Raw genomic sequence first — 144,179 nt, 5'->3', positions numbered from 1 at the left:
TAATAAAGCCGCTCTAATGAGATATAATTGTTTCTTGGCTGACAAAAACTGTTAATTATCAAATAGGCCTATTGTTAATAGTATATATTCTATTTATTATTATATACGCGACGTCATACTGTACGCGTACGCAATACGACTCGATTCGTTGCTGCAACATAACATAGCATGTTATGCGGTATCAGAAGTAACGAGTAACGTAACGATACGATAGTAACGAGTACTAATTGCTATAGTAACGAATATATACGGATACGCTTTTTTTTCGTTACTTTTACACCTCTAAAATTTTCTACCACGCAGTCACAAGCGCGTCTGTTTCCTGCCGCTCCCTCCCCTACTGCGGCAGCCTCGTCCCTCCGCACACCCCTTAAAATCCCCTCCATGGCCAGGGCCCGCAGAATAGACTGTTGGTTCCCTTGGCCAAGCCTACCGCAATGAGCGAGTTCAACAATGCTGTAGCTATGTGGCCACTTTTGAATTTGACGAAACTCTTCACCAAAAACTTGGGACGTAATTAAGTATTATAAAGTACGTATTCTTAATGTAGTAAATCTGCTTTCAGGCTGTCAGGCGAGTTATTTTACGCAACGCGAAGCACACAATTTCTTTAGAGAATACGCCACGCGGCACGCGATGGAACCAGCCCTCTGGCTTGGTTCCCCAGGTCGGAAGCCGAAGCCGAGTGCTCACGGAAACACCCGAAGGCGAAGGCGGAGAGAAGTCGGCCACCAATGAAGGCGCAGAAAGCAATGGTAAACCCCCGGGGGAGGGGGGGGATGTGGGAGCGGGGAAGGCAGAGAAGGCAGAGAGAGAAAGAGAGGTGTGAGAGAGATAAAGCGATAGCTGAAGAGGTTCAACGCGCGAACGCAAACACAAAGTGTTAGGGCGAGCTGTTCAAAAAATACGAGTTGAATTATTTACAACAGTATACAAGTAGTAATATATTTATTTTATTTATTTGGCAGCAGTAGGGAACCAATGGTTCCCTTGGTTCCATGGAATATTCACCCCTGCATTATATCCTATCGTAAAATTGGCGAATGCATTCTAGAGTTGAATGCTTGTGAAAATGTATGTCCTTTTCGTTAAATGTACGTAGTCAAGCCTGTATTATCACAACTTACTGATGAGATGCTATCCTTTTCTTTGATTTTGCTTCCGATTGTGCTTCCTTATTGTTGATTGTGCTTCCTCTTAGTCGAATGTGTTTCCAATTGTGGTTCCTTTTCGTGGATTGTGCTTTCTTTCCATTGATTGAGCTTCCAATTGTGCTTCTTTTTCGTTGATTGTGCTTCTACTTTTTCGAATGTACTTGCGATTGTGCTTACTTACATTGATTGTGCTTTCTTTGCTTCTTCCAACTGTACTTCATTTTCGTTGATTGAACTTCCAAATGTGCTTCCTCTTTGTCGAATGTGCTTCCGATTATGCTTCCTTTTCGTTGACTGTGCTTCCAATTGTGCTTCCTTTTCATTAACTGTGGATCGTTAAGTCTGTTCTTAGGACATAATTGGACTTATGGTCCGGAGATTATTGGTCTAAACGCCTAACATTGGGCATAACCTGCTTAAAAACGTTTTTAGAGTATCGTTTAAAAACATCTCTTGTTACGGAGTGGCTTGGTCTATATGTCTAATATTGAACAATTTATTGTTGGAACATACTCCAAGTATCGAAAAATTATACTTCCATGGTAGGCAGCACGACAACATATTTAATTCGCTGGACAGGTATCTTATGTAGTGCTGTTATTCGTAGAGTGAGTGATTAATAAACTCCACGAAAGGTAAAAGGAAACATAATTTAAAAATTTATTTTAATATTTAGTGATTCTTATCACTGGCGGAGAGTCAAATCAAAGATGGGAAAGTATCGCATAAATCATAATTTTAATAAGTGATTTTTTGATGAAGTTTGGAATTTTTTCCAAATTTCAAGGTCAATAAATACAAATTTCTAAGATGGCAGTCACAACGGCTTAATAGAGGGTGATATATGAGAAACTTAAGCCTCTTTTAGGAATTTGTACAGGATTTATTAAATAAGTTTTAGTTTAAATTATTTTTTTAATATTTCAAGTAGGTATCTAAACAGGACAGATATCGATCAAATCAATCAGTATATTATATGCATTTTTTTAATGATTTTTGTAATTTTTCCCATATTTCTGGCTTAACAAATACAGATTTCCAACATGGTGACCGAGATGGCCAATAAGATGGCGGACAAATCAGTATAAATGAATACTGCATTTTAGCTGGAGAAAATTAAACTAATATTGCAGCAGCTCACTCTAGCAGACGAAAACAAGATATTGGCATCCAGCAAACTAAATCAAGATGGCGGATGTAATGTTATAGTAGCTGACATGATATATACCTTGGCATTAGTGGTGGAAGGTCAGTGGGAGGTGACTTCCATAAAGGAAGTATCCATCGCCATTTTTAATTGAATTACCTCGCTGGGTCTGAACTGAGGACTTCATGATGTGTGTTTTTTAGATATTATTTTATTAAAATTTTATTAAATAATTTTGTAAATTTTTAATTAATTCCCATTAAAATCTGTTAATTACAGTTTTTCAAGATGGCGGCCATGACAGATTAATCCAAGATGGCGTAGTATTTTTTTATTTATTATTTTTTATACATTTGAAAGTATTTCCCAAATTTCCTAGCATAACAATATGGATTTTCGAGATGGCAACCATAACGAAAATTGCAATGTTCTATAATACAAGATAGTGTCCGTAACAAAATGTGCAATGATGTCAACACAACCAAGATGGCGGGCATAACGAAATGTGCAATGTTTCTAGAATCCGAGATCTGGCCATAATGATGTGTACAACTGTGATGTCTTGATTCAAGATGGCCGAGTATTTTTATGAAAATTTTACTATATACATTTTTTATAAACTTTAAATTTTTTCCAGACTTCCCAGGATAAAAAATGGATTTTCAAGATGGTGGCCGTAACGAAACTTTGCAACTATGACATCTTTACCTAAAAAATGGCGGTCATGGCATCCTAATTGACAAGATCATGATCTTGGTGGCTTAGAGCGTCTTTTCACCGGGGAATTTAAGCCACTTTGTGGACTTTTCAAGCTGTTGGCATTTTTGACAGCTAAAATGGGAAATTTTCTCTCAAAACTGGAACTTTTCTCTCAAAATAGAAAAATTTCTAAAGAATTTTTGACAAATTTTGAAGGTCATTGTCATCCAATATGGCCACTATGACATCACAGAGATCGGTCATTGACCGGCTCTCTGCACCACAGCCTAAAGCCAGAGCTAGGAGCAACTATTATATACTACTGGTTAGTAGTTTTTAAAAAAAAAGGTATTCTTAGAAGAAACTGTAGTGACGACTTACCTTTTTGTAGAAGCACTTACTTTTTTTTCAGATCATTGTTTGAAAGTTTTAGGCATTTTAAAAATAGATATTTTTAATTCAATTTTTCTTTGTAGTGTAAAAGAATTAACAATGTTAAAATGCACTGAGTTACACATAAAAGTCCTTTTTTTGTAATTCGTGTCATTAATGTAACTGATGCAATTTTGCAGCATACTTCACATGGATTTTTTTTATGAGAACAGTAAAACCTAAGACAACGAACTCCTACATAACAAAATCCTTGTTATAATGCAGAAGCTGTTAGGTCCTGCCAAAATGCTACATAACCTTATGTATTATCTAAATAACGAAGTGTTTTTTCACAGTTCCACCAAAAACACCCACTGCAGCAAAGGAAAAATGAAAAATCTCAAAAATATTTCAAATATTTTTTTTTCATTTCTTTTGTGAATTTTGTTGTGTTTTCACTTCTTTAATCAGACATCAACTAATCACATGTTTGACTAATTCACATTTATATGGATTGATCTCCTCTTTCCATCACACTCACTGTCCTCTATCTTCATGATGACTGATTCTGCCATCTACAACTTCCTGCCATAGATGCTAACATAACATATCACAACACCTCCCCTGTTATAACAAAGACATTCACACTCTTTTAACATATGTTATTTGGTACTCACTAGTCTTTGTATCTTGCTGGCACTTTAACCTCACGTCCGCTTTTTGTACGTCCTGACACACTGACCTTTTCCTGAACCTTACCACTCGACAGAACTGGTGGGCCCTCTCCCTGCTACACTCTTGACCCTGCTCCCTGCGACTCTCCTCCTGCCTCGACTTCTGCTGGGAACCCCCTGAACTCATCATCAGAATCCAGGCTGGACCCTCTCCTATGCACCTCAGGAGCACGACTGGATGGTCGCAAGTGATGGGAGTTCCTCCGCACGTGCTGGCCATCTTAATTACGGACAACATATTATCTCGGAGTCGAAGACTTTTGTACGATTTCTGTGGGTTCCCACTGATTGTCTCGATGACCCTATCTTGGTGCTCGAACTCTGTTGCCTTTCTTGCGCGTTGATCATACCACTGCTTGGTCTTCGCTTGCCTGTTACGCAGTTCTTCTTTCTTCTGCTACCTTTCCCTGCACTTCTGGTTGTAGTAACTGCTGCCTCATTGGTAGTTTCATCCTTACCCGGCGACTCATTAGTAACTGTGCTGGTGACATGCCTACTGCCATCAGAGGAGTGCTTCTGTACTCTAGTAACATGACAGGTAGATCACAAGATGAATCCAAACACTTCCTCGGCATGTTCTTAGCAATCTGCACTGCTCGTTCTGCCTGCCCATTCGATTTTGGGTAGTGGGGACTTGCCGTCACTATTTCGAAGTTCCAACTCATTTCGAACTGCCTGTATTTATAGGAGTTAAATGGCATATTGTCTTAGACTCACCGTGGGCACACACCGTGAGTGACAAACACAGATTTCAGTCCTCTTATGAATTAAATGGCTTGCTTATTTGCTACTGGTACTATTTCAATCCACTTGGAATAGTAGTCAACGACAACAGGGGCGTAGCCAGTGGGGGTTTATGGGGTTCTAACCCCCCCCCCCCCCCTTAGACCCATTTTTTTTTCTTATCTGAAAGCAGGTTAGCTAAAAGCCTGGGTGTCTTACTGCTATCACCGGCCATTGCACTGGAGGAGAAGAGTAAGCGAACCCTACCGATTCTCCATCCCTTCCCCTACCACTGTAGCGAGCAGAAGCTATAAGGTTGTGTCGCCGTGACGGGTACCAAGCTTTCAAATATCTTACACCTACTGTATTTAACCAGCGTGGTAATTATAAGCAGGTGGTGACTGGTCTTCCAAAAGTGTAAGGATTGCTGTGTGTTTATAGAATTGAGACGACGACATGGTGTCATGTAACTCTTCAAACTAAAGCTAATTGTTTTCAGGAATAGGCCAGTTCTGCCGAAACCCAACCCTTGTTGATTAACGAGAATGATTGGAGGCATGCAGAGCCCTCCCCTCCAATGGAGGGTGGGAGCCGGGGAAGGGAGGGCTCTGCGTTGATTCTATAGACAATGCTCAGTAGTCCGTACGCGCACAGCAAGTAGACTATCAGTATTTGTTACCGACCGAAGATTTCTGTGTCTGTGTATAAAGATTTCAGTGCGAACATGCTCATGGTGACTCTGTATACATGTAACTGTAAGCATTAACATTTTATTTATGTCTTGAGTTTGTTGTAATCATTAACTTGACGGACATTTGTTTTCTGTTAGACTACTATGGAACCTGTCAAAAGAAAAGGAACGTTATTGTTCTTTTTTGCGAAGGAATGTCCCACGAAGAAGCAAAAGGCTGTTACTGAACATATTCAAACAACTCAGGCTGGCGCCAGAAAAAACAATCAATAAATGGTGGGAAATCTTGAGACGATGTCAACGTCAGGACCTTCAAGTAGTGCACAATCCGAATGTAACAAGAATGAGATTGGAGCATTGATTAATAACTTCGGCACTGGAAAGGAACAAGTAAGTAATAACTTGATGTGACAATGTGATTTATTGCATAATTTTCAAGACATATGTCACACTTTAACATGGCTGGCAAAAATATAAGGATGCTTATAAATATGCTCCTCCTAAAACCAAACACTAAGCACTTTCTGTTAGTAAGAATAGGGAAAACTATCTTATTTATAATAGCATAAAGCAAAGCTGTTTCAGAAAATGTTTGTAATAACATGAGGAAAAGTTTTATATATATATATATATATTTTAAATTGTCAATCTTTTTTAAAATGTTAGTTAGTGGATTTTAACAATTAAAAATTGAAAGTATATCTTAATTATATAATAACAAAAGGTTTCCTCAAGTACTGTAGTTATGTGATTTAACATTCATTGTAATTTTTTGTTGCTGTGATATGAATAGTTTTCGCTATTTGCATGAAAAGAAAACAGTAACTTAAATTGTGTCTTTGTCTTGTGCTAACATGTTAACTATTTATGTACATATATAAAAAAGTTAATATGCGGGAAATAAAAGTTCAAATAGCCTAAAATTTTACACTTCTTTGCCACAATAAAAAACAATGTTTTTTTTTGGACTAGTATGAACACTACTTAAGAATGTTTAAAAGTGCAGTAATTTGTGTGTTCCATAGCACTAACATATATTTACTGAATACTGATATTTTATGGCTTTCTTCGTCTCCTTTAATAAGTTTACGAATTATTCGTAACGTAGCTATGCGCTTTAAATGCATGTTAAGGGACCCGCCTGCGACATCGAGCTATTTTCTGTTGCTGAGGCATGGGAACTTCAACAAGAATATTAAGACTATTAAACTGTATTTAATAAGTATATTACACAGAATTACTGTTTTAAATGAAACTGTACTTATCATATAATACAGAAAAATACAATGACATTAGAAATAAACAAAAATTAATGCAGCATTTTTCTTCCACATATTTCAAGTCATTTGGATCTTATTTTTCAGGTTATCACAGAGGGGGACAGGTTAGAAATTCTGCAAAATCCATGGACACCAGATGTTTCCTACTCGTTTCCTAGAAGTGGAAAACGCAACCTCAAGTTCCAGCACAACTGGTTAACAGATGGAAATGGTTGCTGTATTCTAAATTTACAGATGGCACATACTCTAAGTACTGTGCTTTGTTTTGCTGTGGGAGTGGAGCAGTAAGGGGATACCAAGCTTTAGGTGTACTAGTCAAGAAGCCATTTAGACATTGGAAAGATGCTGTAGAACAGTTCTTTTGGCATGAAAGTACAGAATACCACAAATAGTGTGTCTTGAAAGTAGAAAATTTTCTTTCAGTTGATAAAGGAAAGCAAAAACTGGTTGATTTGTTGCAAAATTCTGTTTTGGAAAATCAAATCACAGAAAACAGAAAAGATGTGTTATCATAAGTACTGTACTATTTTGTGGACGGCAGGGAATAGCATTACGGGGGCATAGGGATTGTGGTCCGCTGACACTTTCAGAGGATAATGTGGACAATGATGGAAATTTTCGCGCTCTCCTGCGTTTCCGAATAGAAGACGGGGACACATCTCTCAAAACTCACAACGACGAAGGGCCAAAAAATGCCTTGTACTTGTCCCCAGCATTTCAGAACGAAGTTGTAAGTGCTTGTAATGATTTTGTTTTGGAGAAATTAGTAAGCATGGTTAATTCAGCTGAGTGCTTTACAGTTTTAGCTGATGAAACTAAAGATATATCCACGAATGAACAGTTTAGCATTGGAGGTATATTTATAATTTAGAAAACACAATAAGGGAAGATTTTCTTCAGTTTGTGGAAGTGTGATGTTACTGGGAAAAAAACCTGGCTAATATTTTACTTAGTTCTCTGGAAAAAAATTGGAGTGAAAGTACAGCATCTGAGGGGCCAAGGATATGACAGGGCTTCTGTAATGAGCGAAAAATTTAATAGAGTACAGGCATGTGTACTTGAGAAGCACCCATGTGCTTGATGTGTTCACTGTGCTGCCCAGTCTAAATTTGGCTGTAAGTGCATCATGTACAGTTACTCCTATAAGAAATTTCCTTGGTACAGCTACTAACATATGTAGGTACTTTCTTTAACACTGCCAAGCGTAGTTGTGTGCTACAGCAGTCTATATACAAACTCTGCCCCCAGTCCAAAGCTACAAGACTAAAGCAGATGTGTCCAACCCGATGGGTTGAGAGGCATGATGCTATAATTTTACTAGCGGAAATGCTGACTGCTATTCATGATGCTCTTGGAGAAATCACAAACTGGACTGATGCAGACATCTTCAATGGCATTACAGCTTCACTGTGCTATTGAGCAACCAATATTTTTTATTTGTTTGCAAGTTCTTGCAATAGGTTTTTCCATCAGTCTTCCTTTGTTCCAGTTTCTTCAAACAAAGGACACAGACCTGGGGCCCTATTCTTGACGCTGCTGGAAGAATTCCGCTAGCGGAATTACTTGATTCCACCAGAAATTTGCTAAACCCTATTCTTGAACACTCGCTAGCGGAATTTTGTATCGGAATTACGTCACAATCTACCGGATTAATTCCGCCACCTCGTGAGCTGGCGGAATCACAATTCCGGTAGAGATTTGAGCGTTTTTTATTCTTTGAAACCATGATTTGTCCAAAATGGAGTCTCTGTTATGGTTCTGAAAAATATTTAAATCGTTTGTATGTTTGGTTAGTTTAGGTTAGCTACATATCTCGTTTAATAATGCGTGTGTTTATATACTTATATTAGATTACTTCATTTAAAACCAGAAATAACTTATTCGCCTCATTATGTTATGTGATTATTCAGATAAAAATACGCCATGTGATGCTTTCAACCTTAAAATTCCTGTGTGCGTGGCGAGAAAACTTTTGTAACAATTTAACTAATATTTAATGTTTTAAGTATTATTACATTTGTTTGTGTGATTTGCAATGGCAGGTATTTAAATATTACGTTACGAAAGTTATTACGTTACGAAAGTTATATTTACCATCTTCCATTAAGTACTTAATATGGTACCTACTTATAATTAAAAACATTGAAATTTTTGCTGTGTATAAATTTGTGGTTTATTTGACGTATATTGTGATAAATACAATACCGGTAACATAGTTTCCATATTACCTAATTCGTTTTTGACACCAAATATTGCAATCGTGTGTCATGTTTTGATGGAACAAAACTATAGTGGTAGTTAGATTATGCACATGTATTCGTTAAAAGTACATCCATCCCGGAATTGAAAAGTACTCGAAATGAGTCCATTTATATATGAATTTCCCACAGTGATAAGTGATTGTGAAAATAAAGGTTATTCTATTTACCCTTCCCTATCTTGCAAACAGAGCCAACATTCCTACCCCGCAAATAATATGATTGAAAACAACACACACCGATGAAAACCCACACAAGTATTATTAAATAAATGATGAAAGAAGATATAGGCCTAGTTGAAAGATTTTGTTGATAAATTCATAAGATTGTTTTAAAGAAGCCCCTACACCAAAAAATAACAAACTTTAGTAAAAGTTCTGTATTGCTTATCCAGGTGTATCCAGATATACCTTTGATTCTAATGGCATAATCCTGTACACCTGATCCTGTGTTATATGATGCTTATCTTTTTTATCAGTGGGAAGGCGTGTAGCCCCGACTTGTTTCGCGCGACAGCGCGAAACCTGATGTAAAAAATAAATTACATATATGATAAATAACTTCACATTTCGCGCTGTCGCGCGAAATGCGTCGGCGCTACGCGCCTGCCCACTGCTAAAAAAATAAGCATCATGTACCACAGGATCAGGTGTACAGGATCATGCCAACAGGATCACATGTTAACTTGGATACGCAATACGGAACTTTTACCCATTTCCCCCCGCACCATGATATAATTGCCAGATGATGTTCATAAAATTTTATAATTTTGTATTGACTTGCAGTTAATGTGCACATTCACAATTGTTTGCTGAATCAAGAAACACCGCATACAATTTATTTTTACCTCAAATTTTACACTAACATAAAAAGTTGCGGCAAAGTAAGCAGAAACAAACTAAGAAACGATTACTTTTAAGTGATACGAATTTTAAATTCTATCAAGTAAGCAGAAACAATAAACTAAAAAACGAGTACTTTTAAGGGATAAGAATTATTGTAAATTTTAATTTAAAAAAACACATGAATTTGTAAATATTTTCGCAAATATTTGTATGTTTGTAGTACTTTTTCTAACATTAAATAAAGTTGTTCATTTCATAACACAATATATTTCCCCGATTTTTTTTCATATAAGCCATACCATTAATTTTTAATTATTAGTTTTGTATTTATTATACATATTACATAACCTCCACGTCCATCATCCAGAGAAAAGATACAAGTATAAAGAAAAAATTTAACTTTTAATAATAAATGGTCCTTCCCTCGTTGTGATTGGCCTTCTACCAGTGACGTCAACACAATAGTGAACGTTGCCACACTTCCATAAAGACATTTCATAAACCCGACAATGTTGATTCCGGTAGCAGCAGTAGCAGTTTCAAGAATAGACATTTAGCTGTCTAGCGGGTTGAAACTTGCGGATCATTCCGCTAACGGAATTATTCCGGCAGCGTCAAGAATAGGGCCCCTGGCTGCTGCAGTCAACATGGTATCTCTTGTGGATGAAGAATTACAGTCTTTACGAGGAAAGGCTGAAACTGAATTCAAAAATATATACAATGCAGCATCCGGAATGGCAGAGACATTTGGGGTAGAAATCTCCATGCCTCGCATAACTGGTCGCCAGATACACAGATGAAATGTCAAAGTGAAATCGGCAGAAGAATACTTTAGAATTAATGTATTTATTCTCTTTTTAGACATCTTTTGTACTGAATTGAACCAACGGTTCTTAGCACATAAAGAAATACTGAGCAGCTTTGTATGTTTATTACCAGATGGAAAATCAACTTCTCCAACAGAACAACAGCTGAGCAGCATGCAGAGTAGTTCGTCCACAATAGCCGCTGGCGAATTGAAGCTTTGGTACCGTCACATTGCGCAGCTTTCAGAAAAGCTTAAAAATGCGATTAACTACTATTTAGAATGTTATAAAGACGTTTTCCCTGTAACTAACCGTTTCTTGAAGATACTAGCTACATTGCCTATTTCAACAAGCACCAGGGGGCGGTCATTCTCTACACTACGACGCATAAAAAGCTATCTTCGGAACACAACAGGGGAAGAAAGACTAAATGGCTTGGCACTTTTAAATGTTCACAAGGAAATCCAAGTGTCACCAGACAAAATATTAGACATTTTGGCACAAGCGTATGAAATTCAAACTGAACTGAAAAACAATACATACTATTACTATAGTAGGATAAAAAAAAATGTGTAACAGAGTACACTGTACACGAAGTACACAAAATGTTAAGGTTCCTAGTTTTATTATTTGCAACTTCCATGTACAACCAACTTATATAGTATATATTGATTTAAATGTGCATATTTTTGTGTTTAACAGAAGACAAAACTTTCTGGAACTATTACCTGCATTTCTTCTCCTTCATCACCTTTTAGACTTCAGCAAATTGGTCTGTTTTGTAAAACCTGTGTTGCCTGGTCCTGTATTGTGAGATATTTTTTAATTCCTTTTTTTTTTTTGTATTATCGATCTTCGAGCATGATTTATGATTTTGAGTGTACGTGGACAAGGCACTTGGATTGATCAAAATATCTTTAATTAATTTCTTACTTCATCACTGAAATAATTTTTTTTATTAAAAAATTAATAATATTTTTACCATAAATAGCACTATTTTACACCTTAAAATCCACATTTTTCAGGGGGAGGACCCCTGGAACCCCCCCCCCTACACTAATAGGGGGGTACAATGCTTCTTAACACCCCCCCCCCCCCTTCCCATACACAAATCTTGGCTACGCCACTGAACGACAACCATATAGCTGTTGCCCCCATAGTCACAAAGATCAACACCAAGTTACTCAAACAGTGAGTCTGGAATGTTGTGAGACATGAGTGGTTCTGCTTTGTTCTGGCTTCTGAATTTTTGAGATGTGAAACATCTACTTACCAACCTCTCAATGTATTCCGCCATTTTTGGCCAATACAGTACTTGCCTGGCTCTTGCTTTGGTTCTTTCTATGCCTAAGTGGCTCTCATAGAGTAAGTGTAGCATCTGCTGCCTCATTGCCACTGGTACTACAATGCGATCATTCAAGCACACTAGACCCTTATCGAGGTGCAAATAATTCTTTTGGACAAAGTACATTTGAGCTTGCGGGCTGACTTGATGCTTGTGTTCAGGCCACCCTGTCTGACAGTACCTCATAACCTCACACAGGGCTGTATCCTTAGCAGTTTACCGCCTGAACTCATCCTTTCTAGTAGCCGACACCTGACTTGTATCACTCACACTCACTAGGTGAACCATTTCTGCAGACAAATCTTCATCTGCATGTTCCACTTCTGGCAAATACGCCCTTGATAGTAAGTCTGCTACATGCATAAGTTTGCCTGGAAGATACCAACAGTGTGTATCGTAACAACCTGATTTTCATCCGTTGAAGTAAGTCTAACAGAATACACATCTGCTACACTTTTCTTAAACACTGAAACTAATGGTTTGTGATCTGTGTATACGATGACATGCCTTCCTTATACGTAATGATGAAACTTTCTCGCTGCAAACACAATACTGAGCATATCCTTCTCGACTTGTGCATAATTCTTTTCTGCGAGAGACAAACTTCGGGAAACATAGCTGATTGGCTGATCATTGCACATTAAACAATATCCCAGTCCATATTTCGAGGCATCACACTGAATGAATAGTTTTTTGTTGGGGTCATACAAACCGAGTACTGGTGCCTTGCTGACCAACTCCTTGCCTTGCTGTAAAACCTTAGTGTGCACTGGTAACCATTGCCACTCAGTGTCATTCTTCAGGAGTTCCCTCAGTGGAGCTATGATGCTGGCTAGGTTAGGTAAAAACTTCCTTAAGTAACTGATGAAACCCAACACTCTTTGCAGCTCAACTTTGTGGGTGTTTGTAGTTCTAGAATAGCTCGTACCTGGTCGGGATCTGGCTACATACCATTCGAGGAGAATACATGACCAAAATACTTTGCCTCCTTTTTTAACAGAATCTTGCGTAAATTGAACTTCACATTTAGCTCTCTCGCTCTCTGTGCTACCTGTACAAATATCTGATCATGCTCAACTACATTTGCAGCCGCAATCAAGAGGTCATCAAAGTATACTAGTATTCCTGGAATATCACCAAAGTTCTGCCTTTTTATTCGTTGAGAGATTTCAGGTGCACTTGATAACCCAAATGGGAGTCTGAGAAATTTATAACATTCAAATGGTGTGCTGAAAGTACAGTACATACCTGATTCCTCATCTAGTTCCACCTGGTAAAATCCATCTTTCAGGTCCAAAACTGTGAAAATGGACTTATTGTTAAGCTGAGAGCTCAACTCCTCCAATGTTGGTATCATGTGATACTCCCTGCAAATTGCTTTATTCAGGTCTACTGGGTCTAGACAGAGTCTCAGAGTTTTATCGCCCTTTTCAAAAACAGGTTGCTAACCCATCCAGTTGGCTGATCAATCTTGGCAATAATTCCTAGCTTAATAAGCTCATCCAACATATTTTTCAATCTGTCTTGTACTTAGATAAGTGACAGAATCAGTGTGTGTTGGGCTCCACGTAGTGGTAGCCACTTATCTGTGGTGTGCTCGTTATATAAATAAACACAAATACACAGATAGTGTGTGGTATTGTTAAGTAAAAACAATATATATTTGTCATTTAGAGATTAAAGTTTAAATAATAAATAATTATCTACGGATGTTTATGGCTCTGGAAAAATAAATATATTCTTTAATTAATTTTCAAAATTCATATATGGGCGCCACCCTTATGCACTACGTAAATTCCTTAATAGTTTAAAGATCATGTAGTATGATACACAAGGGAAATATTAAATATTCTCACACTGTAAAAACCTTCACAAGGCATGGGAATAGACAACAAACCAATTAGAATTATGAAGGACACATACACATACACTGTAAAATAACAACATATAAACATACAGATTAATATAAATATTCTTTAATCAAATAAAAGTATGTTTTGTTTCTAGTCAATCCAGTGGTATGTCGTTTTACATTCGATAAAAATTACAGGAGTTAGGTTGCACACATGGTAACATGAAACAAAAGTTCATATGGTTCAAAATAAATAATGTTTGTTGAAAATCTCGATTTATAATAAATTATTTGCGTGAGAAAATAATATTTATTTAAAATGTTCGTTATTAAAGTTGGTTTTTATTTTCCGCGTCTGAACTCATTGAATATTTGCGGTAGAGCATCTCGAGACATCTGTCTCAGTTCACCTCTGGGTGATTGAACAAAAGTCAAGTATGGAAAATAGGATGCGTGATTGTTTTAATAAAAATGTTTATCTCAATATGATCTTAGAATAGCTCAACAATGAAACGTAATATTTGAAAGTCCGTCGGCAAAATCACGATGTAGTTAGGTAGAGAACATTTAAATTAGCATAGCATCATGAGTCGCTGGTTACTCACGGTAAAACACACCTCAGTACACGTCAGTTATGACGTGCCCTAATTAAATAACATATACTTAAGATTTAAACGACGTTTCAAAACATCCTGGTTGTAGGACGACCTATCCAGCTATTCATCTTCATTGATTTTTAAGGGAATTTCAACCCGGCCTATGCAGCCATCATCGCCGTTAATTTTAGACTCGTTACCGTTAATTCTGTAGTGACGCTTATCTTAAGTAACAACGTCGCTGATTGGCTGAATCACTAAGATTGTTGACTTAATTACACGTTCAAAATCACTCACAGACAATTAACAAAACAAATTAATACATCACAATTCCTTAAATTTAAAATAGGATTTTACAACAATGGAAATTCTCTTATGTAATTATTAATTAAAAAGTTCAATTTGCCGTTTTAGGTCCAATGTTCCCTAGAGGGGTCTTGTTAATTGAGCTTCGGCGTCACTTATATTACACCATAGAGAATGGTAGTTGCAGATACGTCCAAAGACGTGAACACAGAACAATAACATAAAATGTCAATAAATAATAATAATAATAATTAAAAAGTGTTATTAAATAAAAGAAAACACTTTCTGTGCGTATGACAGTCATGTTTCAGCACAGAATTGCCGCCCTTGATAAGCATAATGTGTTGCAGTGTTTAAATTAAACAAGACACTGTGTGCTTTTCAGTTGAAAACTCGCTGCTCGAGTTAAATAAAAAAAAGTTAGTTGCCAGGCAACGATTCGCGCGACACCACAAAACGACGAAAGAAAGAGGGGGAATAAAAAAACTTTGGCGCGAGAAAGGGCACCTGTCCCGCATCCCCTCTCCTGATTCGTGGACTAGCACCTCAGTACGCGGCACTCCGTCACAGAGTTCAGACCTGCGCTGGTCTTCGGTGTATTTCCGCGGGAAAACTTGCAATCTTGTTGAAGTTCTCAGCATCGTCCGTCCTGGAACTAAGTTGGGTTGCAGTGGCACTCGGAGGATAATACTTACAGTAAGTATTCGTCGCAATCACAAGGGAAATGTGTGAGAAAAATGTACATGTGGCATAACAATGGGACTTTATCCAGGTCATCACTGTAGCAGTGGATCGGCCTCCATCCGTGGTGCTGGCAGCATCCTGTGGAAGGCGAACCTGGGACCATACATACCGGGTGGTGATTCAGCTGCTCTTGGACAGTCCTGCCGACTAAATCAGCGCGAGACGTCGGCTGACGTTACAGGCGCGCGGCGGCGATGAAACAACAGGCGGGGTCACCGCCACCTGCTCCTGCTGGGGTAGTGTCTCGGAGCGACACCTGCCGCCCTGGTCCTGGTCCTGGCCCAGTACGTGACGCGGCGGAGCACCGCGGCGCCAGCACATCGTTTGCAGCACACGTCATTGTTAGGTACACTTCCGAAGGAATTCGCGTCTCTGTTCGCTCCTATTGTTGAGTGTAATCACTGCACTCACTTAACTTAAACCTCTCATTCGTAAATCAAAGTTTATCAATTATAACATGTGTGATCGTGCACTTGCAAGCACGAGTGTCTGCAGGCCTAGCAACTTCTACTCTTGCCGCTAACATACCACTGGATAAACAAAGATACTTAAAATATTAATGCTTAAATGTAAATAAATTCATTTAGATAGATCTCGGTTTGTAACCTAATAACAAGAACAATATATTAGCTTAATTAACAATAAGCTCATTAACCATGAATAACATATTTCTTGAAAGTTTTAAATTCAAGTTACCATAATTTTGCATTAATCAACTAGAAAAATTAATACATTTCTCATATTGTAAAAACGTGACTTTCACAATGTTCATTTGCATGCAGCCTAAACCTAGTGCTGCCTGTATGTTTCACAATATCATTACACATATCAACTTCATGTATATCTTACATCTACATTTCATTAACAATTCATAAAAAAAAATTACAATTCACAATTTCATATCATAACATTTACATTACATTTATATACAGTGTTATAGGCTGTTATTATAATAGCCTGATTTTAATAACATTTTAAAAGAGTTTTTTTTTTTTTAAATTCTTTAAACAAAATTTGTTTTTAGCTAAACAAAGTAATTTTTAGCTAGGTAACAAGGCTGTGTGAAAGAAATCACACCATATGTTCCTTTTCTTGGTTACTTTTCATCCGCCTCTTTTCTTACAGCAGCAGGCGAATTCTCTTGTCTTTTCTTTTTTCTTTTCTTTCTTATATCAGTCGCCTCGGCGAGTGAGTAACTTGAACTCTTTCATCTGGCTGGTGGTTTCCAATTGCACTCTGGCGGCTATCGGAGCAGATCAGCTGTTCGATGCTCTTTCATTTCATTTTCATTTTCATGGTGTTTTATCGACCCGCAGCGGGCTTCGCTGGGTCATAAATTCACGTTCATTTTTCACAATTATATTCCTTACAGGAATTGAGCATTGTAATGTGTCTGAGGCTCCTAGCCTCAGTGTAGATAGCAACATGCTATATTATCAATTGTAAACAAAACAACATATGTTTTTCAGGATAGCTTGCAACAGCTCCTGTTAAGTAGTACATTTTTCATTTTCTCTTTTCTCAGAGCTGAATTTTGTATTTTGAAAATAATTTATATTTTCTTGAAAATTTTTCTCTTTTGCTGGGAGAATTGTATTAGCTTGAAGTTGGTTTATTTTGAGGCCTGTGGACACTCACTGCAAGAGCGTGTCATCTCGCGACATAGGATTCTACACAGTGTTTTTCAGGTCAGCCTATACCAAGATTTTTTTTTTTTTCAAAGAAATAAAATTCATAAACAAACTTCGAAGAATCGAGTGATTCATATAATGAAAATTTATAAATTTTCTGTATAGGGTCCTTTTCAAAATAAAACTTCATATAGATGTTTTCTGCAAATTTTCTTGTTATCATTTCATAGCAGATCAGCATACCCATTTCTTTTTTTCTTTTAACCACAAACATAGGAATAAAACCTAATTAAATTCAACACTACTAACAGATTGGTTTTGTATGCGAAATGGATGCATACTTTTCTAATCAGTATCCCCAAGTGATACCAACCTAAAACATCAGAAAAAAAAATTACTACTTCCAATTTCATTAGTCTTCTCATATCAAACCAAAAATAATATCTCTATTTTCATCTTAAATTGTGGTGATCTCTGCAAGAAAAGTGTTACAGTGCAACGAAATATCAACTGGAATAACCTATAACAAGGTAACCTAGAATAATTTTGCTTGTAGTTGCAAAGTGTTTTGTGCTTGTAGAACTGCTTTACATGCCAGTGTTTACACATGTGTACACAGCTAGGTGAAATAACATCTCACATGTATTTTGTCGAGCACAGTTACACTCATGTCTTCTTGCTAGATAATTACATAGCTCTTCACAGTAAATAGGGCGAGTCTAGTGCTTCCCAATATGTGTTAGTGTTAGTGGGTCAGTACCCAAATCGAAGAATACATTAGCCGTAAAATACTCAAATACCTCATAAATAATTTATACCCATAATAGCTTCACCGGCTACTCAAAATCCCTGTGCGGGTGGCATGTCACTTCACCTCGTCACAGGACACTGGCGGGAATTACACTTCCGCTCTTACGCAAGGGTATACTCAACGGCTATATTACGCCTCTCCTGGCGTACCATAAACATAACAACATAACACATCATAAACACGGGGATTACATGGCTCTTGTGCTAGCCATCACATACAGACTGCTCTCAGCTGTTACTCCAGCTTACTCGCTCACATGACAATGAGGTAAACATTAATTAGTGCTTCGACCAACATTTAATTTGCAGTGGTAGGGTTCTTATATTCCCTCAGCTGTGCAATGTTGTAACGGCCTATTGACTGGCCTGTTGATGGCTCGGCTAAAGCATAGCAATTCTCATGAGTGGATCCAGTAATAACATATGGACCATCAAATAATAAAAACAATTTCTTAGTTACATTTTCCCAAGCTCTGCTCACTGGATTAGTTTTCTTGAGCACTAGGTCACAAATTTTGAAGGTTGCTAATTTAGATGCGGGGTGCCTCCTCTTGCGGACTGCAGCTTCTGCTGTAAGCTTCTTTCTTATAAATTGCTCCACCTCTTCACCAGTGGGTAACACTTCCTCCTCTTGCTCTTGACTCAGTCGGGGCAGGTAGATAGGGTCGATCGCCTCAGACCTATCCAGACTCATGGCTTCGTATGGGGTGACTCCTATCGAACTGTGTACTGTGTGATTTATTACACATTCTACATATGGTAGTTTATCCCTCCAGGATTGCTGTGACTTGTGACATAATATACGCAGTAGACCTCCAATAGTTTTCATCAATCTCTCGACGGGATTGCTTTGAGGGTGGCGTACAGAAATGGTAGTGGGGATAACGCCTAACTTGCGTACGCCCTGCTGCCACACTTCACTAGTAAACTGTGTACCCTTATCTGAGAGTACCATCTTTGGCATACCAACTTCATCAGTAAATAATTTTAATTTACCCATAACTGCTTTTGCAGTGGGATTTACAATAGCGTACAGCCTTGTGAATTTTGTGAATATGTCTTGAACCACAAATATATACTTCACCCCTCCTTTGGACTGGGGTAGTGGGCCAAATAAATCCACTGACAATAACTCTAGTGGTGCCTTGGGGAGAATAGGCTGTATCTCTCCATGCAGGTGTTCTTTAGGTGATTTTGACTTTTGACAAAGATCACATGCTCTAGTGACCTGTATGACAAATCGAGGCATATTGGGCCAATATACTTGTCTCCTTAAAGCCTCAGTTAGCTTCTTGCTTCCTGCATGCCCAAGTGCAACATGTACTTCCCATGTGACTTGCTGTATCATGCTGATTGGGATTACTGGCTTCCATGCATCTTCATATAGGTATTTCTTTCTTGAGTGTGCAAATAATACTCCTTCAGGGGATTTGCAAATATACTGGTGAATCTTATGTTCCGCTGGGTGACTGGTCAGCTGTTTGACAGTGTCTTGGCAGAATTTGTCCTCCTGCTGCTTGGCTTGCAGGTCCTTTAGTAGTTCTTTGAGCTTTGGATTAGATTTCAAAACATTTGCTGCTGTTGATGCCACTAGGAATTCCTTCTGGTGGGCTGGGCTGGTGTTGTCTTGGATTTCTTCAAGGCGGCTCAGATAATCAGCTGTTGTGTTAGATGACCCCTTGATGTGCTGAATCTGTACATCATACTCTTGCAGCAATAAAAACCATCTTGTAAGTCTGCTCCCAAACAACTTCCCAGCCTTCAGACAAGTTAAGGCCTGATGATCAGTTAGCAGCTTAATGGTCTCACCTAGTAGTATGTCACGGTACTTCTGTAGGGCCCACACTATGGCTAACGCTTCACGTTCAGTCACAGTGTAGTTCCTTTCAGCTGGACTTAATGTTCTGCTGGCCATTGCCACCGTTTTTTCCACTCCTTGGTGTTCCTGTGCAAGTTTGCATCCTAGTGCAGTATTAGATGCATCTGTGTACAGCAGAAATTCTTTCCCTTGAACAGGATGATATATCACCTGCTCTTCCAGGAATAGGTCTTTCAAACTTTTGAATGCTTGGTCATGCTCTTCAGTCCACTTCCATACCTTATCTTTCTTAAGGAGCTGGAACAAAGGTACTGCACACTGGGCTACCTTATTGGAATAGTTTCGGTAGAAACCAACTATGCCTAAGAAGGCTCTTAGTTGTCTCACATTCCTGGGTGTGGGGAAATCTTGAATAATTTGGAGTTTCTCTGGAGCTGTTTTAATTCCTCCTGGAGTAAGGATATGCCCTAAGAATGGCAGTTCTTCTCTACAAAATTTTGATTTGCGTATTTTTACTGTCATACCTGCATTTTGTAATTTATGTAACACAGTAGCTATGTGTTGCAGGTGTTCCTCAAAAGTGACAGATGTTATTAAAATATCATCTACATACGCTCTGGCAAATCCTTTGCACTCAGGCCCTAGAGTAGTGTCAAGGCACCTGGTGATATCTGCTACAGCGTTGCAGAGTCCAAACGGCATCACAGTAAAAACGTACTGCTGATTGTGGAATAGGAAAGCTGTGTATTTACATGACTCAGGCTCAAGTGGAATCTGCCAGTAGCCAGATGACAGATCCATGGTGGTCAAATATTTGACACCTTGGTACAGCCTCAGAATTTCAGATGTCTGTACCGGGCTCTCTCTGTCCTTGATGGTTATTTTGTTTAACTCTCTTGCGTCAAGACAGAGTCTCACAGTCCCATCTTTTTTTCCAACACAGACAATAGGGTTGGCATAAGGGCTAGCCTCCCTTCTCACCACATTCCAGTCTACCATGAGCTGCAAATACGCAGTGGCCTCTTGTACGTATTTAGCTGGAACAGGGTAGGACCTCCTATGAAAAGGTGCATTCTCCTGGGTCTTAATTTGTGCCTGATAAAATTTATTTCTCCCTGGTTTATCCGAAAATACCTGCTGGAAATTTTTCAACACATTGAATAGCTGTTGCAGCTGAATGTGTGTGACAGTTCTGGAATCTTGAACTGACTGTCTGATGTCCTCAATGGTAGCTTGCAGCTGTTCGTTGGCTTGGTTATTACACACTTGCTTGCACATAGGTGTGTTACTCAAAATGCCTATGAAGTTGTTTCGGACATGCCATTTGTCTGTTAATGACACCGGTGTAGTACTGTCACTAGGTTGTATAGTGCTTTTCCTGAAATCTATTACTATGCCGAACTGTGACAGAAAATCAGTTCCAATGATTAGTGGTTTTGCTAATCCCTTTACCACTAGTGCTGTCAACTCCTTGGGTTTTCCAAGTCCATATACTGTTATGAGCACTTGCCTGTTCACAATAGGACTGGCTCTAGAAGTAACACCAATAATTTTGATGGCAGGTATTGGAATTTTTGGTACCTTCATGCCAATGCGTTCTAGGAAACATACCAGCTCCTCACTGATACAGGTCACCTCTGCTCCACTGTCAATAAGTGCAGCCACTTCTTGCCCATATATGTTTAGGTTAATTTGTGGGCAGACCGTGTGAAATTGAGGTACTACGCCCTCGCCGGTCTCCTTGTACAAAAATTCCCTTTCATTATCTCTCATCATTACAGTACACATAAATTTGTGGTAGCTTATACAACTATAAATACATGTCACATTAGTCACCCCTGAGTCTGGAGGTCGGGTTTCGGTGTGGGGCGATCCTACAGAAACCCTTTCTAGTTTAACGTGTCCTTAGACACTCGCGCATCCTGCGAGTCTGGCACATTTCTGTTATTATTGTACCATGTACTGGTACCAGCTGCTTCCTGTACTGCGGACTTAAACTCTGCTGCAACAGGGTTTTCCAGCAGATAGCGTGGACGTGCTCCATGCTGATTAGTCACTTCAGGTTGTTGGCTCTGGCGAAACGTCCTGTTGGGCGACGCCGGTTGCTCAGACGGGTGGCTGTAGTGGGGCTTGCCTTCACCGCTGTCTGTCGTCTTGGGGCTTCGGTAGTATGGCAGGCGGGAATCTTCACGCTGGTCGTGGTACTGTCTCTCCTTCATCCTACGGTGTTGGTTGTCGTGATATTCTCTTTCGTCATCGGATGAGGCACGACGACCGTAGTTGCGGGACTCCCTGGGTGGCCGTTGCTCCGGCGAGTATGACCGCCTTCTCTCTTCATACCGGGCACTCTTCCTGGCTCGTTCTGCCCCTTCTTCCCCACTGTGGTATCCCTTGTTGCTGGGCCACCAGGTACGCTTCCTGTTGTAGTGTGCCCCTTTGTATCTGTTGTGGTAGGGCCCACCGTTACCACGAGGTGCTCCCCCCCTTACTTGCCAGCTCATGTAGTTTACTGCTGCCTGGCGTTCTGGTTTCTGTTTACCCTCACGTCCTTGCCAGTAAGGGTTGACCTGGTGCTGCTTCTGGTTAAGTGGTGCTCGGTCTGCTTCCTCTGTCCTGGGTGCTACTCGATCCAGTTTCTCGAGCTTATCGTAGTTTAGCAGCCGGTCACGGAACTCAGTGACATCACGATAGTGTAGGCCAGACAACTGCTTCTGGTATTTCAGTGGCAGCTGTGTCAACATGGCAGCCACAAACTCCTCATCGGTCATAGGGAGATCCAAATACCTTGTTTTGTCATACATGTTAGACAAATGTGCCTCCAGAGATGTGCCCTTCCTTGGGTCGTATTTCTCTGTGTGGAGTTGTGCCCTCAGATTACTCTGGATCCTGATGTTCCAGAATTGCAGTCTGAACAGCTCCTTAAATTGAGTGAAACTGTGTGTATTGGTGCTTGTCAGCTCCCACCAATAGAATGCCTGACCTTTCAATGCGTTGTTCAAACATTTCAGAACCTCTCCATCGGTGAGGTTAAACATAGTCACATATTCCTCGAATTTTCTGAGGAATCTCATAGGACTCTCATTTGCCCTGCCTGCGAAAGTAGGCATGGCCTCTGCCCACAGCTTTGCTGGATGGTGCATCAGAGCTACCGGGTCCAGATGGCGCTCTGTTGATGTGGTAGTTGCCCTAGGTCCAACTGCTGCCCTAGTCTCTACAGTCTGCCTGGGTAATTAATCTGTAGGGTATGTGCTGTAACTGCAGCCAGGTGTGGTGTCCAGTGGTCTACATGTACTAGTAGGAAGTACTTCAGTTGCTTCTCGCTGTGTCCTACCAGTTGCGTCAGGTGTAGGGCTCTGACTTACAGTCAGATTTTGCAAACAATCTCGTAGGCTAGAGGTCGCCACCTCTATGTCCTCCAGCCTGACCTCGAGTCGTCGAGTCTGCCCATGCAGCTCGTCCCTCATGCTGACTTGACTGCGCTGGCAAAATTCCCTCAGACCATGTTGTTCTAGGGTCACATTTTCACGGATGGCTAGTAGTTGTGTTTCCAACTCACCTACCCGTTCAACTGTTTGAGTCACCTTACCCCTTCTCGGGGGTGCGGCGTTTGTCCTAAAATCGTTTGTCCTAAAGCGTTTATCCTAATTTCGTTTGTCCTAAAAATTAGGACAAACGACTTTAGGACAAACGACGTTAGGACAAACGACTTTAGGACAAACGACTTTAGGACAAACGAATTTTAGGACAAACGACGGAACAGCTTCAAAATATTTTTACTCTGAGTTTTAGGACAAACGACTTTAGGACAAACGACATTAGGACAAACGACTTTAGGACAAACGACTTTAGGACAAACGACTTTTAGGACAAACGAGGGTTCCAGTATCGATAAGTCCTTACTCTGAGTTTTAGGACAAACGACTTTAGGACAAACGACATTAGGACAAACGACTTTAGGACAAACGACATTAGGATAAACGACTTTAGGACAAACGACATTAGGACAAACGACTTTAGGACAAACGACATTAGGACAAACGACTTTAGGACAAACGACTTTAGGACAAACGACTTTTAGGACAAATGACTTTAGGACAAACGACATTATGAAAAACCAAGTTAGGACTAATGACTTTAAGACAAAAAATTTGAGTCAAATTATTTTATTTAATAAACCACAGAGCATGTGAGAACTTACAGTAAAAGAAAACGTTGGAAAAAAAAGTTATATACTGGGGAAATAATTTACATTCTATGGAAAAAGAATCAGCGTTTACGATCGTTACAAATTTTAGACATCTAGGAATGGACGACTACGGTTTCAACGAACTAAATCTGTTTTTTTTTTTTTGCCATCTTGGATCCGCCAAATTTAAATAGAGCGCCCCACTCATTATGATGAAATTTTCGTCATGACCGCCATATTGAATTTTTCTGTTCCACTGGAGGCCGCCATCTTGGATGCCGTCGACTTTGTTTCTGTTCTTTGTTCCTAGATAGCGCCAGCAACGCTCTTGATTTTTTTTGTTCTTCTGGAGGCCGCCATCTTGGATACCGTTGACTTTGTTTCTGCTGTTTGTTCCTAGAGAGCGCCAGCCTAGCTCTTTTTTTATTTTTGTTCCTAGATAGCACCAGCAACGCTCTTGATTTTTTTTGTTCTTCTGGAGGCCGCCATCTTGGATACCGTTGACTTTGTTTCTGCTGTTTGTTCCTAGAGAGCGCCAGCCTAGCTCTTTTTTTATTTTTGTTCCTAGATAGCACCAGCAACGCTCTTGATTTTTTTTGTTCTTCTGGAGGCCGCCATCTTGGATACCGTTGACTTTGTTTCTGCTGTTTGTTCCTAGAGAGCGCCAGCCTAGCTCATTTTTTTTTTTTTTTTTTTTTTTTGGTCTTCTGGAGGCCACCATCTTGGATACCATTGACTTTATTTCTGCTGTTTGTTCATAGAGAGCGCCAGCGTCACTCTGATTCATCACATAAGGTCGATGTTCCATTACCTACCATAGCTATTATGGTCCTTATCGACATATTAAATTTAAATTTTTTTTAACAAAATTCATTGGAAGCGCTGTGATTCGAACCATTGCAGCTCTGATCTCTAGGTTGGAAAACATACGCCTTTAACCGCATGGCCATCGAGACATTTACCAAACTGAGAATAAAATAATGTATATATAAAAATAACAAGCATATTCGGACTTGTAATTTTTTTGATTTGAAGTAATAATAGCACCTCATGTTCGCGACAGAACCACCATCATGTATTAAGACGTAACTGTAACAATTAGCGTTACGGTCACAATCTTGAATATCCGTAATTGTTTTGTTAGAAAATCGGGAAAAAAATTTGAAAAAAAATTAAAAAATTAATCAATCGAATGAAAAAATAAAAATCTTAAAAAACACCGTTGCGCTTTTCGTTACGGTCGCCATCTTAAAAATACATAATTTTAATGCCAGAGATTCGAGAAAAATTCCAAAATTCATCAAAAAAAATACTTATTAGAATACTGATTAATTAGTTCGATTCCTGTCCTTGCTTATATTCTATTAGAGCAAAAAAAACAGATCCTTCCTCCACAGAAGCCACCTACAAACTGATCTCCGCCACCAATAGCAAGGTATATATATATATCGTCAGCTGGTATGACGACATGTCCGCCATCTTGTCTTCATCCGCTGGAGACTACCATCGTGTTTTCGTCTGCTAGAGTGTGCTGATACCATGTTAGTATAATATTCTGTTCACCATAACTTTGTCCTCAACTGTTTGCATTGAACTTTGACCTTGACCTTGAAATTTGAACTTGACCTTGAAATTGACTTTGAACCTTGACCTTGAAATTTGACCTTGACCTTGAAATTTGACTTTTACATTGACGACCATCATGTATCCGCCATTTTGCGTTCAGTACATGCTACCAGGAGCTACCACATGCTAGAGGTCATTGCCACCATCTTGTTTTCGTCTGCTGGAGGACACCATCTTGTGTGTGTACTCGTCTTATAGAGTACATTACCATCATACTTGTCTAAGTTTTACCCGCTAGAGTGCAGTAATCATTTATTATTACTGAAGTGCCTGCCATCTTGAAATTTGGGCGCCATCTTGGAATCGTGTAATTATTTAGCTTGAAATTCTGGAAAAAATTCCAAGATTCATCAAAAAATTCACTCATTAAAGTAGGTAATGATTGATTATATCAATTCCTGTTCTTGGTTCGATCCTTGGATGACGAAAAAAAATAATTTTATGTAAAAATAATTATTATAATAAATTATTATCAAAGTCCTAAAAGATAATTAAAATCATATATTACCATCATCCTATAAACCATTAAGACCACCATTTTAGATATTTGTATTTATTGACTTATTAGTTCGGGAAAAATTCCAAAATTCACCGAAAAAATCACACATTGTTTTACATATTGAATCGAAACTTTCTTCGATCTATGAACGAAGCTGAAAAAAAAATTAATTTAAATACCAGAAAAATGTCAGGTTCGAGAAATAATACACCGCAATTTCTTTAACAAACATAATATTTATTACATAATTTCCATCCTACTAAAGGATCACTTGCGAAAGACAGCAATCTTATAAACATTTAGCCTTGCATAGACGTGAAACGACTTATTCTAAGCTCTTACAGCTCCAACTGCTCCAAATGCTCTAATTGCTCTAACAGCTCCAACAGCTCCAGAGGCTCCAAATGCTCCAAATGCTCCAACAACTCCAAATGCTACAAAGGCTCCAAATGCACCAAATGCTCCAAATGCTGCAAAAGCTCCAAATGCTCCAAATGCAACAAATGATCCAACTGCTCCAACAGCTCCAAATGCTCCAAATGCTCCAACAGTTCAAAATGCTCCAAATGCTCCAACTGCTCAAAATGCTCCAGCAGCTCCAAATGCTCCAAATGCTCCAGCAGCTCCAACAGCTCCAAATACTCCAACAGCTCTATCATCTCCAAATGCTCCAAAGGCTCCAAATGCTCCAACTGCTCCAAATGCTTCAAATGCTCCAACAGCTCCAATTACACCAACAGCTCTAAATGCTCCAAATGCTCCAAATGCTCCAACTGATTTCAATTACTTTTTTTTTATCGAACTTGACATGATTACATGCATGACTTTATTAGTATACATTTTGGATGTCAGTGGTTACTTTTTTACACCTTTAAGTTAAAAATATATTTAGAAATGAGCATTCGAGAAATGATAAAATACATTTTTAAAAAATTATAATTTTTCTTCAAGTTTATACACATGCAATTAATGGAAACCATTATTTTATGTAGCCAGCTTCCCTCAGTTCTTTAAATATGAAGGATATTTCTTTGATGCTCGAATAGTTTCCTGCACAAAGCGAACCATGTAGAAGTCTTTGCCTGTCAACCAATATGTTAGGATCTTCCCATGAGTTGTAATCAATCTCTCTGCTACCTTCATCTTCCTTGTATGTTTATAATTAATATGATTATCCCTGGTGTCTTCTGTTTCAACACCAACCACAAGGTCACTTTCGTCATCGAACCAGTGATTTTCACAAGCTTGATTAGGATAATTTATTTTGTGTCGGAAATTAGGCATTTCGTCAATTTTTTAAATTTTTCTATAATTTTAAATATTTTTTTTTGGAAATCTTATTTTTTTTTAGTTTATCTGGTTGTTAAGGGGGTGATTGACTCTTTGTTAGGCCGGTGTACGCCACATGTTTAAACTTTGTGCCAGTGGACCGAACACCCCTTTCCCAGGGGGCCTATCTGATATTTTGCTGTCAAATGTGGACGTGGGCAGCCCAGTTGAAATTTCTCTCGCCTGCAGTCACGTCCCGAGTTTGTAATTTTATTTCTCTTCATGACCAAAATTGCATAGAGCAGCTTCTGGGCTGCAAGCTGCTACTTCTTAGAGGCCTGCTGAGAATAGCAAGTCTCGCCACGAATGGGTCTCCAGTGGACCTGTGTTCCCACCTTAGTGGCTATTTCTGTCCCCCCTTCCTCTCACTCCACCTCACCTTAGTTCTGAGAAATCAAGTCGGGAGCAGTGACCTGACGTGAACTTAGCCAAGACGATGGGCTAATTCAAGGACTTTCTCCCTGGTCTTACAGAGACGTCCACGACATCTAGCGGCAGAAAAAGTAACCGCGGGCCTGGTCACCAAGGTGTAGAGCACACCCTCGTGACACCTGGTGGCAAGTCAGCTCACCGCCTTAGTTAGTTCCCCTTTACGCTGCTAGAAAGCAGCGTCGCGGCGCCATAAGGAACTATGTTTCTTCTCACGGCCTGTAGAAGTCGATTGTGTGTTGCCTTCTGTACTTGCCGGTAGAGAGTGCGCATGTCTGTGTTCTTGTCACGACCGCCTCGGACTCCTTCGCATGTTTTCGGCCATGAGCCGAACCTTCCCCCTCTTTTTTCCTAGGGCTGACCACCCGATTTAATTAGTAGCTTTGACCGTCATCGCCAGGACTCAGTACTCTGACCTCGGCTGCTGACCACGTCTTCTCGGCATCCTCTGCACTAAGAGGCTTTTCGGGGGAACAGCGATTTTCGGTTGCATAAAAGATGTAGTCAGTTGCTTAAGGGATGTGATCCCATTTGTACAGTAGCCAGGCAGATGTAGTTTTTGACGTCGTACCGACCATGGCCTTTAAGCCCGTGCTCCGCACCGCCAGTACCGTATCCCGTTTTCGGAGCGCGCCCCTTGCCCAGCCGGATTGAGTCAGGCGAGCGCCTCGGGCGTGACCCCAATAGACAACAAACCAAATTAACAGTCACCGCGGCCACTGGCCTTAATTAAAATGCCCGTGAATGTCGGAATAGGAGAAGTCCCTCTAAAACAATTCACAGTGGGACAACATGGTAGTAAATTTACAGTCGCCAACTTGATGTCACATTTTAAATAATTAAATACATTAAAACTATTGTTAAGCCTTAAGCACCCAATTACCAGGTGCTACATTTTAATTGGGCACCTGGAACATGTTTTAACTGGTAATATAGTAAATTAAATTAATATAAGTTTTTTGACGCCGACTCACAAAGAAGAGAAAGTTTCTCTTCCTTGCGAGGCGGCCATGTCCGGCAGTCTCGAACCACTCCGCGCCGGGAGCAGACGTGTGTCCGTGGGCAGCATCCAAGTTTCTTTCATTTTATTACTTTTTATTCGGTACTAAATCTTTAAATTTAAAACCTTTTGTTAATTCACCGCTGCGCACGTCGACTCGGCGCGTATTTTGCGGAGCCGGGCCTATCCCGACCGTCTTCAGTGTGATACCGCGATACGTATTGTAGCACAAAACGTACGGTACTGGCCGACTCCAGCGAAAGTGTTTTTACTTAAGGACGCCGTGCATATGCCTGCCGGCTGCACACATGTAAGTGTTTCGCCGAATTTAGGAGCCTGCTCATAGAGCACCCCCTGCACCCATTAATGTTCGGCGCTGGCCGTCTCCAGCGAGCATCGACCCGCGTCCCGCGATACTGCCGCGGTAACCATTAATGTCGCGTAGCGTTATGTTTTTTCTGTGTTAATCGTGTAACGGCTAGACGTCGCCAAGTGTTGGTGAGAGTGTTTTGTAGCGGGACTAGATTAAAGGTAATTCTCACCAACTCGTGTATACTAATTTTCCGGAGTCTCCCGTCCTCCACACGGCCGAGCGGCCTTCACAGTCAAGGGAGAGCCATTCAGGGTAGATTCAAGCCGTGTACCTGGCGGGGCACGCGGGGGCAGAGTACCCACGACCCAACATCAACGGCCTAGCAGTCCGCTAGCCTGGCGCCCCTCCGGACAACAAGAGCACCGCGACGCCCGTAGCGCCCGTCAGGTACCCCCCGGGCCTTTCACACAGGCCGGGTGACGGCATTTTTAAATAAGTCATATGTAGTTAAAATTTTTATTTTTTTTATTCTTTAAAAATTTGTTTTCCTAACGCGCATCCGCGATTTCTCGGTGCACGTCATCCTTATGTCGGCGTGAGACACCTCGGAAGCCCTGTTTCCACACCCTGTTTGGTGAGATCCGTTGTTTTTTTTCCTCCCCATATTCCCGTTTGTTGGCCTTTCGCGCCGACTGTGTATGACTGTCTGGAAGTAGGTCTAATTCGTTTTAAATTTGACTTGTGTTTCAGAAAGGGTCCAAGTTTCTGGGGAGAAAATTTTCTCCCCGCATGATCTTCGGGACCTCCAGCTGATTTCCCCCTTTAGAAGAGTTTTTCTCTCGGTCCGACGTCATCCTGGGAAGACCCGGATGATATAAGCTATATATATTTTCCGCTTGTATTGAAGGAACTAAATTACAAAAAAGATACCAGCGAGCAGTGCTTTAAGAATGTAATCCTCAAGAACATGTAAAATCAAGGAAACTAATATATATTTAATCGTTGGGAGAATCAAATTTTGGTGCTATACTTGAAATTTTGTAAATGTAATCATTTGTTTGTTAAGGTATAATATGTATTGTTTTAAATAATGTAAGGGCTCCCCCTTTACTTTGTTAATTACTAAGATATTTATTATCATGTCGAAATATCGATAAAACAAAACCTCTTAATAATAAACCAGGAAAACCTATAGACCAAATTATATATAGTGTATTTATTTATCATATACCTTCTACATAATGATCCACGAACTCCCAAGTTACTAGAGTGCAGGGAGTGTAAATTTTGTCTTGTTCACCGCCTCATGTCCCCTCTGGTAATTAACCTTTATTTTCTTAATATTTTGCCCAGCAGTTTACAAGGTGTTTTTAATTAATTGAAAATAATATAGTTTTGGGCACGAGGGGCGTTGCAATTTTATTACGTCATTTCCATCGTTTTGATCTCAAGCCACCATCACTGTCTTCGCTCTTGACCGCTTTAGGTGCTTCAGCACAGTACTCAATTATGTCAGCATCACAAGCTTGCTCAGGAAATTAATTTTATTACGTCGTTTCCATCGTTTTAGTCTCAAGCCACCATCACAGTCTTCGCTCTTGCATGATTTAGGTGCTTCAGCACAGTACTCATTCATGTCAGCATCACAAGCTTGATCAGGATAATTTATTTTATTACAACGTTTCCATCGTTTTGGTCTCAGGCCGCCATCACAGTCTTCGATCTTGACCGCTTTAGGTGCTTCAGCACAGTAGTCAATCATGTCAGCCTTAGATTTGTCAGCACAGTCATCGATCATGTCAGCCTCAGATGTGTCACCACAATCTTCAATCATGTCAGCTTCAGATGTTTCATCACAGTTTTCGGTCTTGCCAGCTTCAGGTTGTTCTCCATCTTTCACATTTTCATGGAGACGACTAGATATTGATGTAAATATATTTTCATTTCTAATGAGGTTGCTACTTTCTTCGTTTTTTTTTTAAATTATTGTCTTGATATATATCAGTATTTTTAGCATTAGCTTTTTTACATTCTTCATAATCATTATTGTCGTCTAATATTCTGCCTTCGTTCCTCTTCCACGATGTTGGAGCACAGTCTTCATTATCTTTATTCGTCTTAGTTGTACAGTTCTTGCAATGTCTATCCAAGTAATATCTTCAACCAAAGGATGTATGACACTGACTGCAATTATATGGTTTTTGACAAGGACCCAAATTATACTCCTTCTCTCATGTCGTTTAGCATTCTTTCTCAAGGTAAACACCTTGCTGCAGTATCTACAGTGATGTCGTTTTGATACAGGTACAGGCAACGAACCAGGGTACATGTTAGATTCTGCGACTAATGGCAGATGAAAACTAAAAGTTTTAAATTAAAACCATTACTTAAATAGAATTTTTTAAATATTTCGTCAGCGAGAGTTAAATTATCTCATGCAAAAGTACTGGTTGTAAGTAGTTATGCTTTTCAACAACAGATGATGCCACGTGTTGCTGCAGTTAAATAATATTTATTTCTTTTATGCGGGATGCGGATGTTCACTAACGATCGCAAAAGAAGGATGGCTTTGCTAGACTCCAAGGGGAAGGAAGTTTGTTCATCCAGTTAGTGATTCTCAGATCTCTCAGGGCATATTATTATTTGACAGTATAATGATTTTTTTTAAATTCCACCTGATAAAAATATTGCAAGTGGTGATTTAGTAGCAGAAATTCACTAATTAAATTTAACCTTGAATATAATGACATGTCTCATTAAAAGTAAAACTCCTTTATGGAGAGATCGGTTTCTCAGAAATAACCAGAAGCACTTGGAGAAACCACAGGAATGATCGCAAACACACGGATAAAAACCATGAAAATATTGACAAGAATAATTAGGAGCACATGGAGAAAACCATCATAATATTGACATGGATAATCGGGAGCACACAGAGAAAACCACCACACATTTTCTTTGATAAATTACAAAAAAAAATTAAACAAAATTACAAAATATAAAAAACTGATTCTGCTAGCTTATGAACTTCTCATTATTGAGCAAAGATAGAGTTCTAGTCCAAGCCAGAATCAGTTTTTGTATGTTTTGTATTTTTTGTTTAATTTTATTAATTTTTGTAATTTATGAAAGAAAATGTGTGGTGGTTTTCTCTGTGTGCTCCCGATTATCGATGTCAATATTTTGATGGTGTTCTCCGTGTGCTCCTAATTATTCTTGTCAATATTGTGGTGGTTTTTTCCGTGTGCTTGCGATCATTCCTGTGGTTTCTCCAAGTGCTTCTAGTTATTTATGAGAAACCGATCTCTCCATGAAGGAGTTTTACTCTTAATGAGATATGTCATTATATTCAAGGTTAAATTTAATTAGTGAATTTCTGCTACTGAATCACCACTTGCAATATTTTTATCAGGTGGAATTTAAAATAATCATTATTCAGTCAAATAATAATATGCCCTGAGAAATCTGAGAAACACTAACTGGATGAACAAACTTCCTTCTCCTTGGAGTCTAGCAAAGCCATCCTTCTTTTGCGATCGTTAGTGAACATCCACATCCCGCATAAAAGAAATAAATATTATTTACCTGCAGCAACACGTGGCATCATCTGTTGTTGAAAAGCATAACTACTTACAACCAGTACTTTTGCATGAGATAATTTAACTCTCGCTGACGAAATATTTAAAAAATTCTATTTAAGTAATGGTTTTAATTTAAAACTTTTAGTTTGCATCTGCCATTAGTCGCAGAATCTAACATGTACCCTGGTTCGTTGCCTGTACCTGTATCAAAACGACATCACTGTAGATACTGCAGCAAGGTGTTTACCTTGAGAAAGAATGCTAAACGACATGAGAGAAGGAGTATAATTTGGGTCCTTGTCAAAAACCATATAATTGCAGTCAGTGTCATAAATCCTTTGGTTGAAGATATTACTTGGATAGACATTGCAAGAACTGTATAACTAAGATGAATAAAGATAATGAAGACTGTGCTCCAACATCGTGGAAGAGGAACGAAGGCAGAATATTAGACGACAATAATGATTATGAAGAATGTAAAAAAGCTAATGCTAAAAATACTGATATAGATCAAGACAATAATTTCAACAAAAAAAAACGAAGAAAGTAGCAACCTCATTAGAAATGAAAATATATTTATATCAATATCTAGTCGTCTCCATGAAAATGTGAAAGATGGAGAACAACCTGAAGCTGGCAAGACCGAAAACTGTGATGAAACATCTGAAGCTGACATGATTGAAGATTGTGGTGACACATCTGAGGCTGACATGATCGATGACTGTGCTGACAAATCTAAGGCTGACATGATTGACTACTGTGCTGAAGCACCTAAAGCGGTCAAGATCGAAGACTGTGATGGCGGCCTGAGACCAAAACGATGGAAACGTCGTAATAAAATAAATTATCCTGATCAAGCTTGTGATGCTGACATGAATGAGTACTGTGCTGAAGCACCTAAATCATGCAAGAGCGAAGACTGTGATGGTGGCTTGAGACCAAAACGATGGAAACGACGTAATAAAATTAATTTCCTGAGCAAGCTTGTGATGCTGACATAATTGAGTACTGTGCTGAAGCACCTAAAGCGGTCAAGAGCGAAGACAGTGATGGTGGCTTGAGATCAAAACGATGGAATTGACGTAATAAAATTGCAACGCCCCTCGTGCCCAAAAACTGTATTATTTTTAATTAATTAAAAACACATTGGAAACTGCTGGGCAAAATATTAAGAAAATTAAAGTAAATTACCAGAGGGGACACGAGGCGGTGAACAAGACAAAATTTACACTCCCTGCACTCTAGTAACTTGGGAGTTCGTGGATCGTTATGTAGAAGGTATATGATAAATAAATACACTATATAAATAATTTGGTCTATATGTTTTCCTGGTTTATTATTAAGAGGTTTTGTTTTATCGATATTTCGACATGATAATAAAGATCTTAGTAATGAACAAAGTTAAGGGGGTGCCCCTACATTATTTAAAACAATACATATTACACCTTAACAAACAAATTTTTACATTAACAAAATTTCAAATATAGCACCAGAATTTGATACTCGCAACGATTAAATATATATTAGTTTCCTTGATTTTACATGTTCTTGAGGATTACATTCTTAAAGCACTGCTCGCTGGTATCTTTTTAATGAATTTAGTTCCTTTTATGCAAGCGAAAAATATATATAGCTCATATCACCCGGGTCTTCCCAGGATGACGTCGGACCAAGAGAAAAACTCTTCTAAAGGGGGAAATCAGCTGGAGGTCCCGAAGATCATGCGGGTGAAATTTCTCTCCCCAGAAACTTGGACCCTGTCTGAAACACAAGTCAAATTCAAAACGAATTAGACCTGCTTCCAGACAGTCATACACAGTCGGCGCGACAGGCCAACAAACGGGAATATGGAGAGGAAAAAAAAACGGATCATACCAAACAGGGGCTACGAGGTGTCTCGCGCCGACATCAGGATGAAGCGCACCGAGAAATCGCGGATTTGCGTTAGGAAAACAAATTTTTAAAGATTAAAAAAAATAAAAATTTTAACTACACATGACTTTTTCTAAAAAATACATCTGCCTGGCTACTGTACAAATGGGATCACTACCCTTAAGCAACTGACTACATCTTTTATGCAACCGAAAATCGATGTTCCCGCGAAAAGCCTCTTAGCGCAGAGGACGCTAAGAAGACGTGGTCAGCAGCCGTGGTCAGAGTACTGAGTCCTGGTGATGACGGTCAAAGCTACTAATTAAATCGGGTGGTCGGCCCTAGGAAAAAAGAGGGGGAAGGTTCGGCTCATGGCCGAAAACATGCGAAGGAGTCCGAGGCGGTCGTGACAAGAACACAGACATGCGCACTCTCTACCGGCAAGTACAGAAGGGTTACAAATAATCGACTTATACAGGCCGTGAGAAGAAACATAGTTCCTTATGGCGCTGCTACGCTGCTTTCTAGCAGCGTAAAGGGGAACTAACTGAGGCGGTGAGCTGACTTACCACCAGGTGTCACGAGGGTGTGCTCTACACCTTGGCGACCAGGCCCGCGGTTACTTTTTCTGCCGCTAGATGTCGTGGACGTATCTGTAAGACCAGGGAGAAAGTCCTTGAATTAGCCCATCGTCTTGGCTAAGTTCACGTCATGTCACTGCTCCCGACTTGATTTCTCAGAACTAAGGTGAGGTGGAGTGAGAGGAAGGGGGGACAGAAATAGCCACTAAGGTGGGAACACAGGTCCACTGGAGACCCATTCGTGGCGAGACTTGCTATTCTCAGCAGGCCTCTAAGAAGTAGCAGCTTGCAGCCCAGAAGCTGCTCTATGCAATTTTGGTCATGAAGAGAAATAAAATTACAAACTCTGGACGTGACTGCAGGCGAGAGAAGTTTCAACTGGGCTGCCCACGTCCACATTAGACAGCAAAATATCAGATAGGCCACCTGGGAAAGGGGTGTTCGGTCCACTGGCACAAAGTTTAAACATGTGGCGTACACCGGCCTAACAAAGAGTCAATCACCCCCTTAACAACCAGATAAACTAAAAAAAATAAGATTTCCAAAAAAAAATATTTAAAATTATAGAAAAATTTAAAAAAATTGACGAAATGCCTAATTTCCGACACAAAATAAATTATCCTAATCAAGCTTGTGAAAATCACTGGTTCGATGACGAAAGTGACCTTGTGGTTGGTGTTGAAACAGAAGACACCAGGGATAATCATATTAATTATAAACATACAAGGAAGATGAAGGTAGCAGAGAGATTGATTACAACTCATGGGAAGATCCTAACATATTGGTTGACAGGCAAAGACTTCTACATGGTTCGCTTTGTGCAGGAAACTATTCGAGCATCAAAGAAATATCCTTCATACTTAAAGAACTGAGGGAAGCTGGCTACATAAAATAATGGTTTCCATTAATTGCATGTGTATAAACTTGAAGAAAAATTAAGATTTTTTAAAAATGTATTTTATCATTTCTCGAAAGCTCATTTCTAAATAAATTTATAACTTAAAGGTGTAAAAAAGTCACCACTGACATCCAAAATGTATACTAATAAAGTCATGCATGTAATCATGTCAAGTTCGATAAAAAAAAAGTAATTGAAATCAGTTGGAGCATTTGGAGCATTTGGAGCTGTTGGTGTAATTGGAGCTGTTGGAGCATTTGAAGCATTTGGAGCTGTTGGAGCATTTGGAGCCTTTGGAGCATTTGGAGCATTCGGAGCTGTTGGAGCATTTGGAGCATTTGGAGCTGTTGGAGCTGTTGGAGCATTCGGAGCATTTGGAGCATTTGGAGCATTTTGAGCTGTTGGAGCATTTGGAGCATTTGGTGCATTTGGAGCCTTTGTAGCATTTGAAGCTGTTGGAGCATTTGGAGCATTTGGAGCTGTTGGAGCAGTTGGAGCATTGTAGTATTTGGAGCTGTTGGAGCATTTGGAGCTTTTGCAGCATTTGGAGCATTTGGTGCATTTGGAGCCTTTGTAGCATTTAGAGTTGTTGGAGCATTTGTAGCATTTGGAGCAGTTGGAGCTGTAAGAGCTTAGAATTAGTCGTTTCACGTCTATGCAGGGCTAAATGTTTATAAGATTGCTGGCTTTCGCAAGTGATCCTTTAGTAGGATAGAAATTATGTAATAAATATTATGTTTGTAAATTAACTTGTGGTATTTTATTTCTCTAACCTGTCTTTTTTCTGGTATTTAAGTTAATTTTTTTTCAGCTTCGTTCATAGATCGAAGAATGTTTCGATTCAATATGTAAAACAATGTGTGATTTTTTCGGTGAATTTTGGAATTTTTCCCGAACTAATAAGTCAATAAATACAAATATCTAAAATGGTGGTCTTTATGGTCTAAAGGATGATGGTAATATATGATTTTAATTATCTTTTAGGACTTTGATAATAATTTATTATAATAATTATTTTTTACATAAAATTATTTTTTTTTCTTCATCCAAGGATCGAACCAAGAACAGGAATTGATATAATCAATCATTACCTACTTTAATGAGTGAATTTTTTGATGAATTTTGGAAATTTTCCAGAATTTCTAGCTAAATAATTACACGATTCCAAGATGGCGCCCAAATTTCAAGATGGCAGGCACTTCAGTAATAATAAATGATTACTGCACTCTAGCGGGTAAAACTTAGACATGTATGATGGTAATGTACTCTATAAGACGAGTACACGCACAAGATGGTGTCCTCCAGCAGAAGAAAACAAGATGGTGGCAATGACCTCTAGCAGGTGGTAGCTCCTGGTAGCATGTACTGATCGCAAAATGGCGGATCCATGATGGTCGTCAATGTAAAAGTCAAATTTCAAGGTCAAGGTCAAATTTCAATGTAAAAGTCAATTTCAAGGTCAAGTTCAAATTTCAAGGTCAAGGTTCAGTCAATTTCAAGGTCAAGTTCAAATTTCAAGGTCAAGGTCAAAGTTCAATGCAAACAGTTGAGGACAAAGTTATGGTGAACAGAATATTATACTAACATGGTATCAGCACACTCTAGCAGACGAAAACACGATGGTAGTCTCCAGCGGATGAAGACAAGATGGCGGACATGTCGTCATACCAGCTGACGATATATATATATACCTTGCTATTGGTGGCGGAGATCAGTCTGTAGGTGGCTTCTGTGGAGGAAGGATCTGTTTTTTTTTTTGCTCTAATAGAATCTAAGCAAGGACAGGAATCGAACTAATTAATCAGTATTCTAATAAGTATTTTTTTTGATGAATTTTGGAATTTTTCTCGAATCTCTAGCATTAAAATTATGTATTTTTAAGATGGCGACCGTAACGAAAAGTGCAACGGTGTTTTTTAAGATTTTTATTTTTTCATTCGATTGATTAATTTTTTAATGATTTTTAAATTTTTTTCCCGAAATTCTAACAGAACAATTACGGATATTCAAGATTGTGACCGTAACGATAATTGTTACAGTTACGTCTTAATACATGATGGTGGTTCTGTCTCGAACATGAGGTGCTATTATTACTTCAAATCAAAAATAAATACAAGTCCGAATATGCATGTTATTTTTATATATACCTTATTTTATTCTCAGTTTGGTAAATGTCTCGATGGCCATGCAGTTAAAGGCGTATGTTTTCCAACCTAGAGATCAGAGCTGCAATGGTTCGAATCACAGCGCTTCCAATGAATTTTGGTAAAAAAATTTAAATTTAATATGTCGATAAGGATTATAATAGCTATGGTAGGTAATGGAACATCGACCTTATGTGATGAATCAGATTGACGCTGGCGCTCTCTATGAACAAACAGCAGAAATAAAGTCAATGGTATCCAAGATGGTGGCCTCCAGAAGAACAAAAAAAAAAAAAAAAAAAAAAAAAAAAAAGAGCTAGGCTGGCGCTCTCTAGGAACAAACAGCAGAAACAAAGTCAACGGTATCCATGATGGCGGCCTCCAGAAGAACAAAAAAAATCAAGAGCGTTGCTGGCGCTATCTAGGAACAAAGAACAGAAACAAAGTCGACGGCATCCAAGATGGCGGCCTCCAGTGGAACAGAAAAATTCAATATGGCGGTCATGACGAAAATTTCATCATAATGAGTGGGGCGCTCTATTTAAATTTGGCGGATCCAAGATGGCAAAAAAAAAAAAAAAAAAACAGATTTAGGTCGTTGAAACCGTTGTCGTCCATTCCTAGATGTCTAAAATTTGTAACGATCGTAAACGCTGAATTTTTTTACATAGAATGTAAAGTATTTCCCCAGTATATAACTTTTTTTTCCAACGTTTTCTTTTACTGTAAGTTCTCACATGCTCTGTGGTTTATTAAATAAAATAATTTGACTCAAATTTTTTGTCTTAAAGTCATTAGTCCTAACTTGGTTTTTCATAATGTCGTTTGTCCTAAAGTCATTTGTCCTAAAAGTCGTTTGTCCTAAAGTCGTTTGTCCTAAAGTCGTTTGTCCTAATGTCGTTTGTCCTAAAGTCGTTTGTCCTAATGTCGTTTGTCCTAAAGTCGTTTATCCTAATGTCGTTTGTCCTAAAGTCGTTTGTCCTAATGTCGTTTGTCCTAAAGTCGTTTGTCCTAAAACTCAGAGTAAGGATTTATCGATACTGGAACCGTCGTTTGTCCTAAAAGTCGTTTGTCCTAAAGTCGTTTGTCCTAAAGTCGTTTGTCCTAATGTCGTTTGTCCTAAAGTCGTTTGTCCTAAAACTCAGAGTAAAAATATTTTGAAGCTGTTCCGTCGTTTGTCCTAAAATTCGTTTGTCCTAAAGTCGTTTGTCCTAAAGTCGTTTGTCCTAACGTCGTTTGTCCTAAAGTCGTTTGTCCTAATTTTTAGGACAAACGAAATTAGGATAAACGCTTTAGGACAAACGATTTTAGGACAAACGACGTGTACCCACCTTCTCCACTACTTGATTAATTTCCCTTTGTTGTTGCACTAATTTCTCCTCTATGCTACGTTCCAGACTTTGTACACTGGAACAAGTGAGGTCTAGTTTTGTTTCCACCTGCTCTGCCTGCTTGGAGAGTTGGGACATTATTCTATTTTCAGATTGCTCTGTTTGTGTTGTGAGTTGGGACATTATCCTATTTTCAGATTGCTCTGTTTGTGTTATGAGTTGGGACATTATCCTATTTTCAGACTTCTCAGTTTGTGTTGTGAGTTGGGACATTATCCTATTCTCAGATTGTTCTGTTTGTTTTGTGAGCTGTGCAGTGTGTTCAGCTTGTTTGGCGAGCTGTTGTAACACCTGCTGTAGCATCTGTGTCATGTCAGGGCTTGACGTGGACATGCCTGTTGTAGTCGTTGTTTTGTCCTGTTCTAGTGTTACACTTCCTGTGGGAAGAGGTGACACTGGCCGCCCTAACCTCTCACTATGCTGCGTGTGTGAGTGTGTGGGTACATCCATTATTCTTGTCTCTGGCGAACTACATTCCTCCATGGCCGATGATGTGTCACTGTCAGAGCTGTGATTCTTAGGACACTCTTCACACATGCTATTGGCCCTACTCCTTAAATTATATGTTTGCTGAGCCATTGTGTTTGACCTCCAACAAATTAAAATTTACAATCACAACAAATACCCTGCTTACTTGACAGTTCAATGAAATACTTGTTTGTATGTAAACAAACCTATTAGCCTTGATATAAACAAATCGGGCCCCACTAGTTGGGTTCCACTCTTCTGTACTTAGATAAGTGACAGAATCAGTGTGTGTTGGGCTCCACGTAGTGGTAGCCACTTATCTGTGGTGTGCTCGTTATATAAATATACACAAATACACAGATAGTGTGTGGTATTGTTAAGTAAAAACAATATATATTTGTCATTTAGAGATTAAAGTTTAAATAATAAATAATTATCTACGGATGTTTATGGCTCTGGAAAAATAAATATATTCTTTAATTAATTTTCAAAATTCATATATTAGCCTTGATATAAACAAATCGGGCCCCACTAGTTGGGTTCCACTCTTCTGTACTTAGATAAGTGACAGAATCAGTGTGTGTTGGGCTCCACGTAGTGGTAGCCACTTATCTGTGGTGTGCTCGTTATATAAATATACACAAATACACAGATAGTGTGTGGTATTGTTAAGTAAAAACAATATATATTTGTCATTTAGAGATTAAAGTTTAAATAATAAATAATTATCTACGGATGTTTATGGCTCTGGAAAAATAAATATATTCTTTAATTAATTTTCAAAATTCAGGTATGGGCGCCACCCTTATGCACTACGTAAATTCCTTAATAGTTTAAAGATCATGTAGTATGATACACAAGGGAAATATTAAATATTCTCACACTGTAAAAACCTTCACAAGGCATGGGAATAGACAACAAACCAATTAGAATTATGAAGGACACATACACATACACTGTAAAATAACAACATATAAACATACAGATTAATATAAATATTCTTTAATCAAATAAAAGTATGTTTTGTTTCTAGTCAATCCAGTGGTATGTCGTTTTACATTCGATAAAAATTACAGGAGTTAGGTTGCACACATGGTAACATGAAACAAAAGTTCATATGGTTCAAAATAAATAATGTTTGTTGAAAATCTCGATTTATAATAAATTATTTGCGTGAGAAAATAATATTTATTTAAAATGTTCGTTATTAAAGTTGGTTTTTATTTTCCGCGTCTGAACTCATTGAATATTTGCGGTAGAGCATCTCGAGACATCTGTCTCAGTTCACCTCTGGGTGATTGAACAAAAGTCAAGTATGGAAAATAGGATGCGTGATTGTTTTAATAAAAATGTTTATCTCAATATGATCTTAGAATAGCTCAACAATGAAACGTAATATTTGAAAGTCCGTCGGCAAAATCACGATGTAGTTAGGTAGAGAACATTTAAATTAGCATAGCATCATGAGTCGCTGGTTACTCACGGTAAAACACACCTCAGTACACGTCAGTTATGACGTGCCCTAATTAAATAACATATACTTAAGATTTAAACGACGTTTCAAAACATCCTGGTTGTAGGACAACCTATCCAGCTATTCATCTTCATTGATTTTTAAGGGAATTTCAACCCGGCCTATGCAGCCATCATCACCGTTAATTTTAGACTCGTTACCGTTAATTCTGTAGTGATGCTTATCGTAAGTAACAACGTCGCTGATTGGCTGAATCACTAAGATTGTTGACTTAATTACACGTTCAAAATCACTCACAGACAATTAACAAAACAAATTAATACATCACAATTCCTTAAATTTAAAATAGGATTTTACAACAATGGAAATTCTCTTATGTAATTATTAATTAAAAAGTTCAATTTGCCGTTTTAGGTCCAATGTTCCCTAGAGGGGTCTTGTTAATTGAGCTTCGGCGTCACTTATATTACACCATAGAGAATGGTAGTTGCAGATACGTCCAAAGACGTGAACACAGAACAAAAACATAAAATGTCAATAAATAATAATAATAATAATAATTAAAAAGTGTTATTAAATAAAAGAAAACACTTTCTGTGCGTATGACAGTCATGTTTCAGCACAGAATTGCCGCCCTTGATAAGCATAATGTGTTGCAGTTTTTAAATTAAACAAGACACTGTGTGCTTTTCAGTTGAAAACTCGCTGCTCGAGTTAAATAAAAAAAAGTTAGTTGCCAGGCAACAACTCGCGCGACACCACAAAACGACGAAAGAAAGAGGGGGAATAAAAAAACTTTGGCGCGAGAAAGGGCACCTGTCCCGCATCCCCTCTCCTGATTCGTGGACTAGCACCTCAGTACGCGGCACTCCGTCACAGAGTTCAGACCTGCGCTGGTCTTCGGTGTATTTCCGCGGGAAAACTTGCAATCTTGTTGAAGTTCTCAGCATCGTCCGTCCTGGAACTAAGTTGGGTTGCAGTGGCACTCGGAGGATAATACTTACAGTAAGTATTCGTCGCAATCACAAGGGAAATGTGTGAGAAAAATGTACATGTGGCATAACAATGGGACTTTATCCAGGTCATCACTGTAGCAGTGGATCAGCCTCCATCCGTGGTGCTGGCAGCATCCTGTGGAAGGCGAACCTGGGACCATACATCACCGGGTGGTGATTCAGCTGCTCTTGGACAGTCCTGCCGACTAAATCAGCGCGAGACGTCGGCTGACGTTACAGGCGCGCGGCGGCGATGAAACAACAGGCGGGGTCACCGCCACCTGCTCCTGCTGGGGTAGTGTCTCGGAGCGACACCTGCCGCCCTGGTCCTGGTCCTGGCCCAGTACATGACGCGGCGGAGCACCGCGGCGCCAGCACATCGTTTGCAGCACACGTCATTGTTAGGTACACTTCCGAAGGAATTCGCGTCTCTGTTCGCTCCTATTGTTGAGTGTAATCACTGCACTCACTTAACTTAAACCTCTCATTCGTAAATCAAAGTTTATCAATTATAACATGTGTGATCGTGCACTTGCAAGCACGAGTGTCTGCAGGCCTAGCAACTTCTACTCTTGCCGCTAACATACCACTGGATAAACAAAGATACTTAAAATATTAATGCTTAAATGTAAATAAATTCATTTAGATAGATCTCGGTTTGTAACCTAATAACAAGAACAATATATTAGCTTAATTAACAATAAGCTCATTAACCATGAATAACATATTTCTTGAAAGTTTTAAATTCAAGTTACCATAATTTTGCATTAATCAACTAGAAAAATTAATACATTTCTCATATTGTAAAAACGTGACTTTCACAATGTTCATTTGCATGCAGCCTAAACCTAGTGCTGCCTGTATGTTTCACAATATCATTACACATATCAACTTCATGTATATCTTACATCTACATTTCATTAACAATTCATAAAAAAAAATTACAATTCACAATTTCATATCATAACATTTACATTACATTTATATACAGTGTTATAGGCTGTTATTATAATAGCCTGATTTTAATAACATTTTAAAAGAGTTTTTTTTTTTTTTAAATTCTTTAAACAAAATTTGTTTTTAGCTAAACAAAGTAATTTTTAGCTAGGTAACAAGGCTGTGTGAAAGAAATCACACCATATGTTCCTTTTCTTGGTTACTTTTCATCCGCTTCTTTTCTTACAGCAGCAGGCGAATTCTCTTGTCTTTTCTTTTTTCTTTTCTTTCTTATATCAGTCGCCTCGGCGAGTGAGTAACTTGAACTCTTTCATCTGGCTGGTGGTTTCCAATTGCACTCTGGCGGCTATCGGAGCAGATCAGCTGTTCGATGCTCTTTCATTTCATTTTCATTTTCATGGTGTTTTATCGACCCGCAGCGGGCTTCGCTGGGTCATAAATTCACGTTCATTTTTCACAATTATATTCCTTACAGGAATTGAGCATTGTAATGTGTCTGAGGCTCCTAGCCTCAGTGTAGATAGCAACATGCTATATTATCAATTGTAAACAAAACAACATATGTTTTTCAGGATAGCTTGCAACAGCTCCTGTTAAGTAGTACATTTTTCATTTTCTCTTTTCTCAGAGCTGAATTTAGTATTTTGAAAATAATTTATATTTTCTTGAAAATTTTTCTCTTTTGCTGGGAGAATTGTATTAGCTTGAAGTTGGTTTATTTTGAGGCCTGTGGACACTCACTGCAAGAGCGTGTCATCTCGCGACATAGGATTCTACACAGTGTTTTTCAGGTCAGCCTATACCAAGATTTTTTTTTTTCTTCAAAGAAATAAAATTCATAAACAAACTTCGAAGAATCGAGTGATTCATATAATGAAAATTTATAAATTTTCTGTATAGGGTCCTTTTCAAAATAAAACTTCATATAGATGTTTTCTGCAAATTTTCTTGTTATCATTTCATAGCAGATCAGCATACCCATTTCTTTTTTTCTTTTAACCACAAACATAGGAATAAAACCTAATTAAATTCAACACTACTAACAGATTGGTTTTGTATGCGAAATGGATGCATACTTTTCTAATCAGTATCCCCAAGTGATACCAACCTAAAACATCAGAAAAAAAAATTACTACTTCCAATTTCATTAGTCTTCTCATATCAAACCAAAAATAATATCTCTATTTTCATCTTAAATTGTGGTGATCTCTGCAAGAAAAGTGTTACAGTGCAACGAAATATCAACTGGAATAACCTATAACAAGGTAACCTAGAATAATTTTGCTTGTAGTTGCAAAGTGTTTTGTGCTTGTAGAACTGCTTTACATGCCAGTGTTTACACATGTGTACACAGCTAGGTGAAATAACATCTCACATGTATTTTGTCGAGCACAGTTACACTCATGTCTTCTTGCTAGATAATTACATAGCTCTTCACAGTAAATAGGGCGAGTCTAGTGCTTCCCAATATGTGTTAGTGTTAGTGGGTCAGTACCCAAATCGAAGAATACATTAGCCGTAAAATACTCAAATACCTCATAAATAATTTATACCCATAATAGCTTCACCGGCTACTCAAAATCCCTGTGCGGGTGGCATGTCACTTCACCTCGTCACAGGACACTGGCGGGAATTACACTTCCGCTCTTACGCAAGGGTATACTCAACGGCTATATTACGCCTCTCCTGGCGTACCATAAACATAACAACATAACACATCATAAACACGGGGATTACATGGCTCTTGTGCTAGCCATCACATACAGACTGCTCTCAGCTGTTACTCCAGCTTACTCGCTCACATGACAATGAGGTAAACATTAATTAGTGCTTCGACCAACATTTAATTTGCAGTGGTAGGGTTCTTATATTCCCTCAGCTGTGCAATGTTGTAACGGCCTATTGACTGGCCTGTTGATGGCTCGGCTAAAGCATAGCAATTCTCATGAGTGGATCCAGTAATAACATATGGACCATCAAATAATAAAAACAATTTCTTAGTTACATTTTCCCAAGCTCTGCTCACTGGATTAGTTTTCTTGAGCACTAGGTCACCAATTTTGAAGGTTGCTAATTTAGATGCGGGGTGCCTCCTCTTGCGGACTGCAGCTTCTGCTGTAAGCTTCTTTCTTATAAATTGCTCCACCTCTTCACCAGTGGGTAACACTTCCTCCTCTTGCTCTTGACTCAGTCGGGGCAGGTAGATAGGGTCGATCGCCTCAGACCTATCCAGACTCATGGCTTCGTATGGGGTGACTCCTATCGAACTGTGTACTGTGTGATTTATTACACATTCTACATATGGTAGTTTATCCCTCCAGGATTGCTGTGACTTGTGACATAATATACGCAGTAGACCTCCAATAGTTTTCATCAATCTCTCGACGGGATTGCTTTGAGGGTGGCGTACAGAAATGGTAGTGGGGATAACGCCTAACTTGCGTACGCCCTGCTGCCACACTTCACTAGTAAACTGTGTACCCTTATCTGAGAGTACCATCTTTGGCATACCAACTTCATCAGTAAATAATTTTAATTTACCCATAACTGCTTTTGCAGTGGGATTTACAATAGCGTACAGCCTTGTGAATTTTGTGAATATGTCTTGAACCACAAATATATACTTCACCCCTCCTTTGGACTGGGGTAGTGGGCCAAATAAATCCACTGACAATAACTCTAGTGGTGCCTTGGGGAGAATAGGCTGTATCTCTCCATGCAGGTGTTCTTTAGGTGATTTTGACTTTTGACAAAGATCACATGCTCTAGTGACCTGTATGACAAATCGAGGCATATTGGGCCAATATACTTGTCTTCTAAAAGCCTCAGTTAGCTTCTTGCTTCCTGCATGCCCAAGTGCAACATGTACTTCCCATGTGACTTGCTGTATCATGCTGATTGGGATTACTGGCTTCCATGCATCTTCATATAGGTATTTCTTTCTTGAGTGTGCAAATAATACTCCTTCAGGGGATTTGCAAATATACTGGTGAATCTTATGTTCCGCTGGGTGACTGGTCAGCTGTTTGACAGTGTCTTGGCAGAATTTGTCCTCCTGCTGCTTGGCTTGCAGGTCCTTTAGTAGTTCTTTGAGCTTTGGATTAGATTTCAAAACATTTGCTGCTGTTGATGCCACTAGGAATTCCTTCTGGTGGGCTGGGCTGGTGTTGTCTTGGATTTCTTCAAGGCGGCTCAGATAATCAGCTGTTGTGTTAGATGACCCCTTGATGTGCTGAATCTGTACATCATACTCTTGCAGCAATAAAAACCATCTTGTAAGTCTGCTCCCAAACAACTTCCCAGCCTTCAGACAAGTTAAGGCCTGATGATCAGTTAGCAGCTTAATGGTCTCACCTAGTAGTATGTCACGGTACTTCTGTAGGGCCCACACTATGGCTAACGCTTCACGTTCAGTCACAGTGTAGTTCCTTTCAGCTGGACTTAATGTTCTGCTGGCCATTGCCACCGTTTTTTCCACTCCTTGGTGTTCCTGTGCAAGTTTGCATCCTAGTGCAGTATTAGATGCATCTGTGTACAGCAGAAATTCTTTCCCTTGAACAGGATGATATATCACCTGCTCTTCCAGGAATAGGTCTTTCAAACTTTTGAATGCTTGGTCATGCTCTTCAGTCCACTTCCATACCTTATCTTTCTTAAGGAGCTGGAACAAAGGTACTGCACACTGGGCTACCTTATTGGAATAGTTTCGGTAGAAACCAACTATGCCTAAGAAGGCTCTTAGTTGTCTCACATTCCTGGGTGTGGGGAAATCTTGAATAATTTGGAGTTTCTCTGGAGCTGTTTTAATTCCTCCTGGAGTAAGGATATGCCCTAAGAATGGCAGTTCTTCTCTACAAAATTTTGATTTGCGTATTTTTACTGTCATACCTGCATTTTGTAATTTATGTAACACAGTAGCTATGTGTTGCAGGTGTTCCTCAAAAGTGACAGATGTTATTAAAATATCATCTACATACGCTCTGGCAAATCCTTTGCACTCAGGCCCTAGAGTAGTGTCAAGGCACCTGGTGAAATCTGCTACAGCGTTGCAGAGTCCAAACGGCATCACAGTAAAAACGTACTGCTGATTGTGGAATAGGAAAGCTGTGTATTTACATGACTCAGGCTCAAGTGGAATCTGCCAGTAGCCAGATGACAGATCCATGGTGGTCAAATATTTGACACCTTGGTACAGCCTCAGAATTTCAGATGTCTGTACCGGGCTCTCTCTGTCCTTGATGGTTATTTTGTTTAACTCTCTTGCGTCAAGACAGAGTCTCACAGTCCCATCTTTTTTTCCAACACAGACAATAGGGTTGGCATAAGGGCTAGCCTCCCTTCTCACCACATTCCAGTCTACCATGAGCTGCAAATACGCAGTGGCCTCTTGTACGTATTTAGCTGGAACAGGGTAGGACCTCCTATGAAAAGGTGCATTCTCCTGGGTCTTAATTTGTGCCTGATAAAATTTATTTCTCCCTGGTTTATCCGAAAATACCTGCTGGAAATTTTTCAACACATTGAATAGCTGTTGCAGCTGAATGTGTGTGACAGTTCTGGAATCTTGAACTGACTGTCTGATGTCCTCAATGGTAGCTTGCAGCTGTTCGTTGGCTTGGTTATTACACACTTGCTTGCACATAGGTGTGTTACTCAAAATGCCTATGAAGTTGTTTCGGACATGCCATTTGTCTGTTAATGACACCGGTGTAGTACTGTCACTAGGTTGTATAGTGCTTTTCCTGAAATCTATTACTATGCCGAACTGTGACAGAAAATCAGTTCCAATGATTAGTGGTTTTGCTAATCCCTTTACCACTAGTGCTGTCAACTCCTTGGGTTTTCCAAGTCCATATACTGTTATGAGCACTTGCCTGTTCACAATAGGACTGGCTCTAGAAGTAACACCAATAATTTTGATGGCAGGTATTGGAATTTTTGGTACCTTCATGCCAATGCGTTCTAGGAAACATACCAGCTCCTCACTGATACAGGTCACCTCTGCTCCACTGTCAATAAGTGCAGCCACTTCTTGCCCATATATGTTTAGGTTAATTTGTGGGCAGACCGTGTGAAATTGAGGTACTACGCCCTCGCCGGTCTCCTTGTACAAAAATTCCCTTTCATTATCTCTCATCATTACAGTACACATAAATTTGTGGTAGCTTATACAACTATAAATACATGTCACATTAGTCACCCCTGAGTCTGGAGGTCGGGTTTCGGTGTGGGGCGATCCTACAGAAACCCTTTCTAGTTTAACGTGTCCTTAGACACTCGCGCATCCTGCGAGTCTGGCACATTTCTGTTATTATTGTACAATGTACTGGTACCAGCTGCTTCCTGTACTGCGGACTTAAACAGGGTTTTCCAGCAGATAGCGTGGACGTGCTCCATGCTGATTAGTCACTTCAGGTTGTTGGCTCTGGCGAAACGTCCTGTTGGGCGACGCCGGTTGCTCAGACGGGTGGCTGTAGTGGGGCTTGCCTTCACCGCTGTCTGTCGTCTTGGGGCTTCGGTAGTATGGCAGGCGGGAATCTTCACGCTGGTCGTGGTACTGTCTCTCCTTCATCCTACGGTGTTGGTTGTCGTGATATTCTCTTTCGTCATCGGATGAGGCACGACGACCGTAGTTGCGGGACTCCCTGGGTGGCCGTTGCTCCGGCGAGTATGACCGCCTTCTCTCTTCATACCGGGCACTCTTCCTGGCTCGTTCTGCCCCTTCTTCCCCACTGTGGTATCCCTTGTTGCTGGGCCACCAGGTACGCTTCCTGTTGTAGTGTGCCCCTTTGTATCTGTTGTGGTAGGGCCCACCGTTACCACGAGGTGCTCCCCCCCTTACTTGCCAGCTCATGTAGTTTACTGCTGCCTGGCGTTCTGGTTTCTGTTTACCCTCACGTCCTTGCCAGTAAGGGTTGACCTGGTGCTGCTTCTGGTTAAGTGGTGCTCGGTCTGCCTCCTCTGTCCTGGGTGCTACTCGATCCAGTTTCTCGAGCTTATCGTAGTTTAGCAGCCGGTCACGGAACTCAGTGACATCACGATAGTGTAGGCCAGACAACTGCTTCTGGTATTTCAGTGGCAGCTGTGTCAACATGGCAGCCACAAACTCCTCATCGGTCATAGGGAGATCCAAATACCTTGTTTTGTCATACATGTTAGACAAATGTGCCTCCAGAGATGTGCCCTTCCTTGGGTCGTATTTCTCTGTGTGGAGTTGTGCCCTCAGATTACTCTGGATCCTGATGTTCCAGAATTGCAGTCTGAACAGCTCCTTAAATTGAGTGAAACTGTGTGTATTGGTGCTTGTCAGCTCCCACCAATAGAATGCCTGACCTTTCAATGCGTTGTTCAAACATTTCAGAACCTCTCCATCGGTGAGGTTAAACATAGTCACATATTCCTCGAATTTTCTGAGGAATCTCATAGGACTCTCATTTGCCCTGCCTGCGAAAGTAGGCATGGCCTCTGCCCACAGCTTTGCTGGATGGTGCATCAGAGCTACCGGGTCCAGATGGCGCTCTGTTGATGTGGTAGTTGCCCTAGGTCCAACTGCTGCCCTAGTCTCTACAGTCTGCCTGGGTAATTAATCTGTAGGGTATGTGCTGTAACTGCAGCCAGGTGTGGTGTCCAGTGGTCTACATGTACTAGTAGGAAGTACTTCAGTTGCTTCTCGCTGTGTCCTACCAGTTGCGTCAGGTGTAGGGCTCTGACTTACAGTCAGATTTTGCAAACAATCTCGTAGGCTAGAGGTCGCCACCTCTATGTCCTCCAGCCTGACCTCGAGTCGTCGAGTCTGCCCATGCAGCTCGTCCCTCATGCTGACTTGACTGCGCTGGCAAAATTCCCTCAGACCATGTTGTTCTAGGGTCACATTTTCACGGATGGCTAGTAGTTGTGTTTCCAACTCACCTACCCGTTCAACTGTTTGAGTCACCTTCTCCACTACTTGATTAATTTCCCTTTGTTGTTGCACTAATTTCTCCTCTATGCTACGTTCCAGACTTTGTACACTGGAACAAGTGAGGTCTAGTTTTGTTTCCACCTGCTCTGCCTGCTTGGAGAGTTGGGACATTATTCTATTTTCAGATTGCTCTGTTTGTGTTGTGAGTTGGGACATTATCCTATTTTCAGATTGCTCTGTTTGTGTTATGAGTTGGGACATTATCCTATTTTCAGACTTCTCAGTTTGTGTTGTGAGTTGGGACATTATCCTATTCTCAGATTGTTCTGTTTGTTTTGTGAGCTGTGCAGTGTGTTCAGCTTGTTTGGCGAGCTGTTGTAACACCTGCTGTAGCATCTGTGTCATGTCAGGGCTTGACGTGGACATGCCTGTTGTAGTCGTTGTTTTGTCCTGTTCTAGTGTTACACTTCCTGTGGGAAGAGGTGACACTGGCCGCCCTAACCTCTCACTATGCTGCGTGTGTGAGTGTGTGGGTACATCCATTATTCTTGTCTCTGGCGAACTACATTCCTCCATGGCCGATGATGTGTCACTGTCAGAGCTGTGATTCTTAGGACACTCTTCACACATGCTATTGGCCCTACTCCTTAAATTATATGTTTGCTGAGCCATTGTGTTTGACCTCCAACAAATTAAAATTTACAATCACAACAAATACCCTGCTTACTTGACAGTTCAATGAAATACTTGTTTGTATGTAAACAAACCTATTAGCCTTGATATAAACAAATCGGGCCCCACTAGTTGGGTTCCACTCTTCTGTACTTAGATAAGTGACAGAATCAGTGTGTGTTGGGCTCCACGTAGTGGTAGCCACTTATCTGTGGTGTGCTCGTTATATAAATATACACAAATACACAGATAGTGTGTGGTATTGTTAAGTAAAAACAATATATATTTGTCATTTAGAGATTAAAGTTTAAATAATAAATAATTATCTACGGATGTTTATGGCTCTGGAAAAATAAATATATTCTTTAATTAATTTTCAAAATTCATATATTAGCCTTGATATAAACAAATCGGGCCCCACTAGTTGGGTTCCACTCTTCTGTACTTAGATAAGTGACAGAATCAGTGTGTGTTGGGCTCCACGTAGTGGTAGCCACTTATCTGTGGTGTGCTCGTTATATAAATATACACAAATACACAGATAGTGTGTGGTATTGTTAAGTAAAAACAATATATATTTGTCATTTAGAGATTAAAGTTTAAATAATAAATAATTATCTACGGATGTTTATGGCTCTGGAAAAATAAATATATTCTTTAATTAATTTTCAAAATTCATATATGGGCGCCACCCTTATGCACTATGTAAATTCCTTAATAGTTTAAAGATCATGTAGTATGATACACAAGGGAAATATTAAATATTCTCACACTGTAAAAACCTTCACAAGGCATGGGAATAGACAACAAACCAATTAGAATTATGAAGGACACATACACATACACTGTAAAATAACAACATATAAACATACAGATTAATATAAATATTCTTTAATCAAATAAAAGTATGTTTTGTTTCTAGTCAATCCAGTGGTATGTCGTTTTACATTCGATAAAAATTACAGGAGTTAGGTTGCACACATGGTAACATGAAACAAAAGTTCATATGGTTCAAAATAAATAATGTTTGTTGAAAATCTCGATTTATAATAAATTATTTGCGTGAGAAAATAATATTTATTTAAAATGTTCGTTATTAAAGTTGGTTTTTATTTTCCGCGTCTGAACTCATTGAATATTTGCGGTAGAGCATCTCGAGACATCTGTCTCAGTTCACCTCTGGGTGATTGAACAAAAGTCAAGTATGGAAAATAGGATGCGTGATTGTTTTAATAAAAATGTTTATCTCAATATGATCTTAGAATAGCTCAACAATGAAACGTAATATTTGAAAGTCCGTCGGCAAAATCACGATGTAGTTAGGTAGAGAACATTTAAATTAGCATAGCATCATGAGTCGCTGGTTACTCACGGTAAAACACACCTCAGTACACGTCAGTTATGACGTGCCCTAGTTAAATAACATATACTTAAGATTTAAACGACGTTTCAAAACATCCTGGTTGTAGGACAACCTATCCAGCTATTCATCTTCATTGATTTTTAAGGGAATTTCAACCCGGCCTATGCAGCCATCATCGCCGTTAATTTTAGACTCGTTACCGTTAATTCTGTAGTGACGCTTATCTTAAGTAACAACGTCGCTGATTGGCTGAATCACTAAGATTGTTGACTTAATTACACGTTCAAAATCACTCACAGACAATTAACAAAACAAATTAATACATCACAATTCCTTAAATTTAAAATAGGATTTTACAACAATGGAAATTCTCTTATGTAATTATTAAATAAAAAGTTCAATTTGCAGTTTTAGGTCCAATGTTCCCTAGAGGGGTCTTGTTAATTGAGCTTCGGCGTCACTTATATTACACCATAGAGAATGGTAGTTGCAGATACGTCCAAAGACGTGAACACAGAACAAAAACATAAAATGTCAATAAATAATAATAATAATAATTAAAAAGTGTTATATAAATAAAAGAAAACACTTTCTGTGCGTATGACAGTCATGTTTCAGCACAGTCTCTTAAGGCAAAAGGCACTCTTCTAGGTGGTTCAGCAACTGGTTGAACAGATTTATCTACTACCAGTGTACACTTATTCAGAATACACCCGACTCCCTGAAACAAGTCTGCAAATTCTGAGAGGAACCTATCTTCCGATAAAACGCTAATATGTAAGGTGTGGACAAAACTGCGGGAAACTAACTTCAAACACATGCATTGTGTCAGTCCCAGAATAGGCATTCTGCAGCTACCATCTTCAACAATAAGAAACTCCAGGCACTCCTGAGCACCATCAGCTGTATTTACTCCACACCTTAGCGTAGTGACACCCACAGGTTTCACATTTTTTACTGCCAAACCCTTCGAGTGTTACGCCTGACTGCTTCAACAGGGTTGGGCAAGCCAGCTGCTTCACAATACTCTGTGATATTATATTTACCTCTGAGCCCATATCAAGCTTGAAATACACAGTCTTACCTTCAACCCACATTTCTTGTATCCACTCTTTGTGGCCTGACTTGGCGTTCTCTACCCCTGTCGTTGCTTCTGCCACTTCTAACGTGCTGACAAAAAACTCTTCCATCTCACCTCCAGTTAACCTAATCTCTTCAATTTGGTTGGTGCATAAGGTTGCAAAATGATTGAGCTAAATGCATTTGTAACATTTTTTTTTCCCAAAGTCAGGGCACTAATTTTTTCTAAGTACCCTCCCGCACCTTCCGCACTTAGGGCTCCCTTTTTGCAACTGCTTCTGTTCAGCACTCCCTTTGTACGGCACCTGCTGCTGTTCAGTTTATTTCTCCTATCTACTCTTTCGCCACACCATTTCAACTGTGTGCCCTCTCAGGTGAAGTTCATCCTCCGACGACTCCTCACGCCGCCTAACAGGATTAATAGCTTTGGTTTGTATTGTGTCGACACACTGATTGCCTAGTTCAGCTACCCTACACTGTTCCAGTGCCCGTGATAACCTGAGATCCGGTTCGCACAACAAACGTTCCTGCATCCCTTTGTCTCGAATGCCCAGAACTATTCTGTCCCGCACAACACTGTCCGTCTGGTCCTTGAATTCCCAACTTTGTACCAGCTTTTTTAAGTCTCTTACGAACTAGTCAAAAGGCTCACCCTCTTCCTGAGACCTGCAATTAAATTTGTACCATTCAACTACTATATTTTTCACAGAGTTACAATAATGTTCAAATGCTCGCAACACCTTTTCAAAATCCCTACGGTCTTCCGCTGGAAGGTCAAATGTGTTGAATAACTCAACAGCCTCGTCTCCTATGAGGTTTAACCACATCACTGCCTTGACTGCCGACGGTTTGGACTCATATCTGGTCGCCAGCATAAAAATATCAAAGTTCTGTTTGAACCGCCGAAAGTGTTCACACAGGTTTCCATCTGTGGTTTGAACTATTCCACCACGCCCGAACGTGTATAACCTGTATCGCCACGTGGCACAACAACACAACGAAACAACACCATTAAGGTCACGTTGCGAACACTCTGCAACGAACTACCGACTGCGCCATGTTGTGTTTTCACTTCTTTAATCAGACATAAACTAATTATTACATGTTTGACTAATACACATTTATATGGATTGCTCTCCTCTTTCCATCACACTCACTGTCCTCTATCTTCATGATGACTGACTCTGCCATCTACAACTTGCTGCCATAGATTCTAACATAACATATCACAACAAATATATTACGTTTCAACAAATAAAAAAAATGCTGCTGCCATCTTACTGGCTGCCCACAGAACTATTGACATACTGAAATGCACTTTGAAATTAGTGAAGTTAAACACATTGTACCAACATTAGCTAACGAAAAAATTCACATAGATTAATCAATATTCCGAAAATCGCCTAGAAAATTTCTTACATATCCCATTTTCACTTTACGTCTGAGTCATGTGAAAATGTGCGATAGCCGATAGTTGAAATGAAGGTCGACATACAATCTAGATTCCATGGAAGTGTTACTCAACTAAAATTCTCAGGAGTTTAAGACTTTTTTCCAAATTGTGATGAAATAAATCTCACTTAGGGGTTTTCTTGTTTGGAGGTTAGTTGATTAATTTTGTTTACTCACAAAGTAGGTTATGCTTGGACAAACTATCTGCAATAGTTTATGACGAGATTTAATTTTGGTTAATGTATTTTCTTGTTCACAGATACTGGATAAAAAAAAAAAAAACAGAAAGCAATATATTTAACCACAAGACTGAAAATTGTGTATGCTGTTAGAGGGGAAAAAAGGTCAACCTAGCCAAAAGATTTAGACGGTTTTGCAAAGTCTTGACTTAAGGCAAATTAAAGTATTGTCCATTTGATTATCTTACAAAGTTTTTGCTTAGATTTTAATTACCTGACTCTGCAAGCGGCCTTAGCATCCCGAACTGAACTCTATCAACAATACAGCTATTTATTTTTGTAGTGCATATAACTTGTTAGTTTTGAATTCAGCTCGGTATAAAGAAACCTCACTATAACACACACACCCAAAATCAGTCTCTTCAAGTTTGCTGTACTGAGGTTTTACTGTAGTAGGTCTTTTTTGCTGTGTGTGCAGAAATAATGCTGACATGCCCAGCATTTGGATACTATTTGCATTAATAATATATTACAACCATGAATATAAGTCAGTTGTATCACTTCAATAAAAAATTACATTTCTAATATTAAAACAGGTAATAGGGAAATATATTTTTATTTCATTACCTTATTTTATGGAGTACATAAATCAACTTAAATTAACACATGAGTTTCTGTTTGCACAGTCATCAGCTGAGAACATGAATGGCTCACATTTAGCAAGACAAAAGTCCAAAAAAAATTAATGATTTAAATTTTTGTAATAAAAATATGCAAATAAAAAATAGATGATTTATTAGAATAAAATGAACATTTTATTAATTTGAGTACTATTAATTCAAAAGTTGAAGAAAATGATACTTGAGTATATCATGTGTGGGAATCTGCAAATCTATTGGTGTGGTGTAAGGTTTTCGATTCAATCTTCTGGTGTTATTATGTTATTTGTGTTGGATATTTTTTGTGAGACACATAAGTCACGAAAGTAATAATAGTTTATTTGTATTTGCTACACAGACTTTGATTTGACTTCCCTTGTTTAGGTGCTATGTTGTTTTTGTATGTGTACGAATGTTGTTATCGTTGCAGCCATGTCGGCTATGTGTGTACTGTGCGATACTAGTAAACAGAGAGTGAGTTAAAAGCAAAAGGTTGGCTACATCATTTATTGAAACTTACAACAATTTGAAACCCTGAAAAATTTCTGGCCATTCGTCATTGATGAGGGGGGAAATGCCTCATCATCCAACCTGTGAAAGCATTTTTTTAACAGTGTTTTAGTATTCAAGTTCCTGTTAAATATAAAAAGTATAGAACCAGGAACTAGACCAGCTCTGGGGAATGGCAGAGGCTGGAGTTTATTTATTTCTTTCATAAGACTGCAAAATAGCTGAATCATAATTTTAAAAAAATCATCAAGAAATTTATCAATTTTGGAAAGGAAATTTTAATACCAATTTGTGTGGATACCGTGACGACTTGCTACAGCCCATTTAAAAGCAGACATTGTGTGTCGGACAATCACTACCAAAACTAACACTTATGAAAGCAGAGGTCTTATTCCTGCATTAAGGCAGGTTACTCAGTTGGTATGTTCCGAAAGTTTGTCATTTTATGTTTTACAACACACTGTTCTGTACTGGTTCTTCTAGCTGATGACTATTATTACTAGTGCTTCACCTGTGTTGGCTGGCAACACATCTCTTCACAGTCGACGTGAACCATTCTCTCTTCCTGCTCAGTTTTGATGTCTGGCTCCATGACTGCCACGCCCGTGACTTGTTCCTTTCACAAGCAACACAGGTGTCAACGAAAGTAACACATTCATTTACAATCAGAATTCAGTGGACTCAGAATGTATAGTATAAACAATCAGAATGTTAACAGTTATGTTTTTCAAGGTGGTTGGTCAAAGGTCTTGGGTTTTAATAACTGCTGCAAATTTCTAGATAGAAAGATTTTCTTTCCAGGAAAGAAAACTGAATATTAGGAGGTAATATTCCCCCAGATACTCTTAGAATGCAAGGGCAAAACCACTACAGAGGTTTAGGTATATTACATTCCCAATATATAAATCCTTAATAAATCATTTATTTACAAATTAGCTCTTTATAATAACCCTTTTATAAATATGTTAACATATAAAGTCTGGGACCATTTATAATGTTGGTCCATGAGACCTTATATCATTTCAGTCATACGATTTTGCTTCGTTTAATACAAACCACAGCATAACTTATTTTACACAAAACTAAACTGACACCTCTCTATTTAAACCACTTTTCAATGAACCTTGAAACATTTTTGTTAAGAACGTTGAAAATTTGAACTTAATCAGCCAAATATTTGCTTGAAGCACATAGTGCTGAGTTTCTCTTGGCGAGCGCTGTACTGCACGTAGCAAAGTACACACCCCATCCTACTGGTTGATCCTTTTCTCCCTCCTACTACAGATGGCGCCAGGTATGTCTTTCTGCCAGCCGGCCGCCAACCACTGTTTCTTGGACATGTTCGCCTCTCATTTCCTTCTGTTATAATGACTTATATTTGTGTGATTCTGGATTCCTCCTGGTTTTGAATACTGTTTTTTGACAACTTATTACATTTCTTATTATTCAGATTCTGTTGTGCAACTGATTTTGTAAACAGTTTCATTTGTCCTAATCTAACAAATCCCACAATCCATACATTTTATGAAAAAAAAAACTAATACACCTATAAATGTGAAAGTTAACATAATAATTTAAAGTAATGTCTAGATGTGTTATCTATCATCATTTCTGTAAACAAGTATTAAAAAAATGCAAAACAGCTATGTGTAATACTTACCGTTAAATCAAAGGGAGTAGGGGTGAGGCAGGGAGGGGGAAATAGAAGAACTTGAATTGGACCGGCATGTTGGTGAGCATGTTAAAAATTAAATAAATGAAAATTATTTTATCAATTGCTTTCACTTATTATCAACTCTACATACATCCAACAAATCAATGTACTACTTACCATACACAATTGCAATTAAATTACATTTCACTTTACAAAATCCTTAATTCTGCTGCTGCTGTTAATAAAATTTTCAAAGACCTAAGCTGAAATTCACTTGCTTAGTTTCAAGAGGAAATGTATTGGTGTATATTTATATTTATTGATGAAAAGAGTATGACTGGATGTAGCCTTTTAAAGAAAATTTCATCTACGTTTACGCATAGCTTTTCCTTCAAGGAAAGATGAATCGTTTGGTATATTATTTACATATTATTTACAGTTTACAATTGTAAATGATAGGCTACTTTACAGTGATGGAACTGAAGAAATTGAATTTCTTTTAGAAGGAAAATTGTTATTTACATCAAGTATCCAAAAACATGTCTTTTTATCCTCATCATTTCGCCAAAATATATCTCAACACGTTTTCCAAGATGTACTTGATCAAATTATAAATGGTGAATGTACAGTTGAAGATGACAAAAATTTAATCACACGTAGTATACAAACATTATCACCAAATTAACGGATATTTTTCAATGATGCCGTTAGATTATTTGCAACAAAGAAAGATGTAAAAGAGTTTAATAATCAAAAATTAAAATAACTGAATCAACCAGTTGCTTATGTTCAAGACAATCACAATTGTTCTAAAACAAAATCAGCAAGAGTAGAAATAATTTGTGGACTTGAACCATTTATAATTTTATGGATTAGATGTAAAGTTATGTACGTTCTAATTTATGGGTAGAAAAAGGATTAGTCGATGGAGCTTGGGGTAATGTTGAAGAGATAATTTATGAAGAAAATTATAGTCCCCCTGATGAAATTCCACGAGTGATAAAGGTTCAATTAGAAAACTATTCACATTCAACTTATGAAAATAGTGGCTGCGTTCCAATACCTCCCATAAATAAATTTTCAAAAATTGGAAATACTTATTGTTCCAGGAAAAAATTCCCATTACAATTAGGTTTCTCAACTACGATTCATAAGTCGCAAGGTTTAACTTTAGATAAAGCTGCTGTAGATATTGGAGAAAAAGAAACTTCTATTGGTTTAACATATGTCGTATTTAAAGAGTAAAAACATTAGAAGGCTTTGCATTAAATAGGAGATTTGCCTATAAGAGATTAAGCAGTATTACAAACTCATATATGTTAAAATGTAGGAGATAAGAATAAATCGGTATGTGGAATTTAATGTTTTAATAAAATAAAAAATTTGTCTGAAAATTATTTTCAAATCAATAATTTATAGAAGCAGTAGTTTGTTTGTATATAGTAGATGAATTGAGAAATCATATTTTTTCCAAAGTATAATTTGTAAAATGGAAGATTAAACTTTTCCAAAAAATTTTACATGAGTAATTTTTTTGTCAAATGACAGGATACCGGAAATTAAAATTATACAATTAGCACAAGTATAAAGTATTTTGAAATTTATACCTACTTACTTATTTTTATTAAATAAATAAAAAATAAAAATTCTTTGTTTTAGACAATGTCCATATCCATACATTAACAAAAATTCTTATTATTATATGAATTTACTATATAACAAATTTATTGAATATCCATGTAATATATTACATTTATATTAAAACAACTGGTTATATTTACATTCACTTAAATGCATCATCGACAGAGAAGCCGCCCAAATGAGCATTTGCAAACATGTCCGAAGCACTACAGCAGGGCGGCAACACCAACAGCATCCCGAAATCATCATTGTACTGAACGGGCATTAATTAAAAGCTCGCGAGCTCTCACAAAGCCATGCTTTTTGCTAGTTTTGTAAAACATTTTTGACAACCCACAAAACAATTTTATATATGATACGGACTTCTGATTTGTGTAAAGTGAGTAGAAAACAAAGCTGTGCAAGATCCCATAATTTGGTGAAAGTTTCAGGATCGCTAAGAATTTTTTTTTTCTGTTCAACAATAGAAATAATTTTTCACGATTTTTTATGGTTATGAATGTGGAGGGTTTTTATTTTTCACTACATTCGGTGATGTAAATTGAGAGAAAACTAACAGAAAAAGGCCAATTTAACATGGTTGGTCAGAGACATAAAAACTGCATTATAGTCTTACTTAATTTTACCAAGAAGAGAGTAAAAATATATTAGATCTGTCAGGAAACTTAAAAAAGCTTTATACGTGTCCGTACAACAGTGCACAACTCTGGCCGCCAGTGGTTGGTTTCGTTCAAACTGTGGATATGAAACTTGTGTAGATCAATTAGAAAACATCAGACTATACACAAAATGCATATGGACACTTGTTATCCTGAAATAATACATGATTTTCGAGAAGATATACACAGCGATCACCCAGATGCATGCCCGCCCCTTCGCAGTTCATTTTAACTACAGCCAGCAAATTAAAAATTTTTTGTAAAATAGATTGCAATGGATTTAACGGTATTTTGTGGTTTGTGAAAATTTTCTGGATCAATATGTAAAGTAGCAGTTTGTGGAAAATAAAGCGAACAGGAACTGAAATAAAAAGGTTGGTTGGTTAACTTAAGTTCGGTTACCTGCATAATTAAAAAAACTATTATTCCATAATGTAAATTTTTTAACAAACATTTTCCATTTAATTATTGTAGCTGACTTTCATTTAAGTATTATTTATATAATTTTGCAGAAGTTACATGAGGTGAAAAAAAATTTGTAGGATCCTAATTATCATTCTTACTATTCAAATTTGATAGTCGTATTTGCTTATAATTTTATATTCGTATTCGATTTGAACTAAAAAAAAGATATTGGCACAGACCTATAACAAAGCAATGTCCACAGAAGCTCTGACCTCTCTGGCATGGTATATAGTTACAACCCGTTTAATACATTAACATTTTAATGAACACTCCTTTCATTTTCCTTGTGAAATCAGTGTCACATGGACTTGACGCTCATTAAAAGATAAAGTTGCACCACACGTTGGACCATGTTACTGCTCTGTTTGGTGAGAGTAGCTGATCCAATATGCTTTTCTTGGGTAACTTTCCTTTCAGAAGACAGCTTCTATTAAAATTAATTAATACTTGCATTTGAAAACTTGTCAATTTTTTTGCCAGAGGCAACTGAACAGACATATATTGAGAGGGGGGAGTCAGTCAGTCCAAATGTTTATTACAAATCTATTTCCGAAAAAACTTAAAGGGTCATAACAATAAGGTATTATACTTCAAAATGAGCTCAAACTGATTTAGGGAATATCTATGGCCTTCAAATAGGAATGCTATCATACAACTTTAAAAATACCCAAATAACTATTTTCACAAGCAACAAACCTGAGTGGTAGTGGCACTTAGTGCTGGAGCATCCGTCATGACTATCTTATCAGCGCAACCCTGGACCACAGTCTGCGTGCTCAAGTCCATGCAGTCCGGCCTCTTGTGTAGCTCACGTTCCTGCTGCAGAGCCTGCTGAGCGACTCTGCACACACAAAACAGCCAACAGCATTTTCATTTCACAGTGAACAATGTCTAGAACGTTAAGAATCATTAAGAAGGAAAATATACTTAGAGATATCAAAACATAGACATTTCATCAATTCCGATGCTGATGTTATAAATTTACTGTTGTCACATGTTGGGAGTGTTTGATAGTGACAATTTCTTATACAATACAAATTTAAACCTCCGCTTGGGTTCTACCTGGTATACGGGCGCCAACAAGAGACTTCCGACACATCATCTAGTGAGTTGGATAGGATTTCCAAAATCAATAAAAACTTGGGTAAAACAGAGTGACATCGAAAATTTAACCAATTAGTTTCGGTGTAAGCGTGCCTTAACTGTTGGAGGCTGTGGGCTGCTGGGACACAGCTCGGGGGCATGTCTGGAAGGACTGCTGGGATGGTCACACTGCTGTCTGGAAGCCTGATATTATGTCAGAGAGGCCTGGGGTGACTTCCTGCGCTGGCTTCCCACGCTCCCTAAGGGGTACGCTGTGTCTCCATGGAGCTCATTCCTACTCTTGCAGTAAACATGACAGCAGCTATCTTTGCCTTCATCACTGCACAGGTATAGAATCTTTATGGAAATCATGTCATAACAGGAATAAAATTACTATCACAAATCTGATGGGATCTTTAAAGTCGTAAAGGTTCAGCACTATGCCGACTGGGAGCTCAAGGAGGCCGCCATAGTGCTCGATGATGAAACAGCCGCCACGGTGGACGAGGACCCAGAGCAGGCTGACTTCAAGCAGTTTCTGTATGATGTCACCCTGATCATCCTCAAAAATTTGCAGAATTTCCAGGTGGTCTAGAAGGAGGAGGAGGCGGTGGAGAAGGAAGAGAAGGAGGAAAATGAATTGAGGGATGGCCAAGAAGAGGCTGTGTCCGATGCGGACAGTGGGGTGAGTAAGTCTGCAAACGAGTATTTTTTTTTTTGTGGGATAGGTTATCTCTTGTTTGGGGAAAATTACTTTTGCCCTAGTCGCAAAAACCAGCACAAGTAATGTTTATTTATTTTATTGTAATAAAATTAGTGTTACCTGTGAAAACAAGTCAGGTATAACTACTATAAAAGAGTTTCAAGTTAGAGACAGGGGTTAAACAACCAGTCTGTGAGCATTATTTAGCAGCAAGGCATTACCATTAGTAAGATATCAAAGCCTAGCTGCTAAATAATGACACAGTCTGCTCAGTCTCAAGTCTAAAGTATGTAGATTACATTGATTTCACTTGTTACTCGTAGCATCATGCAACATGCAATGACCAAATGAGTGTTTCAAAAGAGGCTCATTTGTAAGTTACTTTTAGAAGTAAAGTAACTATTAACTAGCTTAGATGAAATACGGTGACTAACTTAACTCTGGCTCGCAGCCACAGCAGCCTGCGCGCCGTGTCTGTTTTAAAGATAGATCCACCCCACAGGGTTCAGACGGCCCAACGCAACTCTGTCTGTACACCGCCGAGCCCATGCAGAGACTTGGGAAACTTTTTAACACTACCAGTAGGCTTGTAATGATTATATGCATACATATTTTAAATACTACCTACCACTATTTAAATATAAAGAGCATTTAATAATACTAAAAATTCATTAGTCTTCACTTTTTTTTAAAATAGTTACATAAATATTTTTTTTTAAAAAAAGAGGAAGAATACTTCAAATGAAATAATACCTTCCGTTTTGTTTTAAAATTCTTTATAAAATATTATTTATAAAAAATAAGTTTAAAGGAATACTAAAAGTAACTAAATACTACATAATAAATAAATATGACTGTACGAGAGCACTATAACAAAATAAGCAAACTTTTAACATATCACTCGAATAATGCAAATAGCTTGATTAAGACAGTAGCTTATATAAAAGAGCATATTGAACCAAGATTGTTCCTTTGAAGCAGTTGCTCCGTTTTCCGGCAATGTACAGCATTCCTTCCCCTACTTTCCCCTCCCCTCTCCTCCTTTCCCCTCCCTCTCCAACTTCCCCTTCCTACCCCCCTCTTGCTCTCTTCCCCGCCACCTCACCAGCGCTCTCTGTGGGAGTGTTTTCCCGGCCTATATAGCCCGGCTCCTAGCGCACTCCTTGCAGTCGTTCGGTCTCTGAACTCGAAGGCTGTCACTGCGGTGATGGCTCTGCATTCCGGTATGTACTCTGCTGTGAAACTTAACATCTGTATTTAGGTTTTTTTCTTGCTTGCACGTTGTGGCCGCGCCTTCATTTTTTTATTGCTGCCCTGTTAATTGTAATCGCCACCAATGTTGGACCCTTCAGGTCATTTTGATTTGGGTTTGTTTTGCTCACGCCGAGTACTGCCCGTAGCATGTTGTAACATTTCTGCGGCTGTATATGGGCATGCCACTATGGCATTGGACACTTCTTGTCAAGCCGCATTATAAGTTCTCTCTTGATTCTGCCTTCAATTTTTTCGCCTAGCGGCCCATATTAATTGCTCTGCTACTTTACAGCGCTTTGCCACCATGTCCGCTTTACTCTTGCTTACTTTGTGTTATATGTGTGAATGATTGTATTTATTTCGCGTCCCGCGGGAGCGCATATGAATTTGCCCCTATGAGGATTCATAAGCTGTTTTATAAAATGTAAACTTTTGTAAACTTTTATAAACTTTTATAAACTTGCATGAATAAAATTCTATTTTTGGTATTTTATATCTTTGCTTTGCACCAGTTTCCCACTGTCGTTGGGTTTTAATGTAAAAACCCCCCCTGCCTTTGTCTACGTTAGTTGTAGTCGATTGGACTTGTCTCCAATTAGCTTCACCTTAAGTATTTAAACAAATACGTATATACATTTTTTTAATTTTGAAGGTACAATAAAAAAGATGGCAGTTTTCAGCAGACCAAAAAGTCATTGGAGGCCTCTGGTATTGAATTTGGCACCAGTACACAAGATTACAGCCTTTGGAAGACTTGGAAGAATTTTTTTTTAAAATTAGATGTCGCTAGTATCGAAGAAAAGATGGTGGTGTTTAAACTTGGCGCCGGTACACAATACGGCAATCCCTAGCAGACGACGGTATTTTAGAATATCTTAAATATATATATAAAAACTTGCGGCCTCTGACTCACTACAGACTACGGTATTTTTTTAATTTGGCGCCTCCAACCATAATATACATTTCTTATATAATACTTTATCTGGTCCAGTGACTAGAGTCATGGCTACCGATCCGCGTACTCGGGTTCAGGGCGCTAAAGCCGCAATTCAGATTTATTATTAAAAATAACACAAGTACTCCCCACCAGCGCTCCCTATATTCAAAAATATAAGCCAAGATGGCCACTGCTGGCCGTGACGTAAACGGCAGACAGCTCCATGCCACGTGACACAACTACCTGATGAAACACCACATGGCCACGCGACCTTGCTCACCTCGCAGACACATGGTGCCACGCCCACCTCTGGAGCCGGGAAGTACTAACTGTTGCTTTGTTTGTGTTTGGCTCTAGTACCATCATGTTTACCCTACTGAGTGCATAATCAAATTGAAGCTCACGGGAATACATCAGCTTTCATTTACGATCCAAATATAGATATTAATCGGCAAAGTACTGTGGAAATTGGAGAGATGACCAAAATATGCACTATGTGCTATACCAAAAAATGGAACTATGAAGCAAATGGTATGTGCTCTGCTGTAGGCTAAGTAGTTTTCCCTTACATGCAGGAGATGCTACAACCAATCAAAGATTTGTTGACAGGCAATCATCCATAATCTGTGCATTTTTTATAATAACTAAGAACAAATAATTAGGTTTAAAAATTACAAGAAATACAGCTACAGAAACAAAGACATCAACATGATAACATTAGGACATTAACCGCTAAACAACATAGAAAACACAATATAACATTTCCTTATTACTCTCTAAAAATTTGTGAATAAAATATGGGATATTAAGTTTTTTTTACATTAATTATATCTGATAAAGAAAAGTCACTTACATACTTATATAAATTTGAGTAAATTTGTATAAAATGCCATTAGTTTTGGTCAGTGTACAAATATAACATAGGTTGCTGACAAATGTTTAAGGAGACTAGGCTGAATATTCAGACACGTACCATGTGGGTCAGTTAAATGTTGGCACATAATAACTAAAAGTGAAGTGTTGGTGGATGTGCCACATAATAACCTGCCCTCTGCAGATGAAACGGGAGAAAGTCCAGCAGATTATGCCAGTTAGGCAGTGGTTTAGGGGAGGATGAGCTCCGATAGTTTCCAGTGGCATTCAACACCTCCCAGTTAAATGGGAAAACCATAATTTAAAAACAAAATATTAAAATAATAGTCCTTAAACTACTATTTTATTGCATTTCTGACACCTTCAAAAGTTATCAAAACTATTTTTTTCATCTGATTTTTAAGATAACCATGTCCAAAAAAAATGTACAGGAGTAGTAAATAGCCTAAATGTAAAATAATATATTTTCATTTAAAAAAGTTGAAGTGACTTCAAAGGTTACGAGGTGTTAGTTACCTCTACAGTTTTTTTTAGTTCTATGACCTCCCAGAGGATCGCCACTGCAGTTGCGTTTGGTAAGAGAAAGGTCGAGACTACATGAAAGTTAAGTTAACGGTTAACAGTACGGTATATTGTATCTCAATACTGGCCTACCAGTTTTCTCTTATATTTATTGGGTGAAAACATGACAAAGTACAAATAGCCTCCTGTCAATGAATGCCACACTGTACAGAGCTAGGTGCATTCCACCGCTTGCTGGGGCAGCAATGAACCACAAAGGCCGGGAGGAATCAGCAGCCTATGGGTTTAATGCATGGGGTTAAGGCCTAGGCCTATGTACATGCCATAAAAGGAAAACTTTTTAAAATACAAAAGTTTTAATTAAAACTTATTTTGACATTATTTATATGTTAATCATCCCTGTTCCACAGATACTACACACTGAGAGGTTTTTTTTAATACCCTCCTCCCCCCTTTTACTCTTCCTCTTCTTTCTCTTCCTTATCTTCCTTCTCTTCCTCCCCCTTCCCCCCATTTCTACACCATGTACTGAGTTGTGTGCACATGTAGCTTTAAAATTGTGTGCTGTGCATGTGCAACTATGCTTTTTTCATGCAAAAATTATACATAAATGTTTGTAATCAAAATGATGCAAGGCCCTGCTCCATTAGGGCAAAGGAGACTGCTGCTCCTGAGCTGCTGATGGCACCAGGCTGGTCACAATGTGTTTAGTAATATTTCTCTGTCCTGTGGTCATGCTGCCGATAAAAAGCAATTTTTATAATTCAGGTATTTTGATGAATGTTATCTTCTATGATTTGCACACAGAGCACACGGTGGGCGCCAGCTTTTCTGTCTATTTCAGGCCTGTATTCCACTTTACTTCCAGCTTAAGATATGTTTTAAAACTGTATAACACATAGCTAGCTTAATGTTTAGTCTGAGTGCACATTCATGAACATTTGAACAAATTAGTTGGGTGCTGAAAAAATATGTAAGTCCCAGAAGAAATGTTTCTATCGACGATTGGTTACTGAAATAACATCTCTCAGACATTAACTGATATTAACATACTTTCATTAATAATTGAAGAAAATTCACAGTCAATGTGGCCACCATCTTGTGACCACAAGAATACCTGTAGGTAGAATATACAAATTGGTCACACAAAAATCTTCACTGACTACAGAAGACAAATTTACTGTTCGTAGGTACCGAAAAACTAATATTAAAAAATTGTTCACAAGTAAATCCAGTGGTTGCTTGGAAGCTACATTACAAGCCAAAGAACTCGGTCCTCGTAACAATGGCAAAATCACTCATTGCTTTGAGCTAATATCTATAACTGTAGTCATAAAATTCTACATAAAAGCTGCAAAAGATGAAAAATATATAATATAAGAGGTAGCGCCTTGACTCTGCCAAGAAACTCTCTCTTTGCGCCATTAATATATTATTGTATTGTACACCACTACCGGTGCCTTGTACAGACTCGGACTGCGCTGCTATGCCGCAATTTGTCATGAAGAAAAATAAAAAATGCTCATGTGACATACTCTCAGACCAATCATAAAAATTACACCTGAAAAATATCAGCCCATCCTGGCGCATGGCGATAGCACTTCAACTAAAATCCCTGAGTCTTTCCCACACTCACCCAACTCTGTCCATCTCTCCAATTCTTACCTGGCAAACTATTGCATCAGCTCAATTTCCATCAAAGAACCAAGGCAAACAAAGTGAAAAACAATAGAAAATTAGGTGAATACACATTTATAAATAAACAACCAATACATAAAAAGTTTGACTGCAAATACACAAATAAACAAACAGGAAAAATAACTTAAAGTGGCTTATTTACCATAAAGAAATAAAGGAAGAAAATCATTAAAAACTTTATAAAATGTAAATTATGATCAGTATACATATGGTAAACACACAAACACTTCTTAAAAGTAATAAAAAGCTGTTCTTTAAATAATACCACAAAACCTAACTATAGTATTGAATCTAAACAGGCAAAATAATAAATTGTTTAATAAACTGTTTAACAAGTGGAGAAGTGTTTAACAACCTGAGTTGTTACAATGTGATTTACCTAAGTTATTTTCTCTAACCTGTATCAATGGTATTATTCTACAATACTGCATTCCATGGGTAATTTCATTTGGCCCGGTATTCTAAAGCAGATTATAAAAAACCACAATGCTTAAAAAACTGGTTTCAACAAAACCTGCAGTGATAAATGAACAGCATTCTTTTATTCACTAAACCTCACCCCCAAACCCTGTGAATATAAGTGCCTACAATTTCTAGCTTTAAAGTCAATTTAAATTCTACGGTTATCTTAGCAACATTTTATAATGGTACCTACTAGGGGAATTTTTTTCTGGCTATTTAAGGCAAACTACTGTTTTAAATGCAGTGAGCCAAAAGAAAGATAATTCTCGAATACAAAAATCAGAAACTCAATAGACCCACGCAGTTCACAGCGCACCTCAACTGTTCCGCTGACGTCTCCGACCTGGCCTTGAGGCGATGGTGGGCAGCCCTCTCTGCCTCCAGCTCCGCGCGGAGCCGTGCGTCCGAGGCCTGGAGGTCGCGCTGGGCCTCCACGCCCACGCCTAGCGTGGCGTTCAGCTGTGCGATCGTCTCCATCTGGGACGCCACACGGTCGCGCATCTCCCGCAAGCTCTCCTCCCACTGCACGCCCCGAGAACACGCCACCGTTTTACTAACACAAACATTGCAATTATTTCTAGTGTTTTTCCACTTCATTTGTAATCCAAGGACTTGAACTTGCACCTGGTACTTCATGGATTTAGCAAATAAATAACTCTAATGTGGTATTATTAAAAAAAATAAATATGTATACTCCTTTGACGAACCACTAAAGAACAATCCCAGTGTGCTCACATCAGGTGAACATGAGACACGATGACATAGAGCTTGGCCCACATGTACACTCAAAACAGACCTTGTAATATGCTCGCAGCACTAGCCAAAGAGATTGCAGCTAGCGCTGGAGTCAATCCAGACACGCTTAGTCTGCAATTCCAGGACAAACGCGCAGGGGAAATCTCACTATGACTACAAAACACATGACATATAAGCAATAAAGGAACGATGAAGGAACAGTTTTGCCCGAAATTAGTCAATACCTGTTAAATTTTAAAATTTTATTCATATCACTTTTAAGGATGTTATAAATGGTATGGAAATACTTGAACTCTAACTAGGCCTGTGCGAAAATCACTTTTTTTAGTTTGAATCGAATACAAATACGAATATCAAATTATTTACAAGTACGAATATTGAATTTGAATAAGAATGAGAATTAGAATCCCACAAAAAAATTTTAAGACATAACGATATAACAACTTCTAGAAAATTATACAAATAATACTAAAGTAAAAGGTTGGATAAGTTAAGTCATCCATAATAATTACATGGAAAATGTTTTTTTAAATATTTAAATTATTAATTTTTTTTAATTATGCAGCTAACCTAACCTAACCTAACCAACCCATCTTTCATTTCAGTTCCTATTCACCGTGTTTTCCACAACCTATGTATTGATCCAGAAAATTTTTGTGAACCGCAAAATACCGTGAAATCTATTACATTTTTTGAAAACTTTATTTTTTTTTAAATGCTCTATTCATAAATTAGTAATGAATTAACTTATATTTACATATTTAAACTTATTTATTAACGAGTTTTTGTTATTACTGCAGCTAGGTAGATTTTATTTAAGTTTAGCAATATTATAAACACAACTTTTGCTATTTTATCTGAAATTTTAACCCATTATTGAAAGGTATTTTATATATATTTTTGAGTTCAAGTCTGTTTTGTCTTAGATGTATAAAGCAAGTAAGCTGCTACTACATCATATGGTGTTACACTGATCGTGACGATTGATTATACGCCTATGAAACTATGCCAATTACTTCTTTTAATGACTTTCTCAATGGAATGTCTGTGTTTTATGGTGTTGTAGACCATGGTTGTTGACTTACATTTTTGCCACTTCTGGTGTGTGTGATGAATAGAATACAAATAATAGTTTGTTTTCATGTTTTAAATGACAAATATGCTGTCTTTTGAATCATTCACACAATTTTTCTGTTACCATTTAGAGAGACAGTAGCAAAAACAAAACTTTGACTATTTGTTGCATGTTTAAAACTTCGCTTATTGTCAATGTTTTTGATTCTGAAGTCCCATTAAACATAAAAAAAATTTATTTATATAGCAGAAATGACTAATCACACAGTGAACATTGGTCAATGACTTACTCTCAGCAGTAAACACTGGTATATGACAAACTCACGAGGTATGCTATGTCAAGTATTTGTAAGCAAATGAATATTCTTTATTTTGATGCCTTAGAATTTGAGATTGAATTAAATAGCTTATTATTTGTAATGTATTTGTATTCAAAAATGTGAATATTTGCACAGGCCTAACTCTTACCTTAGATATGCAATTTATAAAGGTCAATTACAAGCTCCAATCGTTGACTTACGTAATTGCATAATTATACTAATGTTCTTGCTATGAAGTTGCAATTTTTTTTGGTGTTTCAGTTCCAAAACTAACATTATCAGTATTAAAAAATAATGACTCAAGTCCCTTAATTATAATTTAGACATATTGTTTTTGATGTGTTTCAAATAGCTCTTGAAATGTTGCCCACATGTCCTTCTAAAAGGTCAAATATCAAAAGTTTTAACAAATACCATAAACAGTATTGACCATAAACAGTATTGATCAATACCACCATTTTCAGTGAGCCCAGGTATAAATATGATAAATAATTTTTTTTTTTAGTTTTTCAGTTTTGGTGCCATCAACTACAGCAACAGTCTTTTGTTATAAGTATGTAACTAGTGTTCGAAAAAAAGACGATAAAAATTGTGAACACATTAGACTGTCATGGGGTCTTATATTTAATTTTGCCCGGAATGTATTAATTTCCCCAATGGAACAAACCACATATTAATGTCAATATGTTGCTTAAATTTACACTAACAAGACAACTACCATACAAGACACAAAATTCAAACCAAGGTCAGCATTACTCCACGAGCCAACCTGACTACCTCTCACGTTCGGTAATTTCTAACTGCTTCCTAGCCAATGCACTAGTGCTCTAGATGGTAGGAAAAAAGAAGTGAGATTGTCTGTCAGTACTTGCCAGTGATGTGTAAACATGAGGCCTGTGCGAACATTCAAATTTTTGAATACGAACATGAATAATAAACTATTTGCATTTGATTCGTCTTGAATACTTACACTCCAAAATTACAAATATTCGTTCCATACGAATATTTGACATTGCATACCTCGTGAGTTTGTCATATACCAATGTTCTCTGTTGAGGTTAAGTCATTTATGCTATATAAATACCCTTTTTTTATGTTTTAATAGGACTTCATAAGTAAAAACATGAATAATAAGCGACGTTTTAAACATGAAACAAGCATTTAAAGTTTTTTTTCACTACTGTGTTGCTAAACAGTAACGAAAATATCATGTAAATAAATCAAAACATGGCATATGTGTCATTTTAAACTTGAAAACAAAATATAACTTGAATCTATTTTGTCACATGCAACAGAAGTGGGAAAAAATAAACATCAACAACCATGGACTACAACACTACAAAATACAGACACACTGTTGTAATAGCCATTTCAACAGCATATATAAATCTATGGTCACAATCGATCCAACACATGTGATGCAGCAGCAGCTAGAGGTGGGTTGTTACAGCAATTTTCGGTATCAGTACCAACATGATACTGATACAGTAATGTACTAGTTACAAGTATCCAGGGACCAGAAAGTTACTTTAAAAAAGTAACTCAGTTACAGTTACAAATACTCCATTGGAAATGTAACCCTGTTACAACTACAAGTTACACTACTGAAAATAAACCAGTTACAGTTACATTTCTGAGAAAAGTAACTATAAGTTACTTTAACAGTTACTTTGTGAAAAACTAAAAATGTGATACGTAATATTGTTATAATTAAAAGCTAATAAAACATATTGTGTTTAGTAAAGATATATGTTTATTTAAACTGAAAAATTTTAAATTAGGTCTTAAATTACATTGAATAATTAGTTCACACTACAAAATAATAACACTAATAGCAAATCACCACATTTTAACCACTGCTTATTGATCTTGAGTAGGAGTTGCTTCTCAAAATTTGAATAGCGTAAATTGTCTCTATATGGGCGTAAAACTAAACTTGCACAGCTGAACAACCTTTCAGTTGCAGCACTTGTTGGCATTGCTGTGTTCAAATTAATGAAAAGTTTTTTTGATTTGAGGATAGTCATTGAGTGAAGAAATGTCCTTATTCCTACACCCCAAAAACCTTTGTAGCTCTTGTTCCCAGAATCCTCCACTGGGCTCCTCTTATTTAAGCCAAAGAAATCCTCTTCTTCCTTATCACTCTGTCTCTGACCTGGATATTCCAATGCAGTCCTCTGTAAAAAACTGGGCAAATGATGCTTGGCTTCATCATTTTGTCCTTCTTCTAGCCAGTCAAGTTTGCAGCACCATACAACGAGCACTTCGCAATAAGGTTATTTTGATCACCCGACCGAACTTCGAAATAATTAGAATATGAAGGCCACGGCAACGAAAGTTCTGGACTGCTTTCTCGGCTTCGCGCTTCATTATATTCTGTTATTGCTTTCGCGCATGTGCACAGGTAGGTTAATTAATTAAACAGCACAGCAGTAAACCCGCATTTCGCAAATATTAAATAAATGAAAATCAAAATACGAGCGCAGGCTAGCCAACAGCAGTTTTATAAGTACAAGCAATACCATCGCAAATAATACGCTTGTCGAGATTTTCGTTCTGGGATTGAAAAAAATCAACAAATCGTTGTTCGTTCAATGAGAAATACATTTAAAAAATGTAACGCAAGAAGTAACGACAATTATCGTTACTTTAAGGCGGAAAAATGTAATTCAGTTACAGTTACAGTTACTGAAAACTTAATATATTGCGTTACCATGATCGTTACCATGAAAAGTAACTGTTACAAATAACGTCGTTACTAGTAGCGCGTTACTTCCAGTCCCTGCAAGTATCTGATACTTTTGTATCAGAAAGAGCAGTAGCGGTCCCAGGAAGCAACGAGGTATCAGCATTCTCGTTACAGGTTACACATCCTCCGTGCCGTCATCACCAGCGTAAAAAGGTATCTGTGTCTCTGATACATTATTTATCACGCCCGGTAATTCTCTACCTCTGTTACTCTCATGCCCGCCTGATACAGCCAGTATCAATCAGTTCAACATTCACTGCAGTTCGTCCTGGTCGTGTATTACCATGTACATTGTTGCGGGCTGTCTTGCTTTGTAGTTAGTATCTTTATAGTGAAATAAGGAATGGATAAGTGCAAGAAAAAGACTTAATTTGTGTGGAATTTTTTCACGGAAAATAATGAGTTTGCTAAGTGTAATTTGTGTAAACAAAAACTGAAATATAATTCAATACTATTTGTTAAATAGTGACTGAACTTGCAAAGTGTTTGTTTTTTTTATCGATATTGGCACTGCTATCTGCCTGATGTACCTAACTCAAATGTCTATTGATATAGTATGCTCACTAATGTTCCTATGTTTTTTTTATTTTTAATTTTTGATAAAATCGTAATCTTTTAATGTATGAAAACACTAGTTACTAATTGTTTTAGAAAAAAGAAAGTCCATATGTTGATTACATCTGTTATTAGTGTCAACTGAGAATTTATTTGCATTTTCATAGCTGTTAGCTGCACAAATATAAATATTATATCTTGTATTAATGTACTTTTTAATATTAAAATTTCATCAGTTTTATTATTGAACGAGACGGTGCACGCACTGCGCACTGAGCATACTTTGATGTGGGACAATAAACAAAACGACTCGTAACAATTTCGCTCTGCGCCTCTCCTTCAACGCCTTCCCCTGCCCTTTCTCCCCTACATTACCGTCATCTGCGATCGGGTTCTGCGCACGCGCACATTGGCCGTGGTGTTGTTCCAGGCGAATTCAAAAACTGATACTAAAGTACTTGATACTTTTCAAGTGTACTCGTTTGCAGTACCTGATACAGGCGTGTATCAGTTACAAAATATCAAGTTGATACTTTTCGACCCACCTCTTGCAGCAGCTTACTTGCTGTAAGTATATATGACAAAACAAATGTTGGGACAGAAATATATTTTTAAAAATCTAAGTAACTGTTTAAGATTCAAGATGAAATTAGCAGAATTTGTGTTTATAATATTGCTTAACTAAAATACAATTTACTTGTCTGTGTTAACAATGAAAACTAGTGTTAACTAAGTAATGTTTAGGTAAGTAAATATGAGCTCATTTAATCACTAATTTACAAACATAGCATTTTAAAAAAGAATCACTTTTTTGTGTAATGGATTACATTGGATTTAATGATATTTTGCAGTTCAAAAAATGTATGTAGGTCAACACGTAGAATTAGCAAGTTCTAGAAAATAAGGGAATAGGAACTGAAATGAAACGTTGTTTGGTCAGGTTAAATATGGTTAGGTTATATGTTAGCAACATATATAAAAAAACACAATGTATTTCATAATTTTAATATTTGAATAAATATTTTCCATACAATTATTGTAGCTGACTTGATCTAACCAACCTTTTACTTTAGTAATTATTTGTCTAATTTTTCAGAAGTTGTAACTTGATGTAAAAAAATTTTTTTAGTGGGATTCTAAATATCATTCTTACTATTAGAATTCAATGTTTCTTTATGCAAATAATTTGGTATTTGTTTTTGATTCGAACTAAAACACTAATATTCAAACAGGCCTAGTAAACATCTATCCTCTGTAATGAGCAAATTCATGTGTTCTTATATTGCAAATAAACTTATAATATGAAACTCGGTCACAAAATTTAAAGTATAATTCTTTGCAGTAATGCCGAGCATGATAAATACACTTATGTATTCATTTTAGGGAATAACTGTAAAAAAATTTTCCCTTTTTAAAACTTAACAATAATTCTGTGTAACAAGATTGTACTATTGATTTCTCAGGCATATTCGAACAACAGGAGTACCGAACGCACAGCATGTAAATGCCTCAACGCTGAACTTGTGACATTTCCCCCTAGACCAGAATTATTATCACCTTACATTTTTGAGGTTATACTTCTTTAGGGGCATTGATGGTGAAATTTTAGTAAGTACCAGAAATGCAATGACATAAGCACGCATTACACAACAGAAATTAAAAAGGTTGAAAGTCCAATGCATATGCAGAAACTGCCACGAGCCCAAGTCGTAAAGATAGCGGACCCATACTGGCAACATGCACCCGCACATATTATATTTTGTGAACATAAGGGGATGTACTAAGCGTACTGGTGTGCCAAAGTAAACTTTATGGTAGTGAAACTATCTTGGAAAACATTTTGTGAACTTGAATAATCATAACAAGATATAATCACAACTTTAAAAATACCTCAAATTCATTAGCCAAGAAAATTGGTTTGGAACAAACATAGATAAATTAAAACCAGAAATATTTTTAAACATAATTTAACACTAAGTATATGTACATATACTGTCATTTTTGCTTAACGATAGACATCTGTCTGTAAATACTTTCTACAAATCAAACTTAACCTTGAGTTAATTCAACATTAAAATTTCATTACTAACTTCTTTAACTAAACATGGAGTTGAATGTATGTAGGCTAACAACTTCTTGTGTCTCTAAAGTATGATGAAAGCTGTACTAATCTCTATATTTCAATGTTAACTAAGGATGTCAAAATTGTAATGCATATTTATTAAGTTGTCATTATTTCTTTTTGTGACTATAAATTATAACATAAAGTATTAAATGATAGTTGTACTACTATAAAGTTTAGTTAGGCACACCAAAACACTTAGTAACTCCCCCGATTTTCGCAAAATTTTCACTACATTTTCAAGATTTCTGAGATTTCCACAGATGGTAACACCGTGTTTAAGAACACATTACTGTTCCAATTGACTTCCGTTCCATTTACAAAATTACTCGTACTAAATGCAGTATATTGAGAGCCAAGATGTTTACAAATCAATTTAAAAAACACCCAAGGAAGCATTTAGCTTCACTATTCCAAAGTGATACTTGGAAGAATGCACTGTGATGTGAATGGACATGTGTATTGACAATGCTGCTCTCTGTTAAGAAATACTGTTTTATGCATTTAAAAGAATTATTATTGCCTTAAAAACTCAAATATCTAAAAAAATACTTTCATACAGACAAAATATTGAATGATACTTAAAAACTGATATTGGAAAGCTTATAAAGCCTTGTTTTTAAATAGGCTAATGTTCTAGATACCCTCTCAACTCACTTCTCTAACAAAGTTTTCCTTCACTACTTCATCATCGCTGGACAATTTCTGGAGCTTCCCGGCCTTCAATGCATCTAACTCCACTGGAAATAAAAATATCAGGTATTAAAATCTTTGTGCATTCAAACAATTATGTGTAACAGTAAATATACAAAGTTTATTTCTATATGTCTTCTTGAAATGTTTTTAATTAAAAACACCATCATTCATATGGGTTTGTAACATATCTCCACATCTAAGTAGGCAGAGTAATGACATAAGCTTTGAGCCACAACTTAGTACATATTTATTTGGATATATAATAATGCAGTATAGCTTAACAAGAGTGCAAATAACCCCTAATGAATTTGTGCAAATTCCAGTGTAAGCACAACAATTAGAAGTACGTATAACGCATATTGTTATATTTCACCTCCTCCCACATACATTACTACCAAACTGCTCATCATTCACATCATTTACATTGTCCTAGTTCCCACCAGTCTATGTTCATAACAACTGCTCAGCTCACAACAAAAACAGGCCTGATAACCATCTAACAATATTTACACATACAATGCTACAACAGTACACAACATCTCCTCCCACTTAAGTTATTCGAAAACATAGTCCTTGAATCTAGCTGGCTGCTGTATCACACGTCTATGAAATGTTCTCTTCCTACACTGAACTCCCCTGCCGGATCCTGTTGAGCAAATCCTCCGAATGGACTTGATCCTGAACTCACAACTAGACCTGTCTCTTCTTCATCTAGCATTGGTGGCAGCTGCTCATTCTGGTTCCCTTGCTTGTCCGTCCCACAGTGTTCATCATCGTTGGCCCCTGATGAATGCCAGTCTGCTTGTTGGCAGTCCTCTTCCTAAAGCTTCTGGGCTCTGTCACAGCAGAGTGCCTGCTGGTACTCTGTTGTCCTTGTTGTGGGATGGTCATCTCTTTTCTGTGCAACAGTCGGTCCACATGCTGCCTGTATGATTCTCCATCATCTTATCCTTCACACTGATATGGCCCTAAAAATTAGAGATACTTAACTGAGTAATATTTAAAGATACAGGGAATGCTTCTTCTTTTTAAATTTTTATAAAGATTTAGTATCTAGACATTAAGCACAACACAGCCAGCAAGACACACGAGGAGGAAACACACCGTCACCGAGAAACAGTTTACAAGGCCATCAGGAGCGGGAGTCGAGGTAAGAATGTTTCCAAGTGATAGCATAACACAAGCCATCATGACAAGTATGTTTGCCACGCGCAACCAGCAGTATGCGACCTTCAGAACAGCTGAAGTGTACTGGTTTAGCAGGTCATTTAACAGAGAGGAAGTGAGAAGTGACAAAGCAAGTGAAAGACAAGAAAAAAGAATGGTTGGTAGATAACTGGCAGGGAATCAGCAACAAGGAAAAATAGTTATCAAAACCACAGCAGAGTTGGTGTTGTTACGGTCAACAACAACAATCTCAGTCAATTCACCTGTCTTCTTAAGTCAGTCAGTGGAAAGCCATGCTACTCCGCCTCCAGGAGCAATTATCTGTGAATAACCCGTTGTAATTCTTCAGTGCTAGAGACTTACTGCAACATCCAGTAAAACAATGTAGAGTCTAGAGTAAAGAAAGGAGTGAATTCTCTTCTCTGAAAAACTTCCCTACTAGGCAAAAACTGTCACACTGTTATAAGTTAAGTTAAAATTTGTAAATGATAAAGTTTGGTAAAGAATTTAAACACAGATCAACACATAATTTAAAATTATTTTGCTAACTGATAAGGTTAAAATTAATATAACATCACTTGAGACAAAAATATTACCCAAAGTTGGTAGGACTGTAAACTCAGAGACAAAACATAATCCACAACACAAATGAGGTTAAGAATATAGAAAAATAAATTGACAGACACACCACGACATGTTTATTTAACACCTTATACCCAATAGGACATTTATGGTTTTTAAACAGATGTTTTAATGATTATCAATTTATATTGTGGTCAAAAATTTATGTGACCAGCCAGATGTCCTGTATTAATATGTAAATAAGAACTTCTCGTCTTTGAAATCAACCTATTCCTTTTTTTAGGTATCAATTTCTCAGCATTTGAAAAGTGACACTATCACCCTTCTTTCTGGAAAAGGTAAAAGATGAATGGGGGAGAAATTTGCCCCCTTCCAATATTCTGACATTTACATAGGGCCTTCAGGATATTACAACTCAGATCGGCCCGGTTAAAAGACGACCTAAGTCAAAACGATTACAAAAACATTGAAAATGTTTGTTGAAAATTGCTTGTAGTTGTTTTTAAATTTTGATGTTATGTACGAATTTAGTTGGGCAGTCTTTACTTAAGAAAAAGATTTAGTAGAATTTTTATGTAGATTTATTTTTTATTACTATTGCACAAAAACAAAAATCCACTACTACACAATGCTCACAAAACAGTTCACATAGCTTCCATAAAGACACACAAGAATTTTCCGTGCTAGACCAAATATTGTTTGTTAATTTCGATGATGTCCAAATATTCTGAATACTCACTCACATAAATTAGCCAAGGACAAACGTATCCTCGGTGTAACTGCTAAAATAAATTACGTAAGCCCCATTTTAGACTGATTACTGACAACTGCGTCATTGAAATTCCAATTAAAAGTCCCAAAAAAAAAGGTTTTATTACAGGCGAAGCCCGGACCAAAGCAGTGAAGTTTGTTACTTAGTACGTACTATTACTTTTTGGCGTGAGCCACTGTCGAACGCGACTTTTTCTTCAACATCGAGCAGGGAACTGGTGAGATGATGCCACAGCCTACCACCATGCAGGAAGGAGCGAGCTCCATGACCTCACCGACCATTCTCAAAACAGCTTTCTCGCACAAAAATAAAATATTATATAAAATACATTGTTCTTACATCTAGGCATATCTGTGGAAAACAAACAAACAATTAAAAAGTTATTCCAGATTGGCTGGCAAAAAAAATAACAAAATTACAGTCTCCTGTGAGAAAGAACATCATCCAATTTTCCCAGTGTAAGAAATACAGACTGCACTGGAAAGTTTCTGTACTGAAAAAAGTCTGGAAAAAAATTGGTGCAGTGAGTTGCGCAACTGTCCTTATCCTCTTTCACTCTTGCAATACCAAATTTACACTTTCCCTCTCATATCCATCTTTACGATCGACTGTAGGATATAGGAAGACGACGGCCATAACAATATATTAGTCTCCCACAAGCTGCCAGCACAACTCCCGACAGCCACTTTCCGTTCCCACTACAGTTATGTTATGAACAGCACTGGATCGTTGACGAGGAACTGCCACAAATCTGGTCCTCTGGAAGCCTCTTTTAATCACCTGTCTGAGGACAAATCTGATCCAATACCGTTTGCAGCAGCCTTACAATTAACCTTTCAGCTGGAGTTTGTATTCCAGCACTCTCTGTTGTGTGAAGTGCAAAAAGTGTCCTGGCTAACCTTGTCTGGCAATCTCCGTTACACCTTAAACTCCCCTTTAACTGTCTGCACCATGCACTCAACTTGCCCATTACTTAATGGGTGGAATAGTGTTGATTGAACAAGTCTGATGCAATAAGCGGTACCACTGTCTGACACTACACAATCCGTAATGCCATGAACACTAAATATTCCTCTTAACTTTGTTATCACTCCAGCAGATGACACTGATGGTACTAACTTCACCTCAAGCCATTTTAAGTATGCATCCACAAGTATCAAAGAAACTATTCCTTGTAAGGGTTCGAAGAAATCTATGTGCAGTCTGGTCCAAAGCTTTCTTCAGGAGGCCAAGTAATGTCCTTAACTTTAGTGGATTTTCTCTTAAGGATTTTCTCTTAAGCTCTGGCATTTATAACATTGCCCCACCAACTGTTCAATGTCGTGATCCATTCTAGGCCAACACATGTAGCTTCTTGCCACTGATTATGGCCATACAATCCTATTGTGGCCTGTATGAAGCATTTTCAGGAGGCTCACCACACCACTGTAGGTATAACTAACAAACTTCCCCACAGCTGGCAACCTTTATAAAGTAATAGTTCATATTGACAACTCTAGTAAGGGGTAAGTTCGTCAGTAATCTTGTCTGCAGGCCAACCAGATAGTGTATATTTTTCTTCACGTTGCTGAGACCTTTAATCTTCATCTGTCAGTCTGGCCAATCTAGTAGCCTCAATAGGAGGATCTGGAAGAGCTTCCAGCATTAGGACATCTCCTGCCGCTGAGATGTTAATAGCCTAAGCAGCTATAGGCAGTCTACTCAAGGCATCAACTTGTCCTATCCGTGTACCTGGTTTATGGACGATATAATAATCACATAGACAACCACAGGCTTAAACATAACAATCTCAGCGATAATATGTCAGGAGTCTGCTTCTTAGGGTCTAACAGCCGAACAAAAATGAATATGATGTGTCACAATGGCGAATGGCCATGCTGTCACATTCTGCCTGAACTTTGTAACCCCAAACTTGATAGCCAAGGCCTACTTATCGATCTGGGAACAATTCTTTTCAGCTTTCTGTAGGGTCATTGAACCAAAAGCAATGGGTGCTACACATTCCATCTTCTGTGACTCTGGCCAATACAGCACCCAGCCCATTCTGAAACATCACAAAATAATATGATAGGCTTCCTTGCATCATAACGTATGAACACCACCTCTGACAGTAGAATGTATGTAAGAAGCTGCCCTGAAAGCCTTATCATGTCCTTCCGTCCATTCCCACACTTTTCCGTAGTCTGGCAGCTGATGTAGGAATCTCTCTTAAAAGTTCAAAACGCCCAAGAAGGCCTTTAGTTCTTTCTTTGTGGTAAGTGATGGAGCCTTGTGAATTTACTTCACTTTATAATCTGTCGGGCATATACCAGTGCTATCTACAATGTAACCTAAAAATGTTACTGAAGTGACCACAAAATGCACTTAAGTGGTTTAAGCCACAGCTCTGCTTCCTCAATTCGTTGTAGCACCTGTTTCGCCCATAGCCAGTACTGTTCTACATTTGGTCCCGTAACAAACACTGAGTTTTATTGCAAAATTATTGCACATTTTATACTAATATAAGTTTATAAATTAGTTATGTGATTTTTATGCGAAAAAAGCATTTTTTTGAAGTGAAGTTATTTATCAAAACAAAACCTATTCATGGAAAATACATCTTTTAAAAAGTAGAGTATAAAAAAACATGCCAAAAAAATTTATTTAATAAATCATGCAATAAGAACATATTTGTTCAACTTTAAATAGAAAATCGCAAACTGTGACCTTAACGTGAGCCGGAACTAACGCATAGCTATCGTCATAGTACACTCTAACCATGAAAGAGTGCGGGCTATTAAATGTAGTTTACTCAGCACTACACAGAGCGCGTGCATTGCATGCAATAAGAGAGCTATCAATATTGATATTCAACTACACGCATGCACTCTATATGGGCTTCAACGTAATTAAACATGAATGATGCCAACTAGCGATGGCTACAGTTTTATAAGTGGTAAACAGAAGCGAAAAATACAAACACATAAATGTTATAATGTTTTAAAACATCAATAAAAGAAGATTTACAGATGAAATTCATATTACATTAATTAAATAAGTACGTGGTAATATTCGAAAGAACAATAGATATCCACTTTAAAATACATAGTTTAATACGGGAAAAGAAGTTTATGGGCAACATCTTACATGGAAAAAAGTAACGTTTATATTATTGAGAAAATGGCGGGACCGAAACATTTGACCATATTGGAAGGGAAATTGTACTGTGCAGGTATAACTTAAACAAGTATTGTAATAACTGTATTTTTCCATTATAACTACCAAACTACCTGACAGCAACATGAAAACTAAATGCTGTTGCACGTGGTTTATTGGAATAACATCAGGACCACAAACATCATACGACTATTATGCGAGAATTGTTTTTTTTTTTCTTTTTTTCTTTTTTTTTCCATATTTTGATTCACCAAAATAACGGTGCAACGATTATGTGATAAAACACCATCCAACAAGACCACAACGCCAGAAATTCCTGACAGCAAGGTTAACATTAAACACTGCAAACCCAGAAGGTAATTGTTTTACCTTAAATAACCCTTTTATGGAATTTACTGTTAAGAGTTCTCCTGTACTCTCATTCACAGCCACCTGCAAGTATGCTTCTGCCAAGTCCAACTTGGTAAACACTTTAGCCCCTGATACGTTGAAAAATGCCTCAGTTATTATGGATAGTGGGTAGATATGTTTCTTACATACCACACTGACAGTACACTTATAGTCCTCACATATTCGTACTGATCTATCACACTTGCAAACTGGTACTAAGGCTGTTGCCCAATGTGAATAAGCCACTCGTTCGTAAATCCCAAGTTCAACTAACCAATCAATTTCTTTCCCAACAAACTCTGCCGATGAAAAAACTACAGAACAGATTTTGCGAAACACCAGTTTGGCGTCTGACAGTACCTCTATGCTCACCAGTGGCCCCGTATAGTGAGCCAGTTCCACATCATCAAATACCCTTGAGTATTCCCTGATCACCTCTGCGGCATTTCCCATCTATAAGCTATATATTCCTTCAATGGTTATCCCCCAGAGCTCCATCCAACTATGACCCAACAGTCTTAGGCCCTTCCCATCAACCACTAAGAACATAACCTAGCTGATGCAAATTAAGTTCTTACATATACCTCTAATGATCCCAGCACTTTCAGTTTATGTTGGGAATATGTGTGGAGCACCAGGTTTGCATCTTGCACATGGGTTCCTCTGGACATGAAAGCTTGAATGTATTATTGCTCATTATAGTGTGACCTGCAGCTGTGTTCATTTTAGGGATTGCAATCCGGAAAACTAGATCCGGTAACCTGGCGGATCAGGCATTATTAGATGTCTACCGGATCCGGTACCAATTTACCAGATCCAGTACAAAAAATTACCCAACTATAGCCTGCCCCACCCCACTTGACCTGACCCGCGTGCGTGCCACACGAGCCACATTTTATTGCGGCTGTCAGATGTTATTTGACTCACTCCGAGTAAGTCACTCACATCAACAAAATGTGTTTTGTCGCTGCTTCATTGAATAAATGTAAGTTAATAGACCTTTATATTGGTCAATTGATAAGAAGAAGTATAGTTATGTTTCATTAACGAGTACGAGAATGATTTAAGTAAATAACTAAGCATAAGTTTTTACACCGTGGTTATAATTTTAAAAAAAATTCTAATGAATTGAATAAAAGAAAGCAATCACTCAAGATCTATCATGAGTTTTCTTAAACTTCATTGGGGGAGAAAACTGTAACTCAGAGGACATACTCGCTTAGGTTAACAAGAGGTTGATTCTTACAATACAACTTAACTTGTTAAAATAGATTTAATTCAAGGATCGAAACGAATAGGTCCGTCATCTCGTACGGGATGTCTAGAGAGAGATAAATAAGTGGCGAAGCTTAAAAATAAATTAACACTAAACTCAAAACCAACTTACATTTATTATAAAATTTCTTATGTTCAAAACCAGTATCTAGCAAAAGGTAGTCATTACAGGTAATGATTAACAATATAATTAAAATTCACAACTAGGTATCTCTCAGTTAAGACTCATGTAATAACTACTAAATGACCATACAAGAGAGAGAGAGAGAGAGCTTCACCAAAATCTTACCTAATCCTTCCTTATGCATTAACTTAAGAGTGTCTAAAACCAGAATTTATTATTACAGTTATGAAAAGATAGTTCAATACTCACATTTTTAAATACCCTGAACAATTCTTAATCCATCACTTTAAAACTAACAAAGAGGCCTCCCTTACCTTTTAAAACCCGAACGAACTTTACATTTTCTAATTATGACTCTACCAACTCATTACCAAGTCGGGAAGCATCACGAACAGTGAGCTTCAACTGACTCCATTACAAACTAAGGCTACTCGTTACCACTGATGAGAGACATAGCCTCTGAAAGAGTGAGCTACGACTTCTCTCTAGCCTGCGCATAAATATCTGCGCACCGCTGCGCCTACCAGCACAATCCATGGTTATTGAAACCAAATTTACAAACAACTAACCAGGACAGCTGAGCAGGCTACCCCCTCCACCCAGACGTGCGGCCACTCCGCGCGGCCTGTTGCGACAACGTGCCCCCAGCACGCGGCCGGACAAACAAAAACTACAAAAGAATGTGCAATCTGCAAGCCAGTAGTGCACCGCACCAGCCCCGTACCCCAATTATTTGGTATCGCCAATTGTGCCGACGAGTGAACAGAGCAGCCAGCCCAGAGTCCCATCAGTAAAGTCCCCAAATATGATTTAAAAACCCTGTAAAATTTTGAACCGCAAAAATATGAATTTCTTCCTACTTTGTGAGTGAGTGACTGAACTAAAGTTTTAAATTGTAACTATGTTTATTTGTATTTCAATGCAGATACTACTAGTCAATAAAACATGTCACTTTCAAAATCAATTAAAAATGAGAAGAATAATAAGAAAAACTTGCGGCATTATTTTACAAAAATGTACAAAGACAACTCCACGAAATGCTCACTATGCTCTGATATACTAAAAATTGGTTGTCTGTAAAGTCGGTTTACAGATGATAGTTTAACGTTACGTCATAACAAAACATTGATGAAGTGATTGCATACTTTTATGAATAAAATTTAATCATATTTATTAAATTATCACTATTTTGTATGGATACAAAGAAGGAGTGAAATGATATATACAATTTAATTGATAAATTTACTTTTATTTGCACTCATTAATTCAAATATGTTTATTACTTTAACGAAGAGATTATTTTAACTATAACTTTTATACATGTTTGCTATTTAACTTCAAGATCGTCGAGAATATTTTACGCTTTTTCGCAATTACACATTTAATAACAAAGTTTGTTCGTCGTGAAATTAAACGTAGAATTTAATAAAAATGCCCTTGCAGTTAATAAAATAAGTATTAGTAAGTTTAAGAAAGAATTTCGGCTTTAATCTCCAACCCAGACGCTCATGGTGCGCTGGGGCCAAGATTCAAATTCATCGAGAATATTTTACGTTTTTATGTCTTCCAGTGCTCAAAATGATATGCAATTGTGGCCCCTCCAGACACAAAATTTTATTTATAATTCATTAATAATAATGCCCCTCGCGATAAACAAAGGAAAATATGTATTAACAAATGCCTGGTTGCCGCGATTTGTTCGGTTTGCGTCCGTCACCATAGATGGCAGCACCATAGGGGAATTATATTATTTTTTTATAATACGATTTTATAACAAATACGCATCCCAAATGCACCAAACTTATTTATAATGTGTTACAATATTTTTTAAAACATTGTGCAAAAGATCTCGGGTGTAATTTGAATTATTATGTGTAACTGTAAAACACTATTGTTCGTACAAAAACGTATTTGAAAATTCAACAATACTTTTAAATAACCGTACCGATTGTGCTGAAAATCGGTGGACAATCGTTAAATTACATAATATTAATCATTTAAACGATGAAAACATGATTGAAAAGTAAGATCGATTGTTGTTCCAATCAAGTGGAAGAGAGATGCGGCGCAAGCGTACAATGAGCGTAACGGGACACATTGTAGTGGGACAATGTGCATTACAGAACACTTTTTCGTGTGTGCAGCCAGCGTTCATCGATTTATTGGACGTTGTCATGTCAAAAATTAATAAAGGTTCTTACAAGGTTTAAAAACACATTTAAGAACAAAGCACTGCATTGATCTAAGTTCTGGAAATAGCCAATCAAAAATTTACTACTTCTGATTTATTTCCTAAAACATCCACATCAAAAACTGATTCAACTGATATTAGTTGTAAATGTGAAGAACCAATACCCAAGAAAAGGTCTAAAACAAGTGACAGTTATTTTAAAAAGGACAACTCTATGCAGGAGATATTCTCCAGAATGGTCTGTACAGGAGGTATGCCCCCAGTTTATGTTGTACATTGTCAGATTTCAGATATTTTTTTTCGAAAAGCGAAGTCCAACTTCCTAATCCACCAATCACAATAATATTTATAGTTAAAAATTTTGCAAATACTGTTAAAGTTGTCATAATTATTGAGTTTGAATATCTTACGAAACAAAACAACAAATTGGCTTTAAGTTTTGAGGAATGGATTTCCCAGAAAAATCTCCAATATTTGAAACGGAACATACACCACCAAGAAAAGCATTAAAATATGGGCTGAATTAGAATACATGGCTCGTGTACTGCGGAACATACTATCAGTTTGATAAAAACCTGCCAAGTGATTTCTTTGGTCTTAATTCAGATACCGATATTATTGGCACGACTACTGATGGCGCAAGGGTCATCGTCAAAGTTGGTAGACTCATGAGTTGCTACCAGCAAGTGTGCTTCGCACATTGGTTGCAATTAGCCATAGTCAACGTTTTATGCACAAAGAATATGGGAAAGGAAAAAGAACAAGACCTAACTTCTAATGAATCAGATACAGACATAGAAGACACCACTGATACTTACGAAGAACAAGGAGTGATAGTAACAATAACAATGGATCCTCGTCATTCTTATCTTTCAAGGGCTGAAATTCCTTCATAGAGTGATCTGCTTCAAAATGTGCTGAAAGTGGTTCAGTTATTCAATGATCGCCAACTAAATACAATTATGTACCTGTTAATGTAAAAGGAGATACAGGCAAGAAATTAAGCCTCTTTTTAGATTGCCGCACACGGAGCAGTCTTCTGGCTATGAAAGAAAGATTTTTAAGCTGAAATTAGGTATAGATGAAGCTTTGATTGATAATGGATCTGAAATAAAATTTAGCAACTTAAATGGTCGAAAATAAGAGACCTGATTAACAGTTTGCAGCCATTTAAGTTGGCTGTAGAGGCACTATGCAGAAAAGATGCAACCCTGTTAACTGCTGAAACAAAACTAAAATTTGTTTTAGAGAAGCTGCTTACCCAAGCAAAATGTTAAGTGCTGAATTATCCGAGGCACTGCGTACAAAAATAAAAGAATGCCACACTGTAGTAACAGGGGTATTAATATACATAATCCAAAAAAATCTGACAACTATACAGACGAGCTGATAATACATTTACTATGCCAAAGAAAAAAGATATACAACTATAAATGAAACAAATCATAGAAAGAGTTATTCAAGATGATAGGTCTAACGAAAAAGTAGACAATCTGTCATTAAGATTAAATTTTATGTTATTATTATTATTTCACTTTGACTTTGTCCCCTGAAACTTTAGTAACTAAACCCAATGGTTGTAGCTACTTCCGCTAAGAGAAACTATTTCTGGCAAATATTTTGCCTAGAGTACTGTTTATAAATATCAAAATTCTGTTCATTGAATATTAGAATTTTTTTAAATATTACTGGTTAACTATTGGTTTGAACTAATTTTGGCTTGGTACTTTATGTGAGAAACTGTCCGTAACTGTTAAATTTATTTACATTATTTTTTTGTGTTGTACTAGATTATTACTATTTATTATAACATAAACACACAGTTTATTGAATACGTTTTAAATGAGTTTGATGATTATATGATGTTCACAAGAGACACTATCACTGAAAATACAGTTCAATTAAGTTAACTTGTATGTTATTTACACATTTATTTTTTACAGGGCACCTCAAGATCTATTCAAAATATAGTAACACGAAATTATTTAACATTTCACAATATAGTTTATCCATATTGTTTTAAAAATACTTATTTGAACTATAATACATAAGTATGCAAATTCAAAATGCAGAAAAGAAAAGCTGTTTTGATGTAGATACAGGTTGACACTGTCACAGATACAATGTGAATTAGATTCTGGTCATTCTTGACATGAAAATTTTAAATAAATAGTAATAGTATATAAAATGTTTCCAACCACGAGGTAACAACTCAGCACAAGCATCTGAAGTTGTAGTCTTTCTACCATGCAGAGAGCATCATAGAGCTTCACTGATGAAATTTGATTTTATTTACTTTATTAAGCAATGGTATATCATTTTTTTTCAGCACAACTTTCCTTGCAAAACTTACGTAGTTTTTAGCGCAAGTTTAGGCTCTGAACATGACCAATCAAATAACAAAATTTATGATGAATGTTCCAATGCCTAATAAACTAACGAGAACTCCAAAAGTAATGTTACCATTGCTTGCGATGAGCTTCTCCTCCAAGATCTTCACTTGGCGAGTGTGGTTCGCATCAAGACTTGCAAGCTGGCTAGCAACTAGCTTAAGCTTCCCTGCAAGCTCGTTAGTCTTCTGGAACCGTTTCGATATTCTGCCGTGATCTTCTTTTACCTTATTCATATGTCTGGGCAGAAACACAGCTAGTCATCAAATTGTCATGACTGTCAGCCAGTGGCAATCCTATGGAAGGGGTGATTAACACCCCCCCCCCCCCAAATACTCTTACAACTAAAAACGAACATAACAAAAGTAGGTATATTATCTTGGTCCTGGGCACCAGGCCCCGGGTCAGGATTCAGGGATTCATGGGGCAGCCATCCATCTTGGATTACATCACTTCCGGCGGCCATCTTGGATTCCACTATTATGTTTTCTAGAACATTCTACCTTTTTGGATTATGATGTCATGTTACCCATCTTGAAAATTCACGATTATTAACTCTGAAATTCAGATTTTTTTTTAATATACATATAAAAAAATCTTAAGTAAAATTTTGTTTAAAAAACTTGATAATTGACCACCCCACTCCTGTATGTTACACTTTTCATTACATCCACAATCCTAAAAATATATTTACTATCATAATAAATAATACAAATAAAGAAGTATTAATTAAATCATACAAACAACATCTGAGGAGGCCACCATCTTGTTTAGTAGAGTCCACCATCTTGATTTCATCTGATGGATATCACTATTGTGTGTTGGTTCCTAAAATACGTCAGTGCATGTAAGTATATGTTTATATTTCCTAATAGTGTTGTTATGAACCTTACTAACCTAAAAATTCCACAAAATCCACATTCAATTCAACATAATTCACAAAAAATCCACAAACTCCACATTCAATCCACACATAATCCATAAAAAATCCACAGTCATTTTGTTTATGAAAACCATTTTTGACGTGATATCGTCTTATAAATCAATGAACGCCGGGTGCACACACGAAAAATTGTCACGTTACGCCTGAGCCGAGCGTGCAAGAAACGGCCAACCACCGTGCAAGAAAATCTTCTATAATATCAATCAGGTTAAGGTGGGCTTTTTAACTAATTGTTTGTGATTATATTTAAACAAATTATTTAAATTAAATTTGCAAAAAACTGTAAATAATATTTGAAAACTAAAAAGTATTCAATTTTTCATCAATGTTTTCGTATGACGTTATCACGTAAAATTATAGCCCGTAAACAGACTGTACAGACAACCCCCATTTTTTTTACTTGTATTGTTTAGTTTTCTGTGAAAATGGTTTGCATTACTTTTTATTATTTAGATTTCTCTTATGATGTTCCATAGCCTGGTTGAAATGTTAAGTGTTCAAATGTTGTTTTTTTCTTAAAGACATAATCATTTATGTTTATCTGCAAAGTCTGAGATATATGTTATCATATATCAAATTAACAGTCTCATTGTTGTCTTCTAACAAATATTAATTTATTCACTCCATCATTGTCATCATAGGAGCCGAAATTTTTCATTCAGAGTCCACACTTACAAGTACCTAATAATCTTTTCTAAGCATGATCGTGTTTGTGTATTCACATTTAAAAGCTGCATGGAAGCAGATGTTTTAATGTTTGCATAAATATTTACATTTCTCACCTTATATAATATAAAGCAAAGAAGGAAGTGAAGTGGTAGCAAAATATAAAGACGACTATAATGATCACAAGAAATGTGAAAATGTTGGTTCTAACAGTACTATCCCAGGTTTTGTTAATTATTTGGAACTGAAAGTTAACGAAGAAATTAGCATCTTCATGGGAAATTAAAAAAATATTTACCCCAATTTCAGGTCGAAGACTGCGATGAAACACCTGAAACTGACAAGAACGAAGACTATGATGAACTTAAAAGCTCAGAAGATTGAAGACTGTGATAAAATGCTGAGACCAAAATGATGTAAACGACTCCTTAAAATAAATTATTCTGATCAGGCTTATAATGATCAGTGGGGCTTTGACAATTTTAATGACTTTGAGGCTGGTATTAACACAGGAGACATCAAAGATCTTAAAAGTATTAGTAATATAAATTTAAGTATGATGGTAGCAGCCAAAGAGATTTATTACACCACATGTAAATATTCTAACATAATGGTCGGTAGGTTAAGACTTCTATTTGCCTCGCAAAGATTATGAAATTTTATCCAATACCAAACAAACATGTTCTATACTTGGTGAAATAAGAAGTGCGTGCTACATACAATAATAACTTGTTTTGCCTGCATGTGTATAAAAGTGTAAAACGAAATTACATTTTGGATGAAAAAAGTTTATTTTATTTTGTGTAATCTAATTTCTAGCTAAGACTGGATTATCGTAGTACAACTTCTAACTTAAAGTTATAAACATTGTAACTAACTAAATGGAGAGAAATAATAACATAATTCCAGAAATTGTGACGAGTACTTGCAACATTGTAACTGAAATCATTTGGAGCCAAATGTGGATGCAGACATTGTAGCCAAGTTGAGCTGGATCATACAGTTTTCTTTTGGTTTTTAGCAAATGTATCCTAGTAATCGTATCCTACAGAGATGAATGTGTCGTCCAAATGTGTGTCCACTGCATTAAATGTTTGTAGTAAATTCTGTAGCCAGGGCTGAATATTAAATGATTAAAAATTCGTTAGTCTAGTAGTAAAAATAAAATACATATTTTAGGGATGTTTCGGCTCTACAGTAAGCATTAAATTCTCTGAGTTGGTGTTTTTATACAAAGAGTTTCTTTTTCTATGTGGTTGATGTATCTTTGTAGCCATTTAGCCTTTTAGCTATGTTCGGAATAAATAATTATTTTACGTTCACAGAGATAAAAGGATGGGTGGTTGAACAATTTAATTGTACTCTAAAGGAAGCCATGTGTAGGGGTTCACAGCAAAAAGGAGTTATTTGTGAATTGAGTGTGGATTTTGTGGATTTTTTGTGGATTATGTGTCGATTGGTATGTTACAGAAAATACCGAAAAATTGGCATAGTGTCTGTTAATGGAAAAGATAACTAACGCCTGAAAACTGTTTATTTTAATGAAAATAAACTATGCATTAGAAAACTTAAGGCTAAAATTGAAGAATTTATACATATTTCTAAATGGTAGACAGAAATATTCCGGGTTAATAAAAAACATAATTACTGCCCGAGATGTTATCATTTGGATAATCAATGGGGAAGAAATTCAGCCTACCAAGTACCCAAACGATTATTTAGTAGAAAAAGTGATAAATCGGAAAGATTGCTTGTTTGTGAACTGGCTAGGATTCGATAAATTGGGAAACAGTTGGATAAAATCTACTGATGTTATGTAAACTATAATGTATTGTAATGTAAATTTTTGGGTTAATAAATGCAAGTCTAAAATAAATAAATAAATAATTCCAGTACTGTTTTAAAAATTTCACCAGTTACACGAAGCTGGGTTGCTTGTTGAAGGTGCTTAAAAAGTTATTAGGAGGCTGGGAATGCGTAGCGACAGGTCTAAATGACACAGCTATTTGGGCTGGGGAGAGTCAGTGTGAGGAAGAGGAGGTAGGTCTGGTGACGTCAAAAGTTTGTACGTCAGTGGTGCGCGCGCTTGGCACGCATGAACAGAACTGAAATAGAAAGGGTAGAGGGGTGAGGGCAGTTGAATCATTGCACCCTTAGGATGTTATCATTCGTAATTATCAACAGAGCTAGTAAGATGTGTCGTGCAAGCTACGAGGAGATTGTTAAGGAGGAGTCCTATGCGAGCTGAGAGGAGGCTAGCAACCAGGAAGAAGCTCTTGTGATGGACGCAGACGAAGAGTCCAGGGAAGACATTGCAGATGTACCTGTAAACACCTCCACTCTGAGGAGGATATTGCTGCTGTGGTGGGAGGGATAATAGGCACGTATCCTGAACTATCAACTTTGGAGCTGTGTGTGCAAATAGTTGTGTGGACAGAGTATTTGATGGCTAGTATGGAAAGTACTGTGAGGTGGGCTATTATGAAGGGGATAGGTAATGCCCTCTAAATGGCATTGTGTTAGCGAAGATAGTGTGAAGGTGTGTGTGTTTTTTTATTAAATAGTTTTAAAAATTTTCTTCATATTTTATTTACCTTTAATTCGTGTCACAACTTTTAAAAACATACACTATTTTCATGTGATATGAAGTGCATCTCACCGAGGCGGTAATGGCTGAGGTGAGTGTTGTAGTTGCATCATATACACTATAACGATCAGACATCAAGTTGAAACGTGAAATGTTATGTGTTAGATATGGTCTCTCTCATGAAGAGGGAGTACATTTAATACTGTAAAAATGTGAATCGTCTTATTTGTTTATAGCATATTATTATTATTGTGCAAGATTAAGGCTGCATGTGATTTTTCTTTCATTAAAACGTTTAGGGGAACGGATACATACACAAACATTTCAAATATATGCTTCCATGCCGCTTTTTAAACACGAATATAAAAACATGTTTCTGCTTAGAAGTGTGAATATATATGCACAAACATTAATATATCTGCTTCCATGCAACTTTTGAAAACAAATACCTACGCAAACATGATCATGCTTAGAAGAGATACTTACTTGTGGGTTAGGACTCTGAAAATGTCTGGTCCTGTGACGACTATGATGAAGTTTATAAATTAATATTTGGTGGAAGAAAAGTTATTAAGTATTATTACTATAACCATCGCATCCGCAACAATGAGACAATTAATTATATATGTATCTCAGACTATGCATCTGAACTTTATATATTATGTCTTTAAGAAAAAAATGGTGGTTACAACCACCATCATAAACAAAAATGACTGTGGATTTTGTGGATTTTTTTATCTATAAGGTTCATAACACTGGTAGGAAATATAAACATATACTTTACATGCACTGACGTACTTTAGGAACCAACCACTCAATGGTGATAACCATCAGATGAAATCAAGATGGTGGACTCTACTTAACAAGATAGCTGCCTCCTCAGATGATGCCTGTATAATTTAACTAAAACTCATTTATTTTTATTGTTTATTTTTATGGTAAATATATTTTTAGGGTGGTGGATGTAGCGAAAAGTGTAACGCATAGGAGTGGGATGTTCGATTATGAAATCATCAAGTTTTTAAAACTAAATTTAATTGAATATTTTTGTATAAATTTTAAAAAAAGTTTCCGACTTTATAAATTGATAATTGTGAATTTTCAAGATGGGGAACGCGACATCAGAATTCAAAAAGTTAGAATGTTCTAGAAAACAAAATAGCGGAATCCAAGATGGCCGCCGGAGGTGAAGTTATCCAAGATTGCTGCCATGAATCCCTGAATCCCGATCCAGGACCCGGTGCCCCAGGACCTACCAAATATACCTACTAACAAAATATTATCTTCAAGAAGTCGGTTAAATATTTTATCCAATTTATGATTTCATGTTTTAGTGCTACCATGGTGATATTAATTTTTTTAATATTAAAAAAAAATCTTTTTCAAAATGAATTTTAATGAATTATTTTTAAAATTTCGAACTCACGACTCAACTGGGTGATATTCCATACTGTGCCCCACAGCTGTCAACCCAAACTATAAGCATGAGGTCAGAGAGAGCTGCCTGACCTAAGTGACGGACCAGGTGCAGCTTGTGGAGAAAACACGAGTTCCCCAGAAAACCAATCAGCTCACCATAACTCTGTCTTGGAATTCTCATACTGCTACACATTTACTCTCTTGTTCACTTGTGTAACTTAAATGTCCCTTTAAAATGACTTTGGGAGACTGGTGGATATTTTAGTTTTAAAGGCAAAATAATAACCCAAGTGATTATGTCTAGATATAAATGACTCTATGTTTATTTAACTCTTAATTACTTTAACATCAGTAAACAAAACATGGATTCCACAAACAGGTTCAAAAGTAATTTAATTTATGTACGCATATTGGCAAAATATTAAAATTATAACATTCAATGAATTGGTTGACAAAAATATTTAAATTATTAAATTATATTAAAATATATTAAAATTACATCATTAAAAGTATGGGGCAGCCCTAATTAGAGATTACTCTTAGGTTTAATTTGGCATAGATAAACAAAATCAAAAACAATAAAAATGTTAACATAAAAAATCCCAGAGTTAGCGCTTACAGTGATTAAAGTCCCATAACGAAAAATGTCCAATGTTCCAATCTTTTCAATTCAGTAATATAATGGTTACGCTGAAGAGATAACAAAAAATTTGGAGGGCTTGAGATTTGACGTTTGCTGGCCAAAGGTAAGCTGTTAACATGGTGTCAGGGCACCTTAGTAGTCCTGTTTGCTGGAGGAAGGAGTCGAGGGTGGTATAGTTAAGTCCACATCTGGCCCTTGGACCCTGTCTGTGAGCAAGCCCCAAATCGGACATTATCAGAACTAGTTCACAGACAGTCAGTAAAATAGGCAGAAAATGTCCACGGGGATGGTCAGGGAATAAAGTTTGACAAAAACTCACCAGACAGGGAGGTGGCTTCTAGCGTCAGCAAAGTTGCTTGCCAGGATGCGAAGCTCGCGAATACGCGGTTGTCGCGGACGTTTCCATAATTTAAAATGATTAGTAAAATATTATTAAGTACTAGCTGTGCCCGCGACTTCGTCGGTGTGGAATAGTGTAATTGGGTAGCATTTTTAATTATTTAGGCTAATTATTTTACAAATAAAACATACATATAAATACTTTAATGAGCTATTTCAAAATTAATGACAAAAATGGTATTTTATGTATGATTCACAAAAACAAACAAAAATCTATTAAAAAAAATTTACTGAGATTGTTCGTTATTACAAAATAAACAAAAGGAGTTACCGTTCTCAAGTACCTAGCTAATATCCAAATGTACAACAAATAATAATGACGTAATAACATTTAACTAGATTCGAAAGTAATCTACTTTTGACGAATGAAATAAACAAAAGAATGACCCAACTAAAGAAAAAAAAAAATTTAATAACCCAACCCAAAAACTTAAAGTTATTTGTATTTCACGAAGAACATTAATTAAATAAACAAAAAATTGTGTAAGCAAATCGAATTGTAATCAATTTGCAGTGCAAAATAATGAATTTGCAGCGGATAAAATCAGTATTAGCATGCGTGTGGCACAGTCGTCTGCCCTCACGTGTCTGCCTGTTCGGGTAAACACACTTACGCTGCATATTTCCCTACCTACACTGCGCCGTACCATGCCGCGCTCCGCCCCCCCCCCCCCCCCCCCGCCTCCCATGCAGCTGCATAGCGCTCGTTGTGTACGGCGCGGTGCTTGGCAAGTTAAGTTTCTTACTCGCGTTAATTTCAGTTTCACATTTTGTAATGACTGTAAAGAATAGCTCTAACATTTTGTCTCTTGTCGCAAACTTATGAAACATTCACATAAACCTTACATATTTCCATACAAATTTTCATTCCCTATTCCCTATTGTTATTTTAGGCCCTTGAGGGTAAAACTTTTACAAAATTTGAATGTCATATTTATTTATATCGAATCAACAGCCCAAAAAATAAGTTTCAAGCTTCTAGCTCTAAAAATTACGATACTTCCATACAACTTTTCATCCCCCCCTTTCAACCCCTTACAACCCTTTTTTCGCATTAAAAAGTAGCCTATGTCTTTTCTCAGGCTCTATCTAGACTATATGTGTAGCAAATTTCATTTAAATTGGTTCAGTAGTTTTGGCGTGAAAGCGTGACAGACAGACAGACAGACAGAGTTACTTTCGCATTTATATTATTAGTAAGGAGTAAGGATTATTAGCGAAGCATGACTATTTCTACGAGGCACGCAGACTGACTAATTACTAACTATGAAATGAGTTATAGGGACAACATCCCTTGCCTAGCTAACTACATATTTGAACGACGACCGGACTGAAGTCTTGTTGTGCGGCTCGCCGAGGATACAATGTTGTCAGTCTGCTGTCGCGGCGCGAAAAGTTTTGTGGCGGTAGCGACTCGTAATTAAAAACAGCCGACGGCTTTCAAAAGAAAGAGGGGAGACTTCCGGATCGAAAGGTTCCGAAGATTTACGAGGGGGGTCGAGAAATACTGACTTCGATATCTCGAAGTTGGTGGTACTGGCCAATGTCAGCGCGACCTACTGTGGGGTGTCCGAAACAAGAAAAGATCAACTCATGCATCTCTCGCACAAGGCGGCTGCTAAAGTATGGAGCTTATGGAGAGAACTAATGCAGCACTCTGGTGACTTAGAAATGAACTACGGGGCACTGCTTGTTGCGTGAGGCGCCAGGGGGCAGGCGTTTAGCGGGCATTCAAACACCGAGGGGAAATAACTCGCAAATCTGCCACGAGAGGGCAGAGGCAGTACATTCGCAGACTAGTGTTGAGACCTTGAGACAGGCCGGGATTGGTGGCCGGTCAGTGAACAGGGCATGGTTCCCTGGAAAGACTGGAGAGAGGGGGTGGGGTGGAAACTGCGCTGCTGTGGGAAGTTCTCTCGGCAGAGGCCTGCAACGTGCCGAGGGCTTGAGCAAAACAACTCGTGATCATGTCTGAAATCGCTCGCATAAGGCTGGCTCGCAGAACATAGCTGCTCTAATAGCTTGCAGGACATAACACTTCTTGTCACGGCTCGGAGGAGAATTACAAGCGATGCCTGTGCGTCAAGGCAGGGATAAAATGAGCGCACAGTCTGATTCACAGTGGCTCGGCAAAAATCACATTTACCTCTGGGAACAGCATTGGGGAGACTGGCCTGACAAAGACTAAATGGGATTGTACAGAAGGCGGAAAAAGTTTAAGTTTTAGCAGCAAAAAAGATGACTGGCAAAATTATTTTTCAAATTTCAAATTTGGAATTGTGCTGAAAAATGCTTTTTTTTTTAACTCATTTTCACAATTGAATATCTCTAAGTAGTAAATATAGTTCAAAGAGAACTGTTTCTATGTATGCCACTCAGTTGCACAGAAATTGATTTGGCCTCAAAATACACTGAACTGACTGGCTGAGTAACACCGAGAGGAAGTTCCCCTGATTTTAATGTAAGAAGCAATACTGACACAAATAGTTTAAAAAATCTATAGTTTTTCTATACAATGTTTTTCACCAGACAATACTTACATAATTACACATCCATGTCATTTGGAATAGCGACTATTGTTTTATTTTGGTATCACATCTTTCCCAAAATTTTCCTGAAGTGATTTTGGGAAACCAAATAAAACAGAACTCTGTATAGGATATGAACTATGAACTTGGGTTCCTAAAACCGCTGTTTTACCACTGTACCGCCGACTCACCTGGTTCCTGTGCTTCTAGGCATAGGTCTATGCATAATGTTTTAACACTTTATTCAATTATTCATTCTATCTAACATTCTTTAATTATTATTATAAATGTTATTTTCTTGCAGCTTACCTATCATCTGTCCATTACATTCTGTCCTAGCATGCAGAATTCTCTTTTACCCCTTCTACCAACCTGATAACTTTACATATACCACACTCTCCTACCTTAATTCAACCTAATCATTACAAATTAACAAAATTAACATTCTACAACTTATTAAACAAATTTAACATAGTATACTCGTATACTTCTTTCAATCACATACCCTACTCTCACTGCATTAACAAATTCAGAATTAGTGTAGGTTTTACTTATTTGTCTGACTTTACCATCAAATCCCTTTCTGAACACTTTACTACCTTGTTTTTCATCACTTCAAAACCTCTGAAGTCATCACTCAAACTTCCACTAACTTTGGCCTCCTCCTCGATACCCACTGGTGAATCTGCAAATTTACTCCACAACCATCAATGTCATTCTAACTGGTATTTCAACTGCTAACAATACAAACATTGATCAGAGATGATTCCTCCATTATAGAGGGATGATTCTGAGCTTTTACCATTTGATTTACATGCCGTTTAACATTCTGTTATCACTGATTGCACTAAAATCATTAGACTGCCCAATTTTTAACGAATTTTGTAGGAATAAGTAGTTAAAGTTCTGTTCTGCTCCCAACACTACTAACATTATAGTTTGTGGTAGTTGTAACCTAACATTTAATCTTCTGTTTCCCATTTTTTTTCTTTCATCCCCAGCAACATATATGCAGTTGTTTCCAATTGGTGCAACAGCTAACTTGTTTGTCTCATCCTCACAAGCTCTTCTTGCTTATTTCTTCTTCATGAACGTCACTATTTCTGGATATTTCAATTCTGGTGGTTACATGGGCAAACACAAATCTCGTAGCAATGTATATGTATTTTTTTAGTTATCCAAAGACAGCAATAATGGCAAACCATTCAGTTAAATCACTTCTTTGGCTTTAAAATACTGTTAAAGTCTTGTGCACCATAACTCCCAGTCATCTTCTCGTAGCTTATACTGCGTAAAATTCCTGGCCATATGATACCTTGTAGCTTTAGCCATTTTTTCCGCTGTAGCTTTGCGCTGTTAAGAGAAAAGGTGCACCAGCATCATAGTCAACAAAAGAATACATTTGTTAATGATTCAGCTGCTAGAGAAGATCTGAAGCATTCTGTGTATAATTGAATTAAATTTTCCAAGTTTTAGAGAAAACCTATAAAGAATTTTGTGGTAAAACGTTTGTAAATAAATCTTCAGACATGAGACATATGATTAAAACCATAATTTTATCTGTAATAATTATTACTTTAATGTTTTAATAAATTTAATTTTAATAAATGAGCTGTTATTAAATAACATATTCATTTGAAAGTTTAATTGCATTCAAGTTTCATTTATAATTCAAACATGTTACAATCTGTCATCTAAAGGATTGACTATTTTAGGTTTTAATTTATTACAATTGGACCAAAGGTACAAAAGAACCTACTGAAGTTTTAGGAGCGGGTAATCTCGCATACAATGAATTACCAATAGCGCTGGACAGTAGTGATACCTTTCAACAGTTTTCCGAACTTTTACAACACATGTTCTGTCTGCTTTCACTCAGCCACAGGGCTTTGATAACACGAAGGGTAGACGAGAGAAAAGAGCCGTCAAGTAGCAACGGCAAAGGTGTGGATGGATTTTTGAGGGGGGGGGGGGGGGGGGGATAGGTGGAAATGTCCCCAAGAGCCAGACACACCAGGAGTGACTCAGTTACATGTTGAGATTTATTTTTAATACTTGGGTTTACTCTGATAAGACAAAAATTACAAGTCTATCATAATATTATTCTTAGGAAACCTTACAAGTTAAGTGATCACACGTACAATTATGGTCACTGTAATGTTTACAGTATTTTTTTTTGTCTTGTGGGATTAAATAGCTGTACACTGAGTCATGGGGAACAGACAAATTTATTTCTCTCCAAACCTTAGTTTCTCTTGACAACTCTGTGTGAAAATAAAGATATTTCTCAGAAACAAAAAAGCATTTAAGCTGAAACATGCTCTCTCAGTTAACAAAAAAAAAAAAACATGTTTGGAATAGCTTTAGTGATTCATCACGTCCTGTACTTAGCAAAGTAATTCAAATAGTTTTTGTATGCAAGTTAGAGATGTTCGCGGAAATAATAAATTTGGAGGAAACCTCAACAGTGATTAACTTGCCGTGGAAACAAAGCAAATAAACTGTTAAATTTTTTTTTTTAAAACTGAATTTTTGCACAGCGGCAGAGTCGGATGTGCTTAACACTATACCAAAGTTCTACCGCTATATATTTTGTGTGTTACACAGAAAAAGTACAATTAAGTACCAGATGACAGCAACTTACCCTTAAATTCTCATATTATCTGGATGCAGTAAAACGGATTCCCACCGCTTGAAGCGCGCCGGTGGACGGACGGCGCATGCGCATGCCATGAGAGACTGCAGCCTAAGGGCAAAGCGGGGTGTAACAGAACAGTCGCCGGCGAGTAGGCCACTGGATCGGATGATCCCCAGGATACTGGAGGTGCCGGGCTGACATGGTCATGAGTCAGCATGATGAGGAAGGTCTACCTGGATTGCGGTAGACGAGGCTGGTGCTAGTCTGGACTCGAGTAGGACAGCCTACACCGGAGTGTTCCGGGAATAACTCAGTTTCGCCGCACAGCAGGACTCGACGACAAGAGGAACTTCGTAAGGGTTACAGGTCGTTGACGTCTCGTCTCTGGTTAGGAATCTGCGTGGAGCTACGTCCAGGGCGGCGCCGAGGTGGGAGCTGAGCCCAGGACCGGACGCCATCGCGCCAAAGAAGAGTGACGTCGACAACACAACCGCAACGGAACCATCGTCCGGGAGCCTGGGATACTGCTAGTACTGAGGTTGGATCGACGAGTGATAGTCTAGCCCTGAGGTGGATACTTAGGAGGATAGGAACTTTTGTAAAATAATAATACAACTAATAAGGCCCCAATTGTAAATTATAAATAATAAATAAAGATACTACTATTTGTCATTTTGGCTCTGAACGTATGCGTCATTCTAAGGGTTCTTTTAGTTAATTCCGTTAAGTGGGCTAAGCAGTTACTACAGAAGACTCTGGGTAAAGAAATCTAAAATATAAAAATTATTTTGTACACAATCGTGTTAAAACCTCTTAAAATTCATTTTAAACATAAAATATAAATTGATTAAGTTGTTCAAAAATTGGTTTACTTCAGTTGTGGAAATAAACATACAATCTACTAAAAAATTAAAGAACATTTCTTCTAAATCATCTGAATAAATGATTTTTTCTTATTCTATTAGTTTGAAGAAGAGTAGTGTATTAATGGGGCTCCTGCACCTGGGTTCTGGGAGAGGAGGAAGAGCTGACCGATTACTCTGTCAAGGTGGCCATCTTGAATCCGCCATCTTGGATAATGATGTCACATCGGCCATCTTAGATCTGCCATTTTTCTCTTCTCGGGTGTGGACCTCTTCGGCTCTCTCCGAGTTTTTCTCCAATGTCTCTTGTTCTGCCACAAAACTTTTGATTACGTAATTTGTCACACCGTAAGAGCTGCCATCCTCTTTATTGCTTTCTTGTTACAAAATGTAGTGCTGTAGTACTTATAGTTTTACTAACTTCTCTGTAGTGGTGTTGATTTTTTTCAACCACCGAAATTATGGTTTAAATTCAGTGCTGCCTACCACATTTGGTAAGTGAATTTTTTTTTTCCTTTGCGAATATTTCTAGTTTTAACTTTACCTTGTTTGAGTCATTTCAAGGTTTGTATTACTACACACATTTCATTTTGCGTAGGGTGTGTTCAACTTCAACCCAGAACCATCCCTTTGGACAGGACCTAAATCTAAATTCCGCCATCTGTTGTGTTGGCCTGTGCTTCCCAGGCCCATGCAATGTTGGGCCCATTTTTCGGCAGTTTCTCCAATTCATGATGATCTCCATCCCTCCAAAGCTGGCAGGGAGCGAAGGCACCATCAAGATGTAACTTTTATCATACGAACAGTGACTTCTCCCTCTAGCTTTAACATGAGGGGAAATAGTGGTTTAGAAACACCAAAAATGAGGGCTATGAACATTTTTTGTACTTAATTCATATAAGCATATTTAAAAAAATTCAAACAATGATTTTTGAAAGTGCTTAAGTACAAAATTCAAATTCTCAATAAAAAAAAACTTCCAGTGAAAAACTTAGATTTCCAAAAAAGGAAAAATTTCACCATTTTTTGTTTACAGCTAAACTTTCTAAGATATAAGCCTTTTTAGTATTTAATAGCAAAGTTATTCATAAAGCACCTAATGATGAATATAAAAATTTAATTTAATAATTAAAGCATGTTCCACTTATGTAGCTATATTTAAAATGTTACTCTATTATTACACTACCATTTTCTACTCATCTCTATGGAGTAGGCTAATATTTGTGCTTCATGATATGCTTTTCTCCAAGGTATACATATCTCTTACACATTACAGTGTCAGTGTGTGAGTATTGTGAGTAACTATAAATAGGATAATGTAAGATGTAATTAGGTCTTAGGTATGTTTACAGATCTTCAGTAATTAACCATTATTTAGTACTCTACTTTTTGAATGAAAGGTGTCAAATTAAAATTGAAAACTTGAACAAATGAAAAAATTGAAAATATTTTAATAATTAAAATAAAATTTAAAATTTAAAAATTACAAAAAATTGAGAGAAAAAATATAGGACAATATTTAAAAAATAAGAGAAAACATGAGAAAAAATGTATGATGAAAATGAGAAAAAAATTATGATGAAAGAAAAAAAAAGAAAAAATTATGAATGCAAAAGAGGAAATAAATTATGAGAGAAAATAAGAAACAAAACTTTAGATAAAAGAAAATGAGAAAATTAATAAATGAGAAAAAATAAATTATGAAAGAAAATGTGTAAGAAAAAATTATGAGAGAAAATGAGAAGGAAAAAAAATTATGACAAAAAATGAGAAGAAGAAAATTATAAGAGGAAATGAGAAGAAAAAAATTATGAGAGAAAATGGTAAGAAGAAAAAATTTAGGACAGAAAATGAGAAGAAAAAATTTATGAGCGAAAACAAGAAGAAAAAAATTATTATGAGAGAAAATGAGAAAACAAAAAATTAAGAGAAAAAATTAGAAGAAAATTAATTATGATGAGAGAAAATGAAAAGAAAAAAATTAACAGGGAAAATGAGAAGAAAAAAGTTATGATGAGAGAAAATTAAAAGGCAAAAAATTATGAGAGAAAATAAAAAATAATCATGGAGAAAATGAGGGGAATAAATATTATGAGAGCAAATGAAAATAAAAAATAACATTATGAGAGAAAATGAGACAAAATAATAATTGAGAGAAAATTAAAACATTTTATATATATGAGAGAAAATGAGAAAAAATAATTGAGAGAAAACAAAATAAAATGGAATGAAATGAAAGAATGAATGACTAATGTAAGTATAAATGAAAGAATTTAAGAATGCAATAATGAAAGAAAGAATTATAGAATAAAAAAAATGACAGAAAGAATGAAAGAATAAAAGAATCAATGAATGAAAGTATGAATGAAATGATAGAATGAAGAAAGAAGGAAAGAATAAAAAGAGAGGAAATAATGAAAGAAAGAAATAATGAAAGAAAGAAATAATGAAAGAAAGAATAAATGAAAGAATGAATGAAAGAATGAAGAAATGAATAACAGAAAGAATAAATGAATAAAGGACTGATGAGAGAATGAATGGAAGAATGAAGGAGTGAATGAATAAATAAATAAGAGAATGAATGAATGCATGAATGCGTAACATTTCGTCAACATTAGGGTGATTAGAGACCAAACACGGATGACAAGCTGGGAATGGAGCATGCCAGTAAGGGCCGAATTCAGAGAGCTCTTTCGACGGTTATCCACACACCGAAAGGCTTTTCCATTGAAGCTGCTCGGCAGAGACGTTTTTCAGTGGTTGGTTGACTGCTGGATAAGGAGAGCCAACCACTTGAAAGTGAATGTGGTCTGAAGCTCATTCGAATGCCTGTTCAGTTGAAAATCGGCGGAGCAGTTGATGGTTTTAATATATAATTCCCACATAAAAACGTGTTCATGTATGTTTGTAATTGTTTAAAACATTTTTGTCATATGGCAGATATGTAAAATATGTTTTGGAATTAAATATGCGTTTTTAAAGAAATCGTTTCGCCCGCAAAGTGTGCATCAGACACGTGTTTTGTAGCGATGGCAGAAGATATGGATGAATTTCCAAATCACATTGACGAGGTTTTTGAATTTTTTGATGATCTTAAAAATGAAAATCCAGTTCCGCGAAGGTATATAAGAAATTTAGCAGACCCGTTTGATTTTTGTCGGGATCAAGAGTTCGAAACACAATTTTTTTTTCTCTGTAAGAAACTGCATCTGTTTTTATTGTTTTGTTTTCGATTACGGTTTTGTGCTTTCTCACGAGATAAAAAATAATCGCTTTTTCATTTGGAGAAAACACTATAATTTTAGGCAACGTATCCATCTTAAGAAAATTTCTCAACCTCGTGTAGGGTTACCAGACGTCTGGCAAAAGGAGGACATGTCCTCCTTTTTATGTATTTTTTGCGTCCGGCCGGATTTTCCTTAATGCTCCAAAATGTCCGGCTTTTTTATAAAGTGACATAATTCCTGCAGTTACACTCTGGGCAAAGCGCGCGCTGTCCGCAGAGTCATCCCACTAGAAGTACTTAGTACTACGACAGCTTGACAGGTAGCAGCACATGCAGAAGCACGTGTTTTCAATATGCTGTATATGCGTAGTTTGTTTGATTCTTTATACTGAAACTGTATTAAATGCCAAAACATTGTAAAATATCGTACTCCATTGTAATTAATTCATGGCTTTTTAAAAAAAATATATATTGTCCTTTTTAGTGAAATGTCCTCCTTTTGCGAGATAAATGTCATCCTTTTTCATTATCAGTGTCTGGTAACCCTAACCCAATCCAAACAAAATATTATTTTCAGTGGGAGAGCAAACAAAATACAATCGAAATGAAATAGGGCGCTTTTCCACACACACTCCAAGTACTTGATCTAAGAAAATTTTTGTGCCATGTTGCCAGATCTTCACTGAAAGTGGATGGGAACAAGCTTTCAGCTGGCAGTCATTCGAAAGGCGTTTTTGAAGTATGAGAGGTGGAGAGTCTGCCAGATGAATGAGAGTTGGATGCGCTTTCGAAGGTCAACTCTGAATTCAGGCCTAAGTGTACCCCTTCAGCTGGTCCGTGGTGGTGCTCAGCAGAGCCAACGCCTGTGTGCTGCTGCTCTGCAGGTCCTGCTGGCAGCATAGCTTGGCCTCCTGCTCCTCCGCTCTGCCACGCAGCCTCACCACCTCCAGCTGCCATGCGCATGCGCAACCACATCATCAACATTCACTACTGTTTTACAGTACCCCATCTCAGAGACAGTGAACTGTCTTTAACGGCACTTTCTGTCATCCGGCACAAGTCCAGCCGCTTGCATTCAGATAGTTTCCCGTGAATTCTGCCACCGGCTAGATCCCATTACTAGGCTGCCTGCATCTTCAGTTCGGTCAGAGTTTATCATTAACTGTCAGTTAACATTTCAGTACAGTGTTTCCCGTTTTCTAGCGAGTTACATTTCACATTTAAAACTATGTTGACCGTCTATAAACCGGTAAGATCGCTAAGGCGGCATGGTTGTTGTCCCGAACATACCATGTTAAAGACCTTTCACTGTAATTATAAAAGAACCTATTCTGAACACATTTAGTTTGGATACTAGATTACAAGAAAGCCACTACTGTACAACTGTTTAGTATGAAAAACCTGGAATTGGGAGGGAAATCCAAATTTAAAAAAATATAATAAAATTTTTGCATAATAATTGATACTTTAAAAAATGCTTTTCATTCAAAGTATCAAGTTCTATAAGTTACAAGTACTACAGAAACCAAATTTAATTGTGAATATAGACACCAATTCTGTAACACCATTTTCTTTACCATGGTCAAGGAAATTGTAGTTTAAAAACTGATTTCAAATGATATTTAAAACTGACAACACCTCAGTTGCACTGAGGACAAATATGGCCAGCATCATGGAAAACCTCATCAAAAACCACCCAGCACTTGCCAATGCAATATAATGGTTCCGAGCTCATCGCGGAACAGCGATGCTGCACAACATGCAGTAAGTAGTAATAGCATGCAGCTGTATAGATCCACAGCTTAAATAAAAAAGAATACTGCAGTAATAAATTACTTCTGAATTCAAAAGTGTAAACAAAGGTGAAGTCTACAATAAGATTTAAAGGGGGTTGCTTTCTGCGATGTAAGTTTCTGATATTCACAGATTTCACTGGCCATTGGTTTCAGCAACAATAGTTATTGTTTCAATAATGTTGATGAGCGCTGATGACTACTTTTCATTGAGAACACTGAACTTTCTGGAGCTGTAGAGGTTGTATAATGTCAGTAAAATTTTAATTTGGCACAAGTTTAAATTATTGACATCTCTAAAAAATGTTTTTTTACGTTGGCATGGTATAAATACATATTATGTATAAAATAAAGTCCTCCTGCTGCGTCTGTCTGAACGCAATAAACTCAAAAACTACCAAACAGATTTTCATACAGTTTTCACCAATGGACGGTGTGATTCATGAGGAAGGTTTAGATGTATAATTTATTAAGGTTTTGTGTAAATTGTCTGTGAATGTTGTGCCGTTAATTTGAAATATTTGGCACAAATTTGTTTTTCACCTAAATTCTCTAACATAAACTTTGTTAAACTATTATGCATACTGATCAAATCTTTTCTATTACCGCTACTATTTCCTGCAGAAGTTATTAGTGTTTATACTACCCATTAGCTCAACGCAACAGGCTGATACCAAACTACGACAGAATAAAAAATGTAGGTGTATATGCTCTGTTAGCCTTGCAAAGCCGGGGCAAATTGCTAGTAATTTTATGAAGTAAGTATTTCACACATGGTGTACACATTCTGTAAAGTCAGGGAAGTTTTAATTGGTAATGGAAAATCAGGGAAATTACTTTAAAACCTGGAAAAGTCATGGAAATTTTTAAGTAATACAATTTGCCTCCTACTCTCCCAATTTATGTGCTTCAACATAGTTTTTTAATTATTGCTTGTGTTTCTTGGATCATAAAAAAGTACGGTAACGTAGTTTTCTTTTGCTTTTTATGTTCTCGCCATGATGCTTTGTTTGAAAGCTGATGCAATAGTTAGAATGGTTGCAAAATATAAGAGTGAGAGAGACAGAGAAAGTTCAGCAACCATGGGAAGAGACACTAGAGTTCGTCAGGCCACTGTTGCCATGCACCATGATTGGCTGGTTGTTTTTAATGGCATTTTTTGATTGGACAGTGAGAGATTGCACTTACACAATTGCGTGCTAGCCAATTTACTAATTTAGTCTTTGTCTGGACGAGTTACCAAGTAGGTCACAGCCAGGCAAGGGCTCACAGTTATAAAAATATGTGAGTGTATAGAGGCTGTAGTCTGGGTGCTACCGAGTAAGATCAACTTTTTTCGTTTATATTTTTATTTTCATTTTTGGAATTTTTTCAACTAGAATCTTGACCACAGTGTTCAGTGAAGCCCGCAACGAGAATTTAAACTTCGTTTTTCGTTGTCGTTCCAAGGTCAGAGTCTTTTGGCAGTACCGTGAGATTGTGAGTAACTACGGAACATTAGTGCAAACTATCTTTTAAAGTAAAAATTATTCTGCCGTACCTGCAGACAATCAATGTAACTTATGTGTTTCTTTTGTTTATAAAACAGGGATGCAGTTATTTGCAACGTGTTTGTAATTTTTTCCTGTACTTTTTTTTTGTTGTTGCAAGATGGCTGTCACAATGACTGCAAATTTTCTTCAAGTATCAATAAAATACATTAAAATCAGTTTGGTGTCTGAGACACATTATTGCAGTAAACGAACTGTTGACAGTAATATTTTTCGAGAACTTATATAATTTTTTGCACCCAAATCTTTTTTTTTTTTTTTGCAAGTTTGATGTGCGTCCACTTCAGACAGAATTTTAAGCTAGTCGAGGCGATCTGAGGTGTGACAATTGGCGGGCCAACGTTTGGTGGTTCATATTTATACACTCTCAGAGAACTGAAATCTTCTGAATCTTCGAGTGAACATTTCAGCCCAATTGTCTTAATTCGGGTGTGTGAGAATTGGCAGCCTAAGTGTGGCTGGTGCGAATTTACGACCCAAGATGGAAATATGTAAAAAATAGTTAAGGAAAACATTTTAATGGTCAAGTGAAAAAAAAAAAAAAAAAGGTTGCGTAAAATTGAACTGCTGTGAACGTGACGCAGGATCATCAGCTGTGCTGTTCACCGCCAAGCTGAGTGAACAAGTACATTATCTACGCATTGTGGGAGGTACGAGAGATTGAGGTGTACGAGCTGAACGTGTGAAGCCGGCAGCGGGATCCAGTACCCAGTACGAGCACAACGCGGGACTTCGTGGGTCAGGTGCGTCGCCAAACGTAGAACTTATAGATCTTCATGTTGCGGGACTTCGTGGGACAAACGCCGACACGCAGTAAGTCAAATAAGGACAACATATGAAAAAAAAAATTTAATTGAGGCTGTTTTTTGTCTATTATAATAGGACTAAGAAAATTTTGTCGTTTGAGGTTATTTACATTAACAAGAATCATGAATAGGTGGGTAGTAACTAGTGAAGGGTAACATTTTGGGGGGTTTTCAGAAAGCTCGAAAAATTTGGGACACAATCCCAACATGAACTTGGAATTGTTAGAAGGTCAGGATTTTTCATGTCCCCAGGCAAAGACAGGAAACGTGTAACATCCTAAAGGGCCTGTTCAAGTTGTGGTCATGGGGGGGGGGGGGGGGGGGGAACCTGACCAGATGTCACAAATATTTCTGTCAATACAAAAATTGATACAAGGTCTAAAACAAAACAGGCGGGACATGATACAGGGATAAATGGAAAACCTAACACAGATTTGTAATACATTAGTATAATGTAACCACATGTTTAAAATGGTAAACTACTTCAATATAAAAACTTTCTATAAGAGATTGATACAAAAACTATAAAACTTCAAAATTTTAATTTTTTTCTCAGAAAAGTTTTGTGCACTTAAGAATTATTTAATTTTGTATGCTACAATTTTTCCAATAAACATTAAAACATAAGTAATTTTCTTAAGTAAGTGCTCTTGCAAAAAAATTAATTCTTGATTTTGTAAGGAGGTGGTGTTATATATCTAGTAGTTAACAGTTAAAACATTCCAATAGGTTAGTGCAGCTGCATTTAAAATAGTGTTAAAATCATGTAAATGGCTGATTTGATAAGCTACATTTGAAATAGTGTCAATGGCATGAACAGTTTGTGTTAGGTTGGCTACATTAGAAAAAAGTGCCTACTTCAAAGTATATTAAATGGTTGGTTAGGTTAGCGACATTAGAACTACTTTAAAAAGGATTAAATGGCTGATTAGGTTAGAGACATTGCAAATACTAAACGTTTATCGTAACAAGTAGTGCTTAAAAGTACTATTTTTTAAATTATTTTACTCTACAAAATCACCAATTCCTATTATTTTGAGTAAAATAAAGGATTTCTGAAAACAAAATAATTTAGAGATAATTAATATCAGAAACAAAATTAACACATTGGAGACGACGCCCGAGTATAACTCGGGCAAGGGCAACTGTACTACGGGACGAAGCCCGAGTATAACTCGGGCGAGGCGTAAAAAAATCCCTACACATCGCTACACGAGTCAGACCCGGTCGCCGTCTCACCCGACTCGTTTAGGTACCTTATCTGTGATGAGCTGCTATCTCTCGAGTATTTTTACAACTGAATGATGTTGGTTGAAAACATGTCACAAGAGCGCACGCGCATCTCGGAATCGGGTCTGTGTAGCAGTTTGCGTCCCGCGTTTTTCTACCAACTATCTGTCTACACTGTCAAGCGTAAAAAAAACAGGAAGTAATCGTTTTTATTACTTATTTTTTAAATCTGCGTTTATATATTACGTAGCGGAAACTACGTAATATAAATTATAAAAAGAGTGCTGTGATTTTCAATACGTAAATTTCTCTATTTCATCCTACAAATTTAGACATGCGTATGAAGTTTTGAAATGTTTATATAATATTTATATAAATTCTGATTGTATGGTATAGGTATTACCATATACATTGGTTCTATGCAGTTTTATGTGATAACATCCTTATTAGTCAAATGTGCGGTTTTTACGTAATAATGCTTTCATATTTACTATCGTTTTACTAAAACAATGGATACTTCAGATAATAGTGGAAATCAAGACATTGTTGATGAACCTGTCATTGACTAGGAATCAGAAGGAGAAGTTGATGATTCCGACCAGGACCCAGACTTTGAAGCATCAGATGCAGGTATGTGATTATTATTGCAAGGCTTTTTTGTTTTTTATTTTATAAAAAAAAAAGCACTTATAAACCGAAATTGTCGAGAAACCTTTTCTGTAAAGCACAAATTTCGGGTGAAAATTGTATTGTTGGCTCGTAATTGAATGTCATATTTTTAGTAGAAGCTTCCAAAATGTCATATATAAGGGCAATAAATGCAATTGTGGTCACCGATACGAAACTTTATAAATAAAATACATTTTGTGCTAATCCCGGCACAAGTACTGTCTGAATGACCTTCATTTACAGGCGACTGACTACGTTTCTTATCACTTCGACCACTGCTGGCTAAGTGTTCTGTATTACTGATAAACCTTTCTACATACACAACTATCACAGATGAGGACAGTCGTTACCATAACACACAGTACATCGGCACAGTGCACTCGCAGCACAAGAATACACACACGCACACACTCTGTACTTGAACTATGAGCATGGTTTTCGATGTTGCAGTATAGCTGTCTACAGTGTGTATATTACAATAGGTACTTCAGAAGATACATTTTATGCTCTGTTTTCAGATAATTACCAATGATATGCAGACAAGAAGTTATAATTTGTTCAAATACATTTGTAAATAAATGTAACGTACCACAATTTCTATATTGTACAGCACTGTACTTTATTTTGCTATTCATTGTTGTATACGGTTGAAGATACACTATAGAAGCTGGTATCATTCATTCAGTTGACAAACCAGACAGAATAAATAAAATAAATATTTTTGGTAATTTTGTGTGAAAATCATCATTGTACTGTACACAAACACATCGCAAATCTCTTGGACAAGTACAGTTTTGTGCAAACAAACTGACACTGGCATCTGTTGTAAAGTAATCGTGCAGTTTATGGCATTATTAAGAACTCCATTTGTGGAAATTCCGGTCTATGGGTGATCTACAGAAAAAAAAAGTCACTTGTACTACCTATATATTTCTTTATTTACTTTCAGCCGATGAAGATGACTCAGATTCACAGATGGCATCTACCCCCACACCTAAAAGGCGTAAAAAAGACGAACAGTCCAGCCAGCTATACAATACAGATATTGGTTTGAATACCGAAGACATTATTCCTGATTCGCCTGTCTTTCAAGAAACGACAGGTGTAACAGCACCATTAGATGAAACATCAAAACCATTTGATTGTTTTGCTGTTTTCATGCCACTAAAAGTCATGAAGTTGATAAAAACTGAATCAAATTGCTATGGTGGGTCAATCATTACTAAAATGAGAAGGCAAAACAAACTGAAACCAAACAGACTTTGGGGGAAGTGGCAGAAAGCTAAATTGCAGGATATTTACTTGTTCTTTGCCATAATCATACACATGTGTATAGTCAAAAAACCAAAACTTAACGACTACTGGTCAAAATCTTCCATTCTTCACACCCCCTTTCCGGCATCCATAATGAGCAAAGCCCTCCTGTCAAACCTGCACATCAGCAACAACGAACAATATATTCCACGCAACCAACCAAATTACGACCCTCTTTTCAAAATACGTCCCTTCTTTGATCATCTAAATTCTATATTTCAGCTTCTTTTGCACCTTATGGCAATTTGACAGTTGATGAAGGCATGTGTGGCTTTCGAGGGCGAATACATTTTCGAGTCTACATGAAAAATTGAGCCGGCGCCGGGGTCGCCAAGGAAAGACATAGACGGCGTGCCAAAAATGCTTTAGAGATCCGCCTCGACTGAGATGTTTCCCTTCCTTGTTTCCTTACCTCGTTTCCCCACCTTGTTCCCCCTTCCCCTTGTGTAGTGACTTGGTTGCGTGGCAACGCTTCCCCTTCGCGCCTGCCTCCATAGAAGGTAACGGGAATGGCCTCTATGGAGAAGGTGATTGCTCTTTTGAGGTGTCGGAACTGTTGCCAGTTCTAGTATCCGAGACATGACCCAACAGGCCCACGGAATGGGTGCATGGATGCGAATATATAGCCTCTCCGCACTTATGGCAATCCTCTGCCTCCTCGTGGCACCGATGGGTGGTTGTAAAACCAGCAAAAGAGGACCCTGTCGGGATGACCCCTGCCTCAGGTATCCTCAATTACCTGGCTGGGTACCAGAAATGGTGGAAAAGCTGAATCTGTGGGCAGCAACAGATGCAAAAGAAGCCTTTTCTGGAGGGTTCGACCGCGGAGCCCTGGTGGTGAGGCCCAAAAAGGCCAGTCTCCGTCGAGAGACATTGCCTAATGGAATGGCTTCTGTCTGCCACTGTGGACTAGGAGCATAACCGGGCTATGCGGCTGTAAATTCGCCTAGCAAGCGGATCGGTGGAAAAACCCATGTGGGGTCCCCCCACTCTCTAGATCCCACATGAGGCCATCCCATGTTTCTAGTTCACACTGGTTAGTCGTTGGTGACCAGTTGCACCCGGACTGAAATGCTGTAAATCTCCAGAGGTCATAGGGAGATCGGTGGAGAGACCGAGGTATGCGCTCCCCGAGGTCCTCCTGTAGCTGATCATCACGTAAGACAGCATCACCGAAATTGGTGCTAGTACGGGGTGGTCCCCTTTTATTGGTAAAGGACCCCGTTGAGGTTTCCTTTTCGGCCCTGGACCACGATTGGAGTCGGCTTCGTACTTGGCAGTGGTGCCCTTACCGCTTAGGGCAGACCTGAGTAGGGCTCCCTAGCTCTGAGAAAGGTCGTGGCAGGGAGATGCAAAATTGCTCCGGTGGTAACCTGGTGAGTTACCAGAGGTAGGGTAGGCCTCGACCGGACCGCGGGTATTCTGGGTGTTTTGAGGGGTCCCAGAATGAGGCGGGAGGTTGGTATGACGTGCCAATAGCACTGAGCTTTAAGGCTTAGGGGTTCAGTCAACTATTTGGTGAGCCGATTACTGACTGCGTGTGCAGCGTGATCCGCACCCACGCCCGTGGGGGCCCCGGGGCTTGAGTGGCACGGCACTCAGGCGCCGAGTCAACAAAGAAAAAATTCCCGTTAATAATGAGTTGAAAATCATATTAACAAGAAACACTAAATAAAAAGACATGAAAAACACCGGAGGGCGACTGCTATGAGGGGTAAAGGATCCACTTTCTTTCTTTCTTTCTTTCCCCTTGTGTAGTGTCTTGGTTGCGTGGCAACGCTTCCCCTCCGCGCCTGCGCTGTTAGTTCACCGAGCTGTGAACGTGATGCTTGAGAGGTATGGGGGTCTTCTTGAGCGAGCGGGGAACGGACCAACATGTGGAGGTAGCAGCAGGGTATCCCTTTTGGACTGTGGACACGAGGACGGCGTGCCATGTAAGTTGCCATGCGGCCTTATTCCAAATTTTCGTTTGGCACCGTCCTTCTAAATTCCATTTCGGATTAATGTCTGTCTGGGCCATGTTTCTTCAGTCTTCGGTTAGTCATGCAAAACCTCCACCTGCTCAGTTGTCCGTTGCCGGAAAGGCTAGCTTTCATTTTGACTTAGTTGCTGCAAGGTCTTAGAGGCCTGACACTTTAAATTGTTTGGTGAGACTCGACATGCGCGGTCTAAAAGGGACCTGTAAATTAACTTGGGCCTAGCATGAATCAGTAATATTTGCATTATTTTCATTCTATATTTATGATTTATATTTCCTTTTTTTAATAAGGTCTCATGGTTTAGTAATCATTTCTGTAATTTCTAAAACTCTTAATTTTTGTGTATTAATCATTTGGGATTGTAACGTCTGCAGCTCTTAATATTGTTATTAGTCACGTTCGTAATATTCAGGACTGAGATTTGAATTGTACGTGCAATTTGCTTTTGTCTGCTGTGCAGATGTGCTTTAGTGCATGTGTTGTGACCTGTTATTAAAAAATATAACGCTATTTGCATGGAACCCTTTTTGTTTCTTTACAAGCAACTATGAACTAGCTGAGTCCTTTGAGGCACGTCACTATAATAGATGTGAATAAGGAAGGGCGTAAGACCGTGTTTCATTCTTGTTCTGACTTAGTATTCCCTTTGCTGGTTCAAAATAAACCTGACAAATATGGCATAAAACTCTTTGTGGTATGTGATGCTTATTACGGATACGTGTTGAAAATAGAGGTATACTCAGGGAAGGGAGCAGAAGAGCCGGGTGTTATGGCGTTACTAAAGAGACTTTTGGAAAACTATGTTGATAAGGACTTCTCTGTGTACATGGACCGCTATTATTCATCACCAACAGTGTTTGATTATTTATGGGAACACAAAACGAAGGCAGTAGAGACATGCATGGCAAACAGAAAGAGACTTCCGCAAAGTGCTGTTGTAAAAAAAATAATAAAAAAAGGAGAAGTAATTGCAAGTCGGAGAAATCATTTGCTCTGCCTGAAATGGAGAGACATGAGAGATGTGTTGATGCTGTCAACTTGCCATACAGCCTCTACAAGTGATGTTGTTGTTCGTGCTCAGAACGGGCCAGTTACAAAAACAAAACCAGATGTTGTCTTTGATTACAACGTCCACAAAACTGGAGTCGATAGATCCGACCAAATGATTGCATATTATCCATTCAAACGGAAGCAGTTGAAATGGTGGAAAAAATTATTTTTCCACCTGTTTGTCATGAGTGCAACAAATGCTTTTGTATTGTATCGGGAGACGAGGAATCCTGAACAGTGGAAAAAATGCAGCCTGGTGCAGTTTCTGATACAGCTGGGAAACGCCTTTGTGAAAGAAGGAAACAAGGAACAACAAATCAGCTGTCAGCCAGGTCCCAGCACAAACAGACTGAACGGAAGGCACTTTCCAGGAAAGATTCCTGCTACAGAAAAAAAGGCAAATCCTACACGTGTTTGCAAAGTCTGCACAGATAGAAGCAAGCACCAGACAGGGAAACTAGCTAGAAAGGAAACTTCTTGGTGGTGTCCTGACTGCAGTGATGCATTGTGTGTGCCAGACTGTTTAAAAGTATAACATACAATTGCTAATTATGTGTAGCTTAGTTTCAGTGAAACATCACAATGGTTTTTGATAATATTTTATCATATTATGTCGTCTGTGTTTTACATAAATATTTTTATAAAAGTGTCTGCTACTGCCAAAATGTTTCATTACACACAACGTAAAAGCCAATCTTGTGTAAAATGAGACTGCACTTTCTTTTGAACGAAAATTGGACTATTTCGATTTGGAACGTTTTACAATATTCAAAATGACATTTCATTTTGTAATATTATTAGTGCATATCAAACAATATGACTATGACTGCCAAACTTTAGGTGTATAGTGTAAAGGGATAATTTGTATAGTACATGTCTAAACATTTATGTACAGAAATAGGTTTATTTGATAGTCATACAAGACCATTTTAGTAGAAAAATTTCTACGGATTTTGTGTATAGAACTAGATTTTTTTATAGGTTTTTGGTTTTATTTTTGTAAATGTGTCTCATAATTTTAGTGTGACATGATCTACAGACACATGTAGTCTAAAGGCCAACTTATTGTAAAATGTGTGTATATGTTTCTCGTACAGTCTGGTACAGAAATAATGTTTGTAATATGTTTGATATATTTTAGTATTTACAATAGTTTTGCTGTTTGGTTATCAATAGGGACCTCTTACGAAATTATCTAAAGATTCTTGCAGTGAAAAGGTCAACTATTGTAAAATGTGACTAACATTTTAAGTGTACAGAAATAAGTTTATTTATATTTTTGGCATGTTTTATCATTTAGGATACCTACTTCAATCACTTTAGACTACTTTGTGTTACAGTGAGAACATCTCACAAAATGAACTAAAGACACAAGTGCACATACCAACTTTTTGTACAGTGTGACTATACATTTTATGTACAGTAGTGTACATAATTTTTTTCCATATATTTATGTTTTCCTTTATAGTTTACAATACTACAATCATTCTGATATTCATCAGGACTTCTCATTATAAAGGTGTTTCTCACTCTCTCAAACTGTGTAATGTGAAATTTGTGGAGATATTTTTATTGATAAAAAGAGGGGAGAGGGGCATTATTACCGGATATAGTATATATGTTTGGTAACATATGTTATATGTGTAATATTAGACAGTTTGTATGGTATGTTACACATGTCTACAAATGCTATGGTGTTCCGACAATAGTCTGGTATACATGATCATGATGGAAGATATTGTCGTAAAAACAGTTTTTGCTTCCAAAAACATGGTTTCTTTCAAATTGTAACATTTTTTTTTAATTTTGAGTAACAAAAAATGGTTTAATGTATCTAAGTAGAAAAAACTATGAATTTTAATTTCGTATATTATAATATCAATTTACTAGAAAAATAGAGATACCAAATATTTTTTTGAAATTCGTGAAAAATGTGCAGTCGACCTAGTCCAAGTAGGTCATGTCCAACCAGTCTCCAATGTGTTAACAAGTATCAAAAACACTTATCTACGAACTTTCTTTTTCGTCATAAAATTACAAAGTACTTAACTGTTTTTGTGACAAACTGTATTTCCTATTCAAGACGTTTTAATATTGACAGACTCATGTAGATGGTTTTTAAAACTTATTACACATTAATATAATTACTGGCAAGCAGGAACAAGTCATTAATATTATGAAACATGATCGAAATGAATGGGTAAAAATCCTATCAACACAAACTTCATTTATAGCTCGAATACAATGATCTGTTTTTTGACAAGCTTTATAAGAACGAGGTAATTTCATTCCAAATTAATACTGTAAAACATAGCTAATATAAGTCCCGAAATGTAATTTCCAACATCAGACATGATCATGTCTATCAAATAAAGTCATTTAAAACCATTTTCACAATATAACACATGCAATCCAATGTTTTGGGCGTATAATAAACATGGTGCAGCCCATGAGGTGGAAACAAAATTGTTTCACCTGGTTGCTATGTAATCATGCAGACGTGGCCACCACCTGTTTCAAACCATATGCAAGATGTCCGTTGACATTAAACTAACAGCAGATTAACCTACATTGGAGCTTAAAGGAACTTTTGCTATGCAGCATTGCTTGCAGCATTGTCAATTTTTGAATAAGCCACACACCATGCTTTTAAACACACATTTTAAGAAAAATTCTGCACGGAATATTGGATGAATATGGAAATATGCAGACACAATTTAGAAAATAATACAGCTAACTTATGTTTTTATAACAAATGGTCAATGACGAAACCATTACAATGCTGAAACAAGCTTAATCTCAAAAAATTACCTGACCCATCAAAAAAAATCACTGACTTTTCCCGGTTTCCTCTGATAAGTTTCAAATTCCCTGACTTTTCCCGGTTTTCCCGGTCTGTGACCATCCTGTCCAAGTACCGATGCCTGTGCTTGGACCAGCCAAGGTGCCTCCCCACGCCAGCTCATGCCGACCGACGGGAGTTCTGATGAAGCCGGTGAAGGTTTCAGGGACCATACAGAGGCAACTGGCAGAGAACCCAGAGGAGCAGAAGGAAGCTAGCAAGGCTGTCACCAATGAGACCACCAACACCAGATCACAGCAACCATCCTTTCGGAGGGTTCAAGCCCCATCACGACCTTGGGCGAGAGCCACGGGAGGAACTGCGTACGGAGCTGGTACACACACAGCTGACCCGGTGTTTGAGCAGGACGAGGAAGCCTGCACGACTACGTGTGGCAATCTTAAGAGGGGGAAGTGTCAATACAACGTGTGGTATAGAGAGGTTGGTAGGCCTGCATTTGAAGCCGAGTGAAAATGGCGGCTTGTAGGTCGTTCAGTCGTGTGCATTGTGATCGGTTTCAGGAGTTGTAAGACAGGAGGCTGGAGAGCAAGGAAGCAGTAACAGCAGGCTGGAGTTGTGTAGAGACGATTTAATAATTTTTTGGACTTAAAAAAATTTGTATTAGTATTCACTAAGCCCAGACAGACTGGATACTACCTATGCGCAAACAAACATATTAGTTTAGTTCAAGATCACTATATCCACTAACCACTGATCGGTGAATCACAATATCAAATTGCTTGCAATATTTAGACAAAGATACATAAATATTGTTTGTCCTGTTAAACATTTCTATCATAGGTATACTCATAAGAGCTGCAAGTATTTTATTTTCTAATATTTATTTATGAAATCTCACTATATAAAATGTGAATACCCCTGTTTTGAATTAATGCACAGCTAATGCAATCATCATAAAATCTCAGTAACAGCCATTAACCAACTGATACAAGGTTAGTTAAATGGATCAAAGACGAACCTGCAAGTCACGGACTTTCCCCTGCAGGAGGTCCCTCTCGGCCACAGCAATGTCGAGAGATGCCTTGCTCCGGGTCGCAGCATCGGCGAGAGCTTTGCGTTCCTCCTCCCACTTCTGAACCGTCTCAGTCATCATTGAGAGGCTGATGCGTAGTTCACACACCGCATGCCTCTCCTGGTCCAGCAAAGAATCTTTCTCGTGATTCTGCATCATCATCTCCTGCACATCTTGTCTCGCCTCTGTAAGTTGTACCTGCACGCAAACATTTATCACACATTACTAACTCTGTAATTTGCCAGGTACAGCCCCCCTCTATGAACACAACAATGCCCTGGTATTTCAATCTGCAAATAGAATTAGTACTAATTGTTTTATAAGGAAAAGCATAATGATCATGATAACAAATTCTGGGCACCCAGTCGCCATGACAAGCCTAACTTTTCTTGCTGGCGACTAACTTGTCCCAAGAAAACAAGATACAACTGTACAGTATTTAGTTGTTACAAAATCTTGTTATACATAAATGACTGGGTCGAAGAAACCAGGATGTTATTTAAACTAGTGTGTGTGTGTAATTTTTTTTTCACTGGCTCCTAGATTTTGTAGAGGCCTGATAATGACCCATGATTGGATGAACATACTGAATTTTTCTTCCCAATTTTATTTGATCTCAACGTCTCGTTTACCGCAAGGTCATAAGAAAAGATAACACACACCCAAACCAAACAGGAAAACTGGAAAAGAAATCAGCCAAGGTCTAGTATATGGAATTATTTGCCTGGAGTGGTTTCACGAAACCATGTAAAACTTAAACCTAGTTGGCCATACCAGGTGACCCCCATCCTCTGGAACAGGAGTACAGTGTCTGACACTGCCTCACCTCACTCCATACTTAATGTTCTTAAGGGTCTGCCTACCTGGTGCAAACATATGCTGTAGGGTGTTTGAAAAGGGAACTACAAACTGACCTTTTTAGGGTGCTGTTTTTGCAAAAAGAGAAGTCTTCAGACCAGACATGATACATTTATTTTAATACATTTGGTGTTTTGTAAACATATTCCAAGACCATAAACATGGTCAAAACAGGTCTTTATACAACACAACTGTATACCTTACAACTTTCCAGCTGAAAAAAAGAAACTAACATAGGCACGCACAGTGAAATGTGTGACACACTTAACAATTATAAAATCATGGCATCGCATAAGCCGCTGATTAAGAAATGGTTTGAAACATGTCTATTAACTGTAAAGCTTTGTGACTGATTGAATGAGATGTGCATTAAACGGTTTTTTGGCCATCTCTGTCTTCTGTTTGGGAATGAAGGTAGCTTAGTAGTGTTCACTGTGATGGCAGATGGACTTAATGTGCATCGTCAGAATTTCCAACCTTGGAGATAGGAAAGGAAATATAATAGCTGTAGACTTATTAAAAAAAGAAGTCAAGACAAAACACTGAAATATTAAATAGAACCACTTACTATTATCTGAGAATGGAATGAGTAGAACATCAAATATAACTGATCATACACTTGACTACAGGATGGTTCATATATCTCCATAACCACCCAACACATCTCACAATATATGTTAAAAGAAACTACAGTAATATCTGTTAGTGTGCATTATTTTCCTTTGTTAATTTCATTGTAGGTTTTACAGGAATAATATATCTTATTACATGTCTGACCATTGTCATAGTACAAGATGAAATTTAGGGTTTGACATTCTGGTCCTAGAAATGTGTCCACCCAACATCATAAATCTGACCATGCATAAGTAACCTATGTCGGAACCACAACAGCACAACAAGCATGATGAAATGTGTAGCGATTTGAAATGTGCGCGTCATCGCGGGCCTCCGGCACTTTGCTCCCCTCATCCTTCTCCCTCCTTTTCCCCCCCTCCTAGTGTTTGTTCAATTTGTACTCGTTTCCCCCACCCTTTCAATATGCGCATGCGCGCGAGTTTATAAAATCTGCTGCAGACATGATGAGGGTCTTCTTCTATTAGTAGCCTTTGTGAGGCTTGGTTGTCAGCAGTAGCTGACCAGTTGTTAATTTCACTAGCATGTAGTCCGAGAGCTTCGACTTAGTCTTCGTGCGTGTGCGACCTCAGGGGAGAAATGTAAGTTGAATCGAGTCGTCAGTGAGGCGGTGGCCCTCACCCTAATGTAGAATCAGTTATGTTTAAATTTGTTCTGTCTAAATTCCTTTTCGGCCGCCACCATCAAAAATTGTTTGGATTTCTGCCTTAAATTTAAATTTAACTTAACTTGCGTATTTCTGTTTGTAACTGTCTCCCCCTGAGACGTCGTCGCACGTATTTGTTTGTTAATGCTTTTTAAAGAATAATGAAACTTCTTTCTTCCGTGTACCTGCACTTTGCAGTAGTTTGGTAATTGTAATTTTTTTGTAATATAACTTCATACGTGGAAATTATGTCCCTTTTTGACGATCGTTGATTGAATCGTTCACTGTGTAGCCAGCTTACCCATGCAAATTATAATTGTCAACTAACTCGTTTTGTCAGGAAAGTTAACGTAATATTTATTGTGTATTAATATTGAATTTTTTCTTGCTTTTTGTATTTAACTTTGCATTGGTTAAACGTAACTGTATCTGAATATTAACGTAATAGTAATTATGAATTAATATTGAAGTTGTTCATGCTTTTTGTATTCAACATTGTCAGAAATGTTGACGTTATATTAATTTTGAATTAATATTGAATTTGAATAAAATGTCTGTGTACCTGAAACCTTTTACCTTGATTACCCAACTGCTCCAATCACGTAATCCGCAGTCCTAGCCAGGCTCTGGTCTTCCTTCAATCCCTAATAGGCCCCCACCTATTACAACTGCGCAACTCTGCTGCAAGACTGTGTGTACTTACGTGTTTCTGTTCTTTTTTTCATGAACCATGGGGACTCCGGCAACCGGGTGGATTTACCGTTTGCGGAGAGACGACCTCATCCAGGTTTTGACGGAGGAAGCCGTTCCTTTCGAGGAGGACGCAAATGTGGCGACCATTCGTGGATTGCTCGTCAGGCACGTGCGCGGCGCCTGGGAGTCGTCAAACTAGGTACCGTCTCGGCAAGTCCCCACCCCCGCTAATCCAGTTCAGGATAATTCCAGATTTAATGAAAACATTTTTTTTTTCTAATTTGAAACTTCTCCCACGTCTTGATAGTTGTGCGGTTCTTGATTTTCTGAGTGCCGCAGCACGTTTAGCTGGTTTAAAGTTAGTCAGTGAGGCGGAGTTTTTGAAAGCTCTCCTGAGCCTGTGTGGGCCGGCATTTTTGCCACTGCTCACTGACGTCATGAATCAGAATCAGACCTTCGCACAGTTCAAGACGTCTGTGCTACAGTTTGCCTGTCCGCCTCGTGTGCTAGAAACGTGTAAACGTGAACTTGTAATCAGGTTTCAAAGGCCTGAGGAGCCCTTATTGCAATTCATTAATTCTGTTGCGGCCTATGCTGAGGTACTGGAGTTGAACCTCCCTGAGGCGGAATTAACGCAAACTATTGTTAGCAACGAGTCTCCGCTGGTCTTACAGCATAGCGCCATGCTTAGCCCTCCCTCCAATCTGAGTACTCTCCGTAAGTGGAGCGCAGAAGTGGAAAATAGATTGTTAGCTGTCAAAAAATACCACGAGGATTTTCACTTCAAGGCCTCTCCAGGTAGTTTTGTTCCTGTTTCTAATTCTAATTCTAAATTCAATTCTCCTAAATTCAATTCTCCTAATGTTCAGTTAACGTCTCACGTCAACACCGTACCCGCTCGCGCAGTGCGCACATCGCGGCCCGTTGAGTGTGCGGCTAGTATAAGTGATCCCTCTGTCGGGGCGAGTGTTGCCGCCGGCAGACGTCATGAGTCGGCTAATGCGCCCGGCCCGTCCTCCAACCGTCCCAGGTGTGCCAACTGCTGTACTTACGGCCACGCGGTGTCTGAGTGCACGCAGCCCGCTGTTAGCCGTGAGCAGCGAAAATGCTTTCGTTGTAAGCGCACTGGGCATTACAGAAATCAATGTCCGGGAAACGGGCCTTGACCGGGCGTGCGAGTGGTCGCCACGGTCGTCGCTTGAGGAAAGCCGCTCATTACTCGTACAATAATTTTGTACACGTTCGTCTGTTTGGAAATAATATTCCGGCCTTAATTGATTCCGGTGCTACCCGTTCCTTGATTAGTTCCGAATTGTTCGATGCATGTTGCATCAAACATCCGTATTTAATAAGCCGTGTTTGTACCGGCTCTGACGTGAAAATTTGTGTAGCCAACGGCGTAATTGTTACGTCAGACATAGAAGTTGAAATGCACATTAAGATCGCGGGTTTCTCTTGGAACTGGCACTTTAAAGTTGTCCCTGGGTTATGTCACCCGCTTATTCTAGGTTTAGATTTTCTCGGAAAGACGCGATGTTTGTTAGACGTCGCTAACCAGGAACTGGTTTTTGGTTTTCATCCTACACGTAAAATTAAACTTATTCATCATGACTCCGCTCCTATCGTCATGTCGTCCGCCGACAAGTCTGACGTCATTAGTAGGGACGCGGTCATTGCTGACGTCATGAACAGGTATTCTGACGTAATTAACAACCGGATAGGCAGGTGTGACGTCATGCCCTATAAATTTTATTTAAAGGACACGACTCCTGTTAGGGCTAAAGGACATAAAATTTCTCCTCCCAAATTGCAAAAGCTGAAAAACATTATCGATCGACTCCTAGAAGCAGGAGTTATTGCTCCGTCTGTTTCCGATTTCTGTTCGCCTTCCTTTTTAGTCCCTAAAAAGGAAGCGGGGGAATTCCGGCTGGTACATAATTACAAGGAACTGAATGACATAATTAAGGAGGACAGCTACGAGTTGCCGACCGTAGAGAGTGCCCTTCAACATTTAGGAAAAGCAGCAATATTTTCCGTCATTGATTTAAATGCTAGTTTCCACCAATGTTTGTTGCATCATGATTGTCGTAAATATACTGCATTTTCTACCCCGTGGGGGCAATTTCAATTTAATCGGGTGCCTATGGGTGTGTCTTTTGGTAGCCAGGCTATGAGCCGAGTGCTAGATCACATTCTAAGCGACTTAAAATTTAAGTCAGTCTTCAATTACATTGACGATATTATCATCTACAGTGATAACCTGGAACAACACAAGCAACATTTGTGTCAGGTGTTTGATCGTCTCAGAGCCGCTAATTTGACAGTTAATCCCGACAAAATTCATCTGGGAAAAGATTACGTAAAATTTTTAGGTTACATTATTTCGCAAGGCAAACTCATAATGGATCCCGATAAAGTTTCCCCCATCGTAAACTTTCCTCCTCCTAGGAATGTCAGAGGAGTTCAGAGATTTCTCGGCATGACGGGATATTATTCTCGTTTCATCCCCGATTATGCCGCAGTATGTGGTCCGCTTAATACTTTACGTAAAAAGAATGTTGTTTTTGAGTGGGGCGACAGTCTTAAGGCCTTAATCTCTTCTCCCCCTGTCTTGGTTCTACCTGATTTTCAACGCAGGTTCGCCCTCCAGGTAGATGCATCAAGCATCGCGGTAGGTGCTGTATTGGGGCATATTGAAAACGATAGGTTGCGCCCTATTGCCTATGCCAGTAGAACACTTACTGACGGGGAACGACGTCTGGGTACCTATGAAAAGGAAGCCTTAGCATGTTTGTTTGGCGTCGAGAAATTTGCGTCCTATCTCGATTGTCACGAGTTCGATCTTTTTACGGACAATCAAGTGCTCAGTTGGCTGTTTAACCATCCGAATCAGCTCGGTAAACTAGGGCGCTGGGTGTTAAGACTGTCCCGCTTCAAATTCAAACTGCATCATATTAAGGGTAGTGACAACGTTGTGGCAGATGCGCTTTCGCGAATGTTTTCGCCCGATGAATTTGCGACTCGTGTTTCGTCCGCGGATGAAACACAGCCGATTTGTGCAGCTGTTTGCAAAATATTTTCGGAATCATTCCTTAGCATTCATCAGTGTCAACAGGAGGATCCTTTGTGTGTTCAAATCAAGAAGGATTTGAGTGCCGGTAAAGCAGTGCCATATGTTGAGGAACAGGGTGTTGTTTACCATACCAGGACAACTGGTAGACAAAGGAAGGCTGTTGTTCCTGCATCCCTACGCCCTATGGTTCTAAAGTATTTTCACGATTCCTTATTGGGTGCACATTTGGGCATCGACAAAACGTTCCGTCGAATTAGTGCACATTTAGCTTGGCCTGAATTGCGAGCTGATGTACAAAAACACGTGCAAACCTGTCGAGATTGCCAAGTCTCAAAACCGCCGCAGTGTGCCAAAGTCGGCTTGTATTGTGCTGATGCTCCTGTTGCCCCCTGGCATGTGCTTCACATTGACATTTTTGGTCCCCTAACACGTTCTATAAAAGGTAACAATTGTATTTTGGTTATTCTGGACATTTTTTCGAAATTTGTGTTGCTAATCCCCTTAAAGAACATGAAAGCAAACAGTATTGTTAAAGCCTTACGAGATCAGGTATGGAAATTTTTTGGTGCTCCTGCCATGATCACGTGTGATAACGCACGTTACTTCCGCTCTGTACTGTTCAAAGACATGTGTTTTCAATGGGCCATTAAGCCTATTTACAGTAGTCCTTACAGTCCCCAGGGAAACCAATCCGAGCGAGTCAATAAAGTGCTTAAGAGCATTCTTACTGCTTTCTACAGGGATGATCAGTCGCTATGGGACAGCGATCTTGATTTTATCAACATAGGCCTTAATTCAGCTGTGCATTCCGCTACTCGATTCCCTCCTTCAATTCCGTTTCTAGGTAGGGAGCTTACCCACCCCCTCCTTAACCTGTGGGGACTGCCGCCCCTGGAGGCTGCCTCGGATGACGAGTCACTGGAGGCTGTGCTGGTTAGTGTGGCTTGCAATCTCACGAAGGCTCGTCAAGCAGTGGCTAATTCATATAACGCTTCCTGGAAGCCCCATGGCTTTTCTGTTACACTTGGTCCTTGTAAAGAATTTTGTGCTACCTAATTTAGCTGAAAAGATTAATGTTAAATTAATCCCACCTTATGTGGGACCGTTTATCATAGACAGATTTCTTAGTGAGAATACTGTGTTGATGCACAGTGCGACTGGATCTAAAAAATTTAGAAAGGCCCATGTTTGGCAATTAAAAAATTTTACACCTATTACAAATGGACAAAATGCAAATAAAATAGTTTTCCAACCATTCATATTCCACACATCTGACATCAAAACTACAAAATTTGGTGACGTGTATGTCCACCTTTAACTGTTTCTGAAACGAGTATCAGAGATTGGTGGTTTTTGAATAAACTGAAACTGGTGCCCTGGTGTTGTGGGGTTCAATACAACAAGCCAAGCACAGCTGTGTAGCTGGGGAAGAATAGCGCTGCGAGCCGAGTGCACCGCGTGACCAGCACATCAACTGTCGCCTGTGCCATAGTCGATACAAGGTTTTTGTGTTTTTTGGGTATTTGTCAGAGAATAACAGATATAACATTTATTACAAAAGGCCATATATTAATGTAATAAATGTAGGCAAACTTCCAATTCCAATTTTAAAATGTGGCCTCAAACAAATATTGAGTTAATATGTGCTTCATGCGGAATGCCAACCCTAGTGATGAACGTCCGCAAGGGAGTGGCAGCACAATCTCAACCAGCCTTGGCCAGAAGTGTCGCACTCCGTGGACCTCATCATCTCTTTGTGCCATAACTGTACATTACTGCAATAGAGTGAATCTTCCAAACCTTTTCATTTCCAGTGTACAGCCAGCCTCCCTCGATCATTTTCATACATAGTTGTTTAGTTAATACATTCCTACGCTACTGGCTCTAATTTTAATAATCAGTTTGTAATTTGCTTCGTCCGGCCTCTGCGGCGACCCGGTCTTCATCATAATCAGACTGCATCCACGTGCACTTCATCTGCTTGATTTGCCTTACAGGGATATTATCAACCAGGCAACCATGCTAAGCTACTGTTTTCAATAATTAAAGTGTTCTAAAGACTTTCAGTAGCAGTCACTTTGTGTGCCCATGTGGCAATTCATTTAAGTGTTCGCCATATTGGCATTAAGAGTAATTTCTGTTAATTCACCTCTTAAAGTGAGAACTATTTCATAAGGCGAGCTAAAGACTTTTATGCACCAGCATCATCTCGTGCCCACACATTCAAATCACCAGCTTTTATGACTTGTATTACATAACCCAGTGTTGATGTGTACACAGTGTGTATCCTAAGAGAGAACTTGCTCAGTTAGGATGCATCATAGCCTTTTGCGCATAGAAAGAAGTTGTGGCTCCGCATTGTGACAGGCTACATCGGTAAAGTGTAGATCTGAATGCTATGTAATAAAGCACAACCTAATCAGTAAACTCGTCTGTGATGAGAGTTTCAAAAGTTCTAGCACCCCATCTACCCCACTAGTTGGCACCTGGTACCCGGCACCCCATCATCATTACTATCACCACACACACACCAAGACAAGAAGTATGCAACAATAGGTTAAAAACTTTTGTGACCTTTGCATTGTCTATGTGATGCTATTGTGATTCCAGCATTAGGTAAGTACAAAAGAAACCATATTGATATTTGAATAGGAAAAATTGACATTGTGTTACCCTTATAACTCTTATTATTTTGAAATTAAAATCTCAAATTCATACCCTCTTTAGTTTCAGTTCCTGAACAGCAGCCATAAATTTTTGCTCAAAACTGAACCAGTCAGTTTTTGAAACACAGACTTTTTCATCTTGGTTTGTCTGTGGCAAACTATCCATAATATTTCTCTTTTTCAAAAACTTCACCCTGAAATAAGAGAAACCAAAATGAAAGTTTCAACAAAAGACAAAAAATTCTCACGTAGCAAATATATGCCTAACCTAATTTGGGTAAGATCCTCTCTACCTTCATGTCAAATATTCTTTGACAGCTAAACCCTCACATTATTTCTTTCCATACCACAATCATAATCATATAAATAAAATCCAACTTTTAGGACAAAAAAAATGCCACAAAAAGCCAATCAATCAGCACTGAGTAGAAATAACAAGAATAAAACAATATACAAATACACAGTTGTAACTTCAAAAAATGTTGCCACCCTAATGAATTTTTAAATATATCACTGAAAAGTATCATTTTCCTAGCCAAGATCAACTCTTTTACGTATAAATGTGTTTCATAATATGAAATTGTAATTATAAAAATTTTTATGTCTCAAGTAATGTTGACAAAACTTAATAGGCAATCCTTGGTGATGTGGCTCCCAGGCCACATTTATATTATTTAAGGAGCAATTGTTAATTAATTTACAAGCTGCGGGGATAGAAACTAGTGCTGAGGATGACGTAGATTTATTACGTAGGAAACTGAGTGCTCACATTAAAGGAGGTAAAAATCAGCAGTTTGTTCAGAATTCAGTAGAGTCAGTCAACGATAGAGTTACGTGTTTACCGATTATGATGCAGAGCAAATTACTTCTAAAAGACCTTGACAAGATACCTCTTTTGCAATCGAGTGATTCTAAACAACTAGTTAAATTTTGTTTGGTTGCTGAATCCCTGAAAAATCACCAAATTTTTGAAAGTGAACAGCAATTTTTGATGTGAATTTCAAGTAGATGTAGCGGGATTGCTAGAGACTTTTTGCCTCTGGCATTAAAGAATTGGCTAGTTGGGACACTGTAAAAAATAATTTGTGGGAGCACCTCTGTCCCAAAAGGGTCAAAGAAAGTTTGATACGTGAGTTAGTTTTCCGTTTCCAGCGCGAGAATGAAAGTACTGTGGAGTTTGTGCAGGATATAGTGAGTCACGTGAGAGTTTTTGATGTCCAGTTAGATGATGATAATTTTCTTTCTTTGATTTTGGAGAATATTACGCATGCGGTAAGACATGAATGCGCTTTCGTAGGCAGGCCAAATAATTTGGGCGATTTGAACCAATGGGCTATTAAGGTAGATAATATTGTTTATGCTAAGCAAGAATATGAGAAAATTAAGGGTGTTGAACGTTGCAATCCAGATTTGTATAAAAACAGTGTGGAGAGAAAAGTTGATAGTAATTGTTTTAAATGTGGAAGAGAAGGACATTTGGCTAGGAATTGTAGTAGTGGGAAGAGCGCTGTTTTTAACTGCAATTTTTGTGGGAAGAAAGGGCACTTAGAGGCCTCTTGTTTTAAAAAGAAAGGTGGTTAGTGAGAATGTGTTAATTTTATTTTATTTTTTTTTATTTGAATTTTTTTTGTTTACTTGGCTGTGTTTAGTTTTAATAGCTAAAGAATTTTTGTCAGACGTTTGGAATTTTTTTTAATAAGTGGCTTAAATGGGCAAGTTTTTTCGACATTTTGCAACAAAGTGGTTACAGGCAAGTTTATCGACTTTGAATGGATCGAAGTGTCTAAGTAATTTTATTGATCCAGAACTGATTGGACTAGAACCTTTTTGAACATTTTGTTTTTGGATTGAAATACTAAAACTTTATTTTTTTGTCTTAGCTTTTAAGATTTACCTGCTGTGAAGTAGATATTTGTAGTGCTATCTAGTCATAACTTTTTGTCTTTTGTGATTTTAGGATTTTCAACTCTTTTATCTTTCTTAATCTTAACCTTTTTCTATTTGTATTACCTTTTTCTAGGTCTCTTGTGAGCTAAGCAAAAGATAATTTTAGTTGCTAAATTTCTTTTAACGTAACTTTTATGTCACCTGTGGTTATGGTGACGATCTTTAGCAAATTGTTGTTTTAGCCAAGTTTTTTTTTTTTTTGTTAGGGGTGGTTGTGGCCCCCAGGCCACATTTATACTATTTATTTATTTTAGTTGTTATTGATTTTACGAATTATTTCTATTTTAAATGATTTCTTTTTTTTATAAAATCTTATTTAATGTTATTTTGGTTAATTATTTAATTATTGTGATTATTTCCTTTTATAGTTTTATTCTGATTTGGTTTCGTTCTAGTTTTTTTTGTTATTCAATATATATATATATATATCAATTGTGTTTTCATGGCCGGCTACTGGGAGCGCGGGTTTCGATTCACTGATGACGTCATGAGCGCCCGAGTGCCGGCGGGCCCGGACTGAACTGTGCGCCGAGGTCTGTTGGTTTTTGGAGTCGCTGCGACCGGACGTGTGTCGCGAGGCAAGCTGAACGGCTTTTCGACTCTGCACCGGCCAGCCCTTGCCGGGGCCTGCTGAGATGGGGCCTTGCCTTACCCGGAGGCGTCTTCAGCGGCAAGATATTCGAAATTTACGCTAAGGTAAAGAGGCGACACATAGCTTTGGCTGTAGCGGGTTGTGGATGAAGATATATTATTAAAAAGAAGCATAGCTTTGCAAGGCGAACTTTCATATAAACTGCGTATAACTGTGCAAGCTTATTGATTAGACCATCCCGTTTGTTAAAATGGGTGAATTGCTACTTTGCTTGACTTTGATAAATGTGGACTGTAGAAATTGCCGTTATGCCCTGAAGAGATTTATAATTTAAATTATGTTTACCTGCGAGATTTGCTCTCGGAACTAAAACATTTTTAGTGCAGCCGCCTCGATCTGACTGAGTGATATTTTCCATGACACATTTGACTGAACTATATCAACGCATTTTCTGAAGGTCACGGTTATCAGCTGTTTGATTCTTGGAAGCAAGACGTGCAAATATTGATGGTCGTGCACGTGTATAAATCTGGCTCCCAGTAGGACTCTTTTTGGAACTTTTATAATTAATTGTTTTTATTATATAGTATTTTTATAGTATTTGTATTTTCTGATTTTATATGTTATTTGGTTCAGGTAATTGCTATGCATAAAGGTTTAATATTTTTGTTTATGAATCTTACGAAAGATGTTATTAATAATAAAATTTTCAGTAGCCTTAATCTGTTTGATTTTTGAAATGAGCCAAAGTCTTGCTGTATACGTTCGTAATTTTTCTCCCTTTCATAGCTCGACCGCCCGGGTGCAACTTTTGGAGCGAATTACCTATTTTTGGTTTTCCCTTTTTTTTTTGTATTGATAGTTACCCAGGGTGAGTCGGGGACGGGACCCCCCTTCCAATTTGACCGGAAGGCGGGTTTCATCTGTGCCTGACATTACTGTTACAGCCAACAAACTCATTGTAGAACAGACTTAGTCTAGATCAGAAGCTTCATGGCCAGAGTCACTTTTGGCTGCTAGGTTGAGGCCACGTGGACACACCATCATATCCACAATGTGGCTTCATCCCGGAAGCCAACAAGTGGTTAGAATAGTCTTAACCTGGACATCTAAGTCAGAATGTGCAGGATTCATTGTCAGATTTTCTAAATAGTTGGCACAAATATACTGAATGGAAAGTATTTGCATGGGCAGAGATTTAATTACTTAATACACTACTTTTGTGGCCACTTCCCATCAGCCGTTTTCCTATTGCCAACAAAAGAGTCGCAATCTAACTTTGGAAGTAAGATAAAAATAGGCTAGTTGTTTATAAATTTACAAACCATAGCATTTTAATGTTGTCCGGGGCTGCGGCCCACAGAGCCCAATTTCCCCACCACCCATCCCCATGGCATTTAAACTTACGACCGGCAACGTGCGTGTGTGCATGTTTGTGAGCTACGAATCACTGCAAGAGGGTGCGGTCGAGACAGTGCAATAAATGATAATTAATATTGTAAAACTTTATTTCTGCATCAGAAGTGTTTATGTTAATTCAGGGACTCCTTAAATCACCTACAAGTGCATTACCTTTATTTTCCACTTTGCCGTAATAAACCAAAAATTGCCGAAGATCAATCAGAACATTAATTTGAACTCATACACTAATATACTTTTTGTAAAGGGTTTATAACCTGGAATAGTTACAATGTAATTTTGAGGGTAATATTCGGTTTTTAACTTACGCAGGTCAGTAGCATGACTCAGAATCGCCTAACGGTTCATAGAGCTTGGAACCATTGCGCTGATGAACCACTGTGGCGGCCATAACTCACCCCAGTTGCATTGCATCACCACCCGAGGTAGGACGCTCCCTGCACTCTGGGGACTTCAACCTTTGTCTGAACTGATATTCGTACTTCTGTTCATATTCACTCTAAATCATTAGTTAGTTTACCCCCGGAGCCCACCTTGGGAGCACAGCACAGTTGTTCTATTTAATTAGTTGGAAATCCGCGAGTTGGAACTTTGTCACTAACGCGAGGTGGCCTCGACCATCAGTAATCTGATCGTGCCACAAGGCTTTTTACAGCTTTACTTTTATAATTATTGTATGAGGAACATGTCACGTAATGCCTTGCAATAAATATCACTATTGCATATCTCGTGTTCTTTCCTATTCACCCAATCACGTGTGAGTCTGCGACTATCTATCAGCATGTGGGACACCATAAGATTCCACGTGAGTATCATTATAGCGTGCCCGACGCTGAGAGCAGGCCAGGTTCCGGTGGTCTGGCCAAGGTACAAGGAGGAAACGAGTCACGTCTACAATGGCAACATTACACCTAGGGGTTAGAGTCTTTACTGGGTCTGTGCCCCCTAGACATGGTGGAACCGGTAACTTCATTAAAATGACTGCTAACAAATCCCCCGGCTACATTAATTTAAATAAAATGTTGTGAGTTCCTTTTTCATCCAGGCTTTTATAAGACTATTTCGATACCATTTCTTTTGCCTATTTATTATATATAGTAAATTTTAGAAGTAGCAGCTCATTCAAAATGTGAAGTAAACAACAAAATATTTTTTTTTTCCATTACCCACAATTGACATTATGTTGTTTTCCTGAATAGCGTAGTGAGAATATAATATTATTTTCTGCTAGAATGTTTATTTTCTTTTTACTATTAGCTCCAAATTGATGACTTTGCATTGGCGTGAAACTTTATATGTGATGGACGCTTGTGTGAATTTCAACAAGATACTGGAATGTTAGGCTTCCGCTTTTTAATGTATGTCCAGATTCACATAGATCGCTGGAATTTACTGGTTGTATGAAAAATAGAATATTTGCTTCTGACTGAAGAATTATGATTTGTGATTGTAAATTTGAATGATACTACAAAATTATTTTAATAATATACTGTATTCATTGTGTATCTATGTATCATCTATTTCTTCCCCCGAAAAATTTAATGCAGGGATAAGATGAGCTAAGAATTATTGTGCCTCCAACAAGGTGTAGTTTTCTGAAATAATGATATTTTGCACTAATGTCCATGATGTGGATTTTCCAAGAAGGTAAGGTTTCCTCTGAGAGGCTAGTTTTATTCTGCTGTGACGTAGTTTATGTAGGTATAGTTGATCATAAATTAAGTGGAAGATTTATTAATTCAACAAACTTTAAATTAAACTACGTAAAAAGGTTAAAATTTACCATTTGTTAAAAAAATTATTTTTATTCTTACTGGAATCTGAAAAATTGTAAGGTTATAAAGAGCTTTGAAAAAGAGGAAAATTGAGTGGTTTAGTAAACTTAAGACCAAAATAATTGTTGGAATGATGGAATATTATTAAAATCTCTATAAAGTTTAAATATTCATTTTAATAAAAGTTAACTCATACTTCTTGAATTTTACTGCCCAACACTTGGGTGAATACAGGCAGGGCCGGTCCTAGAGTAAGCGAAGTATGGCACTGGGTAAGGAGGGCACCAAAAAGGTGCCCTCAGACTATATAGAACCAGAAGGCACAGAAATAGTTTCTGTAAAGCAAGAAAGCATTTTTACTATAAATCATATTCACAGTAACAATAAAAATACAAAATAAAATATGATTCAAAAGTTTTGGAAATAATTAAAATTTGTTCATAACCTCAAGTCAAAAAAAATTAGGACAACTTCATGTTTAAAATGCAGACAATTACCCTCTATTGGGTAAATTGAACCCCCTCTCTCTCTCTCTCTGTGATTTATGTGTGGGAATGAACTCGTCCACTTTTGACTTGAAACCCCATTGCCATACTACGGCTGCCTGCTAGCGGAGATCATCGGTCATATACAGTCCGAGTTAACAATCCAATTTATGGAATGGCTTCTACGTCAGAATTCATATTAAATCTTTTGCGGTGAAAAGCACGGAAGAGGTGATTTACAATGCTACATCACATTTCAGTTAAATTTTGACGTACCGGTAAGATGTCAATGAAATAAATAGTGCTGCAATAAATTCTCACAGAGGAAAAGAAAAAAATGAAAACCAATTTGAATCTTTGAACACCCTAAGGTATGAAAACAGAGCACAGATAAGTAATTGAAGTAGACTGAGAAAAATTCACGAGTTTTATCCTCTAAAACAATAAGTTCCAACACTAAAGAAGTTAAAAAAGGCTTTGCAAGAAGTTTACGATTTAAACGTTGAGGAATACTTGAGAAATGTTCCTAGGATTTTGCTATAAAATGTGTGAAAATAAAGAAAAATATTTCTGGTTATAAAGCCCGGATTAGCTGTTTGAACAGACCGTTATCTCAAACAAAAAGGTGAATTTCGAAAGTCTGGTGTAACCATGAAGCAGCCTCCGCACTTCATCGACTAACCTTTCTGCATATCCTATATGTTAGCATCCGCCATTCGTATAAGTATTTTTAAATGCTATTCTGTTTCTTTGGAACCTGCTTCGAGGGATGGACCATTTCACTTAGAATTTTAATTCCATCACGGGTATTTTAAATTAACAACAACAAACAATTTCTAGTCCAGACAATGAGGAGCACTGGCCTGCACATAAACTGATTCTCAGCTGTTGCATTTTTAGCAGCTTTATTATAATTTGTGTTTTCAGACAATTAATTTGAGGAGTGATCATGTCAATAAATCCGCTCCTATCATATCTCGGTAAGTATATTTTACCCGAACACATTTGTACCATTATAGGCCTGAGGTGTCTAGGATACCATGAGAGTCCATTAGCGAATAACTGCTATAATTTGTAAGTAGCGTACCTGCCACTGAAAACGGGTAAGTTTCTGTGGCCAGATGCTGGGGTAGAATTGGAGCCTACTACCCATATGAGTCTGGTCACGGCCTGTAGTACAGGAGCCTAGCACCCACACGGGTCACATCACGGCCTGTAGTACAGGAGCCTAGCACCCACACGGGTCACGTCACGGCCTGTAGTACAGGAGCCTAGCACCCACACGGGTCACGTCACGGCCAGTAGTACAGGAGCCTAGCACCCACACGGGTCACGTCACGGCCTGTAGTACAGGAGCCTAGCACCCACACGGGTCACGTCACAGCCTGTAGTACAGGAGCCTAGCACCCACACGGGTCACGTCACGGCCTGCAGTACAGGAGCCTAGCACCCACACGGGTCACGTCACGGCCTGTAGTACAGAAGCCTAGCTCCCACACGGGTCACATCACGGCCTGTAGTACAGGAGCCTAGCACCCACACGGGTCACGTCATGGCATGTAGCACAGTGTCCCAGCTGGGTTCACAACCCATTCACCTGGTGGTGCCCAAATTTTAACTAACACATCTCTACCCTGATATCAATCATTACATTAAAAATAAAATTTTAAAATTACACTAAACCACAAAGAACATAGTATTGTTTGGAGAGCAATTTTTAAAAGCTGGGAAGTTATTAAGTTACCAAATATTTTATCAAAAAATCATATCAAAATTCCAAGGTTACGTCACTGTTTCTCGTACAAGACTGACTCATGCTCAAAGGTATATTTTCCATCCCTCCTCCCTTATGGTTCATTGTAATAAATACCATGCATCACAGTAAACACAATTATTAAATAAAATGGAACTAATTTGATTTAAAAACAAATATGTAATAATTAGTAATTATTTGGTTCAAGATTTGAAAGTTTTAGTTCTTGCAAAAAGCTATACCTCAAGAAAAAAATCCTAGTCACTGCTTATCCGTTTTGCTGCTATTTCCGTGTTAGAAATAATGGAAAGATGTTTTACGTTAATGTTGAGTCAACTTTGGTTCTACATTTTTTACACTGTCTAGATTAATGAATTGAAATATTATTATTTTTTTAATGTTTTAGTCACAAAACTTGAACAATCTGCTGGTATGCAAATGTATTCTTTATACAGTCCTTGGAGGTTGGCTCTTGTAACAGATCCATTAACCGAGCTGCCTATACCATCGCAAGCTCATTTGGTTATGTTGAACCTCACTTACGTTATGGAATAATATTTTGGGGTAATTCCACGGACTCATCTAAAATTTTTCAAATACAGAAAAGATTTGTACGAATAATAATGCATGTAAATTATCGTACCTCATGCAGACAACTTTTCAAAAGCTTAAGTGTCTTAACATTACCATCGTTATACATTTATGAATTACTTATATTTGCTCATTCACAATTGAATGAACTGCAGAATTTCAATTTACATAATTATTCAACTAGTACAAAAAATAATTATCATATATTACAACATCGTACAAAATGTTTTGCAAATAGTCCGAGATACTCTGCTATATGTTTTTATAATAAACTTCCACCACATTTTAAATCAGAAAACCAACTTTGTGTATTTAAAAAAAAAACTGAAAAATTTACTGTTGGAATTCAGTTTTTATTCTATTAATGATTTTATGGAAGCAAAACTATGCTAAAAATGTATTATTATTATATGATGTACATTAATTGTTTTTTACTATTATTTTTGTTTATGTGTATATGATTGTACTTAAATGTGTATTCATAATGTTTAATATTCTTGACGAGTCCTATACTACATGTACAATATAATTGTATAATTTTGTAGTCGACTTGGACAATAAAACTACTATACTATACTATCTAAGACTGTCAGCATGATGTATAAAGTCCTGGAAGCTTTTAGACTAAAGCTGCTTCATGAAAATGGAGACTGACTAAACTCTTGAAGTTTTTACATTGTGCAACACAGCCATCTGTGATGTATTCTGATAATGTTACTTTTGGTTGTTTTTCTCATGTAACTGCAAATTCTGCAAGTTTACGTCATGTGTAATGTTATCTGGTAGAAAAAAGTTTACTTTGAATCTCATCTTGAAGGATAAGTACATAGTTTTCATAAAGATCCATAAAGCAAAACACTTTGTTTTTCGGGACATTTTCTTTTCTCTTTTTTATGTATTCAGATTGTGCATTTAAATAAAAGAATGAGGTATCAATGTTTCAAGTTTTTCATTTAAAAGTTCAATGTACTCAGACAGTGGTAAGACCATTGTTTGCAGCTGGCTGCAATCAGTATTTGTTCATTGCTTCAATATTATTTGGTCTTTATCATCATAGTCTTCAAGTGGTGTTTTAACAAAATCATCCAATTTGTCAGAATCACACATTCTAAACATGCATTCTCTTTTTACATTTTCACACATTAACACTGCAGTTAATTCCTTCAATTTAATTGCATCCAGATTCATCAGACTTACAAACAGTGCAGGATTATGATGAATATAACAAACACATACCGGTACTGAATTAACTCCTCTTTGATTAACTGTTACACACCACTTAGCCTAAGTTCACAAAACATAGATAATCCAATTTTGGCATTAAGCTGAGTAAAGTTCCTCAAGATTACAGAGCATATAATGCTTCCACATATATACATTTCTGGTAGTAGTATTAACTTTATCTTTTGTTCCTGGCATGAGCCTTTAAATTCATCATCCTCATAAAAAGCTATTACATTTTCTATTACATCAAGATGAACTTTATTACCTTATTTTGGCTCACAGATTGACAACATGCAACACGCTATTGTCAAGGGAATTATTGTTAATTTCATCTTCACGAGACTGACCCAACCATTTATTTGGTCATCATCAACTTTATGTAATTTTTTGTCTGCAGATGTTACAAATCTTTTGCAAGAAATCAATAGGCCTACTACTCCTTTTTTGCTTTTTACTTCTTTGGCCAATTTCGGTGAAATTGGTGTTAAGACTACTGTAATGACATTTTTGTGGACATTGTTTAGGTCACAACACTTTTTTTTTTTTTTTGAAATTTTCATAATATTAGTATAGTACAGAAAGTGATGTAAACATACATTATAACAAGGTGTCAGTATTCTTACAAACCTCCAACTAAGGATTTCTTGTATTTGATCTGGTGAATTTGAAACCAAATCGATTTTCTTTCTTACCTGTAAAATCTTTACTATGACAATAAGAATCTTTGATTAGGCTGACATTACACTGTTCTTTAGGTAATAATGGCAACTCTTTATCTAAGTTCTTTTTTACAGTTATTGGTTTAAATTAATTAGCATATTGCTATTATTCTTGACATTACTAAAACCTCATAAAATATTTGTTTTAAAAGACAAAATTAGATTACTCTAACTACACACTGGTCCAAAACTCACTGTATTATTTTATGTATAAATATACTATTAAAAGAACTATTTTAAAAATACTACTTTTCTGAAATAAACTACTGAACTGCTAGTGCTATACTCCTCTTGCCACTACAATGTCTGAGAGCTAACTGAAGTAAGAGGGCTCACTGTACAGACATGTCTCAGCCCTGCTGCTGTGGGTCTGCACTCTCTGACATCATTTACTAGTAATTAAATGCTAGTCTAATGTCAATGAAGCTTAACTATTTTTAAAGTGTACAAGCTATTTGTTACTTTTAAATAACAAAATTAATATAATCATTTTAATTAATAACGATTTAGAGCTAACATGCTACTTTTCGGCAATATAATTATTTTTTTCCTTTTTATCATATAAAATCAAATACCCATTTTTTTATTTTATATTATGTAGTAATTTTCATCCTCTTTCAAATGAGACCCTTATCAGCTTCATAAGATCAGTTGTGGTGTTACCGCCACATTACTTCCTCTTAATGGTGGAATTAAGTTTTCAGATGTTCTTATTTTTTATTGATTTATTTAGTTACAGAATAGTTTAAGGTGTTTTTGTTTTTATTTTAATTATTTTAAGTTAAGTGGTTTATTGCCATTTTTATTTCCTGTTGGCCGATAGGCTCCGGCTGAAGCCACCGCTTCCACAAGGTTTTAGCTGTCACTAGTAATTGAGTCACGTGTAAGCTTTTAAAATATAACATGTTGGCAATAAATTTTTCATTCAGTTTTTTTTAGTAACATTTTGTTGTTGTAATATTGTGCTATGTATTTATGTGGTCCTAAAATGTATTAACTGTTATGAGTAAAAATCTGAGACACAACTTTGAATTCAGCTATGGCTTTTAGAGGGCATGATGTCTGTGGAAGCAGCGGGAATGATGGCTTGGCCAGTGAGCGGGATACGTGCCACGCATTGTTGCGCGTGTGTTTTGCACGGGAACCAAGTTCGAAGTGTTGGTGCATAAAATGAAATACTTCTCACGTGAACTACAGAGTGAGAGAAGAGTGCTATGCCTACAAAGTGAAACTGTTGTGCTGGTATCTGGGCAAAATGCCTCACAAATTGGAACAGCTTTACAAAGGAGCACGTAAGATGCAGCTATGTTGGGGAGGTGCTCAGGTAAGAGGCAAAACCAAGAATAACCAATAAGTGGCCACGACTTATATTTTTTTAACTGCGCTTTGACTCCCAGGGTGGGTAGAGCTGTAATAAAACAGACAAACTGGACAAGTTGTGGTACTAAAGTTTTCAAATATTTTTTAATTATTTCAATATTTCAAAGAAACACCATAAGAACTAACATAAAACAATATTTACGATAGTAGTAGCCAAAATTGAAATAAAATAAAAAATATTGTTTGGCGACGGTAGTGCGAATCGCAAGCGACACTAGTCAACTAGAAAGCCATTGAGCAGGATTGTTGATGAAAATGGACAAATGTTACCGTACATAGTCGACAAGGTCCCGATCATAGTCAACGAGCGGCCGACACGCCAAAACATGGCCGAATCTTTCCAATCGGTAAGCCACAACTGAGTAAGCCACCAAATCCCATACAAAATACATTGCGCCAGACTTGCCATTTATATAATACTGCTCCATATTATGTAACCATGTACTTATATCCCTTAATCCTGATGGCATGATCATGTATATTTGTTCCTGTGGTACACGATGCTTGCTGTTTTAGTTAAGTACGTCAACAGTTAAGTACGTCAACAGATCCTGGACTTGAGAAAAACTTGTGATACTACAAATAGGGCTATGATCACAAGTTTAATACAAAAATAAAATTCACAAAACTTGACATAATTTGTTTTTATTGTGATATTTCTGTTATGTTCAGGTTCTGTTGACGTACTAAATTAAAACAGCAAGCATCATGTACAACAGTTATCAATTATGCACAATCTTGCCATCAGGATCGAAGGATGAACTTGGATACCTACGTATACAAACAATTACTGCGGTTACTTTACATACATACAAATAAATGAATACTAATCACTGCACAAACTGATTAGGCCTACAAAAGTATTCTGTAGGTACACACTCCTTCCCTCTGTTTGGCCATTCATCCCTTGGTATTCCCATTGGCTAATTTTTTGTTACAACCATTTAATGTACTTTCTTTCAGCAGGAAATAAACGATTTAACAAGGTTAAATAAAAAATAATTGTTAGGGGGTTATGATTAATAACGAAAACAGCGCTAGACTACAAGAAAGGAAAGTGAAATCTTCTGTGCGTTACAATTTAAGAGAGGAAGCTGTAACTTTGTACTTTAATATTCACTTTCCTTGAACATAACACAGATTTCAACACCTTAATTTGTTGAGAAAACTTGTTAATTTCAAGAGTTGGGTTACTAAAACGTTCGGTACAGTAGGCAATGCTATTATTCACAATTAGATTTAATTCACAGCGAACCATAAAAAGGAGATGTATTTAATCATTTATCATTATATTTTAATCAAACTAAATATACACAATTTTTATCAACAACCCGAAAATACATTGCGGTGGGTAGGGATGAAACGATACAATTAAATATGACTGAGTACTTACTCGATCATTTCATTTCGATACCACGTACTTTAGGTATCGATAACTGGCATCAAGTACCGTGAGTAATGGTAGTTGCGTTGTAGGCAACGTATCGTATTGGCCAAAAGTACTTGTATCGAACAGTATCGATAGTCAGTATTCGACAACCACAGAACAGGGAAGGATATAGAACGCTATCTCCCATAGTGAGAAATTAAGCCTGTACTGCCACGATTTCTAGAGGACCTGCCCCGAACTATCACATAAAAATTGCTGCAATCAAATCAGAATATCAACTTAAAAAATTCACTTTTAAAACTCTGAGCCACGAATCTTGAAATGTATACACTTATTTGCCAAAGCCAAATAAAAATTGAAAAAGAGAGTAAATGTGTATAATTTCAACGAGAAAATTGATTAATATTAACTTGAAGAAACACTAATTGTGTATTTTAAAGACCTATTCAACTTCCATTTTTTCAGTAATAATTCATTTATCAGAAATTGTTTCAGACTGACGCCGTCCCCGCTGCCTGTCCTGAAATTATGTTAATTAAAATGTTAGAAAGGAAATTTAGTCTCATGGGTGGGGTCCCTGGCCTCGTGGCTACAGGCAGGGACGCGTCGACAAAGGGCCCCCCGGGCTTTTATGGCCTCCCAGGACGCCGTATTACTAAAATACACTCGTGACTTTGATTATTTTATTTCGGCAACACACGTTACAGAACTTATAGTCGCACAAGGCACTGTCACGTGGCTGGCCCTATCGTCGTCAACCTTCACTCCGCCCACACGGCCCTCGAATGGTGGCACTGATTAACGTCTCACGGTGTTCCGAAGACTACCCCAGCGAGGGGTGCAGGCTAACCTGAGTTACGGTGATGGCGGGTCGTGATGCGGCAAGACTGGTGCCTGACACGTGATAGTCCGTAATACACTTGAGATGTGGATCCGCTAATGTTTGTGCGGGTTTACAAATAACACTGAATTATGCATAGACGTAATGATGACGGCACACACTAATCTTAACACGGCAATTAACACTAAATAATTATGAGTGCATCCCGGGCTCCGAATGGATTCGGCTCCTGGACTTCTGATGGTCACGTGACGCGAGGCTGGTTCTCGCTGTGGCGTGTGCCACGTTTAAACTGGGAACGGGCGCGACTGAACCCAGCATGGTCTATCGTTCACATCCGTTGCACGTCCCAGAGATTGAGGCATTCGTAAATCGAGTTACGCGTTTGGCGCAATGCCGCCCTGCGTGGGCAAAGTTATAACTCCCCGTGGGGAGATCTTAAGGCGTGAGGCGCAGGCACCACGGCGGGCTTCCTTGAAACACAATAATTATGTAGTACGTTAAAAGACCCATAGTCAGGTCGCACACTTTAACTAAGGACCACACGACAATTCGTACGGCCGGTTAGGGCCGACCGGGGAGCTGTAGAAAGATGATTCGGAGATAATTACCTATTGATGCTAAACATGGATATTGGCGCGAAAGTTGGATGCTCCCCGTCCGAAGGGGCTGCCGGCCCTGGCGAGTGCTGGATGGCGTCTGACTACTCTCCCTGGCAACCGGGCCAGGGAGGGGAGGAAAACCCGCGGGAAAACGACGGAGCGCGGGAAGGCGATGCCGGCCAGTTTTGTGAGCGGATATATTTGACACAACCATTAATTAATTAAAGACAATTTTTATACTTATTAAAAGTTCTAGTTTCTGTTTGATAATTGATTCACATGTGCACTAGATACCTGATGTGCATTGCCACACCCGGCCGGGCGCTTTGGGCATTTAGCTGGCCGTGACTAACGTCACGCCATTTGAGACGCTGCACTAAGACACACGCGCGGGCGTGTTCATAGCACTAGCACTGGCTCAGGTGTTGAGGACACATAGCGGCCTGTGCTCTCAGAGGGAGCACCGACAAAGTTTTAAATAAATTTTACAATTTATACAATAAATTTTAACAGATTTGAACTTTTACTTAAGAAACTTTAAATAATGGTTGATTAGATAACAATTTATTTTGTCAAAGTTTTTAAACAATATTTAGAAAGATAAACAAAAATAGAAACGGATTCGGTAGTATATTATGGTAGTAAAGTTTTATTTATTTTCTTAATCAATCTTTAAGTTTTTTAACCTCTAGCAGGTAATTGAAGAAATACAAATTTTTTCAGAAAAAGTATTAGATAAAATTGATAAGATTTTCAAACAATTTGAATGGATTTCATGGCGAGCCTACTAACAAAGTTAGTGATTTATTTTTCCAACCCCTGTTTATTCAACCACTTGCAGTAATGATATGTCGTATAATGATTTTTTAAGTGAAATTTATAAATAACATCATGGTTTCGCAATAAAATAAGACGAATTTGATTTTTATTTTATTCTTTATTATTGGTAAACAATTTGTCAACATAAAATAAGGTCTTAAATATTTACAACTTTAAATAAGCCATTATTTTTCACTGTGCGAATGAGCCGAAAACCTCAGCACAAGTCATTTCCGCACTTTTGCATACTTCGCATGGAAAGCGTAGCTCGCGGCAGGCTGCAGCTGCTGGACACATGCCAATTGTCGTCCTACTGGCGCAAGTGCCTGATACATCGCGCACTGCAGGGTCTTCACCTTCTTGCCATCACTGATATTAACTCCATAGCATAAGAATTTAAATCTTTTTGCATCGGTCCCATGGCCAGCCCCCACCTTGGTTTAGTGTGTTTCAACTCACCACTTAACATCATTGTATAGGTTCGAGTTACCCATTTTCGATTTTTGTAAGTCCTATTATTGCAGTCGATCAAGGGCGAAACAACAGGGAGGGGCAAGGGTATTTTGCCCCCCCCCCCCCCCCCTTCTGAAACCTTGAAGTGGGGGCAAACAGGGGCAAAGTAAGTGCTGTGTAATAAATTTTTAGATAATAAAACTGCTTAAATAGCACCATTTTCCACCTTGAAATACAAATTTTCCCGGGGGAGGACCCCGCTTTAATAGATTCTTTATTAAAAAAAAGGTATATGCCCCCCCTTTGGAAATTTAGTTGTTGCGCCCCTGTAGTCGATGGTCGATTAATGCATGTTCCACCTTCAGGCAGGGTTAGTAACTTGAGAACTATGCCTTTTTCACATTCGCTGTTATGTCTGCGGACTAAATGTACAACCTAATCAACATTTCACTTAATTAAGTGGAGAATCTGCATGTGACTTTGTCACCATGCCGAACTGTGTAGTAGTTGAACTTAATCCAAGCCGTCGTATCACATGCCAAAAATCTAATGTTGCACCTTAACTTTGATGTCGTCCGGCCGACGACCCCCCCAGAGCCCGACCTGCACCCGCCAGTATACGCTCCCGCTAACGGAACACACCCCTGGCCATGACCCACCCGAGTCAGGCGAGCCGAACAGCGATTAAAGGCAAACCCGCGAAAACCTGAGTAGACAAGAGAAGAACCGTACCCATTCCTCCTGGAACATTAAATTAGGATTTTAGCGACAGTAAAGTCTCTTCCAGACACACCCATTTAG

General features: G+C 37.8%; 1 protein-coding gene and 1 long non-coding RNA gene across 5 annotated transcripts; both read right to left on the bottom strand.

Annotated features, from left to right (window-relative positions):
- Window positions 1-55,802: 55,802 nt before the first annotated feature.
- On the bottom strand, window positions 55,803-140,754 carry LOC134527351 (myosin heavy chain, non-muscle-like). 4 transcript variants are annotated; one of them, XM_063359959.1, is made up of 9 exons: window positions 140,667-140,739; window positions 127,441-127,582; window positions 118,766-119,017; window positions 105,376-105,503; window positions 88,715-88,881; window positions 76,556-76,638; window positions 68,639-68,844; window positions 61,487-61,631; window positions 55,803-56,987 (listed from the first exon to the last, which is right to left on the bottom strand). In XM_063359959.1, exons 1-9 carry the CDS (start codon window positions 140,672-140,674, stop codon window positions 56,871-56,873), a joined length of 1,248 nt encoding a protein of 415 aa, XP_063216029.1. In that variant the 5' UTR covers window positions 140,675-140,739; the 3' UTR covers window positions 55,803-56,870. The 4 variants fall into 4 exon arrangements, with proteins under 4 accessions (XP_063216029.1, XP_063216028.1, XP_063216031.1 ...); XM_063359958.1 differs by lacking the exon at window positions 55,803-56,987 and adding an exon at window positions 60,150-60,401 and having other exon boundaries at window positions 140,667-140,754; XM_063359961.1 differs by lacking the exons at window positions 55,803-56,987; window positions 127,441-127,582 and adding an exon at window positions 60,150-60,401 and having other exon boundaries at window positions 140,667-140,754.
- Window positions 76,818-78,570, bottom strand: LOC134527352 (uncharacterized). Its single transcript, XR_010074168.1, has 2 exons — window positions 78,025-78,570; window positions 76,818-77,562 (listed from the first exon to the last, which is right to left on the bottom strand). It is a non-coding gene; the product is annotated as an uncharacterized LOC134527352 (long non-coding RNA).
- Window positions 140,755-144,179: the final 3,425 nt, after the last annotated feature.

This window comes from Bacillus rossius, chromosome 1, assembly GCF_032445375.1.
Source record: "Bacillus rossius redtenbacheri isolate Brsri chromosome 1, Brsri_v3, whole genome shotgun sequence".
Lineage (NCBI taxonomy): Eukaryota > Metazoa > Arthropoda > Insecta > Phasmatodea > Bacillidae > Bacillus > Bacillus rossius.
This window is presented reverse-complemented; position numbering and strand designations above follow the sequence as displayed.

Bases quoted from the DNA above. Each gene is read 5' to 3' on its own strand.
- LOC134527351 (XM_063359958.1), bottom strand. The intron at 119,018-127,440 runs GTATGAATTTGA...GTTTGCGTGCAG, and splicing joins AGGAACTGAAACTAAAGAGG to GTACAACTTACAGAGGCGAG. The intron at 88,882-105,375 runs GTACACTTAGGC...GTTTCTGCCCAG, and splicing joins ACCACGGACCAGCTGAAGGG to ACATATGAATAAGGTAAAAG.